We start from the raw sequence: 140,861 nt of genomic DNA, 5'->3' as shown, positions 1-140,861 counted from the left end.
TTTTCATTAAGGTCCTTTAAAATGTCTCTGTAGAGATATAACGATTTGTGAAGGTGATTATATTTTAACTATTTTCCTTTAAATACAAAATTAAGGAAATTTATATTGGTAAATATAAATCTGATGTAGCAATTTAACTGATATTTGATATTTTAGTGGATGACAGGCTCATTATTGACTGGGCCACTCATCTGTTTGGATATTTGAATTATATTTGTTTTTGTTACTGCTGAGAACACTCAATAATCTTTGTTAATTTGTTGAAATACACTGTAGTCATAGAATGTTAAAATGCAATGGAATCCCCAGTATATATACACAGCACACACAGGTAAGTTCTTAATTGCATGAGCATACCATTATTTTTTGGTATTTTGATAAGCCTAGACTATCAAACTTATGACCCACATAGTTTGACCAAAAGATCACTTCTAGCATTATTTTTTGGTAATAACTAAATCTAAATAAAAATTGTTTAATTGCAACTGGAATCTCTGAAAGAGAGGATAAAGGGAGAAGGAAAGATCAGAAAAAATATTTAAGAAAATAACAGTGCAAATTTTTCCAACCACAATGAAAACTATTAACTCACAGCTTCAAAAGCCCAACAACAGAATACACATTCTTCTCCAGTGCACAAAGAACATTTCCCATGATGAACCACATTTTGGCTATAAAACAACAAACTTAAAAGGATTCAAGTCACAGAGTATATGTTTTCAGACCATAATAGAATTAAATTAAAACTTAGAAAAATCCCTGGAAAATCCTCAAATACTTTCATACCAAATAAATTTAAGCAATCAGATCAAACTAGAAATGAATAGAGAAATCAGGAAGTTATTTGACTTGGATGCAAACCCAAAGAATTTGTGAGAGGTGCCGAAACCGGTTTGGCTCAGTGGATAGAGCGTCAGTCTGTGGACTGGGGGGTCCAGGGTTCGATTCCGGTCAAAGGCATATACATTGGTTGTGGGCACATCCCCAATAGGGGGTGTGCAAGAGTCAGCTGGTCAATGTTTCTCTCTCATTGATGTTTCTAGCTCTCTACCCCTCTCTTCTTCTCTGTAGAAAATCAATAAAATATATTTAAAAGAAGAAAAAAGAAGAATTTGTGAGATGTACATTGTAAAATTCAGAGCACTAAAGGCCTATCCTATATAATAAAAGCTTAATATGCTAAGTGTACCATCGTCCAGTTGGCTATTCAACCAATCAAAGCATAATATGCTAATGATATGCTAAAGCTGCTCAACTGCTCACTTTGATGTGCACTGACCACCAGGGTGAAGATGCTTCCACCAGTAGGTGAGCTTGCTGCTGGGGTCCGGCCAATCAGGACTGAGTGAGATGGACCAGACATGCCCTGGAACCCTCCTGCAATCCTTCCCGGTCAACCTCCTGTGTCCCTCCCTGGCCCTGATCATACACTGGTGGGGTCTCTCAGCCTTGCCTGTGCCCTCTGGCAATCCAGGGCCCCTCAGGGCGTGTTGGAAAGCCGGTTTCAGCCCATTCCCACAGGCCAGGCAAAGGGACCCCACTGGTGCACAAATTCATGCACTGGGCCTCTAGTATATTATAAAGAAGAAAGCCCTCAAATCAATGACCTCAGCTTCTACCTCAAGATTTAAAGAGACAAACAAATTAAGTCAAAGTAAGCAAAAGAAAGGAAATAAAAATCTAATCAGAAATCAGAGAAACAGAAAATAAATCAAAACAGAAAAAAATGCAATTAAAAAAGTTGGTTCTTTACAAAGATCCTCAAAATTGATAAGTCTTGCCAGACTGATAAAGAAAAAAAGACAAAAATTACCAATGTTAGGAATGAAATAGATTATGTAATTACAGATTCATAGCCATTAAAAGAGTAAGAGAATATTATGAATGCATTTAGAAGACTGATTTTTTTACAAAGGTGCAAAGGTAATGGGAATGTTTTATGAAACAATTTATAATATGTCCTGTGACCCAGAGAAATTATTAACAGATTTCAAGGGAACATTTGAGAATTTGGTCATAAAGAGTTGTGAAGATTTAGCCACTGTTAGGAGAAAGATTCCAAAGTTAAATGTGGAGGACACATAGAATACATGTTGTACTGTGTGTGTGTGTGTGTGTGTGTGTGTGTGTGTGTGTGTGTAAAGATCTCAGAACTAGAGATAAATGGAAAGAAATGAGATTTTTACAGTATGCCATTTAAATTAAAATGCATTTGTATATACACTGAGTAGCCAGATTATTATTATCTGAATGCATAATAATCTGGCCATGCAGTATGTGTGTGAAGCCCAGTGCATGTATTCGTGCATGGGTGGGGTCCAGCCAACCTGGCTGGGTGGAGGGGACATGGTGGTTGGCCAGCCTGCTTGCTGGTTGAACTCCCAGTTGAGGGGACAATTTGTATATTAGCCTTTTATAATATAGTATATACATTGAGTGGGCCAGATTATTATGCATTCAGAGATCATAATAATCTGGCCACTCAGTGTATAAAACAGTATATTTGATCATTGACATGTGAATATTTAACTACACAGAAAATATTTCAATATATATTACACTGGCTGTCATAGGGCAGGGAGAAGAATGAGATCATGGAGTCCAGATTAAGGGAATATAAAATAATGATGGAGTCTTAAATAGAACAGTAATAATTGGCAAGCAACTGAACAATATGATTCACTGAGTTCTCTGTAACTGATTTCCAGCCCTCTCACTATCACATTGTCAGTATAATTTGTTTTATTTGAATAGATGTATATTTATGTATGAAACACAAAACAGAACAGAAAGCAAACAGATTTGTTTTCTGAAACCACAAGGCAGTGGAGAGAGTAGGAAAATGTAGTAAATATAAAAGTGATCACAAGATATGTGATATGCCGAAGTGCACAAAGAATGAAAGGCTAAGGAAAAGAGACAAACACATTAAAGTAATAAAAGTTCAGAAGGTGACTCATCTGTATAGACTAGTGGCCCAATACACGAATTCGTGCACATAGAAAGGCAATTAATTAGAATATTTTAATATTGCTATTCCCCCTTTCTCAATAATAAAGTGTCAACCAAATTCACAATTGACAATGACAGATTGAAACACACTCATGCAATGGTACCAGTGAGAATTTTATATGTATTGTGCATACAAGAGTCAACTTAGCCTTTTATAGATATAGAATATACTTTTTTAATTAGACCTGCTTTCTGATTTAGCTAAACTTTATCCAGCCCAACCTCTATTTCAGGTAATTGTCAGTAACACAGCAGTAAATATCAACACAAAGCAGATTATTATAGATCATGCAGGGAGAACAAAGGGTACAATATTTAACTGCAGCAGTGTTTAACTGACTGTATTATACACAGTGAGAAAACCTGAAGTCATTTTCAAGGTCCACCATTTCTTACTTCTTTTTAGTTGGGTCAAGTTTCTTAACTTTCTAAATCTCCATTTTCCAGCTAATGAAAAGAAAATAGGATTCTACTGAGTCTCACATCTACCTACTCCAGGACTTCTGTGAGGATCAATTGAGATGAGCCACAGGAAAATTATTCACAAATATTTGGTTAAAGTGTAAAATATTTGCACCTGGCTATAAAGTAAGTTGTGTTCCTGAGTTGAAAAACTGTAAGGAGGCTAGTTGCTAGGTAGAGGAAGCTGGGTGTTGCTACATGACATCATTACCTGGCACCCACACACACCCTTTCAGGCTGGGCTGGGCTATGGGCCACATTTGCACCATAGCGTTTTGGCAGCATTGGCTGTGATTTGGTGGGAGTCACTACGGGGTGGTGGCGGGGCCTGTGTCCCACTTGGAGGGAGCTGAGTGTTGCTTTGTGGGCACCAGGTCCACAGTGCCATTTCTCTGTAAATGGCAAGTGCGCCTCACGGCAGCTCTTGCATTAAGTGTCTGTTCCCTGGTGGTCAGTGCGCATCATAGCAACAGGTCAGACGGTGGGAGGAACACTTGGCATATATAGATGAATTAGCCAGGTGGGAGAGGAATTTGGGCTAACTTATTAAGTTTTTAAAGAGTAATCCCAGCTGTGGTGGTTCAGTGGTTGAGCATCAATCTATGAACCAGGAGGTCTCAGTTGATTCCCAGTCAGGGCACATGCTCAGGTTGCGGGCTCCATCCCCAGTGTAGGGCATGCAGGAGGCAGCCAAAAAGTCTCTCTCATCCTTGATGCTTCTCTTTCTCCATCTTCCTTCCTCTCTGAAATCAATAAAAATATTTTTTTTTTTGAAAAAAGAATAAGAGGGCTCAGGTTTACTCGAAATTCTTGTGAACAATTCTGATAAAACCTTTGAATTTCTTTCTGGATTTCAGGACTACTTCCCAAAAATGTCTACAGTATTTTAGTCTACTCTTCAGATCTAATAATGACCCAAACTAAGAATCGCCTTTTTATCCCTTCACTTTCAGGAGTTTGTTAATGAGCTATCTTCTCAATTGTGCACTGAAATGTAAGTTTCTATGAAATCCCTAGATGACCATTGAAATTTTTACTTTCTGTAAAAATTGATGGGGGTATCATCTTTCTCCAATTAGAAAGTACATTTTCTTGCTTTTCTGGTTTATTTCTTGATTGGTTTGTTGTTCATCTTCACCAGAAGATATTTTTTCCATTAGATTGTTTAAAATGAATAGAAGGGACAAGGAGAAGAACATCAACGTGAGAGAGACACATTACTTGGTTGCCTCTGGCATACACCCTGACCCAGTTTGGGAAATGAGCCTGCAACCTGGGTAACTACCCTTGGCCAGAATCAAACCCACAACCCTTCCGTCAGCGGGCCAACACTCTAACCATTGAGCACCCAGCAAGGGCCTGGCTTGTTATTTTATCTCTAATATACCTATTATTGAATCTAGATTTTTTTAAAAATCCCTCTCTATAATTTTCTTGGAAAGAAAAAAGCAAGGTTTTTCATGACACTTTTCTAGCTAACCCACGCATCCATTCTAATCACTGATAAATTATTTGACCAGCTATTCATATTTCTGTCCCTTAGTGTGTAATACAAATTTTAAAAATTCACCAGCACAGTAGTTAGTGTCCTAAGATGGGAGGGCTAACAAAAGGGGCACGGGGGAGAGTGGTGACTACAGGGTAAAAATAAGATTTCTTTGGAGGCCCACGGGGAGGGCTCCTCTCCTATTACCTCAGGTGTCCAGGTTGCTCTGACCAGCTGGGGTGTGAGCTGTGATGGCTCCCACCTGCTCACTGTTTGTCAATTACCTGGGCATGGAGGACCCGACACCTCTTTCTCCAACATCCTGGGCAGTTCCCCTCGCTTCAAAGGGGATATCGCTTCTGCCTTGTAAGACCAGTGTCCTAAGAAAAACAGGTGACTTTGAGCATGCTGCGGTTATTACAAAACTTAGACTCACACTTTTGGTAGATAATGAATCTCACCTCAGAATCTCCCAGGAACCTCTATAGCACTGTTTTTGTTTAAAATGAAGGGGGGGAGGGGGGAGACCATCTACATTCTAACAATTCCCCAGCTGTTTCGTAGGCACACAATGGCCTTAACAGTACAGTTTTGAAGGGAGTTATGAAAGCTTGGGAGGCAGCGGAGAATACAAAACTTGAGTCCGCAAAGATGAAAATGCCCATTCCTAACATCACACAGCCCCAACACTTTTCCAAGAAATATTGAGTTGAAATGCAGTCCGGCATTTTCAGGGGCTTTGCAGATAATCCACACAGAAGGATAAATATTCGTTTTAAACTAACAAGGAAGGGTCTCCTTACCCAACGACACGAGGAAATCACAGTTTTCCAGCATCGTATCTGTATACAGTTTTCTCTTTTCGGGGTTCAGACAAGCCCACTGGTCCGGGGAAAGACCACAGCCACATCTCCAAGCTTCACCGACTCCTGAAAGAGCATTTCATACATTACACGTGTGCGTGCTTCCAGGTGGCCCTGAGAGAGCGTTCGGGTTGGGCATAACTGGGAGAGAAACAGTATCAGGATCTATTAGAAAGCATGGTCAAACTAGAATGGAAAGTGGAAACTAAGGAATATACTTTCTCCTCAGAGAGTTTGGGAAGGCAAAATTACCTATCCTCTTTTTTTTTAAAGCCATAGCTAAAGAAACATGCATTTGTTGTAGTGCTTGGCTGAGGAGCCAATGGGGTTGATGACTGAACCTGCAAGTTGGGGTCTCACCTGGAGCCTGGGAGTTGGGATCCCACCCAGGTGGAGCGAGGAGGGAGCGCCCCCTGCCCGGCTGCTGGGCTGGACCATCAGCTGTTCCTGCCTTCAGATGGGAAATGAGTCCCAAGGCTGCCCGACTTCCAGCTGACGGCCTGGGCCCTCGGGCTTTCAGACTTGGACTAGAACTACACCAGCCTCTCTCCTGGGTCTCCGGCTTGTTGCCTGCAGACCTGGGGGTTCTCAGCCCCATGACGATGTGACTCAATTCCTTGTCACAAATCGTGTGTGTGGATCCCGTCGGGGTGCCATTTCTCTGGAGAACCCCAATTAATATAACTTGTTAGCATCCACACGGTGTAGACTGATGAGGATGGTGCAGGCTGAGGTATCACGGGGGCCCTTTAAAAACGGAGTGAATTTGAACTGCACCTTAAATGCAAGGACAGCCACTTCCGGTTCCAGCGAGAATGGAGTGGTTGCTCTGAGTTACCCTCTCCCTGTGAAGAGCTTAAAAAGCTAGATAAGCATAGAAATCGCCGTTTTTATGCGCTGGAAAGCAATCTCTGCAGGGCGGTGACCTTGACATAATGAAAGCACACATTATCCTGGAACTGGCTTTGATGGCATCTCTGGAGACAGTGCAGGGACAGGGACCCGCAGAGAGCAGGGCCTCGCCGGAGGGAGAGATCAGAGTTTGGGGTCTCCCTCCAGCACAGCTGGGGCTGGGAGAGCAGGGTGCTACCGGAGAGTTAGCAGGGTGCTGACCACCTGTGGGAGCTTTCCCGCCAGTCCCTAGCTGACGTGGGGACTGTGCCTGCACAGGGCCATTCGTGGAGGGCAGCTGTTGGGCTACTGAGGCAAACATGTCTTGGAGGTCACACAGGGCTTGTAAGAAGGATTCCAGCCCAGCCAGAGGGGAGAAGGGGGTGGACGGGCATTTTCAGTTGAGGCCATACAGGAGTTCTACAGATACTCAGTGCAGAAGTCCTTCAAAAAGGAAGGCAGAGCCCGGCCGGTGTGGCTCGGTGATGGAGCGTTGAACCAGGAGGTCATGGTATGATTCCCAGTCAGGGCACATACCCGGGTTTTCAGCTTGATCCCCAGTAGGGAACATGCAGGAGGCAGCTGATTGGTGTTTCTCTCACATCATTGATGTTTCTATCCCCCCCTTCTCCCTTTCCCTTCCTCTGTCTGAAATTATATATAATTGAGAGATAAACTTATCCACTCAAATTGAAAACATTGAATGACTAATGACTTCTCTCTTCCAGAAGAAATAAGAAGCTTCGATGGATTCATAACGGCCCCCGAGAAAGGGTGCATTTGAGTCCTAACCCCGGGACCTCCGAATGTGACATTACTTGGATTTATTTTACAGAAGTAGCCAAGTTAAAATGAGATTATTAGGGGGAGCCCTACTCCTATAGGACTTCTAAAGGGGGAATTTGGACGCAGAGGCGGACATGCACAGAGGCCCAGCTATGTTCCCATGAAGAGACATAGGAAGAAGGCCGGGTGAGGATGGAGCAGAGATGGGCCGACACAACTACCAGCCAAGGGGTGGCCACGGGTGCCAGCGAACCCCAGGAGCTAGGACAGAGGCCTGGGTCAGCCCCAAGAGAAAACCACTCCTAGGCCCTCCAAAGGGGTATTTTAGGAGGAAAGTCATACGAAAGCAACTCACTTGCGACATCACCCTTAGAAATGAAAGCGCCATTTCCTCCTCCTCCTGCTTCTGTTTTCAGAGGAAAGCAGACTTCCGAGAAGTCTCACCTTGACATTTAGGGCAGAAGTAGGTGAGATCGATTGCCCCAACCTCCCACCCCATCCCACATCACTACCACCTCGAGCACACACACACACACACACACACACACACACACACACAAACACGTACACATGGAAGAAACCAGGATTGCCAACAGCCGCTGGGCCTTGGCCCCCAGGTTCCCCTTTCCTCCTGGAGCCCCCAAAGGAGCCCATGGGTGATGCTGCTGCAGCTGGGATGTCAGGTAGATGGGGCCTCTCCCCACAGACCTAAGTGCTCAACTTGACTTCCCAGATCTGCCCTGAATAGCCTTCCTTCCACTGCCCAGCGGGACAGAGCACGGACTCACCCTCTCCTCCAGGTCAGCCCAGCTCGCCAACAAGCCAGCCCGCAGCTGGGCCTCCTTATGTGGAGCCTGGATCATCGCGGCAGGACCTTCTCATTTCCTCATCAAGGCCAGCCCCTGCCGCAGGCTCTAGTAGCCCTTTGGGCCCGAGTTTGGTGGAAACAGGAAGGGTTAGGCCCGTGGTCAACAGAGCCAAATATCAACAATAGGACAACTGAGATTTGGCAGTTATTTTAAAATCTGCTTTATTAAAATTTAATATATTTTAGTTACTACACCAGTCTCATCAAAGCATTCATTAAATAGTAGTACTTTTTTTTTTTTGGGGGGGGGAGGGGTGGCTTACAAATCATAAAGACCAATTACATGGAAGTGGAAATTAGATGTTATAATATACCACAAAGACACTTAAGCAAACACCATAATGCACTGTGTAGTTAATTTAGTGAAGAACTCAATACACCATCACAGCTAATGCTGAGAACATTAAAAAGGCAGTATTAGAGCAGATATATATTCCACATTTGATGTAAATTTATGCTCCCTGAGAACATACCTTCCCCTTATATGTCTATTCCTATGCGAACATTACTATTGAATGATGCAGGTTTTAAATTTTTGCAGGTCTTTATTTAAAAAAAATTTTTTTTTTTGCATAGACTGCTCTACTGTTAATGGATGACAGTAAAGTATTTTTTTAATTTTTTGGTTCAATTTTGTTCTTGCATTTGTTTTTTATATTTGTTTTTATACCCTTAGGACACATGTATGGGTTTTACAAAAAAAAAAAAAAAAAAAAAAAAAAAAAAAAAAAATATATTTTTATTTAAAGAGTATTTTATTTGAAAATATATTTTAGCCGAAGCTGGTTTGGCTCAGTGGTGGAGCGTCAGTCTGCGGACTAAGGGGTCCCAGGTTCGATTCCAGTCAAGGGCATGTACATTGGTTGCGGGCACATCCCCAGTGGGGGGTGTGCAGGAGGCAGCTAGTCGATGTTTCTCTCTCATCGACGTTTCTAACTCTCTATCTCTCTCCCTTCCTCTCTGTAAAAAAAAACAATAAAATATATTTTTTTAAAAAAGAAAAAGAAAATATATTTTAAACTCCCCACCATATTAATTAATGTATCTCTGCATTATAATGTTTAATGGTTACCTGATGCCCCACCTTACAGATTCCTACAAGCTATTTTTTTCCTTTACATTTATATTTTTGACAGTGTGCTGCTGTTAATATACGTTATAAGAAATGTACTTATAAATGTATCTTTGGACAATTATTTTCTTAGGTCATATTTCTAATAACAGAATTGCTACATTGCAGTGCAAGCTCCTTTTAAGTCTTGGTAGAGTGGCCTCTAAATTGGTTTATAAATTATTTTCCAAATAGAAATTTATGAGACTGAATTCTTCCCAAACTTATGCCCACTCTGGATATCATTTTTCTTTATAATCTTTGCCAATGGTAAAGCCAAAACACACTTGCATTTTTTATTCGTAGTTTATGGGTTGCTTTTGCATATTTATCCCTCATTTGCATTTTTTCTTTTATTACTTTCCCCTTTGTATCAATAGATCATTTTTGTGGTAGTATGATCTTCTTGTAAATGTGTAAGAGATAATTAAATGAAGTCAATAAACCATTTCTTTCGCATACTTAACAAATATATTTTCGAAGTGATTTTTAGGTGATTTTTTCCCCCTAGAAGTAAGGTTTTAAATTTTTCTAGAGTAAAATCTGGCAGTCATTTATTTTATGGTTTGACAGCTTGCTATCCCTCCCAGAGACTAAATAAGAAAATTATTTTATGTTTTCTCTAGGTTCATGGTGATTTACTGTAAGATATTAAATTAAGAGTCCACATGAAATTTATGTTACAGTGTGTATGACTGAGAGATATGGCCGTCCCCTCTCCACCATTGCCTCTAGTTTTCTAACATGGTTTCCTGCCCACCTCATTTCTCCCTTCCTCCCCACTTGGAAAGTACCCCTTCATCATACTCTAAATTCGCATGAACTCTTGGGTTTGTGTCCGTACTTCTAAGGAGCTAGAGGCAATCTTTTGAATTTTATATTAATATTATACATATTCATGTATTATATAAAATACTGATTTTTTTTTAGACCTGGCTGTTATCCTGTGGTTTCTTCTTCTCCTTCTCCTCCTTCTTCTTCTCCTCCTCCTTCTTCTTCTTCTTCTTCTTCTTCTTCTTCTTCTTCTTCATCTTCATCTCCTTCTCCTTCTCCTACTCTTCCTCCTCTTTTCAGATGAAATTTAGATGTGTTCTGTTAAATAAAACAAAAAAATAAAGAAGTCACATCACTCAGCTTACTAAGGTTTTGATTGGATTTTGTTGAAGAATGCTGTGTCTTGCTATTTAGAAAAACATTGCAGTCTCCATTTACAGCATTTCTTTTGTGTAAGTTCTGCCCAGTTTTTGTTAATCTAGCCCTAAATACCGAATGCTACCGTGAATGGAACTTATTTCCTAGTACTATCATTGGCATAAGAGAAACAGTTGATATAGTGACATCATGAGAATGAAACTATTCTGATGTGATTTACTGAAAACATAACGGTCCTTATATTATGCCAAGAAATGTGTAACCTGAATGTAGTTGGAGGAAATGAGAGAGAAAGAGAGAGAGAGAGAGAGAGAGAGAGAGAGAGAGAGAGAGAGAGAGAGAGAAGGCAGGAGGGAGGGAGAGCACTAGAATGTCAAAATATTAGCAACTGCCAAGACCAGTTTGGCTCAGTGGATAGAACGTTGGTCTGCGGACTGAAAGGTCCCGGGTTCGATTCCGGTCAAGGGCATGTACCTTGGTTGCAGGCACATCCCCAGTGGGGGGTGTGCAGGAGGCAGTTGATTAATGATTCTCTCTCATCAATGTTTCTGGCTCTCTATCCCTCTCTCTGCCTCTCTGTAAAAAGTCAATTATATATATAAAATTAACAACGGTGAATCTAAATAAACAGTTTATTCGGGTGTTTTATTCAGAATGTGTCATTCCTGTAACTTTGCTGTACATTTGAAAATTTTCAAAATGAAAAGGTAAAAGGGGTAAGAAAATGATCAACCACGTGTTTAAGGTAAATATCAAAAACAACACATAGGACTTTCAGGATCCTAGTTTAATAGAAGTATCACCTAGCATAGTCATTCCTGGGAGAGGAACTGTGTTTGCCTTTGGCCAGATCTTCCGCTGAGTTTTGTGCACCTGATGTTTTCCCTGGTGTCAGAGTATCACTTCTGAAATCCAGTTTGGAGATGTTGTTTGCATTCCTTGGAGAAAACTTGCTGGTAGTGGGTATTAATCTTTCACTGTGTCGCAGGCCTGTATTTTTTAGTAGTTTAGTTCAATGTTTATGCTTTCATGCGTGCAGCTGACATCCATCTGTCCTTCTCAAGGTAGCTTTGGATCTAAAGTGACACCGTTTGTAGGTGGAGCCAGTTTCAGATCCTGGGAGTTTGGGGGAACCAGGGCTCCCAGGAAAAGTAGAGATGATTTCTGACAGCCAGTCACCCAATTCACCAAATAAGGCGGGACTTCTAAAGACTGTCCCTAAGGAGAGGGACTCGGGGACTTATGGGAAACGGAGTCCTGGATTTGATGGATCAGTGGGAGGAGGCGCAGAGAACTGGTCCTCGCAGCTCCTTCTGCGCATGTGCAGTTCTTCCTCATTGTTCGCCGGCTCCCTGGTCTCCAGCTTCGCGGGCGGGCAGATAACCGGATAACCACGGAGCCTCCGAGGGTAAGCGTCGCTCAATGACCGGATCCTGCACGAAGGATGTGCACTGCAGGTGAGAACCCGGTTTGGAGGGTTGCTTTGTCAGGTTTGTGTCCACACCGGGTGGAAGCCGAAACCTGCGCGAGTCCCATGCAGACGGACCCCCTCCAGCTCTTGCTCTGCATCGCCCCTTAGCGGAAGCCAAGGGACAGAGCAGCTTGGCGGCGACCTTGCAGGTTCCAGGAGAGGGATCTGGCCATGGGTTTTCTGGTCAGAATAAAGGGCGCTGAGAAAAGGCGTCCACGTGTGAAAGGGCTGTTTCCAGAAGCTCCTCGAATTTGCATGGCCCACCCTTCATTAGGGAGTCACACCCACCACACCAGGGGAGAGGAGACTCATTCTTGTAACGGGTAGGATGTGCCTGCCGGCTAAGGGCAGGTGGTGGGTCCGCAGGCTGAGTTCGAGTTTGAACTGCAGGTGGTGCCAATTCTAGCCTTGCCTCCGAGTCTCCTTGGGCAAAACGATGGTCCTCTAAGACTCTGTTTCTCCATCAGCAAAAGGAAGATATTTCTAAAACCTGTCTCAATGGTAGTCTGAAGATCACCTGTAAAGCACTCAGCACAGGCCTGGCATTCACTGAGCACCTGGGAAACGTTACTGCCTTTTTTGCTGTTCTTGTCATGAAGTCTATATTATTTGTTCTCAAAGACCCCCAGTAAAGTCGGTATTAACCATCCCATCTTATCCAAGCAGTAAGCCAAGACTCTGGAGGTGGCGTTTCAGGGCCAGTAAGTGCAGGAGCTGGGGTGGGAGCCTCCCACAGCCTGATTTCCACACCCCGGGCAGAGGGTTGCCCAGGTCACTCATCCTTCACGGCCTCTAGCAGAGTGGCACTGCCCTGGAGCCACCAGGAGGAACCTGGAGTGTGTGAGGACTGAGTCTTCCCTAGAGTCTCTTGAGGATTCCTGGTATCTGGACAGAACCCTCGGATTGCTGCACGATGGAGCCTTCTAGGCTCTTCCTTCCTTGTCTGTCTGCCCTGTATCCTCAGCAGCTGACAGACCCCGAAGTCACATTTCCTGGCAGCGGTTGCCAGCATGCATCAGAGTCGCCTGGAGGGCTTGTTCCAACCCAACAGCTGCCTGGCCCCACCCCCACGGTGTTGGGGTCCATAAGCCTAGGGAGGGGCCCAAGAATTTGCATTGCTACCAAGTTCCCAGGTGATGCTGCTGCTGGTCTGGGATCACCCCGGGAGAACGGGAGAGCGGTTGTAGGGGATGGTGAATTCTGAGAGACTGAGGGCCAGGGCAGAAGATTCCAGTCAATTGACTTTACCCCTTCCGGCCAGCTCCACATTTCCCTGATCACACCGCTCTTGGGAGGAAAGAGGGTGGGAACACCAGGAGCAGGACTCCCACCTGGGGGACCCCCAACCTCCCCAGATTGGCTACCACAGCTGCAGGGCAGAGCTCTAAGAAACAAGCAGGGCCTGTCTTTGCTTGCTCAGAAGCAGTTCCTGATCCTTCTGCCCTGAGGTTGCCAAGAACTGTCAGGCAGTGACAGCAAGGGCCGACTTTCCAGAGAGAGAGGTCTGGGCTGAGGAGGGGGGCAATAGGCTCCGTGGGAAGGGGGAGCCCTGTGGACAGGATGGCAAGGACATGGTCTGGGAGGGAGGCCAGGGAGACACTATCTCTACTCCTCCCAGAAAATCCATTCTCTCATCCATCTCCCGGGACCCTGCCCAGCCCTTACACCATGCACATCACCACATCTGGAATGTAGGGATATGCTGCCACCTGCCATTTCTGCCCTCATAGGAGCACATGAAGGGTCTTCCAGGATTCTATAATCCTGCCCCATTTAATTTTTTTTAATATATTTTATTTATTTTTTTACGGAGAGGAAGGAGAGGAATAGAGAGTTAGAAACGTCGATGAGGAAGAAACATCGGCCAGCAACCAAGGTACATGCCCTTGACCAGAATAGAACCTGGAACCTCTCAGTCCACAGGCTGACGCTCATCCACTGAGCCAAAGCGGTGAGGGCCCTGTCTCATTTTAGAAGTGAACAAGATTGGGCCTGAGAGAGTCATTGACATAGGGTTAAATATAAGGTCTCTGGAGCCAGACTGCAGGGTCAGAGCCTAGCTCCACTGTATTATGATACTTTAATGTTCTCCCCCTCAATTTCCTCTATAAAATTAGAGTATTAATCTATACCTACATTTTGCTTTATTTTAAGGAATAAACGGGGTCACATATATAAAGTACTTAGAACAGTGCCATTAGATAGTGAGCAATATATAACTATTGTCAGTATCATTACAGTTATTACACCTGGATTAGTATCTTCATTTACATTATTCATTCGTGGCAGAATTAAAAGGAGCACCAAGGCACTGGTTTGTCCACCATGACTCAGTGAAATCAAAGCAAGTTTCCTAACAAAAAGTCCTTTGGAGACACTGCAAACAAAGGAGAACAAACCTCCTTTCTAAAAAATAAAGAAATAAAAACTAAAAAATAAATTTTAAAAAGGTTTTCTTAAAGCACACCTATTCCTGTGGTCAAAGGTTTCTATGAATTTTTTAACCACCAGGAGTTAAAAATGTAAATATAAAAGTAAGTGAGCAGATTTCTATTAAGTTTTTATTGTTGTGTTGTCATCTACATTTTTTAATGGAAATATTTAAAACATACAAAATAAAGAAAAATTACATAATGGCTCCCATACACTTGTGTAAGCTTCAGCAATTTTCAAAATGTGGGCCATTTTATTTCATCTATCTATACTCCCCCAACAGACACACACGCACACACACACTTACACTCTCCACCTTCCACCTTCCTCTACTGGATTGTTTTGAAGTAAACCCCAAATATCAAAAAGTTTAGGATGTAACATGTTTCATAACGGACCAAAGGTTGGAGTGCTGTCCTTCCTACACTACCATTTGTGTAACCAGGTCTTTCTCAGTTGGATTTGGCCTTGTATATTTGTTGGCCATTGACTCGAGAAAGGTTATTCCTTGTAAGAAACAATTAAGAACAAATATTTACTCTCCCCAATGGGAAGCCTGCCTCCCTGCGCTCCTCATGGTGAGACCAGGGTTGCAAGAAGCCCCTCGACATACCTGCCCTCTCAGGGTCAGAGACATTCTCCCCCTGTGTGCTGTGGCAGCTAACATGTGTGGATTTCTAAACAGTGCCATGAGGACTTCAAGGTAGACCGTAGTTCTCATGATATTTTTTCTCCTTCCCTTTCTCCAGCTCTGCCTTCATGGTTCTCTAAACTCTTCCGGGAGCAGAAGAAAATGAACACATCCGAGGTGAGTTGTCCACTTATTACCAGTTTTTTCCCTGTGAAATCTAAGAGTTCCTTTGCATTATCAATAAACATATTTTCTTATCAGTTGTTTTTCTTTATTTTTATCATTTCCTGCATTATTATTTTACTTACCTTTCTTCATCTTCAGGTAGTTGCCAAGGTCTACATTTTCTTTTTATTCTACTATTAATTACCTTTGATGTGTGTAGCACAGATGTAAACATACGTTTCCCTCAACATCAGGAATGGTTTTTATAGTGCCATCTAAAATAAGATGGACTCCTCCCTCATCTCAAGTTTTGTGGAAATAATCTAATGCTTTTCTTTTTTCTCTTTTTTTAATATAACAAATATTATTTTGGGAATTTTTAGCTAACAGTCCCATCACACCTTTTAGCTACTTGAATAATAATTATTTAAATTTTAGCATCCACTTTCTTATTATATTTGCTGTCCCAAGGTTGAAGGGAATATGACAGAATAATAATAATTGGTCAGTTATAGTATTATCTACAAGTTAGGGCTGCTTATTATGTTCTAGTCACTGTTAATTTTCTTACCTGAATTAGCTCAGAGATAATTCTGATGTTATGAGGTAGGTATTTTTTTTTAACATTTTTTCTGTCTATTTTTTTAGGTAGGTACTTTTATTATACCCCTTTTGGGAGGATATAAGTAACAGATTTAAGTAACTTTTTAAGAACTTGTAGCTGGAATAGTTCTAAGGATACATCGTGAGATGTTTGACCAGAAGGACATTTGAGGCCACATTCACTGCAAGCTTTCCACGTACTGTTGGTTGTAAGTTATCATCTGCTTATGTTTCAACTTGCTCAAGAACTTGGGAGACGTCTTAGGTGTAGGGTTGCCAGAGAAGACACAGGGCACATGAAACAAAGCACATCCTGCATGGGACCCACACATACTAAAAACTTATGTGTTGCTTATCTGAAGATCAAATTTAACTGGCAACCCTACTTGGACAGGGTTTCAGGTGCCCGTGCTGACCAACGGAGCTGGCGGTCCTAGCCCCACCAGAGGCCCTGCCCTGCCCTGCCCTGCCCTGTCTTCTATGGCTGATGGCATTACCCCAGCCCAGAGGGCCTGTCATTGAACCGACGAGGCCACTGTAGCATCACCGTCAATCCCTGTAGCAGCTCCTCTTCCAAAATTTCGGGAATTCTCTGGCGTGGTTCCCACAACTTTGTCAAAAAATAGAAAACTTTGCCTACGTACCCTTTGTAAATAGCTTTAAAAAAATGTTTCCTGTTCAGTTAGCCCCATGCACTCTTTCCTTTCACACCTGTCATCCGCCCCCAGTCAGTCCTTCCTGCCGGAACCAGTTCTTCGGCCTTCCTATCTGCCGCCATGATCCTGGAGGCCAGGTCTTCTTCCTCAGAGTCTGCTGAGCTTTGATGGCGACCCCTGGAGGTTGCACGGGAAGACTGTGTGGTTACATGCCTTCCGGGGCTGGGTATGGGAGAGTGCCTTTGTTCGGCCCCATTACATGAATGATGGATTGCTTACAGGATGTGGGTTTGAAATCCTTTTCCTTCAGAGGATTAGGAGAAAAGGTAATCTCCATGGTCTCCTGGCGTTTGGAAAGATGTGGAGAAGTCGTGCGGCAGTTTATTCTTGCCTTTTTTGAAGGGAACCTGTTTTGTTCTTTCTTCTCCCAGGTTTGTTGTTACCCTCGGTGTCAGATACTTCACCGGGGAGTGCCTGCTATTTGTTCTTGTCTCAGGCTGCCTGCTTGGTGACGGGGTGGTCCTGTTACGATGAAGGCTCCTGCGTTCCAGGGTGTTTTCTGTTACTTCTCAGATGGTTTCTCCTTCCCTCCACTCTTTGTTCTTGTTGCCCAGAAATCCCACTAGACTGTCAGTGCCTCTCCCGATCGGCTGTCTGTGACTTCTTACTTTTCTTTCATCATTTTCGTTTTTCTGTGTTTTTTTGTTGTTGTTGTTGTTCTATGGGTTGAGGGATTTGCTCATCTTTGTCACCTGTGTGGTTTGTTTTCAAGCCTTCTCTCCAGAGTTTTGTTTCTCTGTTTCCATAAGTCAAAAATAAGATATTTAGTGTCTGTGGACTTCTTTTTTCATACATCACTGTTCTCATTTCATTGAAGACTCCTCCACCAATTTGGGAACATCTATTTGATTTCTTAAAAGCTATTCTCTTTGGTAGGGGAATTAAACTTGTTTTCATCGTCTTCAATCTGTTCTCAGTACTTACCTTTCAGGACATTGAATTCTATTGACAGTAAAGTCTTCGGGTCTGTTCTGAAGGCTTATTTTTCAGATTGTTGCTTTTCCTCGTACATGGAGGCCTTTTTTTGTTTTCTGTGTGAAAAGAAGGTAAAAGCCTCATTATATCCATTTGGGGAGCTGATGTGTGTTGCTTGGCAACCAGAGGCCTGTTTCCTTGGCAAGCTTTTCACTTGAATGAAAGGGTGACTCGGGGTCTCCCACATGAAGAGATGGGACATGTGTACAGACAGGCTTCTCTTTAGTCTGTACAGAGGGGGACAGCGCTCAAGGGGACCCCGTTTCCCCTGCCAAATGGGGCAGTGCCTTACCTGAGCATATTAGCCTGTTTCCCTAGAGTTGCCTTAAAAGAAAGGCTGTGACTGTATCTGGGTGCTAAGCACGGTTCTCTGATTATCTCTTGGGTTGCAAAGTTCATGCAGACACGTGGAGGCAGTTCCCTGCCTTTTCTCGGGACCTGGCCCCTGGAGTGTTGACCCGCAGCTAAGCCCTGGGCAGGGGAGGAACCACCCGCGGAGGACGAGGTTCTGTTACTTCTGCTCCCTCTTCTGCAGCCCCACATCCACTGTCCACTATCGTTTCTTGAGCTGGGAGATCGCGCCAGGCTCTCCTCGGAGCCTGAGACTTTGCCGCATTCTGTAGAAAGGGGTGAGCACAGTGATGCCACCATCTCCCTCCTCCTCGGCATCTTCCAGAAGCTAGTCAACGTTTCTCACTTGCTGCCATCCCCTTTCCCAATACGCCTCTGTTCTGAGAAACATATTTGTGTTTTTATGTCTCTCCTTGCTGCAGTTCAGAGGCAGCAGAAGTGTGTGTGTGTGTGTGTGTGTGTGTGTGTGTGTGTGTGTCCAGCCCATGGCATTGAGTTGGGAGATCACTTATTCTTGAAATTGTCACCACCAGACACTCTTCCTTTATTTGGCCGCTGCTTTTTGGGCACCACAGTGGACCAGACCAGGACTGTTCTAGATGCTGCAGGTACAGCTGCTAACTCCTGGTCCTGTTCCTTCTGAGTCACCAGGCTCACTGGCCTTGCCCTGCTGCCCCCAGGCCTGTGCACTTGGTCCCCATGCTGTTGTGAGCAAGGTCCCTGTTTGCTGGCTTCTGCTACCACTGAGAGGTTCCTGGTTCCCCAAAATACATCCTAATCCTAGACCTTTCTCCTGAGTCCCAATGATCACCTCAACACCCCCGCCTGCATGTGCCACAGATGCCTGCAGTATAACATGTCCAAGAGTCAGCTCTCCCTCCTTCTGCCCGGTCTGCTCCCTCTACCATTTTGCAATCTCAGTATCTGGTATCAGCAGATACCGACCCGGCTGCCCTTGCCCTTATCTGGGACTAATGCTCCTTCTCCCCGCTCATTCCATAAACAATTACTGATTAATTCCACTTGGAGTCAGCTCCCACTTCTAAATCCTTTTGCTGCTACATTAAAGTAGGTGGCCATCTCTCTTCATAGTCTAATACCTTCCTCTCTGACTTCTCTAGGAAACAGGCTTTCTTAACCTTCAACACTATTGATATTTTGGGCCAGGTAATTTTTTTTAAAAAAAACAACAATGTTTTTATAGACTTTGAGAGAGAGAGAGAGAGAGAGAGAGAGAGAGAGAGAGAGAGAGAGAGAGAGAGAGAGAGAGAGAGAGAGAGGGAGGGAGGAAGGGAGAGGGATAAAGAGATAGAAATCGTTAATGAGAGAAAAACATCACCCGTCAGCTGCCTCCTGCACATCCTGTAACCTGGGTGTGTGCCCTGACCAGGAATTGAACCAGTGACCTCTTGGTTACTGGGTCGATGCTCAACCACTAAGCCACACCAACCGGACCAGACAAGTCTTTGCTGTGGAGGCTGGCCTTTGCATTGATGGATATTTAGTAGTATTTCTGGTCTCCACCCACTGTATACCAGTAGCACCCTTTCCTCAGCTGTGACAACCAGAAATGTCTTCAGACATGGCCAAATCCCCTGAGAGTGGCAAATGATGTCTGATTGAGAACCACAGCTTCGAAGCACCTTGCACTCAGCCTCTAGAACACTCCTTTCAAATTGTAATTCCGATTGTGTCACTTATATATATAATACATGGCCCCATTGGCCTCAGAAGCAATCTCCAGAGCAGGCATGTCGGTCCAAAGAACTGCACAATCAAGTCTTCCGTGGCAGGTAACCAGAACACCAGAATGCACTTTTATGTTCCTTTGTATCTAAAAAGCTCAGGAAAGGTAAGCTTTACTTTTGGTGTATGGCTGATGAGTCACATACATCTAGTATAATTTATAAGAAATACCCAGTAACTTTTTTAAAATATATTTTTATTGATTTCAGAGAGAAAGGGAAGGGGAGAGATAGAAACATCAATAATGAGAGAGAATCATTGATTGACTGCCTCCGGCATGTCCCTACTGGGGATCAAGCCCACAAACTTGGAGAAATACCCAGGAATTCTTACTGATGGAGTGACCAAGTATTTGGAGGCCACTGGTCTATACCGGAAAGTCCAAAATTTCTCCATGTCTGACTATTAAATACCTCCTACAGTTTTATGTCTCATCAAAGCCTCCAACCTTATTCTATCATGCTGCAATTCCCTTAACGGGATGTGCATTTTTAGTGTGTCTATATCTTTGCTTATACTATTGCCTCTTATTCACACAAACCTCGCTGTTGGTGTGCAAACACATCTTTATCTCCTCAATGAAGTGTAACCTGAGAAAACATACAAAGAAATGTAACCCTCTCTCCTTTTTGTGACCTCACTCTGTCCACAGTTTTTCATGGCTCCCATGATTCACTATTGTGCATGTCTCTTTCTGTGGGAATTTGCCTCATCGATCTGTAAATGCCTTAAGCACAGGGCCAGTGTCTTTTTCTCCTTGGTGTCCTACAAAACCAGGACAGTTCTAGGCAGGTAGAGGAACTCAGATAGTTTTATGAATTAACAGACAAGTATGGCAGCAAAGTATTTCTGTTATGATTTCTGTTTTTCCCAAAAGTACATAGATATCCCTTGAAATATTGCCTGGTAAGCTCTTTTTTAAAATATGTTTTTATTTATTTCAGAGAGGAAGGGAGAGAGAGAGAGGTAGAAGCATCAATGATGAGAGAGAAGCATCGATCAGCTGCCTCCTGCACAGCCCCCACTGGGGACCAAGCCCACAACCCAGGCATATGCCCTTGATGGGAATCAAACCCGAGACCTTTCAGCCTGCAGGCCCATCCTCTATCCACTGAGCTAAACTGGCTAGGACACCTGGTAAACTTAATGATGAACACAGTAGGATTAGTTTCCAGATGTATTTCTCATGCCCTCTGGTCTTGAGCATTTCAGACTGAGCAGGATTGGGCTATTCCAGGGGTCAGTGTCCTTTGAGGATATATCTGTGGCCTTCACCCGGGATGAGTGGCAGCTGCTGGACTCTGCACAGAGGCACCTGTACAGGGACGTGATGCTGGAGAACTACAGGCACCTGTTATTCCTGGGTAAGCACAGCCCCATACAACTCCAAACAGCATGCACTTCCTTTCTTAGGAACCAAATCAATGTAGAATATTATGAGTTTTCAGCTTGACTTGAGAATTCAGATTAAAGATCCTTTTAAAGAACTTGAAAGAATATTATAGTCTCACCTCCCCAGTGAAAGAGTCTTTTTCGCCGAGGGCTCCATCATTGTACTGCTTCTAACGCTTCTCCCTTCTGATTCTTCAAAGGGCCTGAACCCTAAGATACGTTGCCAATCCCCTATCATTTCCCACAACAGGGCACTGTGCTACCAAACCTGAGCTGATATTCAAGTTGGAGCAAGGACAAGAACCCTGGATATTAAAGGGAGAATTCCCGAGTCAGAGCCATCCAGGTGAGTAATGAAGTCAGGTCAAGGCAACTGGCAGAAACTGAATCCCGAGTCCAGGTCAGAGGTTGATATCTTTGAAATATGTTTCAGAAATCTCTTATAGAGGCTCCACTTCTAGACATGACTAAAGACAAATAATTACCTTACCTTAGATATTAAAATTGCATTTTCATATATAATTTTTAAATTTTCTGTTTGACATGCACAGAGAGATTTGCTTTGTTTTTGTGGAATCCCTTTGCTGCCTCCCTCATCTTAGACCTTTATTTCTCAGTTTTTCTCTCTATGGCCATTGTTCACCTTCCCACCAGTGCTATATACTCTATAGATATACATTTATTGATACATTCTTTTATTCAACAAATATCTAGTTATTTAATGCCTGCTGGGCACCAATCATGTTCCAAGCACAGGGGTACAATAGCAAAGTTTCTAGTCCTATCAATAGAGATGGTTAGCAGAGAAATATGCAGTATGTCTGGTAGTAATCAGCACTCTGAAAAATTAAAGTCAGGTGAAGGGAATAGAGATTGGCAGGGAAGTCAGGAATGGTCTCTTTGAGGAGGTGAACATTTGAGCAAGAAAAGTGGAATGGAGTGAGACATGGGTTATCTGAGAGATTTCCAGAGGGAGGGAGCAGCAGGTGCCAAGCCTCTGAGACAGGAGTGGACTTGGTGTAATCAGGGAACAGCAAGGAAGTCAGAGAGGATTTATTGAGCAGAAATTAGCAAATGATGGCAGAGAGTTAACTGGGGGGAAAACTTTATAGGCATGGAAAAGACTGAATTCTACTTTGAGTGAGACAATGGGTAGAAGAAGTCAAAAGCCATACCCTTAAGCACTATATTTGCAAGTCAGGGGATTCTAGCAAGAGAGACTGAGAAGGAACACTCACTCTATAGGGGAAAGTCAGGAGACAGGGGTGTTCAGAAGCCATATAAACTATTTTTTGAAGGAAGGAGTGAATTATAGATGCAAGTGTACAGACAGCCTTGTCACTTCTTTTCCTGAAAATTTCCCAAAGGCCCCAAGGAAAAAAGTCAACTCTATATTTGTTGTAGGTGGGAGGCAGCTAAAATCCAAAACATAATAATAATAATAATAATAATAATAATATAATAATAATAATAATAATATTTAAAAGGTGGAAAACTGCCAAAAGCAACAGAAATCAGACTTGATCATGGAAGTAGAAATGCGTAGGAAATAGTGCGAGAACATTGTACAGATAGTATTTACTTGTAATATTTACCACAAATGGAATTTAAAAGAGTGAAGATATATTTTTTAAACAACAGGAAAGTAGCATTGCCCTGAAGGATGCTTAGGTTCTGAGAAGAGCTAAGGCTGGAATGTGTGTTAACTCAGTGAAGAACATGAAAGTGGGTTTGCGTTTGAAAATGCACAATATATGAAATTAAATATCCTGGTTTTGTAGAAGCTAGCAATATTGTAGACTTGAAGGATTATCATTTGAACATGCATTGTGAATTTAGGTATATGAAACTAGTATCAACTCTTAAGTATAAACATTCAACATCAAATTTTCCTCTATTTGCTACAGGAAAGTCATAAGCTTTTAAGCACACAGTTGATGTTACTGAATAAAATGAGAGTAGCAAAGGATAACAATAATTACCCATAACCAAAAATTATTAAGATGAAAATTAGTAATGGTCCTAGGATCAACTTGAATAGTCAGGCACCTGAGTTCCCACAGACAAGAGAAATCAGAAAGGAAAAAAAAAATGACATAAACATGGAATTAAAAATTAGTATTGTGCCCTAACCGGTTTGGCTCAGTGGATAGAGTGTTGGCCTATGGACTGAAGAGTCCCAGGTTCTATTCCAGTCAAGGGCATGTACCTTGGTTGTGCAGAAGGGGATGTGCAGAAGACAGCTGATCAATGCTTCTCTCTCATCGATGTTTCTAATTCTCTATCCCTCTCTGTAAAAAATCAGTAAAATACATATTTTTTAAAATTGGTATTGTGACTGCAGACTGAAAATGGAAAAAGCAAAGTGTCAATCAGGACAGGTTATATTGATTAACTCTGATAGATCAAATGATAGCACCAGCAATCAAAACACAGAGGGGAGTTGGATCTTGTAAGCATGGCTTGTCCTCTCATATATTTTAGCATTCTCTTTGGACATTGTTTTTCCATATTGTAGCTATATGGAGCGATGGAGCCAGAACTATAGGACTGACCTTTAGACCAGAAATGAGTGATTTTATAAACATAAGTGTGAGTTGGTATACAGAATGGAAGAGAAGACGTTGGAAGCATGTAGTTGTATGAAGAATCCTGCTGCATTGATTAAAGCATAAGGAGAGGAGGATAACATTCTGGTCTTTAATCTGCACCCAAACTTAATCTTTGCTCTGATATGTCCCTTGGTCACCCTTTGTCTCCCTTGTCTCCCTACTCAGTGTCCCTTATCTTCACCCCATTCTTTAACTAACCTCCATCCTTGGATCAATTGTTTTTCTGACATCCTTTGTTCTCAGTTCACCATTCCTTCAGCTTTATTTCAAACTCTCTACCTATTTTAATGTTATATTTGTAACAAGCCAAACCTACTTGATTAATTTTCAGCTTTTTCGCTCTTTTTCAACTAGGGTATGTTTTTTGTCTTTGTTTTCATGTTACCAAACAAAAGAGTTAAATATTTGCTTAAGAGTTTTTTCATCCCAGGAGATTATGTCTAAAACCTAAGAATCAACTCAACATAGGGCACTAGCATACAACCCTATTGCTTTAAGGATATGTTAAGATTTATAATGTGTGTTACTTTTTAATATTTATAGAAGTCCAGAAAGTCAATAACATGAAAGAGAGAAGCCAAGAAAATGAAGATATATATCCAGTGAAAGCTTTGTTCATCAACAACAAAACACTGACTAAGGAGAGAAGTAAAACCTTAGGAGAAGAATTTAATATGGCCACAAACCCAGTGTCTTCAAGAGAAATATCTCATAAATGTGACTCATTTGGAACAAACTTGAAAAGTGTTTCAGAATTAATTCTTAGTAATAGAATCCATGAGATAAAAAAGCCCAGCAATTTCAATGGATGTGTATTCCTTGATACTAAGCATGAGAAAACTCATACAATGAGCAAGCCCCGTGACAATGATCAAAAGAAGTCCCATAGTCATAATGATTCTTTTAGTCAACATCAGAAGAATTCAGCTTCAGAGCAACTTCTTAAATATAATAATTGTGGGAAAGCCTTTCACAAAAAAACAGCCTTTGTTACATATAAGAGAGTTTACACAGAGGAAAACCCCTCTGAAGGTAAAAAACATAGAACAACCTTCAAGCAAAAGTTGAAGTTCAGTGCTTACCTAAGAGCGCTTAGGGAAAGGAAGCCACACGAATCCAGTAAAAATGGGAAATCTTCAAGGGTAAAGTCAAAATATGCACATCAGAAAACTTACACAGGGGAGAAACACTCTGAATGTAATAAATTGGAGAGATCCTGTAGCAAGAAGTCAAACCTTACTCAACATCAGAGAATGCACAAAGAAGGAAACCCTGATGAGTATAATGAAAGTGAGGAAGCCTTGCAGAAGTCATATCACACTCAAGCTGAGAGAACTCACAGAGGAGAGAAAATCTATGACTGTAATAAAAGTGGGGAATCCTTCTATGAAAAGTCATGCCTTTCTCAACATCAGAAAATTCATACAACAGAAAAACACAGTGAGTGTAATGAAAGTGAGAAAGCCATAAAGAAGTCACACCTCACTCAAAAACAGAGGATTAACACAGGAGAGAAAAGCTTTGAAGGTAGTAAGGGTGAGAAATCATCCTGTAAGAACTTGAAACTCAGTCAACATCAGAGAATACACTTGAGGAAAAGAAACAATAAATGTAATGAAAGTGGGAGGGCCTTAAGTAATCAGTCAGACCTCACTCAAAATCAGAGTGTTCACAGAGGAAAGAAAACCTATGACTGTAATAAATGTGGAAAAGGCTTTCATAAGAAAACAGACCTTACTCAACATCAGAGAACACACATAGGGAAAAAACCCTATGAATGTAATGAATGTGAAAAGTCGTTCTTTGTGAAGTCCAACCTCACTGAACATCAGAGAACTCACACAGGAGAGAAGCCGTATGAATGTAATGAGTGTGGGAAATCCTTCTGCCAGAAGTCAGCCCTCACTGTGCACCAGAGAACTCACACAGGAGAGAAACCGTATCGATGTAATGAATGTGGGAAAACCTTTTGTGTGAAATCAAACCTTAATCAACATCAGAGGACCCACACAGGAGAGAAACCCTATAAATGTAATGAATGCTGGAGATCTTTCTGTGTGAAATCCAACCTTGTTGTACACCAGAGAACTCATACAGGAGAGAAACCCTACAAATGTCCGGAATGTGGGAAGACTTTCTATGAAAAGTCAGCACTTACAAAACATCAGAGAATTCACACAGGGGAAAAACCCTATGAATGTAATGAATGTAGTAAAACCTTCAGCCAGAGGTCAGCCCTCACTAAACATCAAAGAAGAACACACAAGAAGAAAACTCCTGTCAACAATCTCCATGGGCAGAAACTTGCAAGTACAAGTCAAACTTGTTGAACATCAGCAAGTTTGCAGGGTAGAAATGCTAAGATGTCAACACACAAGGAACTCTTTATCAATAGGTTACAGCTAATTGAAATGAGAGGATTAATATAGGAGTGAAACCTTTTGTATACTTGGAGTGCATGAAAAGCTTTCAACAAGTACTCAATGATGTTGAAGGGAAATATGTCATTTTAGGAATATGAATTGAAATGTTATTGTAGAAATATTGTCTAAGTAGAGAGCATATTTCAGATGTAGCACCAAACTTGTTATAGAAAAGATAACAGAAAATATTCAGTTTTAAATGGAATGTGAAATGTGGAGCTGTTGTAGCCAATTATTAACTGATATGTGAATTCAACTTGTTCATATTATTTGTGATAACTTATTAATTGTAATTTTTATTTATGTTTACTGTACTTTGATTTTGTTTCATTTTGATTTTCATCACTTTTTATATTTTGTTCAAGGTTAATATTATTTTTAAAAATACTAGGGAACAAAGGAAAATAAAACAATCAAGAAAATCAAGAAGGTTAGTCCCAAATTATGAGTGGTGGAGATACTTGAAAAACGTTTTGAATGCAGAAAAATAAATGAACACTTAATGAATGCAGGAGCTGCCCCCTGGTGGTCAGTGCGCTCCTACAGGGAGTGGGGGACTCCAGAGGCAGGCGTGCAGAGTGGATAGGCCCGCCAGGGGGTGGGTCTGGCCTTACCATGCACCTGCCATCCTGGCAGGGTTGAGGAGACTGAGCACCACCATCTTGTGGCTGTGGAAACTGCCATATTTGAGGGCAGGGCAGTCAATTAGCATATTTATTCCTATTGACTGCAGGTGTCACCATCTTTGCAACAGCATGAGGGTCATTTAGCATATCCCCCTTTATTAGATAGGATTATATGAAAAGACATGAATATATAAAGTGAATTATATACCATGGCGTTCATTGCAAGAATGCAAGGCTGGTTCAATACTTGAAATAAATCAATGTAATTCACCATATTAACAAACTAAAGAATAAATTATCTTTGGTGGCTATCACACGATCATATCAATGAAAAAAATCAAATTAACCAAGGTATTTGAAAATCATGACAAAAACTCTCAGAAAAATAGGAATAGAGGGGAACATGATAAGCAACATCTAAAAAAGTCTACAGCTAACTTTATACTTAACTAGAGGCCCAGTACACAAAATTCATGCATGGGGTTGGGGGTCCCTCAGCCCAGCCTGCACACTCTCCAATCTGGGACCCTTTGAGGGATGTCTGACTGCCCTCTCACAATCCAGAACTGCTGGCTCCCAACTGCTTGCCTGCCTACTTTCCTTATTGCCCCTAATTGCTTCTGCCTGCCAGCCTGATCACCCCCTAATCACTCCCCTGCTAGCCTGATTGATGCTCAACTGCCCTCCCCTGCAGGCCTGGTCACCCCTAACTGCCCTCCCCTGCAGGCCTGACTCCCCTGTAACTGCTCTCCCCTGCAGTCCTGTGTCTCCCCCAACTGCCCTTCCCTGCAGGCCCGGTTGCCCCCAACTTCCCTCTGCTGCCTTGGTCACCCCTAACTGCCCTCCCTGCAGGCTTGATTACCCCCAACTGCCCTCCCTTGCAGCCTGGACCTTCCCAACTGCCCTCCCCTGCTGGCCATCTTGTGGTGGCTAGCTTGTGTCCACATGGGGGCAGGATCTTTGACTACATGGGGCAGCCATCTTGTGTGTTGAAGTGATGGTCAATTTGCATATTACTCTTGTATTAGATAGGATAGAGGCATAATGCATGGGTGGGGGCCAGTTGGTTTGCCCTGAAGAGTGTCCTGGATCAGGGTGGGGGTTCCCTTGGGGTGTGGGTGGCCTGGGTGAGGGGCCTGTGGTAGTTTTCAGGCAGGCCACACCCACCTGGCAACCCAAGCGGAGGCCCTGGTATCTGGGATTTATTTATCTTCTATGATTAAACCTTTGTAGCCTTCAGCAGAGACCTGGGCTGGCCAGGGTGTGCAGGAAACTTGGCTTCTTCCATCGCTGGGGGCAAACCTATCCTCCTGCTTGCTTAGTGGCTGCAGTCATCTTGGTTGGGTTAATTTGCATACTGGTTCCTGACTGGCTGGTGGGCATACCTTGTGAGGCGGCGGAGGTATGGTCAATTTAAATATTACTCTTTTATTAGATAGGATGGTGAAAGATTGGATGTTTCATTCCTAAGAGTGGGAACAAGGCAAGGATATCTATTGTTACCATTCTTATCCACCATAGTGCCGTAAGGCAAGAAAATAAAATAAAAGCATTCACTTCAGTAAAGAAGGAGTAAAATTATCTTGTTTGCAGATGACATTGTGATTATCTAAGTAGAAAAATCCCAAAGAATCTAAAAAAAAAAAACACACAAAAATCTCCTCAAACTAACAAATGAGTTCATCAAGTTAAACATACAAAATTCAATTGTATTTCTATATGCCAGCATTGAACAAATGGCACCAAAATTTAAAATACAATATCATTTTTTAAATTTTTTAATACTTTTCAAAAATATTTTTTTATTGATTTCAGAGTGGAAAGGAGAGATAGAAGCATCAATGATGAGACAGAATTATTAATCAGATGCCTCATGCACGCCCCACACTGGAGATTGAGCCCACAACCTGGGTAGGTGCCCTGACTGGGAATTGAACTGTGACCTCCCGGTTCATAGGTCAATGCTCAACCACTGAGTCATTCTGGCCAGGCAAATCTTACTTTTTTTCTGCTGATTCATATATTTATAATCATCTTGGCCGTGGGTATGTCTCCAGGTCAGTTAAATTTGGTAAGATTTGATAATTTCAGCCATGGGTTTTCATAACTTTGTTTTTCCCACAAATTAATTATGTCTTTAGTCAAATAAATTGCCATTACAACATGGGAAATTTATCAAGTACTCTAACAAATTTACTAACTATAGGAAAACAAAACATTTGAAGCAAATGTTAATGTTTTAAATAAATAAAATTCTATGGATCCAATGCCTGGATTAAAACAATATGACTTAAAACATAACATTTCATTATTATGGTTTTAAAAAACACAATTATATATCGGTCTTTACCTATATTAAGAAAATCTTATTTACAGAGATTTATAGATTTTAAGAAATTTATTTGACAAAAGATATAATTCAATATCATTTTAGATTACAGGCTCTGGCCTGGCCAATTAGGGTGAGGGCAGAAGGCAGCCAATTGATGCATCTCTTCACATAGGTGTTTCCTTCTCTTTCCTCCTCCTCCTCCTCCACACTCCCTAAAAAGTTAATGGAAAAATATCCTCAGCAGTAAAGATGTCAATTCTCCCCATATTGATATCTAGATTTAATGCAATTCCTATCAAATTCCTGAAGGAATATTTTGTAGCAATAGGCAAGATTATTCTAAAGTTTATATGGAAAGAGAAGGAAACTAGAAGAGCTGACAGAATTTTGAAAAGGAGAATAGAATTGATCAGTTTGCTGATTTGAAGGTTTATTATAAAGCTACAATAATCAAGACCATGTGGTATTGATGGGTGGGTAAACACATGATCAATGGAATATAACAGAGAACCCAGAAATAGACCCACACAAATATGCCCAACTGGTTTACAGAGATGCAAAAGCAGTTCAATGGAAGAAGAACGACTTTTCAACAAATGATGCTGGAGCAGTAGGACATCTATAGGTGCGTAAATTAGCCTCCACCATGGGCTTTAGAACTGGGAAAATCTGACTTGAATGCCAGATTTGCCATTTACCACTGTATGGTTTTGACTCGATTATTAAACCTTGCCGAGCCTCAAACCCAAGCCTCATCCAAGGCACATTACATACAATTGCTGGAAAAATAAATATATAAATGGGCTATTTAACTTACTGACGCAGTTTCCCAAAATGGCCAGCAGAGGGCTCTAGTTGCACATGAAAGACTCCACCATTTCTCTGCTCAGAAAGGTGCCTGCCTTCCAAACCACCTTCTCATTTCAGCCACCCATCTTCATTAGCCCATATTAATGCATAGAGCTGGGGAAACGTTTTTCACAGTTATGTGTGTTACTACGTTTCCATCAAAGAGTCAGAGCAGATTATTTTAATTATAATACCACTACTTCCTTGCCTGCTTTAATTTTTTTTCTTATGGAATAGGCATGCATTCTTAATAGGGGCAATATTGAACCCAAGGTGGCGAAAATTAGTCAAATAAATGTTCTCTCGCCCCCCAAAAAATTCTTATATATTACAGTGGTTTGTAGCCCTCAAAACACCACAGTACATAAACAGATATATGGTATATCAATGGTATTAAATGTTTGTGGGGAGGACATAATTAATAAAAAATATCTTAAAAGTCTCCTTGTGGGTGGGGCTTGCTGTAACTTAAACTTGAACTCAACTGTTCCATTCTAATCATCCCCACAAGTTTCCCCGTGCACCTACCTTACTCCCACCTTCCCATTTCCCGCCCCTGCATCCCAAGCAACCACAGATCTGCTTTATGTCACTAGAGATCAGTTTGCTTTTTAAAAAATAAAAAATAAAAACTGTTATACAAATGGAATCAAACACTATGTACTCTCTTTCTGACTTATTTCACTTGGCGCAATTATTGTGAGACTCATCCATGTTGTTGGATGTGTTTACAGTCCATTCTTTTTATTGCATTGTAGTATTCCGTTGTAAGGACATATATGATTGGTTGGTTCCTTCACTTGTTAATGTCTATTTGGGTTGTATTCAGTTTGAGGCTATCATGAATAAAGGCTGCTATGTGTATTCATGCACAAGTCTTTGAACGGACATATGTTTTCATTTCTCTTGAGTTAACACCTAGGAGTAAAATTACTGGGCTGTTTGGCAAGTGTATGTTGCTCTTTATAAGAAAGGGGCTGTTAAAGTCCCTCTCCCCAGGCAATGGCGCCCCTCCCCATGCCTCTGGGAGAGGCCACCTTGGTTCAGAAGGAGTCTTTCCAGGGGAGACTTCTTAAGTGATGTCAGATACCCACACCCACCCTTCGGAAAGTAGGGAATTGACAGCCACTTCCAACTATGCCAAGATGAGTTTATGCACCTCTCTCCAGAGAAGAGAAAATACACATAATTTCAGGTATACTGGAGTACACCTGCTATGGTACCAAAGTGTGAACAATACAAGAAAGCACCACGGAGAATATGAAAACCGCCCACAACACCACCATACTTACACCGAGAGGTGAGGATGGCTGAGTCTGCGGTGTTTCTTCCAGTCTTTTGCTATGCATATTGCACATAGAAATGTGTGGTGTGTGTTTCTGCCACACCACATGTTTTTCCCCATTTAACTTTCCTGATCAGGTGGTTGGCCACTTCTCAAGAGTCACAATTTCTTGTTTAGTTTCTAGATCTGAGCCAGTTTTAGGATTCCAGACACACTGACTGAAGGAAAGGCTGGCATGGAGACAGCATGTCCAAACCTGGGAATACCGCACAGATCCCCGTGCTGGGTGGAATGAAGGCTTCCATCACAGAGCAAGGTACACAGCAGGAAAGAGCAAGGCAGCAGGTCTAGGCTGCAATGCACGTGGCCGCCAGGCTTGGCCCATCTGGCCTAGCGGGCCCTGCTGCATGAGACACTGAGTGGAGTTTTGGTCGAGTCTTGTGGGGAAAACCACACTTGGATCCCTCGGGTTTTGGAGCCAGGCCACATCATTGGCCGCAGAGAAGCACATGCGTTTCTCTAAGATGCGTATGCTGCTTGCAAGGTAGGAATGAACCCCTGACCGTGGGAGAACACAGGCTATGCAGCCAGAACTATTCACAATGAGCTGGATTCTATCAAATCAATCAACTCCTAAGATTGGTGCACCCAGCAGCATGTCAGGGTGGGTGGCCCCAGTACATCCGGGACTAAGCAGGGGAAAACCAGATGGCAGCAGGGAGCTGCATGAGCAAGCAACCAGACCCCCATTTCACCCACTGTTGCCTCTCCCTCTGCTTACCCCTGTGGCCAACTGGGATGAGATGAGGGTCCCTCATGACCAGTCCACAGAGGAGCACGAAGTCTCTACTTGGCATTGGATGTGTTGCCCGGTTTTGGTGGTAAGTGGATATGCACATCCATCATGGCCTGGGACCAGGGAGGGTTCAGATCTCTGAGGAATGAGCGTTGAGGTCACGCTACTGCAACCAGCAGAGGCGCTAAGGGTGAGGGGAATCGAGAAAGGGCAGTAGAGAGGAGAGCTTTTCTGAGCAGCTGCCCCTGCTCAGCACCACCTACCTACCCACCTCTTGTTACAAAGGCAAAACAAATTTCCTGTGTTTAAGCCACTGTGATTCAGGTTTCGGTTGCATGCAATTCTTACTAATACAGTATTCCTGACAGCAGCGCATGCCTGGCTTTTGTTCTTTAATCTTATTTAGCAGACTTTGGGTTTTAATGGGACAATTCAGCTCCTTTGAGATTAGAATAAAATGGATATGCTTTATTTTATTCCTTCCACTTTAATCCGGGCTTATTATTTACTTTTCTTTGTTATTTCTCTCTTCTTTTTCTTACCTTTGCTGGCTTGACAAAATAGCCACTTATTATCTTTTCTTTTTTCTTTCGGATTTTGGTATTCTACAGAATAGCGGTTGCTTTCCCTTTTTAAGGAAGGCACGTAGGTATTTTCCTTTGCTGGCTCGCTGGGGTGCACACTCAGAATAAAATACATAATCATGCTTATATCCTCTTCCATTATATAAAAATGCCATCTATTCTCCACATTAAGATGACCCATTTACAATACGTTTACATCTCTGTGTTCCCAACGCCCCCCCCCCAAAGAAATGTAAATGCTTTTATTCTCCGTCTCCTCAAATACCAGATCAAGACCCTCCCATTCTTAGAGTTCCGTTTTATTAGTCTTTTTCCCCTCAGAAGTTGGTAGGTATTATTACTTCCTTATTTGCTTCCAGTTGCTGATGAAAAATCATTGTTTGCTTTCAGTATGTCAGAGAAGAAGTCCAATACTAGTCTCATTGTCTGTCTTTGTAAGTTACCTACCCTCCCTCTCTGGAAGCTGGAAAGCTTTTCATTTATACTCGGATCTCAGTCCTTTCCCCAGGACATACCTAAAGGGGAGTATAATCTATATATATAAAAGCTTAAGAGACCAAATGCCTGGAAGGACTGGAATGACCAGGACAACCAGTCAATCAGTAGCTATGATGCACACTAAATGCCAGAGGGCAGACACTCAATGCAGGAGCTGCCCCATGGTGGTCAGTGTGCTCCACAGTCAACCTCCTGCAGCCCTTCCCCCCAGCCAGCCAGCCCCCAATCGGCCCCAATTGGGGTGAGGCCGGCCAACCCACCTCTCGTGGCCCTTCCCCCAGGCTGGCCAACCTCCTGTGGCCCCTCCCCTGGTAGCCCATAGGCCAACCTCCCATGGCCCCTACCCCTGGCTGGCCTGATCCGATGGATCCCGATTGCTGGCCAGGCAAATGACTCCACCCATGCATGAATTCATGCACTGGGCCTCTAGTATTTTATAACTCCTGTTTGGAATTCATGGAACCCTTTAAATCTTCAAATCAAGTCTTTATTGGAAAAATATCCTTCACTATTTTGTTTAATTATTGCTTGTCTTCCATTTCCTTTATTTCATCAATATCCAACGTTCCAATAATAATAATAATTCCAATACTGAATAGCTTAAATACACAGGTATTTGGTCACCTGCGTCATTCCCTTGAACCTCTTCTATTTCACCTCTCATAATTCCCATCTCTGTGGATTTCTGATTTGTGTGATTTATTTCTCCATTTGGTGTTCCAGGTCAGGCTTCAACAGTGACCCTCCTCTCCCATGACTCATCTCCTGAGGACTTCAGTCTGAGCACGAGATTTTCCTCTTGATCCAGAATGTGTGTGTGTGTGTGTGTGTGTGTGTGTGTGTGTGTGTGTGTTGGTGAGCGTGAGTGTGTGCACACTGCACCTACAGCTCCTTAGGTGTTGTTTCCATCATCAGTTGCTGTTGAGGGTGTCCTCGCAGTTCTCTGAGATGTGCCAGTTCCTTCTCCTCTCACTCTGGGGTCCCCGTGGGCACGTCGGCATCTTCATTTGCTGGCTCGCCGGGGATCAGTGGCAGAGTCAGCTTCCCGAGGAATGGACTGCGCAGCAGTCTTGGTGCTCTGGGTCTGCGGCGTCCCAGCTGGTGAGTTGTTGGTCCCGAAGGACTCCCTCAGCTGGCATGTTCTCTGGGAAGAAAGGCTTTGACACATTTGTTTACTCCTCCACAGCTTTCTGAGAGCCAGAGCAGTGAGCCCCAAGCACAGCGTGTGGGCAGGTGCAGCCTCTCTCTCAGGAGCGCCTTAGATTTTCATAAGTCACTTTCCTTCCGACCATCGCTCCTGGGCCTGGGGCTCTGGCCCCCGAGCTCTCTCCGGGCCTAGAGGGGAAAGTTGCTCTGCCAACTCCCCCCTTCTGGACTCGGGAGATGCACTAGCCCTTGCTTTTGTCCTAAACCTCAGAGCAGCTTGCTCAACACAGGTTCAGGAGTTGGTTTTAGATGGAATGATGTACTCAACCATCTCCCCAGTATTCTTAGAGGAAATTTCACTGCATTCCAAAAGGCAAAACATACCATTTCGCAGACCACAATGCAAGAGAACTGGAATTCATCAACCTGAAAAGCCAAATAATCAAACCAAAACCTCACCTCCAGCAAAACTCCTATAGACACAAATATACAGAATCTACTCTTTTAACTGTCTCCTCTCAGGCCAAAGAGAAAATCCAAATCCAAATTATAAATTATTTCTAGTGACTAGCAATGAGAACACAAAATATAAAAATCTATGAGATGAGACCGGAGGAGAATTCAAAGGAAGGCATGCAGATTTACACAACTGTCTTAGAAAAACAAACAAAAAGATTTAAAACAATGACAAGCTCACTGGTAAAGATAGCAGATTGGACATTCAAGTTTAATTTTGCTCACACTGAGACACCTATTAAAAATAGAATACAGGGAATTTATTTCCACCTCTGTATTCTGTACCATTTTAAATCCCCAAATAAGGCAGAAGAATGTTACAATCAACATTTCTATATAAACCATCTGGATTCACCTATTGTTGAGATTCTTTTTATTTCTATATCTCTTTGTACATGGTACACATTTTTTTCTGAGTCATTTAAAAAATAAGTTACCAATATTATGACACTTCACTCTTAAGCATGCATCTCTTAATCATAAACACAATCTCCTATTGTCACAGTTGGCTTCCTTAGAAGAAACACTCTGAAACAAAGATGTGTGTGTGTGTGTGTGTGTGTGTGTGTGTGTGTGTGTGTGTGAAGGGCCCTTGGGACCAACATCTCTGAAGGGAAGGAAGGCTTGGGCAGAGTGGGGAAGTGGGCTGAGATACAGTGTCAGTAAAAGCATCAGCCCACTCTTTCAGGGGCTCTGAAGCTGGGATGGCACTTCATACTTGAGCCACATTGGCATGAGGGGAGCTGGGTATTTACAGCCCCAGGTGACCCGGTGATTGGGCATGGGCTGCCCTGAGAAAGGGCTTGGCCGTAGGTGAGGCAAGTCTCTTCAGCCCAGGCACACCCTTAGGAGTGCTGACAACTGAGGACTATTTGCTGGCAGTGACGCCAGCAGCCACGGGAATCAGCCCTCACTCCTGAAGGACGATCTGGGCAGGGCGTCCACTATCGGCTACGGACCACACCATTGCCACACAGTGCCACTTCCTCCATTGAAGTTCTAGGGGCTACTCCTCGGAATTCCAACGGGCACCCTCCTGGAAGGAAACTTGTAAGAGGAAGGCTGCAACCCCAGGAATCTGGCCTCCGGGCCACAATGACACGCTTGCTCCATCAATGTGTTGGGATTCAAACATTGGCGTTCACCAGGGAGCAAACAGAAAAGCAGGAGTAGCTCTATTCACATCAGACAAGTTGGACTTCGAGATAAAAATTCCAAAGTGAATAAGGAAGAGCATTACTACTTATTCACAATATATGAAGAGCATGCAAGGAACATAAAACTTCCTGCCCCAAGCCACAGAGCAGGTAAATAGAGACAGTAAAAATTATTAGAAATAAAAAGAGGATCTCATGAAAACACAACTTCAGTAGAAGGCTTTGCGATATCTCTTTAAAATTAGTTGCTCTGCTAGGGGAAAATATATCTACAAACTCAAACAAACAAATAAATAAATATTTCTTCAAATACAAAGTATACATTTTATACATACTCAAGCAATTACCAAAATTTATCATCTGCTTGGTCATAAGGAAACCCTTGGGAAATTCAACAAATGAGATATTTCATATGCTATCTTCTGTGCTCATCCTTCAACAAAGAAAAAGAAGTAAATTGTCTAAAAGGTTGCCAAAATGTGCCAATTACTCGGAAACTCAGTATGAGAAATACACTGTTTGATAACTCTTGGATCAAAGGAGAGCCAAAGTGAAATTCCAAATTATCTAGCAAACATTGGGAGACTTCTTGAAAAAGCTATACTCAAAGGAAATTTTATAGCCTTAAGTAACTTTGCCAACAATGCAAAGAACCTAATACTTGTACCTGAATCAGTTTGAGCATCGCTCTGAATTTGTACCCACACCCTACTACAGCCCACTCTTCTTCCCCACCTCTTATGCCCTCTGTCTTCACACATATTGCCATAGAAATTGATTCTAATGATTAAGCAGGAAACAAGTTTATTAGAGAGATATTGAGTAGCTCACAATATTGCTGTGAGGGCTAAAGAGCCAGACTCAAGGTTAATCAGTGCCAGCCTAAACCATACCAGTGCTGCCTGGTGAAGAAACTGCCCGCTGCTGTCACCATCCCTCCAATGCCAGGACCTTGACCTTGAAACCACTGCTGGGACTGCCACCCTCAAAGCCCACTGCCTGAGCCACCTGGGCTTATGGAAATGGAAACTCCATGCACGACTGGGTTCCCCATGCAGCTTCCTTCCCATTCATTCGATGAAGGTCAAATACACAATCTTCATAGTGAGGGAAGCTGGGAATTCGAGTTCTGATTAGTTTCTCCAAACACAAAAGAGCTACTCAAAAGATGATGGGAAGTGATGAATAAGGCAGAAGTCTATTTCAAGCAATAAGATAGATATACCCCTCATGAGGCAGATAAAAGATAAGTGCAAGAGAACAAAATGTGTAAGAAATAGTTCTGGCATAACTGATTATCTGGAATAGTGCCGTTCGATAGAAACATAATGCAAGCTGTGTGCATAATTAACATTTTTCTGGTAGCTCCATTACAAAGAGTAAAGAAAGAAAGATGTGAAGTTCATTTTAATGTTTTATTTAATCCAGTATATCAAAACATTCTGATTTTACATGTAATCAATATAAAAGTTATTAATAAGAAATTTTACTTTTTTTTTTTTTTGGTCTGGGAAATCTGGTGCATGTTTTAAACTTACAGCCCATTTCAATTCAGAGCAGTTCACATTTCAAGTGCTCACTAGCCACATACAGCTGGAGGCCACCACATTGGAGAGTGTAAAGGGAGAAGAAATAAAATTGGAATGCTGTTTCATGTCATTTACACAAAATAAGTTCCAGCTAAATCAAAGACTTAAATCTAAAAAATAAAGCTCTGAAGATCTTAGAAGTAAATATACAACACTACATCTACTGAGCACTCAATGAGTTCTTTCTGTCCATCTACAACACAGATGGCAGATATAGGGTTGATATCTATCTATACCAGTGTTTCCCAAACTTTTGACATATGTGTACCCCTTCTATAATTTTTGTAACGCTGAGTACCCCTCGTACTCATGAGAACGTAGAATTAGGTACAGCTAAGCATGGTGCAACGCGTACCCCCACCAAACTCTTCCCGTACCCCTGGGGGTACACGTACCACACTTTGGGAAACACTGATCTATACAAAGAGCTTTTGCAAATTCCTATCAGGATCAGAATGATCAGAAGCTATCACCAGACTATTTTTTTAAAAAATCCAAACGCAGAATAAACCTAAAAAAAAGATGTTCAGATTCCCAGGAGTCAGGGAAATACAAATTAAAAAACAATGAAATATCACTTCATTCACATCACATAGCAATTTGGAAGCATGATAACACCTGCTACAGGCTGGGCAGGGACTGTCTTCATCACATCACGGTAGTTAGGACCTTGCTGGAGAGCAATCTGGCAACATTTATCAAAATAAAGCAGCTCCGTGTATGCTTTGAGCCAGCAATCCCTCGCCTGAGGCTCCAGCCCATAGAAATAAAAGCACTGGAATGTATATAGATTGTATACTCACTGATCACGGTGGCAATAAAACCCTACAACCCAAGTGCTATACCCATCGGTAGAACGGTTGAATTAATTGTGGTACATTTATATCATGGCATGTTGTAACACCATTAACAAAGAATGTCTTAAACGTCTGTGTACTGACTTGAAGGAGCTTCCATCTTCCATCTCTGCAAGATGCAAAGAAATGGCCCAGCCGGCGTGGCTCAGTGGTTGAGCGTCAACCTATGAACCAGAAGGTCACGGTTCAATTCCCGGGCAGGGCAACATGCATCATTATTTTTGTCTTTTCAAATAATACTGATTATTTTTTCCTTGAAATCCCTTTTGCCTATTGCTATGATTGCTTGCACCACTTGCTCCCCCTTTGCTGGCATTTGCCTGGTATATCTTTTTTTATTTCAGTCTTTATTATTCTGTTTTTGCTGTCTCATAAAACAGCATACACTTTGACTATTTTACTAAATTAAAGTCTCTGATTTTTAACCGTGAATTTAATATGTTCACATTTATTATTATTACTAGAGGCCCAGTGCATGGAATTCTGGGCCTGTGCAGGGTGGGGTGTCTCTCAGCCCAGCTTGCACCCTCTCCAAATCTGGGACAGCCCTCTCACAATCCAGGACTGTTGGACTCGCAACTGCTCGCCTGCCTGCCTTCCTGATTGCCCTTAACCATTTCTGCCTGCCAACCTGATCACCCCCTAACCACTTCCCTGCCAACCTGATTGATGCCTAATTGCTCCCCTGCCAGCTTATTTGCCCCTAACTCCCCCCCCCCCCCCCCTGCAGGCCTGGGTCCCCCCCTAACTGCCCTCCCCTGCAGGATTGATCACCCATAACTTCCCTCTTTTGCAGGCCTGGTCCCTCCCAACTGCCCTCCCCTCCTGGCCATCTTGTGTCCACATGGGGGCAGGATCTTTGACCGAATAGGAGCAACCATTTCGTGTGTTGGAGTGATGGTCAATTTGCATATTACCCTTTTATTAGATAGGATAGAGGCCTGGTGCATGGGTGGGGGCCAGCTGGTTTGTCCTGAAGGGTGTCCTGAATCAGGATGGGGATTCCCTTGGAGCATGGGGAAGCCTGGCCACACCCCCTGGTGACCCAAGCGGAGACCTTGGGTGTAGGAATCTCTTTCACAGCCTGCATGGAAAGAGTTCCAATTCAGGGTTCAGGTTCTGGAAAAGGGCCGCACACAAATGAAGAGACTTGAGACTTGAAGCAATTCAACTTGGTGATATGAGGGACCAGGCAGTAGTCCAACTCTAGTGGGAGAACTACTACTGCTCTGGCCCTGCCATCCTCTTTTATTGAGGCTTTGGGGAAAACATCTCAGGCAACATAAACAGAAATTTACATGTAGCCATTAGGCAGGAAATAACAGAAACTTTCACAGGACAAACAAGGTAGATTCTGCTTCAGCTAACAATATCTCAACTAAAGGTTAGAGCAATTAAGGTTGTTGATCAGCCTTCCTGGCTTCCTGTCATCTCTTTTTTAGTGAAACTGATTTGCTTTCCAGCATCTGGGATCTGGGATTTATTTATCTTCTATAATTGAAACTTTGTAGCCTTGAGGGGAGGCCTGGGCAGGCCAGGGCAGGTGGAAAGCTTGGCTCCCTCCATTGTCAGGGAAACCCAAGTCTCCTGCTCACTCAGTGGCTTCAGCTATCTTGGTTGGGTTAATTTGCACGTTCACTTCTGATTGGCGGGTAGATGTGGCTGATGGGCATAGCAGAGGCATAGTCAATGTGCATATTTCTCTTTTATTAGATAGGATTGCCATATTCACACATTTCTTCCCATTTACCATGTATTTTTCTACTGGATAGGCTGTTTTCATGTTTCTTTTTCATCCTTCCTTTTTGAATAGTTGATAGCATTTTATTTGTTCCCGATTAATTTGTCTTCTAATAACATGGAATATATATATATTCTTTCTCTTCCTATTATATGTATATTTTTGAAACACATAGTTAAGCATATTCTTTTCTTTTCTTTTTTTTTTTTTTTTAGTTAAGCATATTCTTAATCAATATCCAGAGTTAAATAGTATCTATATTTTCCTACTACATAGAATGGAAATTTTAGCATGCTATTACTTCCCTCTTCTTCCTCCTTTCCAAACTGCAAGCCTCTCCATCCCATGTGATCATCTCAAATTTTAGTTAGTCATTATAAGAAGATATTTATTTTAGACTTATAAATAAATGTTGCTGGTTTCCTTACTTACCTCTGCTTCTTATACCCTATGTTTTCTTCCTGAATTCATTTGCTCTTTTACACCAGTGGGTTCTCAAGCAGAGGACATACCACACCCCTTTCTATTGTGGGGTATTTTGTGTTGTCACAGTGAATAAGGAAGGATGCTGCTGGCATTTAGTGGATTGCATTGTGTGGATCAGTCTTACACAATAAAGAATTGTCTACCCAAATGCCACCAGTACCCTATTGGGAAATGCTATTCTACATGGATGGTGAGTTTAAACTTTTAAAGTCCATTTGTGTCTTAAAATGTCTTTAAGATGCTCTCACATTTGCTTGATAGCTTGGTTGGGTAAAGAATCCTAAATTAACAAGTATTTCACCAGAGAACTTTGAAGATAACATTCTGCTGTCTTGCTTACAAAGCTGTAAATGAGAAGAAAGATTGAAGTCAATCTTATTCTCATTCCAACCTTGATCACTCCCCCCCCCCCCCCACTCTGGAAGCTTTTAGGATTTCTTTTTTATTCTTAGTGTCCTGAAATGTCATCGCCAGGTACTTAGATGCACGTTGTTTTACATTCTTTTTGTCACTTACAGGAATTACTTCCTAGGTCCTCTCAACGTAAGAGCTTTGTATTATAATATATTGAATTATAATAGCAGTCAGCTATCAGACCCAGCAGGGGTTACTTGAGCCTCCTGTGAGACCAACTCTCTGCCTCTGATAGAAAGAGAAGAAAAATTACTAAGTTCCAAACAAATTTCTTGAATTACTGCCTCTCCTTCCTCTGTTTTTTTCTTTCATTCTGTAGCTCACATTAAGGGACAGTGGAACTTTTATATCTGTCCTTCACATCTCTTAACACTTTGTTCAGACTTTCCATCTATTTATTCTTTTGCACTGCATTCTGGGAGAATTCCTTAGTTTGATCTTCTAGTTCACTGATTAACTCTTCAGTCCACTTTGCTACTCAACCCATCTATTGAGATTTTTTTTTACTTAAAAAAGAATTATTTTTCTTTTGAAAAGAATCAAACTTGGCAGTTTTTAAAACTATAGGTGCTTTAAAATTTTTGATGCAATAATTTCTTTCATTTGTCCAAGATATGAATGATGCCTGTTCTGTAGTCCGGTTTTCTTAACTCAGATTCATCATCTCTTAAACAGGAATAATAATAATACCTACCCACTCAGTGTCACTGCAGTGATGAGAGTTAACAACATGATACCTGGCGCATAGTGCACTGGAATGTCTGTTTAATGAAAAGACAAAGCAAAATAATATATATAGAATACCTGACAGTGCTCATTAGAATACCCAGTCAGTGCTCATTATGTGGAAGCATATTACTATTATTATCCTTGTCCTCCTTATCAGTATTCGCTGAGACAATGGCGCTCAGGGATTTTAAATTCTTGTTTCAATATGAGAACACCACCACCCTTCCCACCCCCAGATCCATGGCACGGACTGCTTTGTGACTCTGCAGAGGCACGAATTTGAACTACAAGTTCCAAGGCTGGTGAGTGGGAGTGGGAATGTGCCCAGCCTCTGTCTCCAAAAATGGCTGTCTGATTCTATCTAGTCCACGAAGCCCGTTAGCCCTCACCACCCACGCTGAAAGGCAGACGTCACTACCCAGTTTCATAGGAGGATAAGCCTGAAGGCGTGACAAGCTCGAGTCACAAGGCCATGGGCTCGGCAGTCAGACAGATGGAGTCTCTTGACTCAAGAAATGAATTCTCTGAGCCTCAGTTTCTTCTTCTCTGTAATAGGCCTCACAGTTGCCTTTTTTGTCAATTCTTTTAACGTGCCACCTGTCACTCCTCCCTCCATGCCAGGACAAATGCACTGTGGCCTCTTCCAAGGGTTAGAGCCATTCAGGGTGAACTCTCACCACATTTCACTTTGCTGGGAAATCAGCTCATTGTGTGTGCCGCGCCCCCCCCCCCCCCCCTCACCACCACCACCAGATAGGGAGTAGCTTGAGAGAAGCACAGGAGGCGACAATAAGATGACTTCCCAAAAATCTTAGAAATAAGGCTTCCCTCTGATAATTAAATGATTAAAAAAAAAAAAAAAAAGGGATGGAAGCAGAGATTTAGAATGTCACCCATGTGGTCATTAAGCTGCGGTCTCTCCGCTCCAAACCCACCGTGCCCTCGCCTGCTTTGTGCTGCTGGACCTGGGCTTCCCAGAACTGCTGAGTGGCTTTGCCAGCAGCTCCCTCCCGGTCTCTGCTAATGGGGGTGCTCCTGGGAAGCTGCACGCCTGGAGGAGGAGGCGGACAAGCTCCCTCCTGTTCCCCGGGGAGTTCTGTGAGCATCACCCCAGCACGACCTACTCACCGTGGCAGGTGGATCCGGTTCAGTTTTCCCCACACGTGCAGAGAGCCTCCTTGTGCCCCTGCAGACACCAGCCCAGGCTGACAGCAGCCCCTCCTCAGCTGACTCCTCACAGGTCCTCCTCTGAGCTCAGAACCCCAGCCAGTGACCCCCTCAGAGGGCTGTTTCAGGAACCTCAGGACTATCTCTAAGTTTTAAGAATTCCAAGGCCTTTCCTTTGTTCCTTCAGCCTTAGAGACAGTGGGTAGATGCTTCCTGAAGTCACTAATCTGTGTAACCAGAGGGTCCTTTTAATCCTTTTTTAGATCCTTACTTAACCATGTGGTCCTAGTTGACAATTGCTTATATTGATTTCTCTCTTTCAATCTCCTTTCCAGACCCTACTCAACACATCCCCCTTAAAGGGGTAGACCGTCCCCCCAGGACAAGAAGAGACTGTACGCCTGAATTCAGGCATAAAACCTCCAAAGGAAGAAGGTGCCCTTCAAAGGGGGTTCGTCAGCCGTAGAAGCCTAAACCAATGAGAGTGAGCAGCACAAACCCAGCAGGACATCCTCAGCAGTGACAGAGGGCAAACCATCGCCATCTCTAGCCCGGATTACAGCAACTTAAATCACATCGTGTTATTGCCCTGCTCACGACTCTCTCATGGGCTCCCAGTGCACATAGAACAAAAGCGAAACTCTTCACAGCAGAGCTGACGAGGCCTGCACAGGCTGGCTTCTTCCTCACTTCCTCTTCCCTTTGCTTTTATGCTCCACCCACCCAGTTCAAGCCAGGATCCCTCCTCCCTCCAGATCCCCCCATGTTGTTGGAACACCATACCCTCCACCCTTCACCTGGAAAACTCCTATTCATCTATCAAGTCTCCACATCATCACCACCTCCTCAGAGAGGACCCCCATGGTCATGCAGTCCTTCTGCTTTAGCTGTCAGAATGGAGAGAAGTGAACTTAATTGTTTTCCCGAAACAGGCATCACAGTTGGTAATAACATATCGAATTTGCCTGGTTTTTGTTTGCTGTCTATCTCCGCTGTGGGGCCGTGAATGCTCTGAGGACAGGAACTACATTTGTTTTGCTCACCACTATAAGACCAGTGGCTGGCTTACATTGAGCACTCAACAAATGTTTGTGAAAAGAACAGATAAACTCTTGGGGGGCAGGCGGTCTTCCTACAATAAATAGGAGCTTCTCCAGATGTTCTCCTCCCCGTGCCAGGCCTCCAGGCCTTCTGGCAAGAATGGGCCTTCCTTCCTTCCATGATGGCTGCCTCAGCTTCTCAACAAATAGGCAGGTGCTCTGGCCAAACCAGTTCAATAAAACTCATGTAGGTGCCTATAGGAGCAAAGAAACCCCCAGCCACCATCCATGCTCTGACCAATTGGGCCAGGCTTACAATTAGAGGGATGTAGCTGAAACTGGTTTGGCTCAGTGGATAGAGCATTGGCCTGCGGACTGAAAGGTCCTGGGTTAGATTCAGGTCAAGGGCATGTACCTTGGTTGCGGGCCCATCCTCAGTAGGGGATGTGCAGGAGGCAGCTGGTCGATGTTTCTCTCTCATTGATGTTTCAAACTCTCTATCCCTCTCTCTTCCTCTCTGTAAAAAATCAATTAAAAAAAAATTTAGAGGGACGTAGGCAAGGGATGGTGAGACAGAGGAGCCCTGCATTAGCAAGGTTCCCTCCCCCTGCTCCCTCTCTCCTCCCCCTCTTACCCCCAGACACATAAGCAACCCACACTCAGAGCTTTAGATGTTGGCAGATGATCTATGCCAGCAGGAGGCACTGGTCTCACAGGAGGCTCAAGTAACCCCTGCTGGGTCTGATAGCTGATTGCTCACCATGGTCTCCAGGCCCTGCCCCCCACTGCCATCTCTCTCCAAGCTTCAACTCACCCAGATAGATGATAAGCCCCAGTTCCTGGAAGAACGATCTTCGTAAATGAAGTTATCATGAGTTATGTGGACCCCCCAACCTGCAAGAGCCCATGCTAGACTGGCTGTCTGCCTCCTGCCCTTTGCTTCTCGCTTAAAGAGCTAAGTCACCATGAATTTTCTTAATGATAGTCTGTGCGCCTGTGTTAGTCATTTTTCTTCTCTTTCTAGCGGAGGCAGAGAGTTGTCTTAAGGGAAACAGCACAATGTTGCAGAAAAGACCCAGGCCTTGAAATTAGATAGAACTGGATTTGAATATTGGCTTTGCCACTCCACCAAATAGACCTGGGGAAGTGTCTCAGCCTTTCTGTGCCTGTTTCCTCACCCTATATAATAAAAGCCTAATATGCAAATCAACCAAATGGTGGAATGACCGCTCGCTATGATGCACACTGACCACCAGGGGGAAGACTCTCAATGCAGGAGCTGCCCCCAGCCTGCAAGCCTCTAGCCAGCCAAGGTGGATGCTGCAGAGGGAGGCAACCGGCTGTGATGGGGGGTAAGGGAAGAAGAGGAGTCAGGGCCGGTGAGCAGGCAGTGCCAGGCTAGCCAAGGCAGGTGTCAGTGGGGGACTGCCTGTCGCCCCACAGATCAGCCCTGATTACTGGTCAGGCCTAGAGACCCTACCTGTGCATAAATTTTGTGCACAGGGCCTCTAGTTTATATAATAAAGGCAATAAGAGTATGTACCAAATAGGAACATAAGGATCAAATGAGATAAATCATGTAAAGACCTTAGCACAAAGTATCATATAGCCAGCCTTCATACATATTTTAAAATAAGAACAGTGTGAAGAATGAACTGCCCAGGTATATGGTTCTCATTGAGTAGAATAAAGAAAAGGACACATACCTTGAAGTCAGCCTACCCATATTTTGGGTACCAGCCAGGCTGTGTGACTTTAGCAAGCATCTTTGCATTTCTAAACCTTAATCTTCCTTATGCTCTATAGGACGTTGACAATTTTAAATGAGTTGACATATTTAACAGTCCCCAGCACAACTCATTAGATACTGGTTTTTTCTTTCAGCACATAAACATAGGTTTTGACATTTATAAGCAACTATATCAGAAATCCTTCTTGTAATTTGTTTATTCAATGATGCAATAAATAAGATACTAATCACATATTATGTACTAGATATGATCTACAACTATGTGCTGGGATACAGTTAGGAACAAGACAGTCAACATTCCTGCTGCTGCGGAGTTTACAACATATGTGGAAATCAGAAAACAAAACACTAATAGGACATCAAGTGCTACGAAGAATATTAGAGCCAGCTAAGGGAACAGAGTGGGGTTTGAGGGGCTAGATTAGAGAAAACAGAGTAGTTCAGGGAAGACTTCTCCGCGGAGGTATTAGAGCATGATCTAAAAAAGTGAAGAAGTAAGCCATGCATTGATCAGGGGGAAGAGCATCCCAGGAGAGAGAATAGCAAGTACCAAGTCACAGAGGTAGGAAGAGGAATTAGAGATTAGACCCATAAAATTAAAGCAGAGCTAAAACCGGCTTGGCTCAGTGGATAGAGCGTCGGCCTGCGGACTGAAAGGTCCCGGGTTCGATTCCGGTCAGGGCATGTACCTTGGTTGCGGGCACATCCCTCGTAGAGGGTGTGCAAGAGGCAGCTGATCGATGATTCTCATCAATGTTTCTAACTTTCTAGCCCTCTCTCTTCCTCTCTGTAAAAAAATCAATAAAATATATGGGGTGGGGGGGGGGGAGATTCAAGCTGAGTGAGCTAGGGGGAGAACATAAATAGATTAAGTTAGAGTAGTCAAGTGCCAGGCGAGCCAAGGTCTTGTAGTCCATGGTGAAGATTTCATTTTCTGTGCCCCCAGCATTCCACAGAAGGGCCACGTGACAGCTGAGGTGGTGCTGATGGGGCTGACAGAAGCACTGGTGTTACAGGAGTAAGGGGATAACTGCAAGAGCAACGTTTCTGAGTAGGTGAGATGAGATGGAATCCAGGGCACTCCTGCAGGATTGCCTTTACAGAGGATCAGAAAAGGCACCTTATTGTAACAGGAGAGAAGGCAGAGCACTCGGATACTGAAGCAGGTAGATCGGTGGACTTGGCAAGGAGAAGAGGAGATGGCTTTCTCCTTCATGCTTTGGGTTTTTGTGTGGTTTTTTTTTTGTCAACGAGATAAGAAGGCTATTACCTAAGAGTGAAGAGGTGAAGGCAGAAGAGAGGAGAAGATATGAGACAGGCTCGCGGGGAGGAGAAAGTAAGCTGACCATGGAAACAGGCTCTGTAGGATTGTCCCACTTAAGCCGGAAAGGTTCTCTTTCTCTCAGGCCCCAGTCCACTGCTGTGTGCATGTGTAGAATAGGCGGTGAGCTGAGGCTAAGCAGTGTTGAGGTTTTCCAGGCGAGTAGATGGAAAGAGAAGGGGGCATGGGGTTCAGGGCGAACACATTGAGTGATTATAATGAAGACCAGGGCTCTAAGCTGGGGAAGGAGGGAGGTGAGGCCACAAAGGGGATGGTGAACTATACAAATGTGGAAGGTCAGTGGCTTAGAGAACTGGGAGGGGTATTTCAATACACTCCAGTTTCAGATGTGATTTTAGAGGAACTCAAAATACTACAGATAATTCACCCACACAGTAAGTACTTATTGAAGATCTATTATAACTTTTAAAACTGCCTACAATTTATTGAGCACTTATTATGTGCCAGACACTGTGCTAAGTGTACCTTTGCTGTATCTCATTTAATATTTACAATGCATTAAAGTTGGTACTGTTATCATCCCCATTGTACAGATGAGGAGACTGAGGTTCAGAGAAATGTAGTAACTTCCACAAGAATGCACAGCTGGTAAGTAGCAGAGAGCTCTGTATGGTCACAAAGTCCAAGGATCTTAACTACTGTGCTTTATTATGTGCCAGACACTGCTGGGTTGATGTAATCATGACATTCAGATTCGGTTAATTCTCCTACTTGAGCCTGAAAACAGGGCACCTGGCCTCAGTTGTTCAGGGGTAGAAGCTGGGAGTTGAGGGGGAGGGATTTGGCATTCTTCCCTTGTGTGCAGCCTTGATAGAGCTGTCAATCAGTGCCCACCCTCTTTAGCTAAGGGGAGGACACTTATCTGAGCTCAACCAATTGGACTTGTTCCAGAGACTTCAACATTGATCAAAGAAAGATCAATAAAGGGGAGAAAAAGATGGAGCTGATCCATATTGGCCATCTAAACACCCAAATGTCTCCAGTCTCTGTTCTTTTTCTAAGCCTAGTTCTCCAGCTTCAAGCCACCCCTGTGAATATCAGGGGAAAAAATACAAAGTATTGTAAGCTAAAGTGAATGATTCATTCCTTGGATAAACTGTGCACTGAGCCGGGTCATAACTAGGGTAGGCAAGTGAGGTACCATGGGCACAAAACTTAGGGGGCTTTCACTCTCAGGGTGTGTAAGTGCAGGGCTGGCTCTAACAAGCAGGGCCTCTCCCCCCCCCCAAAAAAATAATAAAGGTTCGTGGCTTAAAGAACAGATTATTTCTCTTTCACAGAAGAGTATGAAGTACTCCGTGTGATCATTCTGGGACACTGGCACCTTCAATGTTGTGGCTTTGACACCCCCCAGCACATCCTCATCATAAGGTCAAGGCTGGGCCCGGCCAGAAAGAAGGTGAGAGCAGGGAGGAGGCAGGCCCTCTGACCAAAGGCCTGGCCTGAAGTTTCACACATCACGTCCACTGACAAGGACTTAGCTACTCACTGCAAGGGAGGCTGGGAAGTGAAATTAGCTGGGCAGCCACGTGACTGTAAAAGGCAGGGGGAAGGGGTTTCGGTGGGCAGCTGGCAGGTGTCACTTCAGTCACTATGCACGGGGAACCCATTTTCCAGCAGCTTCTATTCTCAGTGATATTAAAGGCTGCTGGGCAGAAGCACCGTGAAGGCTCAGAGAGGGAGAGGGCTGGTGTAACGGAGGAGAAGGTACTTGAGGAGGAGAAACCCCTAGGGATGGTAAAGGTAAAACGAACGCAGCAGTCATCCTTCCAAGGGACAGGCAGGAGATCTGCTGGACCTGGGTTCAGCAAACGGCAACGCTCGAGCCACATGCGGCTCTTTGGCCTCTTGAGTGTGGCTCTTCCACAAAATACCACGGCCTGGACGAGTCTATTTTGAAGAAGTGGCGTTAGAAGAAGTTTAAGTTTAAAAAAAATTTTGGCTCTTCAAAGAAATTTCAATCGTTGTGCTGTTGATATTTGGCTCTGTTGGCTAAATGAGTTTGCCGACCGCTGAGCTAGACCAAGGCGGAGCTCTCATGTCATCTCCTAGCACACTGTGGGGGACAGAGGGTGCAAGGTTAGGGAGCTGCACCTGCCTTCCAGTTCCTGCATTAACCTCGGGTGGGTCAGTCTTTAACATCGACATGCCTTAGATTGCTCCTTTTGAAATGATAAGATGATAACAGCATCATCAACAAGATTATACATCAATAATAAAGAATGGCAGTATGAATGATAACAATGTGGAGGTGAGGATCCCACAAAGCTATAGTCCATGAAAGGCTTTGGTAGCCAGCAAAGTGTAGACCATGGGTGGGCAAATTACTGCCATTAGGCCACCGCCAGTTAGGTAAATAGAACACAGACACACTCACTTGTTCATATGTTGTCAGTGGCTGCTTTCACGCTAAAGAGCAAAATTGAGTGACTGTGATGGGGACCAAGAGTATTTTTTATTTGGACCTTGGTGGAAAGTTTGCTGATGACCTCTGCAAGGGACTGTAGCCTCAAACTTCCTTGAGCATCATTTTATTCATCAGTAAACTAGGACTAACAAGAATCGCCATCATTTCTGAGGATCAAATGAAACAACCTGTGTAAAACTGCTTTGCAGGCTGGTCAGTGCCCTGTAAATGGCAGTCAATAGTGAGTCCCTTTGCTGAGTACCCATCCGCTTCATTAGTTAGCCTCCACTGAGCATCTGTAAAACGGACCACTAAAGACCTGCCTCCTAGAGCTGTGGTACGGATCTGTGAAATAAAATGGTTAAAGCATGAACTTTGGAAGCCCAATAAGCACAAGCTGGTGTCTTGTGCTGCCCATCACTGTCTGTATGATCTGGGCCCTCTCGGAAGACCGGTTGCCTCGTCTGTAAGAAGGGCATCAGCATCATTCCTCCCCCAGAGTTGCTGTGAGTGCAAAGGGAGATGACAGGAGCGAGGCTTTGGAGCCCTGCCGGCCTTGTTCCCATCGCAGTTGCAGTGACAAATGCCACCACCGCCCCCGGGTCTCTCTCCACAGTGCAGCTGAGCTGTATCCCTCTGCCTCGGCTCAGCGCCCACGGTCAGCCCTGGGTGCCGGTATAATTAGCTCCAGGGCTCGGTGGTGAGCATGCTCACAGCCTCTGACACGACTGTCACCTCCCACTTAGCTATCCCCACTGCCCGGCACGGGTCTGAGTGCCACCAGGGGACAAGCTTAGCGCTCAAAACCTCTGACTTGCCACAAAGCATCAAAGCCTTTTTCTTCACCCCCGGGGTGTGCCCAAAGACAAGTCTGAAGAAGAAAGAAAAAAAAAATGCTGCGTCTTGCATTTGCTGAGAAATCCGTTCCTCCGGATCCCATACCCCACGGGGGAGAAAGCAGCCTGTGTCTTTAAGAGGCCTCCGCTAGCCGGGCGGAGACCCCCGGCGTTTCCCGCGGCAGCTGGGCCCGCCCTTTCTTGACTGTCAGGCCAACCACCCAATTGAAGGAAGAGCGTTCAGCGTGACGGCGAAACGGAGCAATAAAAGCCCGTGTTGGCCTGCGCGGGGCGGGGCCCAGGGAAGGCGGGGCCGGCGGAGGCCAGAGGAGCGGCGGCAGCGGGACCCCAGCGCTGGGAGCTGGGCCTCAGTCCGCGGCGCCCTGGTGAGTGAGGGGCGCACCGGGGCCGGGTCGTGGCGGGCTGCGGAGAAGGGCTTGGCCCCTAAGGACGCAGCGAGGAGAAGCGAGTTCGGGCCGGAAAGGGGCCGGGGGCTGCTGCGCGCCTCTGCCCTGGGGGCTGAGGGTCCCGGGAGGGCGGGCCTGGGCTGCACCGCCCGGGCTCGCAGGCTCCTAAGGGGTCGTGGCCCAGCCGGCCCGCCCGGCTGGAGGGGGCGCTGAGTCCCTGACTAGGAAGGGAGGGGTGTCGGGTGGGAAAGAGGGCGGGCCAGGCCGTGAGGAGCGGGGGCTGGGGGCTGGGTCGCAGGGAGGTGGGGGAAGGAGGGTGGAGCTGGGGGCGCGACGGGTGGTGGGGAGCGAGGAGATGGGAGAGGGACGGGAGAGGATAGAGTCTGGGCGGGGCTGGGTGGTACGTGTTCGAAGCCCGGGAGCCCTTCTTGGCATCGCACCCCGCTGCACACTCAGACACTGGTCACCACCCCTCCTGCCCACCCGCCGGCTCGGTAGCTACATTCCATCCATTTCCGATCGCCCCGCTCCCGCCTGGCTCGGGCCTCTCTGCCCCCTGTACGCCCCGGTGTCCTGCTGACCCGCCCACTTGCGCTCGGCCCTCTCCCCGCGGCCTGAGGGATCTTTTCCAAAGGCAGATCCCATCTGGACACTCGGCTCCTTTCAAACGGGCGGGCTTCCCAGCTCCTGAAGGGTCAGCCCCAGGTCCTCACCCCCAGGTCCTCACCCAAGCCCTGGAGATCCGACCTCTCCTTCCTCCCTGTCTGCGAATCCCTCTTGCTCAACACTCTCCTCACCTCGGACGCCCGCAATCCTCAGGATCCTGACACTCGGATTTCCTCCTGCTCCCTGGGCCTCTCTTCCCGCCTGAGTCCGCCTGAGTCCGGTAAAGTCTTCATCCTTCAGATCTCCATGCAAGTATCACTTCCTCTAGACCAGAGGCATCCGTGGTCCCTGACTCCCCCGCCGGGTGAATTCCCCGCTTTCATCACCCTGGGCACTTCTCCTTCACCGCGCTTGCCCACCTGCAGTGGTGCATTGATTCAGGAAGGTATCATGGCTCTCTAGCCCACCAGCAGTCAGGCTCCCAAGGAAGAGCATGGTGTCTGCTTTGGCTCCTCGTGTCTCCAGCATGGAGCACAGGGCCACGCACTGTATATGTTTATTTAAAAAGTGTTGGAGGAAGGGCGTGGCCCCTTATGCCCTACCAGTGGGGGAAGGGAACCAGCGCGGGAATACTTTTTGTGTGCCAGGCTCTGTGCTACAGCAGTGATGTCCGATACAAATACAACACAGTGCATACAATGTAAACATGTTCAGTAGCCACATTGAAAAGAAACAGCTGAAGTTAATTCTCCTAATATATCTTACTTAAGTAAATATATTCCGAAATATATGACATGTAATCAATATAAAAACATTATTAATTAGGTATTTCACATTTTTGTGTGTATACCAAGTCTTTGAAATCTGGTGTCTGTTTCACACTTACAGCCCTTCCCTGTTCGTGGTAACCATATTTCAAATGCTCAGTAGCCACACGGGCTGTGCAGTGCTAGGAGCTTTATGTACCTTTTGACTCTAAAGGCCATAAGACGCCACAGGTATATAAAGTATTATCTGCACTTTACTAGCAAAAATGATGATGCTCCTAAAAGTTACTCTGCCTGCCAGCAGTCATCCTGGAATTTGTGAGTAGAGGAGGCAAGGTGAGGATGAGGACTCCAGAACATGGAATCTTTCAGTACCCTGCGCTGCCTCTGCGAGGTGCCAAGGAGGTGTGAGGTACAGGAAGTGGGGACTAAACTTATTAGAAACAGTGGTATTTTGGGTGTATTGTGTATTCTATCTCGTTCTATGCAGAGATAATGTGTCGAAGGAAAAATCTGGGTCCTTCTTTGACCCAGTCACCTACCTCAGCACAGCCTGGGCCCAGGATCTGGCTGGAACACTGTGCGCACCCTGCAGCATCACAGAGGGGCTAGGCTTGAGTTAACAGCCAGGCTGTTCAGTTCAGTAATTGCCCTGAGTGAGGTCTCCTCACTGCCATGAGGCCTGCACTGTCCTAGGCCCTTTAGGATGGCCAGGAGTATAAGCCACAGCCTTCATCTTTAGGATGCTTATCGTGGACTTGGAAAGACAGTGATCACAGGATGATCAGATGATGTGCAAGGCACTGTGGTGATGAAGAACCAGAATCAGTGATGTGCAGAGACTGCAAAGTGTCTCGTCTTAAGCCAAACAGTGTAATGCGCATGAGAGTGTTTAATTTGAATTTCTTTATGCAGGGTGGGTACTTTGCAGTTTGCCACAGTCCCTACATAGAAGCTGCTTGAGTTATTTACTTACTTAGCTGACTGCTTAAGGTGTTTAGGGGTTTGGATGTGTGTGGTGTTGTTGTTTTTTTGTGTGTGTGTGTTTTTTTTGGTGGGGGGTGTCATTTGTTAATCCTCACCCCCAAGGATATTTTTTTCTAGAGAGAGTGGAAGGGAGGGGGAGAGACAGAGAGAGAAACATTGGTGTGAAAGTGATGCATAGATTGGTTGTCTCCCACATAGGCCCTGACCAGGGCCGAGGAAAGAGCCTATAACTGAGATATATGCCCTTGAGCAGAATCAAACCTAGGACCCTTCAGTCTGCAAGTCGACGCTCTAACCACTGAGCTACCGGCTAGGTCATGCCCCCTATTAGACATGCTGGTTTTAGAAGAGAGTTACTAGAAGGGACTTGTTGAGCACCTGTTATGTGCCATTGTATTGGACACAGCTCTGGAACTGACTGTAAAACTCCCCAAGATTATTCTGCTAGAAGAAAATAATAATAATAGAACAACACAGTCAGCAGTGCTTTGCCTTTTAGATTGATTTTTCTCCCTTTCACATATGTTCCCTCATTCATCAGGGAACAAATGTGAAAGGGAGAAAAAGCAAGCCTAGCAAGCGGGGCCCTTTTATGCTGGTGAAACATGGTTACAATGTTTTTCAACTTCTTCAAGTTCATAGTGGGAATTCTGCTTACGCTGTGTCAGGCACTATGCTTAAATGGTTTACATATATTATCCCACTTACGTTTCCAACAACTTTATAGAGTAGGATTGATGCTAACCCCCCTTTTATAGCGAAGGAGATTTTATAAGTAAGGAAACCCACTCCAGAACACACTCTCCTGTTAAGCTACACTGTCTCACTAGAAGGTCAAGGTTGGAAGAGACCTCAAAAACATCTTGCCCACCCCCTCAGTAGATCAGGACCTGAGGTCTAGAGAGGCGTGTGCTTGTAGGCAGTCAGGTCTCCTGTGCTCCAGGAGGTTAGACTAACCCAGAAACGGGGTCCTATGCTTTCTTTTTCTTTTGTCCCTAACTTGTGTGGAGTGGCCTTGCCAACTTCTTTGGACCTCTGTTCCCTTATTTGTAAAATGAGAGGGCTTGGCCTGATTTTTCAAAAACAATGTTGTGTTGTTACGGTTGGTATTGAGGGAGTCAGGCCCACAGCCCAGATTTCAGGCCTAGCCCAGGACTCTTAGCTTCCCGCATTCCTCCCCTACACAGATCTGCCTCTCGTTGCGACCGAGGTAGTCTGTTGAAGGAAAACCGTCCCTTAAAGTTCATGTGTATTTTCCATCTCAGTTTCTGTTCTTTTGACTGGCAGACTGAAGCACTGTAAATATGTCTCTATTATAGTTAAGGGTTCACAAGTTCTAGGCAGTGAACAATCCTCTGCCGTTAGTGTTTTTATTCTGCTCCAAAGGCAGTTAGGTGTAGAGCCATCCTGAAGGGTATTTTTGGTGTGGAATTCTATGCATACAGCTGAGCGCTGCGTATTGTGCTATGAATTTGGGGGAATAGGCTCAGGCTGAATCCCTATCCTCAAATTGCTGTGGCTTTTGGCCCAGGCCACCCATTAGCATCACCCATTAGCATTTCAGTGACTGTGGGGTAGACGTTGATGCACAACCAGAGTTGAGAACCACTGTCTAGAGCTGCTTCTCAGACATTGAGGTGTACATGAACCCCCGGTAGATCTTTCTGAAGGCAGATCCTGATTCAGTGGGCGGTTTGTATTCCTGCAGTGCCCAGACAAGGCCAGTGCTGCCCGTGTGCAGATCACACTGAGAGTAGCAAGAGATGACACTGTTCGTAGAGAAGTCACAGTCATTGGGATTGGGAAGGGATGTCTAAAAGACTAGGAGAGCAGTGAGGGCACGGGGTGACAGGACTAGGAAATCCACTTAGGAGAGTGATTGTCTGAGCTGGGCCTTGAAGGATGAGTAGGAGTTTATCAGCTGAGCATGGTAAAGGCAACAAAAGTCCAGACTTGGAGGATGTTTGAAGGAACAAAGTGGCCTGATATGAGGGATGTAGCATCTACAAGGGAGAGTCTGAAAGCTACAGTAACTGCAGTGAGGGAATGCTCTGTTCTGGAGTGTAAGCTCCCTTATGGGCGTGTAGGAACTGCAGAAGGTTTCTAAGCAGGACACGAAGAGACTTAGGTGATCCTTAGGGTAGGTGTTAAGCGGAAGAAGCCCAAACAGTTACCCTGTTCCCACACCCTTCCTCATCACACTGGGCTTTATCTAACTTAGTGGTTTTTAACCACATGTTTGAATAAGTCTTGTGTCCAACAAATTTCAACAAAAAGGAGAAATCTCAGCTGCCTTTGGTCTGATGGTCCTTCACAGCGATTCCAGCAGCGAATGTCAGCACATGAATCTCTGCCAACCAAATTCCCCTCTTCTCTACCTCAGAGCCTCCTGTCACTTGGTGGTCAGAACTAAGGGAAGTTGAGTCACTTCTCAGATGAGAAGATCTCAGAGAAGCCTCTATTGAGATTGTGTTCTTGATTAGAATGATGGTGTGACCTCTAGTTGCCTTCCTGGTGTGGCTATTCTGCTGCAGGAAACATAAACCAAACGTACCTCGAGCACCTTCCCACCTCCCCAGTCAAAAGCAGAAAAACAGAACAAAGAGCACTAGGCAACCCCATCCTAAAAAGAAGAGGGAGGGGAGAGCTGGAAACCTCTGGCATTCTTCATTCTGAATTCCTTCCTAATCGGAAAGGATCATCTTTCACTTCCTTTCTCCAGACGGGCTGTCCACCCCCTGTCAGAATCCAGCTCCACAAAGGAGTCATGGCATAGGTGATTGATTGGGAAAGCTCAAGGTGCTGATTTGATCAGCACATCTTCCAGAAGCCACTGAGAGAATGCTTCGCTGGAGACACTGATGCTGCTATTTTTCTCTTGTTGCCCCAGCTTTGCCTTTGAAAACCTGGGCTTCCAATCCTTATAGAGTTATCTTCTCCAAATCAGTGTGTACCTCACTCCTGTTCTTTGGCATTTTGAGTTTCCTATGTCATCTTTAGAGCCGTAATAGCTCTAAGAGGATGGGAGGGCAGGGGATGGAGAGTTGTGTGATCTGAAGGGACATTTTCCTTCTTTGCCCGTAGGCCTGGATGCAGAGCTGTAGTTCCCTCATCCTGACGCTTTGCTAGTGAGCTCTATAGAACTGCTGAGTGGCGGAGTAAGGCTATTTATAAACCCAAGAATTTGCAATGTTATTGAATTGCTTCCACCTAATTTCCACTTCCTTTCTAGAATGAAAATGAAAAGAGTAAGCAAACAAGTGCTGGAAGAGTGCCCCACAAGGAGATCCTTTATCCTGGGAAAATGGTCTGGAGAATGTTATTACTTCTATTCTCCTATTTACCGATGTTTCTATAAGGAGAAAAGCAGAGGGATATTTCCCCCTTTCTTTTAACTAGAGTCAGGGTACTAAATCTGGTTCTCTAGTGAAACTCAGTCTAATGTTAGATATGAAAACAAAACTTTAAACAATGGAAATATGGTGTAGTTGGGAGGTTGTAAGACATGATGGGAATATCAGGCAACTAAGACAATTCATGCCAGTTCCTTTCCATTTAGAGCTAGTGCATAGGTGTTGAAGCCAGGGCTGGAGGATTTAAGCAGACACGAATGCTCACTGACCCACAACTACATGCCTGGTGAGACCACAGGAGGAGCTAGTGAAAAAGGTGTAAATCCTATTTTGTTTTGCTAAGGAAAGGTGAGGAAACATAAGAATGGTACAGAGAGGAAGTGACATTTGAGCTGAGCTTTGAAGCTTGACTAGGAGTTCATTTGACAGTTAAGGAAGGAAGAGCATGTGAAAAGGTACAGAAGAAATGAAGGAACATGACCTACCTCATAAAAATAGCAAGTAGTCCAGGGAGATCTGGCTGGATTGTGCGGGACCAACTAGTTTAGATGGTGGAGTACCATTATCTGTTAAATTAGTGAGTTGTTTTGTGGGTCTCTTAGCTTCAGTGTATTCTAGCTTCAGGTACAGCAAACTAGAATTCTCCCGTGAGGACTTGCTATGGGCCAGATACAGTCTTACTTTATTCACATGGCTTTCAAACAACACCAGTCTGCCTTGGATCAAATTCTGACTGTACTACTTCCTAGCTGTGACACTGAGCATGGAACGTAATTTTTCTGTGCCTCCATTTTCTTATCTGTAAATAAGGGTAATAATGTACCATATAGGGTTGCTGTGTGGATTAAATGAGTTAATATTTGCAAAGCCCTGAGAGTAGTACCATAGCACTATGTAATTGTTAGGTAACGTCATCATCAAAGGAATTCTTACGTAGAGGGAAGAGAATGAATTTTGAAGTCCTAAGACCCAGCCTTGTGATCCAGTTCTGAGGTGGAGGTGTATGGAAGACAAGTTTCTCAACTCCTCGGAACTCCAAGAGCCTCACCTGTAAAATACGGGTGATTTCAGGGTTTTTGTGAGCATCAGCTATAAAAATGCTATAGAATGAGCGATACAGAGGCATCTACACATAACTGTTATGTACAGATGATTGCTGTAAAGTCACCGTATAACCGCTCTGTTTTAAATAAGTGGGTTCTGCTCTTCATTAATTCAGCCAATGTTAATTAAGGGCCTTCTTGGTGCATCATCTTATGCCTGTTATGCTGCGGTCTGTTCATATCTCCATATAAGAGTTGCTTCAAAGCGTGGGTCAATCTTAGTCTTAGGCTTTTTAGCTGCAATGAACAGAAATGCAGGCTAGTTTAATTTAAAGTTTTATTGGCGTGATACAAGGGAATTTCCGGTACAAGTGTAGGAGGTGTAGCCATGGGATCTCAAAAGTCCTCTTCCATCTCTTCCGGGGACTTTGTGGCTTCTGGTTTCTGGCCTCCAAACGTCTGCACATTTCTGGATTCTTTCTGCAGAGCAGCTCCCTCTGCAGGGCCAGGGGGTTGCTTCTCTGTACCTTTGGCTTACGAATGGCCTGGGCTTGCCATGATACCTGTTCTAAAGCTGACTGTGATCTTTCTGTTCCAGGGTCATTGCCATCCAACTCCCTTTTGGCCTGTGTCTGTAAGTTCAAAAGAAAGAATTGGACTAGTCCAGCTAAAGTTGAGTGTTCACCTTGGTGCCATCAGCTATGGCATAGTTGGGGAGAGGTCATTCACCCACCGGGCTGCCTGGCTTTGTGGGGAAGGGCAGAGTGGCTGAGAATGGGGGTTTATAGTAGTCTTGGTGGTCGCAAGTCTCCAAGCTTTAAAATGGATATAAATTCTTGGAACAGTTTGGATTCACTCAGGGCTAACTTGAACAAAGAAAGGGACAGTTAGGCTGAAACCGGTTGGGCTCAGTGGGTAGAGCATCAGCCTGCGGACTGAAGGGTCCCGGGTTCGATTCCGGTCAGGGGCATGGCCTTGGTTGCGGGCACATCCCAAGGAGGGTGTGTGCAAAAGGCAGCTGATCGATGATTCTCTCTCATCGATGTTTCTAACTCTCTATCCCTCTGTCTTCCTCTCTGTGAAAAATCAATAAAATATAATATATTTTTAAAAAGAAGAAAAAATGAAAGAAAGGGACAGTTAGTTGACCTAGGAAATGCCATATGGGGTCGAAGTAAAGTGGAATTGTAAATTAGTGAGCTTTAGCTTGTTTATCTCTAACAATGGTATCTGGAAAGGAGTTCCCCAAAATACTATTTGTTTCTTAGCAGCACCATTGAAATAAGGGTATAGCTTCTTTCGGTAAGGACTTTGAAATGGGCAATCTGCATACAAAGTTTTAAGTTCACTTTAGAATCACGGACTTTTAGACTTAGAAGGCATCTTAAACATCTTTAGTTTCACACTCACATCTCATAGTAGAAAAAAACAAAAACTGAGACTTGGATAAAAGAGACATGTGCACATCACTTAGACACTTAGTGATGGGACTGGGATTGGTACTAAGTCCTTTGGCTCTAAATTCAGTTGCTGCTTCAGTAGGGAAAGCCATCCCAGCAAGCTGCTCTTCCTCTTGTCCCTATGCTGTCTACTTATTTTAAAAATAAGGAAAAATGAACTAAGTAACAAATGTTCTAAGAAGGCATGCTGTTCCGTTCCATGTATATCAAGTATAAACACAGGCAAAGTGACAGAAGTCAGAAAGAAGTTGCCTCTCAGAGGGCTGGGAGGTAGGAGGGAATGATGGAGGGAATTTTCTGGGGTAATGAAAATGTTCAAAGTCTTGTTTTAGGTTAGGGAGATGTGGGTATTTCCATTATATATAATATATTTACATCATAGAAACATATACATAATAGGAATACTATAATAGAACTATACATAGAAGCTCTGTGCATTTTATTCTATGTACATAATGACATCTCAGTTTTCTAAAATTATCTCACAACTGACAGTCACACCCCTAATGAGGGCAGATTTACCGATAAGGGTAGGATGACTGCCCTAGCACCCAGATATTCGTGGCACCGCCCCTGCTTTGCTGTGTCACTGGAGCAGAGCACTTCAACCACGAGTTATTCTCATGGGGCCAGTTTCTATTCAGAGGTTTGTTGTATGTCTAGGCACATAAAAATTATACGTGAGAAATTCTGCTCGGAGCTGCCGAAGTTGTGGAAGCTTTAGGGGCCATCAGGCCAGCCTCCTAAAGTCCCTTTAGGCTTGATTTAGTTGCCGTGAACAGGAATTCAGGCTATCTTGGAGGGAGATGGGAGGTAGAGCATTGGCCAAAGTTAGCTCCAGCTTCTGTCCCCTTGGCTACTTATCAGCTGGGTGAACTCGGGCAACTTAACCCGAGCATCATCTTGTCATCTTCACAGGGAGGTAGTAATTCTACTCTGCCTACTTCATTTGGCTGCTGGGAGGACCCAACAAACTAAGTGAAAGCACATGAAACCATTTTTTTTTACATTGTCTTGTTCTGGAAATGCTTGTATTTGTGACGATTGACTTCTGAAGCAGCCCACCCTGGTCAGGAAATGGTCAGGAAAGCTTTCCTCTTGTGAGGAAAGGACTCTTTCCTCTTGTGGGGACAGGACTCTTCATGCTCACGAGGCTGGGAGAACTGCCCTTTGTGTTCGGGCTGGAAAACGGATAGCATACAGGAACTACAGCTCAGCAGCATCTGCGCTATGTTCCAGGGGAGGCAGGCCTTCTCCGTCCATGAAGAGTGGATTACGGGTGAGGGACTAAACCTGGGGGGCAGGAGGGTCTTTTCATTAAGAGAAAGGCCTCTCCTGAACTTACAGGCGAGGAGTGTGAATACACATGAAATGATCTGTTAGTCTAGTGACGTCCCTTCGTCAGACCTTGGAGAGAGAATGCTTTAGCTGCTGCTTGGAATACCACTAAGCTAGCAGAGTTGCCTAGGATATCAGTCACATGGGCGCATCTTCCAGACTTGTTCAAAATGATTTATTTTCTTTCGTTTTGGAGAGAAGTAGGGGAGGGGGCCAGAGGTACTTCCAAAACCTCCTTCTCTAGAGGGCTCTGTGTGAGGCTATCCTCACCTCCCTACACTTGAGTTCTCAGCAGCGCTTGCCCTTGGCAATAGCGACTAAAATAGCATTTCCTGTCTTCTTTCTCTTCCCCATATTCTGAACTCTGCATCATCCCACACAGAGGAGGCTCCACATTGTGTCCTTTGAGGGGGAAGGAGTGGCAGCAATAACCAGGGAGGAGGCAAAAGAGCATGTGGCCGGGCCCTGCTGGTGCTGGGATTTTCCTGGATTGCCTGCACAGCACCAGTGGGCTGGCTCCTTCAGCTAACTGCCCAAGCGAGAGAAGGCGGCGTCTGTTCTTACCCATCTCAGAGCATATGCTTCTCCCTCTCACGGTCCCAAGACAGGAATTTGCAGTAAATGTGTTCTTCTGCCACAGAGTACTCTTTCCCCTTAAACTGAAGTGCCACGTTGGCAGATCTTCCTACTGGCTGATCTGCAGTTGATAGATAGGATTGTGCCATTTCTACTTGCTGATTTAATCCAAAGAGACAAAAAGCCCCAAGGAGAGATTGTGGTGTGATCTAGAAAAATTCAAACTAAGTAGTTCATGTGTAGTAGTTTGGCCTTTGGACAATGTCTGTCTTCTAGATTTCCAAAATATCTTACAAGGGTGAAAAGTGAACGCAAACTCTGACTTTTTTCTTCCTTCTGATTCCTTCTCCCCAGGCAGCTGTATCTGTGTGTGCATCTTAGAGAAGTAGGGCCCTTTGGGAACAATGCCTCCACCATCAGATATTGTCAAAGTGGCCATTGAGTGGCCAGGTGCTAATGCCCAGCTCCTTGAAATCGACCAGGTAAGCTCCTGAAATGACAAACAGTGATGCGAGCAGAGGGATCTGGGAAGTGTGTGGCAGGGGATGTCTTTAGGGCTGAGGACCACTGGCATCAGGAGTAAGAACCTGCCAGAGGAGAGCTGAGGCCTGTCCCACCCTACGGAAGGTTGGTCACCATGGCTTGGGAGAGGCTGCCTCTCAATACCAGCTGTCAAGGGAGAAGTCCATGCTCAGACCCCAGGTTAATCCTGCTTGGCAGCCCCTGGTCAGAACCTTGGCACGAGGAGGATCCGGTTGAAGGATGACCCCTCTCTTTCTTTCAGAAACGGCCCCTGGCATCCATCATCAAGGAAGTTTGTGATGGGTAAGTTGAAACTCCCTTGTTTTGGATGCTGGTAAGCTAGAGACTAAAGGAGCACTACCAGGTCTTGACAGGTCTTCTGCTGAAGGGTCTCCAGTTAGTCAGATCCCGAGTATGGGCTTTGTGCATCGTTGCCTTACAAAGGAAGGATAGCTGATGAAGGTGACCCTTAGACCTCTTATCAGTCTTTAGTTTTCCCTTTAAGTCCAGGAATGCCCTGCCTGAGGTCCTGGTGGGATCTGAGATCCATGATGAATTATGTGTATCTCCTTTTGTGCTGTCAATCTTACAAAGTTATTTGTAACCTTGAGGAGGTTATTTTTCAACATCTCAACCTAAAGCTTTGATTTTTGTCCGCAGTCCTTTAAACATGCCACCCGACCCCTTGAGCAATTCTATTGAAATTATTTATTTGCACCTTCTAGATGGGTCCAGAGGAGTAGCCAAACAGGCTGTACTATTTTTCTCTTTACACAGGTGGTCATTGCCAAACCCTGAGTATTATACCCTGCGGTATGCAGATGGGCCCCAGCTCTACATCACTGAACAGGTCAGTACGAGGAGACGAAAATCAATATAGGCCTTGCTTTGCCGTGCACCACCCAAGGAGACCACGCCGTTCACCTTACCAGGGAGCTTCCACTCACTGGGGAAAGCTGCTTCCTGGCAGACTAGGGAGCGCCAGCCCTTGTTCTCCACTCCTGGCTGGAACACCATGGTTTTACTTCCTGGGAGCCCAGGGCTTGAAAAAGACCTTAGACATTCTGTGCCAAGAAACAAGCAGCAGGAGAAGAGGGCCAGACTGAAGAGTCTCTGTTCCAACTCCTTTGGAAATGACAGAAAGTTCTTGTTTACTCAACAGCTTGTACAATTTTAATATTTTATTTTAGTTACTCTTTTTTTCTCTTTGTTCCCAGACTCGCAGTGACATTAAGAATGGGACAATCTTACAGCTGGCTATCTCCCCGGTAGGTGCTTTCCTTAGGAATTAATTTATTTAACAAACATGTATGAGTTTCTATCCTGGGCCCGACTCTGTTCTAGAAACTAAGACTGTGGAGATTAACAAGTCAGTCCTCGCCCTCACAGTCTACTTGAGATGAAACCAACAAATACAATAGATAGCCTTTCTCAAGGGTCTTGATGGAAAGTTGCTTAGGGAGTTGTAGGAACTCAGAAAAGGGACCACCTGACTCAACCAGAGGCTTCCCAGAGAAGGGAACACATAGCTTGAATGTCAAAGACTGAACACGAAAAGCTGAAGAAAGAAGAAAATGAGAAATGTCCCAAGCAGAGAGACATACTTGGTCTGGGGAAAGCGGGATGCAGGATAGCTAGGGCCTGTGGCCATCAGTGAGAAGCCTGGTGGTCTGCTTATGGGTTTGGATTCTGTCTAGAAGGGAAGGTGGGAACACTGAAAGATTTTGGGCAGGAAGTTATATATTACGTTTAGATTTATATTTTATTTTATTTATTTATTTTTTAATATATTTTATTGATTTTTTACAGAGGAAAGGAGAGAGATAGAGAGCTAGAAACGCCGATGAGAGAGAAACATCGACCAGCTGCCTCCTGCACACCCCCTACCGGAGATGTGCCCACAACCAATGTACATGCCCTTAACTGGAATCGAACCTGGGACCTTTCAGTCCGCAGACCAATGCTCTACCACTGAGCCAAACCAGCTTCAGCTAGATTTATATTTTAGAAAGATCTCTTTAGTCAGAGGGTGGAAGATCGGCCAAGAAAAGAAAGGTTGGTGGCAGGCGGAATATCTAAGAAACTAATGAGGAATGCTAACAGCCCTTGAAAGCAAATGGCAATGGAGATGAAAAATTTAGCGGTAAACTGGATAAACATGGTAACATACTGGATGTGGAAGGAAAGGGGAGAATCCAGGATGATCCCTGTTTTCTGCAAGAGCAGCCTTCACTGGTAACTAAGGGAGCACAGGAAGGGCAGGAAGAAAACCAGGAGCATGAAAAGACTCAGGAGCTGAGGGCAGCAGAGTGTCAGGACAGAGGGATGTGTCCACAAGGAGCAGAGAGAGAAACAGAACCAAAAGGCTGGCTGTTAACCTGTTATGTCAGTCAGTCATGGTGAGCTTCCTGCAAACTGTTTTCGTGGTGTGACATCCAGATTGTCATGGGTTGATAAAAAGAAGTGAAAAATTGAGAACCTCCAGTTTACCATATTACTAACAAGCTTGGTTATAGAAGGAAATAGGTGGAGATGGTAGTAACTCAGAAATGTGAAAGGCAAAAAATGTGATCTTTAGAAAGAGGAAAACATTCAAGTGTTCAAAAAAATCAACAAATTTTCATGAAAATACAATGAAAGGTCTTTCCCCTACTACCCTCCCTCATCTACCCAGTTCTCCACCTCCTCCAACTCTTCATAGTTGTTAACTAATGTTGCATCTTTTTGTGTGTCCTTGAAAATCTCGTTAAGATGGACAAGAGGAAGGCTGACAGTGCAGAAAGAGGGGGCAATGAATGGAACAGGACCCTTCTGGGTCAGACCAGGAGGAAGCCAAAGCCCAGGTGGAGGGACGCACCCTGGCTGCTCAGCCCAAGAGGAGGACAGTCGATGCGGGGTAGCTTAGGTATATTTGTGGAAAGGCCACCAGAAAATTAAGGACGCCTGTTTTCTTGAGAGAGGAAGAGAGACAGAGAGAGAGAGACAGAGAGACAGAGACAGAGACAGACAGATACAGAGAGAGAAACTTGTTTGTCTACAAGGAAGGGAGGTTTGAAGTAATAACTGCCAACATTTCTTAAACACCCATGTTTTGCTAAATACTTTGCATAGGTTATATCTTTTAATCCTAACAAATACCCAATGAGATGGGCACTCTTGACAGCCTCATTTGGCAGACAAACTAAGCTTAGAGAGGTTAACTTGCCACATGTCACAATGCTACAGGTCTGTCAGACTCCAGCCAGCATTCTTATCATCCCATTCTTCTGCTTCCCTCTCCTTTCCTGAACTCATCTTAAGGACTTCGTTATTCCCCCCTCAACTCTGCTAATTTAATATGACAGTCTTGGAGTTACTCACTTTTATAGACTCATGAAGCATCCTACAGAGCTCTGGTATGGAGCATTTGACTTTCCCAGAAGCACACCTCTCTAGAGCAGGAGGCAGCCGCCCAGACATGCTGTCTCAAGAGGGAAATTAACATTTGGAGTTGGAAGTTTCTAAGTGTGATGCAGTCCAGTGCTCTTCAGATTGTTCTCTCCTGTGACCTTTTCTCCTGGCGGACATTTTCCCCGCTGTGGAGATCTTGAAGGATTTCTGTATCATTGAGAGCAGTGTGCTGTTAAAGGGCCATCTATAATAGTCAAAGAGGAGGGGCACAGGGGAGAGAGATGAAACAGGCCTGACTCCTAGGCCGGCAACAAGACTAGGCTTCAGTCACTTGCTTAGCTCTGTAAAAAAAACAATAAAGACTACAGGAGCATTTTTGCTCTTGAGAGTCTTCCATTCCAACTGTTAACATTAAATGAACACACCAGAAACAGAGAATGATGAAACGGTAAATTGTGAGGCATGGACTATAAAGTTAATAAGTTTAGCAAAAGGAAAGATCAGTGAACACAGAGGAGGGGTTGTGGCTGTAGCTTGAAGTGTGGAGAGAAGCATTCTGCCAGGAAAAGTTCCCACACAGGGAGGCTTCGTCACAGGCTTCATCTTCAAAAAGCTATTTTGAAATTAGATGCTTGCTGCTCCTTGATATTCTTAAAGTTTCCCCAGGACTATCACTTTGAGGAACAATGATGTGGACTTGAAGAGAAAGTTTTAAAAAAAATTGTGAGGCTTCCCCCATTTTCAGATTGAAAGGGATCTTCAGCATCATCAGATTAAATTCTCCACCCAGGCATCCCTTCTGTAGCATCTTTGATAGATGGTTGTCCGGATTCTCCTTGATTGCATCTAGTGACCAAGAGCTTATTACTTCAAGAGACAACCACTTCCACTGTCTAATGGCTTTAATAAACAGAAAACTGCCCTACGTGGAACCAGTATCTGTTTCTCTGTGACTTGCCAGAGTTAGTGGACTGTCATCTCTCGGATATCTCTTGTATTCCCTGGGTGGGAATTCCTTTAATCCATAGACCAGAGTGTTCCACAAAAAATATAGATACTACAGAATTGGTCTGGGCATACTGGTAATTCCCCGATTTATCCAGTGAACATTTATTTAACAGCTTCTACCCAGTGAGGAAAAAAAAAAAACTAGTTCTGCCTCAGGCACGGATGTTCACAGAAAGGGCCCCAGAGCTATCCACAGAGCAATCACCTGCCATAAGGAGCAGATGGCAGATATCTTGTTTCTGCTCTCACAGTCCCGGGCCGCACGCCAGCTGATGGAGAGGACCCAGTCATCCAGCATGGAGACCCGGCTGGATGCCATGAAGGAGCTGGCCAAGCTCTCTGCCGACGTGACCTTCGCCACCGAGTTCATCAACATGGATGGCATTGTTGTGCTGACGCGGCTCGTGGAAAGTGGAACCAAGCTCTTGTCCCAGTGAGTACTGGTGAGGTCTTGTCTGGGGCTTTTGGAGGTCTGCTACTCTCCACAGGGCATCCTATTCTCATTTCCATTGAGTCAAATGAGGTTTTTGAAAGCCGTCTGCATCCAGAGCAGTGTGCCAAGCACAAGAGTCCACACAGAGGGATGTAATTCACTATCGTGGTCCTAAATCTTATAGTCTCACAAAATGGTACTGTGCCAAGTGAATAGTAGTAGGGGCTGCTGAACTCAGGAAGATAGAGGTCAGCTGAAGACAGACCTGTACATTTATGGAAAATGATTGATCTGATAGAACAGGTGCCTGTCTATTCTTAATCTCCCCCTGCCTCCTTCCCTGTCCAGTATCTCCCCTCCACACACACACACACACACACACCCCTTTCTCTCTGTGTTTATCATAGGTTACCCCCTATCCATGTGCCGTCTCCCTGCCACCCATTTTTACAGGGCAGAGGAGACCCAGAACTTTGAGGTACACCACGAACATCTTTACGCTGCTCCAGCGCCGAGATGAATGTGGTGGGAAACTGGCTTGTCGTGATCCACAGTGAATAACATATTTAGTTTGCCTTCTGAGCCTGTGGAGCCTAAGCTGGCAGAGAGAGAGTCAGAAATCTTTCAGCCGACAGATTAGCTATTGAAATTTTCAGCCAAACCAAGCAACTAATCATGGGTATTTGTTTAAGTCCTAGAAAATCCTAAAGCTTTCACTGTCATCAGCATTGACACACCCCCTTTCCCCCCAAGAGTGCTGCAGTCTCCCAGGAGTACAGGATTAGAAGGGCCTTCGCTTCTTCCTCTTTAAAATGGGGATAATGCCCCAGTATTGTCATGAGGAGCATTGTAAACGAGAATGGATCTGAGCAGGCTTTGTCCATGGGAGTATAGCTTGTTAATTACAAAGCACTCTACAGAAGTATAAAGGACTTAATGTATAAACAGGGCAGACAAAGGGAAGAAAACATTTTCATCCTTATTTTCCATCAGCACAATGCTAAGGGCTTTGCATTTATTGTCATCTTGCCCCCACCACAACCCAGTGAGAGTAACATGATTTTACAGGGGAAGAAATTAAAGTTTGAAAAGATAAAATTTGCACAGTTAGCAAATAGCTGAACAGGAATTGAACCCACATCCCAAGTGGGTACTCATCTGCCTCCAGGCATAAAGGTGAACATGGTACATATGCTTCCTTAGGTACCCGCACAAGGTATTGGGGTTTGACAAAGGTCTGCTGTGGTTTTGTTCTTGGAAATGGATAAGTGATTCTGTTTCCCTGGGATGAGGTGACAGGAGAAGGAAAGCCTAATCCCCAGCAGCCTTTATGTTTCCAGTGAGAGATACCTGGACAGATCTGCTCCACGTCTGTGTAGGTGTGCATGCAAGCGCTGACTCAGAGTTGCATCGACTGATTGCTCATGTAGTGCTTACACTGAAATCCTTCCATTGTGGCTGCCTTCACACCTGTGCCCGATTTTGAATCTTTGTATTTTGTGTGTGTTTTGCACATGTCTCAGCTACAGTGAGATGCTGGCATTCACCCTGACTGCCTTCTTAGAACTCATGGACCATGGCATTGTCTCCTGGGACATGGTTTCCATCACCTTCATTAAGCAGGTGAGGCCTCTCGCATTCTGTCTTTCTCTCCTTCCTCACCCCATTGTTCTCTAGGCTAAGGTGGAGATGCAGTCAATATTGCCTTCTGGTATGGGTCTGCTTTCTATCCCTGAGGCCAGACTTTCATCCTGGAGCTCTGGTCTTCCCCTGGTTCCTGCAAGACTTACTCTGCGGTACTCTCAGGACCTGCACTGAGATGACCTGGCTCTCCAAGTGAATCTGCCCAAAGTGGCACTGGAGTATTGGTGAGACTTGGGAGAGCACCAGCATCAGCCAGTGCCATCCTTGAGTCTTTTGACCTGCTTTCTGACTTTCCCTTCTCTTTGATAAAAAGTGTTCATTTCATTTGCCTTATATTTATAAGTCTGCCTTCTTTTTACAAACCTGCCAGGTAGCCTGTTTGGACTGTCAGATTGAACTCAGTCAGTGAAAGAGAAGACTTCTAGTTTTGCCCTCCTTTCTTTTACAAGAAGGGACAGCATCAACTCAAAAAACTGAACTAAAATCAGTGAATAACATGTCCTGACTTGCCATTGTCTTGGGACTTTGGGAACCTCCCAGTGCTAACACTGTTTTGACAAAAGTGACCTGGCCATGTGGGGATTGAGGAGGATTAATGACAAGACTTTGAGATCCTGTTTACCTCTCCAAGTCTCTCTGTTCTGTGTGTATATAGGGACACAGTGCATGTCAGGAGAAGAGCGCCTGGAAATAATACCCTAGTATCAGTAAGATCCTCTGCTTTCTATACTCAGCTTTTTCACACCCGAGTCCTTATTTTGAAAATGAAGTATTAAGCCTTAGATTTTGAGGACATACAGTTGACTGGATACTGTAATTTGAAATTGAGTTTTCCATACCTAGGGAATCCCTGGCATTGGCCTAGGTAGCCATAAACGGATAGCACTCTCCAGCTCAGGACACCTGCCCAATGTGGTCAACACACTTGAGAGGAGAGAGTCTGTGGGGCTAGCAGCAGAAGGCTAAGACGTCCAGCTCCCATGGGCCCCAGGCTTCCTAACTGATTTGTCCCTCTCTGCCTTCAGATTGCAGGGTACGTGAGCCAGCCTATGGTGGACGTGTCCATCCTTCAGAGGTCCCTGGCCATCCTGGAGAGCATGGTCTTGAATAGCCAGAGTTTGTACCAGAAGATAGCAGAGGAAATCACTGTGGGACAGCTCATCTCTCACCTCCAGGTGTAAGAGACTCTGCCTGCCTCCCTGCCCTGTCGCTTCTCTCCTCTCTCCGTCTGCATAAGTCTTCCCGTCCTCCTCCTGCTTTGCTTGGATTCCAAGCTGCTGGTCTGCTTGTTCATCCATTCATTGCTTCTTCCACACTACTGCCAGATTCCTCCCATAATTCAGGTCTGCTCATGTCATGCTCCCGTGTAAAACCCTCTGTGACACTTCTTGTCCCTTCGGATAAAGTGAAGTTTTCCCCAATCTCCCTGTACCACTGTGGTACCAGACAAAATGAGATGCTTTCTTCTCTATGGGCCAAACAATCTCTGTTTGTACCTTTGGCAATTGTATTTACATAAAATACTCTACTTTTTTTTTAATCTGTCTCCCAGTTTATAAGTTTTTAAACTATATTTTCATTGATTTCATAGAGGAAGGGAGAGGAAGATAGAAACATCAGGATGAGAGAGAATCATTGATCGGCTGCCTCCTGAAAGGCCTTTCCTGGGGACCGAGCCGGAACCCCGGCATGTGCCCGTGACCGGAATCGAACCTGGGACCCTTTGGTCCTCAGGCTGACACTCTACCCACTGCACCAAACCAGCTAGGGCTCCGTCTCCCATTTTAAACTGAGCTCTCTGGGAACAGGGACCAATCATTTTTGTATCCTCTGCTTTGATTCAAACAAAAAGCCCAATTAGCATTTCTTGAACAAATACTTTTAAAAACCGCTTTTGAGACTTTGCCCCAGCTAATTATTTGATTACAATTGGCGAGTGATTTTATGAACCATGTCTGAGCATCATCTTGCTGGTCATTCTTCTAATCTCCTCTGCCTTCTTTCTTCATTGACACAGCTCCAACCAGGAAATTCAGACCTACGCCATTGCCCTGATTAACGCACTTTTTCTGAAGGCTCCTGAGGACAAGCGACAGGTCTGTGGCTGCCTTTCCAAGCTTTCCGTCTGGGCTCTTCCAAGAGAATTCTCACCCACTCACCCTCTGCAGACAGCAGAATCCCAGCCATTTTCCCAAGAGTCCTCTGGTTCCTCTGTGATCAGAGCCCATCGAGCGGCTTTGCTAAGGAAGACCCAGGGGACAACGAGCAGGGAAACGAGCTGGGGTCTTAGGTCAGAGCAGGGGCCTGCAGACGAGTTCCTCTAAAGGGGCAGAAGGTAAATACGTTTGCTTTGAGGGCCATATTGTATGTGGCAACTCTCCATCCTTACTGCTGTAGCCAAAAGCCACTTCAGACAGTAGGTGAACGAATGATATGGCTGTCTCGCAGTAAGACCTTATTTACACAAATAGTTGACAAGCCTAATTTGGCCTTAGTTTGCCGCCCCCTAGGTTAGAGGCTCAAGAAGGGAGAGGAGACCCTCTGGGCATCACTGTTGAGTCCAAGGAGATTGAAACAAATGAGAGCCTTACTTAAGGAAGCAAGAATAGAGGGACTTAGCTCAAGGTTTCATGTAAGGAACATCTGGTCCAGGTTCTAAACTTCCTTCTTTTCCTGTGATTTATCTGTGTGACAGTATGCAAACAGCTCTATTTCTCTGAACCCCGATTTCCTCACCTGTAATGTGGGAGCTATCACATCTTCCCCATTTACTTCACAAGGATGTCATGAGGTAAACCAGACCCCCGACTCACAAGTGAGGACACCAGGAATCGGATGGGCAGGAGAACAAGCTCTGACCTACGAGTCCAGGGCCTGCCACTGGCCGGACACATGCTTTAACCTCTTTGGGCCTCAGTTTCTCTTTCTGTTAAATGAAAGGGCCCAATTAAAAGACCCTTTGGTCTTTCCAACATTGTTTGGAAAGACATAAGTTTTTAAACTATATTTTCGTTGATTTCATAGAGGAAGGAAGAGGAAGATAGAAACATCAGGATGAGAGAGAATCATTGATTTGGCTGCCTCCTGAAAGGCCTTTACTGGGGACCGAGCCTGCAACCCCGGGCTAGAAAAACTAGGTCTTTCTAGGGGCCCTTCCAACACACTTTGTAGATTTCTCTGGTAAAAGCCCAAGTGGTGTACAAAAGAAAGACTTTTTAGTTGCCTGTCAGTACCCTGGACTCAGGAGGTTGAAATTCATGTGGGATCAGGTTCCAAGCCCTTGGTGGATTCTAGTGGGAGACCAGGGGCATCTGTGTTTCTGTCTGTCCTGTCTGTCGTGGATGGCTTTGCTCCATTAAGCTCTTCCTTCCTAGTCCTGTTCTGAACATAAACTGAAAACTCATTCTTCCATCTGCTTCTCTCTGTGCTTTTGCCTTCTGCCGGCAGGACAAGCACCTTAATCCTCTAGACCTGCCTGCCACTGTAAGTAGCACCGCTCTGTGGAAAGGGCCCCGCTCTCATCCAGGTGGGGAGGTCTCAGCTGGGCAAGAGTCCCACCTCTGATCTAAGAAGATGTTCGGGGAATTCCAGGACCAAGAAAGGTTGTGTGCCCTAAGCCTCATTTGTCAGGACATGTGAAGACATCCTGCAGAGTAGAGCCACATGCAGGATTAAGGCAATGCCTGTCCCAGGGAATGTGGCCCAGTCTTTCCTTTGTAGCTCGCCTTTACATGGGTCTGTGGCTCGGCCAGTGAAGATCCGATTCAGAAATAGCCTGTGGCTTTCATCTAGATGATACCGTGACACATCATCCCCCACCTTGATGTAGCAAAGTGTCAAGGTAAATCCCCGTTTACCTAGACTGTGGGCGTTTGAAGAAGCTTGGACAGTTGACAAGAGGGAATTTGGATGCTCATTTTTCCTAAGAGGGAGCTTAGGGAGGTCAGCTCTACAAGGACCTGAAAGAGGATGAGTGCTCCCCCACAGAGAAGCTTTTAGTCTAAGGGCTTAATGTCCTAGCAGTAGACCACTGCCGGCTTTTCCCACTGTTAGTTGTCCACAGAGAGATCTAATCTCAAGCTGACCTCCTATAGCTACCAAGAAGTTTCTAAGCCACTCTCCTCTCCTCCAGGTGGTGTGTATGCTCAGGGCAAGCATAGTAAAACAATGTTCCTGGCAGCACCAGCCACTTGGCATTTGGCCAGGAATCCAGGCATGAGAGAAAGGCCTTTGAGCTCCAAGAACATTGCTCCATGGGAGAGGTGTGACAGCTCCCTCAGGCCGATGGACTTAGAATTCTCTATGAAATGAAACTAAGGCAGCGGTTTAGAAAGTGAAGTCATACCAATTAACATGATAAGAAGAGATGGCTGACATTGGAAGGCAGAGACAGAAGAATTATGAAAAGCTGTCAGAGAAATTAAAAGCATGGTAATCTGGGACCATTTTGTTTAGGAGAAAATAGCTTCACATCTCAATAGCTCCTTAAGGGTATTAGTGTCACAACCCAGAAAAATAAATGATGGTCTTAATAAAGCCAAGTCCTTGGCAATGATTAAATTATAATCATTGCAGTCTCTTCTGAAATAGACTTGTATTTCTTAAAGATTTGCATAAGAATGGTCAAAGTAATGGTTCTGAGAGGACCCTTAAAGCTTCGCTCCCTGAAAGATTCAATTTAGTAGGATCCTTTCCTGAGTGTACTAAATACATGAAGTGTTCCTGTTAAATCAGAACCAAATATAATTTAAAAAGTCACCTATTATGAAAAATTACCCCAAAGCACCCAACACATTCTCCCCACCAGTCAGGAATGAATGGGAACTACTCACTATTTCAGAGGGTCCCCACCCAGATCCCTCTGGGTGAGCGGCGGGCCAGAGCCCTTTCCTGGGTCTGGAGTCCCTTCCAGCAGAGGCAGTGGGCGTCTGCCTGGAACAGTGCCTTCAGCTTGGGGACCATCGCGCTGCTCTGTGCTCCGTTTACACTGTCCATCCCCACCGTCCTTGTAACACCGTGTCTTGTCTGAGGCGTCTTCGTCCCTCCTTGAAGATGGTGTGGATTGTGCCATTGGGACCAGAAACCCTGTTTGTTTATTTGCACTCACAAAGGAAAAATGGGAGGGAATTTGTTGGAGCCTAAGATACAGTTGATGGTTCGTGGATTTTTTTCTGTTTGTCCACTTTTCATTTGAAAGGAAAAAATTTGTGACAGAAAAAGCCCCAGAGCTGTGACATCACCTTCCTCTATGGCTGTCACAGCTGTGTCCTGCCACCTTGCCTCATATTTCTTATTTTCTCACTAGGACATGGCCAATGCATTTGCACAGAAGCACCTTCGGTCCATAATCCTAAATGTAAGTTTCTGAGACAAGCTGTATTTTGTTACTATTGTTTAGTTACTATTAATAACAATTATTACCATTACTATAGTTGTATTATTGTTGAAATTACTATTCAGTGAGTTGGGCATTCAGAGAGAACTTACCAACAGGCACTAAACACTCTCAAGGTGAAAAGCTTTCTTTGTAATCCTCTATGGGCAGAGTTGTCTCCAGGAGGCCGCTGGCCCACCAGGGATTGCAGAGCCTCAAAGGAGACACTGAGGCCAGCTGTACTGTTTGTTGGCTGGCAGATCCAAACTTGTTTGTCTAGAGGGAATGTGTTAAAATAGGCACAAAAGAAGGAAGGTAACTCATTGATTTAACTCGGGTCATAAACCTGAGTGTGTGGGGCACCAGCAGGGATGTCTAAGACAGTGTGTTTCCTCTAGAAGAACTTCCAGTCCAGCAGGAAAGACGAATGGTCATGGCACCTTGTAGCCAGGCTTCGTAGAGATTCGTGGTCTGGGAGATTTCAGAGGAGGGCAGTCCGTCCTGTGTGCAAGGAGAGGTGTCAGGAAGCCTTCAGAGGACCGTCGTCAGGGAAGGCTGAGGACCAAAGGGAAAAGGATTGGGGGCGTTGGGGGCCCGGAGGCAGACGGAGTGTGTGATGGGTAGAGGGTGAAGCAAGGAGCAGATGTGTGGTGAGACTGCAGAGGAAGCAAAGACCAGACCAAGTAGGGTCTTAGTCTTTTTTCTAAGTGCAGTTGAGGGGATTTAACCAGAATCACGAAATAGCCAGACTAGCATTTTAGAAAGATCACACTCCAAAATCTGTGTTTCCTGAGGGGTGTGTTAGGGAGGAAAGTGGAGTAGGAGGTGGTGGGGAGGGGGAGGCTTCTGGAAAGAGGTCTAATTCCTTATTACCAGGGTGGTGAAGTGGGGTGGGAGGGAACCGAGGTGGGAAGAGGGGACAGTGGGGTCGGGTAAAGAGCCAGGGTTCTACATTAAAAGGTGGCCATTTTATCAGTTGTCAAAAACAAGGGAGAACTAGGGGGGGCACAGTGAAGAAACTCAGAGTCAAATATGAAGGACTTACTAATTCTGAACATGAACTTTGGAGTCACCAGCACCGACTCTGCCATCAACCAAATCTTTGATCTTGAGTAATTCACTTAACTTCTGTGGGCTTCGATTTGCTCCTCTGGATGTGAGAACTAAATGAGCTAACGGATACACAGTGCTTAGCAGGGTGCCTGGCATGAGGTAAGCGCTGTGCTTATATTGGCAGTTCCTTGTGAACAAGAAAGAACAGCTGACAGAATTCAAGAAGTAAGCCCCGAGTATCTGTGAAGTCCAGTGATCAGCTGGTCTAAACATGCGAAGCCTGTCAGACTTCACTAAGCAGAACTAGCTCTTGCCTATTGGCCATTCCCTGGTCACAGCCCACGGGCAGCCTGCAGGAGGGGCCTGAGCAAATGCTCACGCACTCTGCCTGCAAGTGACAGAGAGCACCCTGTGCCCACGCCCTCTCATCCACATTCCTCTTCGTGTGTGGGAGCAAGCATGTTCTTGTGAGGGAAATTTAATGAATTTTGAGACTTTATTTTCTTGAATGAGGTTATGACAAGCTTAAGATTCCAATAAGAAGGCAGTTCAGTGTCAGGGCTCAAGACTTAAGACAGTCTGCTAGGAAATGGTATGCATGCTCACTTACTAGTAAGTCCAGGAGGTTAACTGAGTCCAGCCGAAGAACATAGGCCTGGAAGTATCTGACGGCAAATAAGATGTCAGGTAAAACCCAACTGGAGCTGTCCTCCTTTAAGCCATTGGTGGATAGAGTAGTTACTTTCCCACAATGATGTGTCTAAGTTTAAGAAAGGGGGGTTAAATGAATGAAAACCAATATCACATTGACTTTAAACCTCTCTTTAAAGTGGTTGATGAGTTCTGGAGAGGTGAGGTGGAAAGAGTAGGGATAGACAGGTGGTGAGAAATTGGAGTGGCAGAGTGGGGCAACATAGAGAAAGGAAGAGGCTCACACTGGGGCAAAGAAGAGATGTCAGTGGGACAGCAGGAAAGTGACAGAGAAAGAGCCTGGGCAAAGAGAGTCTGTGGGAAGAGGGGAAAAGGAAGCCTAGGGGGAGAGCAGAGAATGAAAACGTAAGCTTGGGGAGATGGAGACAGACACTGAGACTGAACTAAGGGTAAGTTCAGTCTTACCCTTAAAAGGGAAAGAGGGGAGGGATGAGGGCATTAGCATACCCTCTAGCAAGAGAGCAGGGCAGCTTTGTCCAGTAGAAATGTCTGCAGCTGTGGAAGTGCTGTCCGAAATGGTAGCCACTAGCCACACATGCCTGTTGAGCACTTTAAATGTAACCTGTCTGACTAGGGAACTTAATTTATCTTTTTTAAAAAAATTTAGTTTAAATATGGCTTGTGGTTATTGTTTGGGCTGTGCAGACCTAGAGAAAGAAAGAGACAGGAAGGAAAAGCATTCTGGCATCTCATGGTGGAGAGACAAGGCCTAGCAGCGCCATCCAGTGAAAATATAGGGGCCACTTATTTTATTTGCTACTAGAGGCCCGATGCATGAAATGGGTTCATCTGAATCCATTCTGGCTTTGTCCAGAAGTCTGTCTGGATGGTCGTTCAGCTGTTTAGCTGTTCGGTTGATTTGCATATTACACTTTTATTATTATAGATGTTCTAGCAGCAATGTTAAAAAAGAAATGGAGGAAATTAATTTCAATAACATTTCATTTAACCCAGTTTATCTAAACCACTATGATTCCAACATATAATAGATAGGAAAATCATTAATGAGATACTGTACATTTTGTTTTCACATACAAAGGTTCTGAGGTCTGGTGTGCCTTCATTGACAGCACGTCTCAGTCTGGACTAGCCGCATTTCCAATGTTCAATAGCCGCACATGGCTAGTGGCAAACTTAGTTATCTCTAGCTGAGCCGGCCCTAGAGAGCTGATCTGAAGTTAGAGGGAGCTCAAAAAAGACACTGATCTAGAATTAGAAGCTCTATAGAGCTGTCTGGTAGAACTTTCTGTGATAATGGAAATGTTCCCATATCTACCCTACCATTGGGTGGCAGCACTAGCCACATGTGCCTGGTGAGCTTAAAATGTGTCTAGTGCTAATGAGGACCTGAATTTTCAATTTAAATTCATTGTAAGTGACTTAAATGCAAGTAGCCCCATATGACCAGAGGCTGTCACATTGGACAGCACAGGCCCCTAGAGACACACCTAGACTGAGTAAGAGAACACAAAGGATACAGGTGGTTCATGTGGGAAACTGGACAGGAGTCTTATTTGGCCGAGTGACAGGATTCAAGATGGTAGTGAGATAAAGTGGGGGAGCAAGAAATACAGGAAGCATGCAGGAAAGAGCAGGCTCTTGGAGTGAGAACAGGATAGCTTGAGACAAGAACATAACCAGCATTGCTCAGCCTGGAGCAAGTGGGAAAAGACAGAACGTGAGAATAGGAGAGGGGTAGGCATCAGAGGGACAGAGGGAGGAGGTGATGAGCTGAGGGGGGCCCAGGGCCATGGAAGGAGAGCAGGCAGAACAAGTTAGAGGAGGGAGGGGGACATGGTGGGAACGCAACACAGGGAGGGGAGAGAAAAGAGGGACAGTTGTAGGAGACAAAGGAGGGAGGAGTGAGTGAGGAGGGTTGGACGAGAGCATTAGATGCCCCCCTTTATGTAGGTGTTTCCATGTCACTTAAAGAAAATGATCTTTTCTAAAGCCTCTCTAATTGGTGACTCCATCTTCACCAAGTAGTGAGGCTTTTATTTTTCTAAGGGAAAACAAAGAACCGTACTGTCCAATTCCACAAGCAGATCTTCCTCCATGCCCGTTAGCTATCGTCTTGGATTGTCTTGGATCTCTTTAGACCTGCAGTCCAGTTTGGTAGCCACTAGCCACATGTGGCTGTTGAACACTTAAAATGTGGCTAGTTCAAATTAAAACTAGTAATTACTTACTGATTATAACCAGTAATTACTTACCTGATTGGAATAAGGTCCAGCCGCTGAGCTCCCGTGTCATCGTCTTAGCGGGGTAAGAGAAGAGGATCGTGCCTTCTGGCCTGCAGTGAATCCTCTCTGCCTGAATCAAGCCTATTCATGTCCATCCCCTTCGAGAACACAAAGTCCTTGTGTGTGGGAGGAAAGCCCTCTTCCTTGCCCAGTGTACTTTCTTTTTCACTAGCATAGCATGGATGTGACTCTTCAGTAAAAGAAAATCAGTTGAGCCACCTGCTCCCTGCCTGTGCTTTTTCCAGCATGTGATCCGAGGGAACCGCCCGATCAAAACTGAGATGGCCCATCAATTGTATGTCCTACAAGTCCTGACCTTTAACCTTCTGGAAGAAAGGATGATGACCAAGATGGACCCCAATGACCAGGTAGGCGCTAAGTGGGGCAGAGCTTCCCTGGCTTACGCTGTGTGCTGTTTGATGTGCTGCACTCCACGCTCAGGCTGTGTACTGAGCGCCTGCTGTGTGCCAGGGACCTTGCTAAGATGTGTCTGCACAAACGGTTTGTCTGCTCTGAGAAATCCAGCTGTGTGCCTCCCCATGTCCTCTTCCTGCTGGTGACCCTCTGCACCAAGCCCACCTCTGTCCTGCTAAGGGAGAGGTGCTACCTCTTCAGAGATCCATCGGGGCCAGAGTTCTGCCCAAGCCCCATCACTCTTTCTTTCCCTTGCTTCCCTTGGTTAGCTGATTCACCTGCTGGCTGTCTGTTTCACTTCAGGCTCAGAGAGACATTATATTCGAATTGAGGAGGATTGCATTTGATGCAGAGTCTGACTCGAGCAATGTCCCTGGGAGTGGGACTGAAAAACGCAAAGCCATGTATACCAAGGACTACAAAATGCTGGGATTTACTGTAAGTTTCCCAAAGCACAGACCTTAGCAGGCCTTCTGCTCTGACAGGAAGTCAGAGGGCCCACCCAAGTGAGTCCTGGGCATCCCTGCTTCGTAACGGTGGCCTTGGACTAGATGACACTGAGAAGCTGGAGGGCCTTGATCCTCAGCTTGCTTATGCAGTGGCAGAATCACAGTTTATGTGCAGCATTTGGCCTGTGAAACAAAGGCATCTGTAGGCAGGGCCAGCCGGTCAGCCATATGGATGGAGCGGAGACCTCTAACCACAGCAGCGAGATTCTTTGAAAAGCAGGCGTGGGGTATTTTATGATAGGATCAGCTTTAGGATGGAGTTAATTCATTTAAATATTTATTATGCGCCTACTCAGTGCCCAGCAGTGTGCTATACGCTGGGGTTACAAGGTGAGTCAGCCCAGGAGTCAAGGGCTCGCAGTCTCATAGTAGCGACGGCTGAGGAAAGAGCTACAGTAGATGTAGGTCTGCAGTGCTGGCAGCATTCAGATGAGGGGCAAGGGCTTCCGCTCAGGTGACACTGCGCACAGAAAGACTGCCAAGTCTTACATCAGTTTCTTCTTCCTCCAGAACCATATCAACCCAGCAATGGACTTCACGCAGACTCCTCCTGGAATGCTGGCCTTGGACAACATGCTGTACTTGGCTAAAGTCCACCAGGACACCTATATCCGGGTAAAGGCTGGGGCAGCTTTCTCAGTCCTGGTACCTCATCTCTGGCCTCCCTCCCCCACCTCCCTAGTCCTCTCCTCCCTCACCTCCTTTTCCTCTCCTCCCCAGATCGTCCTGGAGAACAGCAGCCGCGAAGACAAACATGAATGCCCCTTTGGCCGCAGTGCGATTGAGCTTACCAAAATGCTCTGTGAAATCCTCCAGGTTGGGGAACTACGTAAGTCTGTACAGCAGCCCTGTAATTGGGGGCTGAGTGAGCTGTGATCAGCTTATCCTTGTTAATGGGAGTCTTGGGTATTGCTTTGTTCAAGCTGGCAGTTTGAACATGTTCAAGAGCTATGCCACCATCCACTCCCAGGTACAAGGACTGGCTGAGTGTCACAGGGCAGAGGCGGACCAAGAGCAAGTGCCCTGGAGAAGAAGGCTCGGGAATTGGGAAAGGCCCATCCTACACTCGTCACTTGCCGTGGTCCTCGTCTTGGTTTTGTTCTTCAGGACTTTGGTGCAGAGGAACCAAAGCTCCTGACATGAGCATCCAGCTCATCCCTTTCCTGCCTCTTTTCTCCCATAGCAAACGAAGGGCGCAATGACTATCACCCCATGTTCTTTACCCACGACCGAGCCTTTGAGGAGCTCTTCGGAATCTGCATCCAACTGCTGAACAAGACCTGGAAGGAGATGAGGGCAACAGCCGAGGACTTCAACAAGGTCAGTGTCGCAGAGCTCTGGGTCCCTGGGCTGAGACCATCACCTGTGACAGCTGACCAGAGTTGGAGAAATCCCTGAACTGGAAAACCAGCCTCGTCTGCAACAACACATTACAAGACTGAGGCATGGTCCCCTCTGGTTGTGCTTCCTCTGTCATCTTGAGCAGATGTCTTCCCCTTGGTGCCCTGGCCCCTCAGCTGCCCGTGGAGCAGTACTCACCCCTCCTGTCTTGCTTAGGAGCCAGGAGGATAAGCACAATAATAGCTGTGGTTTGCTGAGCACTTATGTGCAGGCACTATTGCTGTTTTGTGCATTGGAAGCATCAGGGAGAGGTGGATTGGCATAATATGCAGGTCATGGATACCTACTCAGAAGTCATTCCTCCGTGCTTTCTGAGTGACTGTCTCGGAGGAGCACACAGGGCCCTCAAAAGCTGGTACTCTCTAGACTTGAGTGTTTTGAAGCTGATCACCTCATTGTAAAAAGTTTGGGAAGTATAAAGAAGGAAGTGTTTGCTGTAATTTCACCACCCAGTGATGACCATTTTTTATGAGTTTCACTGTAGTCCTTTTTTCCTGTAGATTTTTCTTCCCTGATGGAGAGCTGACCGGATGTGCAGTGTGATACTCTGTTTTTCCTTTAACTGTTGTTCTAGGGGAAGTAACGCCTTTTTTTGAACGTACCACAGTGCACCAGGCACTGTGCCTCCATATAGCATCTCATAATCCTTCAGGCAGCACATATCAGAAGATATGTCTTTCTCTGTCCCTTTGAAGTGTAAGGAGAGTATGGTTAAGTAATTTATTCAAGGAACAGATGAAGGGACAGAGTTGAGATCTGAATCCATTCCTCTCAGACTCCAAAAACCTATGCTCATTCCACAAGGTTGACTAATCGAAATGTATGAGAAATAAGACATTTGTCACAATCAGTCATTTCTCCTAAATAACCACCCAAGGAGATGTTCTTAGTACGTCGGTGCTCTGTTCCCCAACACACATCTGTAGACCTGCTGTGCTCAAGGTCCAGGCTCGGGCCAACCCTTGGTGCCAGAGGCAGCTTGTCTGGGTGTCAGAGCAGGGGCGAGCTGGCTGCCTTCTTCCTTCCCCTGTAGGTTATGCAGGTTGTCCGAGAGCAGATCACTCGTGCTCTGCCCTCCAAACCCAACTCTTTGGATCAGTTCAAGAGCAAACTGCGCAGCCTGAGCTACTCTGAGATTCTGAGGCTGCGCCAGTCCGAAAGGATGAGCCAGGATGACTTCCAGTCGCCGCCAATTGTGTAAGTACCATCCTGTAGGGGGCCAGGTGGGGGAACCCAGCCCCACTCCGCCGTCCTTCCAAAGCTCGCTGTGACCTTCCTTTTTCCGGTACGTGGCCACCTCAGGGAGCTGAGGGAGAAGATCCAGCCCGAGATTCTTGAGCTGATCAAGCAGCAGCGTCTGAACCGGCTCTGTGAGGGCAGCAGCTTCCGGAAGATTGGGAATCGCCGAAGGCAAGGTGACAGGGGCCTGGGGCGCTGTGTGGTCCTTACTGCCCAGAGCCACTGCCCGGGGAGGGAGCCTGAAGGGAGCAGGCAGGGAACACAGCATCCTGTGTGTGCTCAGGCCTTCCCCACAACTGTCCTTGCTCACCTGTTTGGCTTCCCTTGTGTTCCAGAGCGTTTCTGGTACTGCCGCCTCGCACTGAACCACAAGGTCCTGCACTACGGTGACTTGGATGACAACCCTCAAGGGGAGGTGACATTTGAATCCCTGCAGGAGAAAAGTAGGTTCATTTCTCTATTGCTCTGACCTAGTAGCTGGACTCAATCTAGGAGAGTTCTAATCCTGGCTGTTTCAAGCTGACTATCTGGTCTTGGGCCACATGTCTCTCTCTGCTTATCTGTCAGAGGGCATGTCTGCCTCCCTCACAGGGCTGTTTGGAGAATTCAGTGAGATCACAGAGGGGAATGGGCTTTGCAGACTGTAAAGGGTGATACAAAACAAAGTTGAAAGGCGGTGGTTAAGAGCAGACTACTTGGATTCAAATCCTGGCTTTGCCACTAATTCTGATTCTGATTAATTCAAATCAATTTCGAGTTCATTCTCCTCTCTGCCTTTTTTTCTTCTGTCAGAATAATAACCATATCTCCCTCATAAGAGGATGGAATGCCTAGTCTATGTAAAGCAGTTAGAACCAGTAGCAGGTGAAACTGTTAGCTGCCGCCACTGCTGTTTGCTGTGGTGGTGGTGTCACCATCATTTCTGTGACATGACAGAGGCCCCATGCCTTGGGGAAACGATCCAAAAGCCCAGTCAGATTTGACACAGCCCTGCAGGCCATGGTTCATGGGCAGCGACCCCAGAGGGGGAACAATACCAGGCCACTCACCCTGAGCTGATACAGCTCTGTGAGTCTGGGGGAGGCTTTCCTTCGAGCACCGAAGCAAGGACCAACTTGCACCATGAAGCTCCCAGAAACTAATTCCCTCCATTGATCAGTTCCTGTTGCAGACATCAAGGCCATTGTCACTGGGAAAGATTGCCCCCACATGAAAGAGAAAAGCGCTCTGAAACAGAACAAGGTGAGTGGAGAGGCAGTCCCGAGTCTGAGCTGCTGTCACAGGGATTCCTGGTGCAGGCGGTGGTAGCGGTCTCTCAGGTGCATGCTCTCGCCCGCATTCTGTCTCTCTAATTCTGAATGTTTTATTAAGAATAATTTTGAACATACAGAAAAACAGATAGAACCCCCATATATGCATCACCCAGCCTCACAGTCATGGCAAAGTACTGTCTACTTTCCTCCCCTCTGTTACTTTGAAGAAAACCCCAAGTGTCACATCATTCTATCTGTCAGTATATAGAATGTATCCCTAGATTATGGGGCTCCTTTAACATAATCCCAATAGCATTATCACATTTAAAAAGAAATAAAAATTGTTGTTTAATGTCAACTCTTCTATTGATGTTTGGACTTCTATTAATTGTTTTATAAACATTTCTCTGTATAAATATGCAAATACGATACGTATAGACATACAAACATCTCATTTTGTTTGCTAAGTGAGAGGCCACACTTCATGATTAGTCTTTTAAGTTTTGTGGTTTTTTTAAATGTGAAACGCTTCACATATTTGCGTATCATTCTTGCACAGGGGCCATGCTAATCTCCCCTGTATCGTTCCAGTTTCGGTATATGTGCTGCTGAAGTGAGCGCCTTTTACATTTCTTAATTCATAAGCCCCCCTCCATCTTCCCATCTTTATTTCTCTTTGCACTTTATTAGTTGGAGGAACCAGGTTGCTTGTTTGGTAGTTTCCCAGAGTCTGAGATTTGCTGACTGTCTCCCCACGGTGCAGTTTAACTTGCTCCTCTGTCCCAGATCTGTACAGTGAGGGAGAGATGTAGAGGCTTGATCCACTTCAGGTGTGACCTTTTTTTTTTTTTTTTTTAATAAGACTATTTCCTAGAGGGTTTCATGTTCTATCAGAGACACATACCATGTGGCTGTCTCTCTTTTTGTGGTGTCAGTTCCCCAAATGCTCATGCCTCCTTCCGCTAGTAAATAGGCTTGATAGCTAGTGATATTCGAATGCAGCCCGCCCTTTTCATTTATTAGCTGAACTACTTCTCTAAAGAGATACTTGCTGTCACCTACAGTTGGTTTCCCAGTGGTACCGTTTATGTAAGAAAGGAGGATAAATGCTGAATTCTTTCCTATTGTGCACCTAGAGTTAGTTCCCTGATACCACCCAACAATGACCAATTATGTATAGGTGTCTTGTTTATTTTCCAGTATTATTATGAACTCAGGGTTTAAGCAAATTCTATTTTTTTTTAACTCATTAGTTATGTTGTTGATGCTAACATTTCTCCCATCTTTGGCCACAACTTGTTTTCATTGTTGTGGGTTTAAACTGTTAACACCTTTCAGTTTAATTACCAAGATACATATTTAAGGTAATACATAGTCATGGGCTCTGACATTTTGAAGCTTCTGAGTATTAAGTAATAACTTTCCTCCAATCTTTAAAGTATCACCTCATTGTAGGCATGACTTGGGTGGGGAGGATGAGTTCAGGTTGATCAGTCACCCTGGGGGCCCCATCTCCAGCCATTTGTGTGTTGGATGGCATCACATATGACTCAGCACATTTGGTGATGGTGCCAACTCACAAGGACTTTGGCCAAGATCTTGGTGTCCCAGGCCTTCCCCAGAACTGTCCTTGCTCACCTGTTTGTGCCACTAACTGAAACCTTTCTCCTTCAGGAGGTGTTGGAGTTGGCTTTCTCCATCCTCTATGACCCCGATGAGACCTTAAACTTCATTGCGCCTAATAAGTATGAGGTGAGTGGTATGGCGCTGCCTTGCACATCCCAGCCCTCTGCGATTCTTCAGCCAGAGGGGAGAAGCGGGCACAACAGGAATGTCCTGTCCCCCCTAAAGCAGTCGCCTGTCGTGAAGGCTGTTTGACACAGGGTCTGCCACCCGGGTTCCTTTTCCCCTGAGCTGGGCCCTCCAGGTCTCTCTTCAGTGGTAGCTGCAGGTTGTCATTAGCAAGACAGGGCCAACTAGGGCTAACTTATTTGCTGGGACTAGGAAAAGTTTCCTCTTTTCAGTTTCTAGGGAACCTAACACATGCCCCTCCTCAGGGCTCCTGGCCATATGCAGTGGGTCTGGCTTGGGCTTTGAAGCCAGGTGGTTCTGGTCCTGGTGACCCAGCTTGCAGTTTCAGTTGCAGCCCTGGAAGATACTAGATGTTACCTGAGTCACTGCGGTTGAGACCACACGGTCTGGTGAGCTCTGAGCCATCAGAGGAAGCTGAAGGCGGGAGGAGGATACCGTTAGGAGGGACCTGAGCTGCCAACAGAGCTTTATTGGGAGGAAGTGAACTAGCAGGTGGGGAGGGAGGCAGGGAGCAAAGGCATGGAGAAAGATGGAGCAGGAGGACTGGGAGGGCTGAGAACTCTCTGTCCCTCGCTGTGAGACCCTCCAGTGCCATTTCTCTAGTACTCAATTTCAACATTTATTGACTGGGGGGCGGGGAAAGTTGTTTTTGTTTACTTTTTAAAAAACAAAAGTGAGTCCCACAGTGGTTTCTTTTGTGTCCTGTTCTTGTCACCTAATTTGTAGTCTTCCCTCCCCATTACTAATTTCAAGGACATTTCCAGGTACTTGCTGCCCCAGTCTCAGGTCTGGTTTTGCTGTGTTCTCTAATTGTATTTCTTAAAGTCATATTTTATATTATCTTAGGGAGTTTAAATGTCAATCTCTCTAAAAACCAAAAGGTCAGGCCCCTGGTGCTTACCACAGGCTGTGTGCTTACACCGACTGTACAGAAATAGGAGGCAGAGTAAACCCACCCATATACACCTCAGCTCAGGCCCTCTGCCTGGTCTGATTGTGAATGGGGAGACATTGAAAAACAAACAAACAAAACGAAAGGTCTTTTGAGAGCGTGAGCAGCTCCCAATTTACCTTTGCTATTATCCTAAGTCAGTTTTGTCTATGCTTACTAGTTCAAAAGGAGACCAGAGTGAGTCCTAGGAAAAGGACCGTGGCAGGACTCCTGCTGTCCAGGGGCCACCTTCTGATGTTCTGCAACTTGCTCCCCCAGTACTGCATCTGGATTGATGGCCTCAGTGCCCTTCTGGGGAAGGACATGTCCAGCGAGCTGACCAAGAGTGACCTGGACACCCTGCTGAGCATGGAGATGAAGCTGCGGCTCCTGGACCTGGAGAACGTCCAGATCCCGGAAGCGCCCCCACCGGTGCCCAAGGAGCCCAGCAGCTACGACTTTGTGTATCACTATGGCTGAGCCCGAGCCAGCGGCGACGGCACCCAGGAAGGCATTTGGGACCCAGGAGAAACACTCACAGTCTGGTGCCTTGTCTTTTGCTTGTACAGAATCCATAGGGACTGTGGTGGCCAGTAAATGCCAACCATTCCACCAACCCACCTCTGACCACCCAGAGCTTCCTCTTGGTCCCCATCCACTCTGAGACATGAAGGCAGGTGCTCTGCCCTCCCATCACTGTGGAGCCTGGCTTTGGGCCATGAGGATCGAACAGCAAATGCCCTTGCCCTTCAGGCCAAGAAATTGCTTTCTGAGCTGGATAACAACAGCCACTCACCTTTTCTTCCTGAGCCTACTCTCCCGTGGTCAGCTGGCTCCCATGTGGGCAAGAGCTGGTCCAGGAAAGGCGGCTGCAGAGGACAGTGCTAGGCATGTTGGGAGCCCTGCAGAGACTGCCTTTGGGTGACCCTGTGCCTGTCTCAGATCTAAGTAGAGGCCTTGCCCTTGCTTTTGTCGTCTTTGTGAGGGCTCACTCCGGCCTCAGACAGGGCCACCATGCGGCTGGCTGCTGAGGCTCGACACTGACTCCTCCTCTCGGGATCTACCAGGCCTTTCTTGTTCACGTAATTAATTGTCTGGGCAGATGGAAATGCCTCCCTACCAGCTCACAATCTCCCATCCTGGCTAGTCAGAGACATCGAGGCTGAGTCCCACCCTGTTAGTCTCCAGGAACTCTGCAAGGAGCCTGCGGTGAGGTCACTAGAGTCCACTCCCCTCTCCATACTTACATCTTTCCCTTCCTCCGGGGAAGACCGCCCACCCAACCCGAAGCGCAGCCCTCCAGGAGGCTTTCCTTCGGCCTTCCAGACCTCGGCAAGTTGGGCTTCCCTTCCTGCCCATCTCAGTGCTGTGGTCCCTGCCATTGGCCATGACTTCAGGGAGCTAGCTGGAGGCCACCGCTGTGCCAGCGGCTTTCCCTGGTGCTGCCGCACGTGTAGACCACACGCACAGCCTCTCTCCTTGGACATACGTGAACAGTGGCATTCCGTTTTGGTAGCCTGGCACGGTAGGTACTACCCAATGAAGAGTGTACTATATATTTTCTTTACTATAGGCCATACTTATACAGACGTGTATATATATTTATATAAGATCTACCTATCCTAGGATGGAATGCTTGAGGGATTATAAAATTGGAAGAAAAAAAAAAAAAAAAGTAACACTTCCAGTTGTGAGCCAAGATTGTAACCTGAGAGCAGCCAGGAGCTTCCTGTCAGTAACATGTTTTCAATAAATACTCTTTCATGTACCGACTGTGGTTCCTACTTCCTACTAACAGCTCTTTCTCTGTTACTGGCTTCCTGCCCAAGGGAACTTTCACCTTGACAAGCCTTCATTCCATTCCATTGTGTCTGGGGGACTTGAGACAGTGCCAGCCGGAGTCCTCAGCCACCTTCCCAGGGCCCCTTTCTCTTCAGCCACCCTGCCCCCCCCCCCCCCCCCCGCCCTGCACACGGTACCTGCTGGGTAAAGATGCTCACAGATTGTCACACCAGGACACAGTGTTTTCTGCTTGGGCCTGCTGAGTACATCGGGGAAAGACACTGCACACCCCCGTGAACACGTCCTCCCTCCTCCTCCTGTGGCCGGGGACACAGCCAGGGAGCAGTTGGAGTGCTTGTACCTTACAGAGAAAACACGTTCCTCACCCGTGTGTCGCCACGCTTAGTGCCCAGCCTTCCAGGTGGCGCTTCAGGCTGTTGCTCCAAGCCTCAGCCTTGCTAGTAGGGAGGCTGGAAGGAGGGCCGTGATGAAAATAGATACTTTTGCCTCTGAGAGAGAAGGGGGCGAGGACAAGCTCACTCAAACCGCACAGAAATGCACGCAGTACAGGCCCGGAGGACCGAAGAAAGCCAAGACCGTGGGCAGCGATGAGTGCCATTGTAAGTGATTAAGCCCAGAGCGAACTAATGCCTGTGAAATGCCAGCTGCTGGTGGTGAGGGCAGCAGCGGTTTGCATAATAAACTGCTTACACTCTGGCCTTGAACCTTCTGTTCAGAGCAGCCAGGGAACCCAGCTGAGTCACTTGCAAGGATCCATGTTTGCAGCCAGACTTAGAGCCAGAGCCCAGGAGGGGATTGGAATCATAGGGGGACAAAATGCCCCAAAGTGGGCCTGTCTTCAATCCTACCCTGCTCTGTCCTAATAGATCTCTGTCTGCTCTGCTGGCTCTGCCCCTTCTAACCCATCCTGCGAGATGGTCTAAACTCTGCCGCTGGCGTTTTGGGGACCACTGCATCCTTGGCTACTTTCCCCACCAGGTTGTCCTCTGTCTCCCCTTCCTCAGCCTATTGAAATGGGGATCATTCTTGTAAAGTTTCGGGCACACAGAAAATGGTTCACAAACGTTTATTATTTACTACCTTCCATGGACCTTCTAAGCTCTAAAGTGTAGTGCCCTGACCTAGCACTCCCCAGCTGGCTTGTGCAACCAGAAGAAAAAGCCCGTGAGCGTTGTCTCTGCGGTTCCTTCCACGATCGCCCGGCACTGGTTTGGAATAAGGTAAACAGTTGGCTCAATGGAAGTCAATAGGTGACTTTCCTGGGTGCCCAGCTCTGCCGCAGACACGGAGGCTCCAGAGCGAGGCCCCGAGGGTCCCAGTACGAGGGGGTGCCGGGGGGCGCTGGGTTGCGGAAGGGGTGGCGGGGATGCTCCCCCGGGAGGGCAGGCGACGCTGGGCATCTGCGGACCGGAGAGCGAACCCAGCTCCCAGGCCCGCCCCGCCCCCGCGGCAGACGCCCCGCCCCCCAGTGGCTTCGGGCGGAAATGTTCCTCCGACCGCGCATCGCCGGCCTCGCACTTCCGGCAGGAGGATCGCGGCTGGGAGCGCCGGGCCGCGGTGAGTGGGCGCGCCGCCGGCCTCCGCGCGCTCCCGGGGCGGGAGGGGGAGCCGGGCCGGCGGGCTCTGCGGGGCGCGCCTGGGCGCCTGCCCCGCGCGGAGGGGCCCGGGCTGCGCGCGCCCTCGCGGGCCGCTCTGTGCGCGCTGCCCCGGCCTTTCCTGGGCCCCGCGGGGTGGCCTGGAGCCCGCGGGAAGCCGCCTGCAGCCCGCTGGGCGGGTGGGAGGCCGGCGGAACACTCGTGGGCAAACCGGGAACCGCCGGGGGGGTGGAGGTGTGTGCGGAGGAGGATGAGGAGGGCCCCGGGGGAGTCCGCGCAGAGGTGGGAACAGTGTTGCAGGCACAGGGAACAGCTGGCGCAAAGGGCGCGGGCTGACGTGTGTTACAGACACACCGCCGGGCCAGCGTGCTGGGCGCCCAGGTGGCAGCTGGAGAGGAAGGCTGCAGCCGTCTTCGGAAGCCAGATGGTGGGAGGCGTTTCTGGGGGCCTTCTGAGGAGTTGGGGTTCGCCCGAGGGCTGCTGGGCTGCTTCTGTGCCTTAGCCCTCTCTCCAGGCTGCGGGATGCGGGGGAGAGTGGTTGGGGAGAAAGACGGAGAAGGTGCAGGGTATGGAAACGGCTGCAGTCAGTAGTGAAAGGTGATCGTGGCTTAGGCTGCGATGGTGGAGTAGAGAGACGAGCGGAGGCGGGTGGAGACAGGACAGGATTGGAGAAGAGGGCAAGAGAGGTCAAGGATAGCTTCTGCCATTGATTTGGGGGTTGAGGCCTTAGTAATCAGATGTGATGCTGGCATTTACTAAGGATGTGGGGGGCATGGATCAAGGACTCGGCGGGGGACACTGAGGTGTAGGTGTCCTGAGTGGAGCCCACGTTAGATGTCCCAGCCCGGGGCTCGTAGGAAAGGTTGGGGCTGATGGGAGGAATTTAGAACTTGTTGGCCTGTCGATCCATGGCATGAGGTTATGCAAGATGAGAATTGAAGTGGAAAACAGAAGCCAGGTCCCCGGTATTAAAAGGTTGGGTTGACCAAGAAGGAGGCCAGAAAAGCAGAAGAAACTGTGCAGAGTGCAGTGTGATGTCCAAGCGGCTTTCCCAGGAGGAGGAAGTGGTCAGTTGTGTAAGATGCTGATGAGACTAGAGACTTGGCCCTTGAAGGGGGAAGTGGCTGCTGAGACTGTGGGGACAGGCCTGGCACGTTTCCCGGGACCAGGAGTGGGGTGGCCCCTACCGTGAGCCAGCACTTCGCGCTGTACCTGATGCCACTGACTCCCCTCCCAGGAGGCTCAGGACTTTATCCTCCTTTACAGTTGGGGAAACTGAGGTCCAGAAGTCAGGTGACTGGGGTCATGAAATAGGAAGGAGAGGAGCTAGGATTGGACCCAGGTCCTTCTCACTCCGGGCCCACACTTCGGACCCTGAGCTGCACTGCTCACGTTCTGGTTGGGAAGGTTAAGGGCAGCTGGGGGCTGTGGTGATACCCCAACTGACGTGGCAACTGCTCCAGGCTACGCTGCCCCCAGGAAAGAAAGGCAGAATATGCAATGCCTTTGGTGGGCGAGTGAGATTTGAAAAAGAGCGTCTGCTCCTTTAAGCCTGGTTTCCCTTATCAAATAATGAGGGTGGGGACCTTATCAGTCACAGATTCCTTGGTCTGCAGCTGTGCTCAATAAATGCACTTTGAGTAAGTGGTCAGAAGATCTCCAAGGGCCCTACTAGCTGAGGTCTGTTGTGTGTGGGGTTAGGTGACCTTCTGGAAAGTGGTCAGAGGAGTGATGTTAACTTTGGGACAGTGCTCCCTGCGAGCTGGGGTAGTCGTGGGGACTTCCTGGCGGTGGGGACCTCACCGGCTCTTTGGAGGAAAGAGGGAGGGTGGAGGGTGTCACAGTGTTGGAGCAGGAACTGCAGCAAAGGCAGGAGGTAGGAGAAGCTGATTCACAGAAGGATATACACTGCCCTGTCTTGGAAGCCGTGGATAGGACCACGGGGAGGGAGGGCTGGAAGAAAGACCTCTCAGTGCCGGCCTGCCTGTAGTCACCTGTGGTGTAGGCAGTGCTTCTCAACCCGGGAGACCTTCATCAATGTCTGGACACACTCTTGTTTTCATTACTTGGGCTGAGGGGCATCTGGTGGTTAGGGACCAGATGCTGCTGAATGTCCTGCAGTGCACAGGACAGGCCTCTGAGTGTCCATCATGCCAAGTGGAGAAGCCCTGGTCTAGAGGAAGGAGTGGGAGCCTTGAGACCTGTTGAACCCCACTGCCTAGCTGCGCTAGCAGAATTCTGACTGTGGGCGGGGCAGGGAGAAAAAGAGAGAGAACTGTATAGGAGACTAATGCATCGGGTGGGGGAAAGGGAATGGTGGCTGGGTGGTAGTGGTGGAGGTCAGGAAATGTGACCACCATTTTTAAGATGGATCTGACAGTACTTGATTGAATGTAGGCTGAGGGGAAAAAAGGAATCAAGGCTGAGAACAAGGTTTCTGGCCTGAGCAACTAGCAATTAGTGACTGGTGGTGCCACTGGCTGAGGTGGGAGAGGAGCAGGTTTTGCCGGAGGGCGGAGGACTCCTGGAGAGCAGGAGTCCACTCTGGACAGGCTGGGCGGGAGGCACCTGATGTTAGACGTCCAAGCCAAGAGGACAAGGAGGCAGTGGGATATCCTGTGTTTGCTGGGGAGCGGGGTGGGGGTGGGGGAGGGAAGGAGGGAGAGATTGGGTCATGTCGGCTTACAGAGACCTTTCAAGGAATGGGCCCACGTTAGGCAAAATAGCACAGTGGCTCTCAGCCTCCTGGATGCTACGCCCTTTTTTAATGATAAATATTTTGGTGATAACTCCCCCCCCCCTTATTATCTTAAAATGAAACTTATGGTTCAAAAAACTGCCAACACGTGTTTTGTGTTGGTTTTTGTTTTTGTGTTTGTTTTAATTGGCAATGTCCCACCCATAATGTAAAAGAAACCAAAGGAAAGCAGTTGGTAATAATGTTTCAATATGTGAGTTCTGGGCACAGGCTGCTAGAAGCGACAGTGCAGCAGCCCCGCCCCCCACTCCTGTGGCACCTGCAGCAATGACGCCAGTGCAGCCGCCTCAGCCCCTGGCAGCTCCAGCCCCCGCCGCCCCGCCCGCCCGCGGCTGGCTCTTCCAGACTGGGAGCTCGCGGTACCCTTTCACCACAAACCGTTCCGTCTCCCCTCAGTGTGCACAGTAAATGTGTTCTTGGAAACGTTCCTGCCTGGAACTTAGGAGAACCATGGAAAGACTGCCCTGTTCCCTGTCAAACAGAGTTGGGTTCTTTCTAAGCTGCTCTGGATCCTACAGGAATCGCAAAGTCCTGAGGCCGCAGACCGGGTCTCTGTGATGTGCACTGCCCGCCCCACAGCCCCCCTCACAGAGCCAGGAGTGTCCCTGCAGGACACCGCCGGGTTCCCCCAGCCCTCGGGAGTCCTTGGGGACAGGCGCCGGGGCCAGCTCCCGTTTGCTTGGGGAAGGGGGGATGATACAGAGCACAGAAACAGGGTGGATGCTCCTGCAGAGAGGACCTGGAGGGGAAGCTGGGGAGCCTCTGACTGATGGTTGTAGGAAGGCTTTTGGGCAGAGGCATTTTAGGGTGGGAATGTATCAAAGGAGGAGGCAGGGAGGGCACAGATGAAGCAGCAGGTGGGATAAGCTGGACGCGGGGGGAGGGGTCTGGTGTGCTGGGCACTCACTGGGGTTGGCTGGGTTGATAGGCAGCCGGGGGTGGTTTGGTTTGGTAAGACCCTGTGGCAGGCTCCCTGTCTGTGACGCTGTTAGAGTCTACGGCAAGGTCGGTACCTGACGCCACTGACTCCCCTCCCAGGAGGCTCAGGACTTTATCCTCCTTTACAGTTGGGGAAACTGAGGTCTATAAGTCAGGTGACTGGGGCCACGAAATAGGAAGGAGAGGAGCCAGGATTGGACCACAGGTCTTTCTCACTCCGGGCCCACACTTCGGACCCTGAGCCGCACTGCCCACGCTCTGGTTGGGAAGGTTAAGGGCATTCCTGGTCCATTTTCCTGCTGCTGCTGCTGCTGCTGCTGATGATGATGATGATTATTATTAGAGAGAGAGCAAGGGAGAGGGAGAAACATCAGTGAGAGAGGACATCGATTGGCTGCCTCTTGCACGCCCCTCACCAGGGATCGGGCCTGTAACCCAGGCCTGAGCCCTGACGGGTGGCACATGGGTCGATGCTCAACTATTGAGCCACACCGACTGGGACCCTGGTCCATTTTAACACCTTAATGACCAGACTGGTGCCCAGAAACCACAGGCCCACTCTCCTGCAGTGAGTCGTCGCCGTATGAGACTTACCATGGGTCAGGTGGGCCGTAAGGCCAGCATGGGTGTGGCGGGCCCGTCTTCCCGGAGCTCACTGCCTCCCAGGGGGCACAGACCATCATGCCCTGCACAGGTCCGATGGAGAATCAGGGGGACCTATGAGAGCAGCCTGTGTCAGGGGCACCCATCCCTCTGGGGGGCGGGGGAACTGAGGAAGCAACATTTGAGCTGAAGATCAGCTGAGAACGTATGGAGGGAGGGCAGAGGCCGGCTCCTCCAGGCGCAGGATGGAGCCTGGTTGCTCGGGAGCCAAAAGGCGGCTGGCCGGTGGGACTCCGGCACGAGGGCCGCAGCTAAGCTGAGGCCTGCAGGGGCCCGATCGGGCCTTTTTAGCCTAAAGAAGGGTTTCGATCTGTATCTTAAGACCACTGGACGCTGCAGAAGGGCTTTCAGCAGTAATCTTGACACGATCAGATTTATGTTTTAAGAAGGTCACTTTGGTAGCAATTCATGGGGAACAGCTTGGGGCGACAAGAGAGTGGAAGTGGCCGGGAGCTGAGCTGGGGGCGCCCGTGCTGGGGCGGGCTCCTTCCCGCTCCTGTCTGCTCCCTCTCCCTGCGGGACAGGCCTGGGCGGGTGGCGTCAGATGGCCCCGGCTCTGCCCAGGTCACCAGCGCTGCCTCTGTCCCCTTCTAGCCTCAGACCTGGGCCCTGGGAGCCCTGCCCGGTGACCATGGAGAGGACTGGCTGGGTCCCCAGCCCCTCAGGTGAGGACGCGGCCTGGGCTCCACAGCCACCCGACATGGAGTGAGGAGGACGCCTCCCACCGGGCGACGTGCTTGTTGCGAGTTCTTGTTGGAGGTCCTGGCTTGGGCCCAGCGGCTCTCCCTGCGGTCCGCCTTCAGGAGAGGTGCTGCCCCCGCCCACCCCCGCGGGCAGCCTCTGCTCCTGCAGATGGGGAGGTGGGCCCTCGACGTGGCCTTTGTGTGGAGGGCAGTGCTGACCCTGGGGCTGGTCCTCCTCTACTACTGCTTCTCCATCGGCATCACCTTCTACAACAAATGGCTGACCAAGGTGACTGGGAGCCTGCACCGCGGGGCCGGGAGGGAGGTGGCGGGGCTGCAGTGCCCCTGACACTTAACGACAGGAAGGCTCGGGCTTCCGCCATCACATTGGTGATGGGACGGAGCCCTGCAGCCAGCGCTGCCATGTCAGGGATTCTCCCGAAATGTTTGCATTGCGGGGTGGGGGGGGTGGGGGGGGCACAGGGATGAGCGGGGGAGACTTGGGGAGCTTAAGCAGCAGCTGTTGACCAACAGGTCGCAAAGTAGTCCAGTACGCCAATGGCTGGCACCGCCGTCCTGGCCCAGCTGCTGCTTCCTGGGTGTGGCCTCGGGGAGGGGCTGGGGCAGGTAGCTGACAGGCCGGCGAAGGCGGAGACAGCACTGAGCTACCACTGAGGCCATTCATCCACCTGCTGTCTCTGTGGCCTCCACTCTGGGACTAAGCCTGATGCCAAGCGATTGCAATGTGGGTGGAAGCCCCTGCAGAGCTCTCAGCAAGCTGAGAACCAGGGCCTCTGCCACCGGGTGGGGGGAGTCAGGTGGGGAGGGCGGGTGGGAGGGGCCGAGTGAGGTTGAGGGGAGCCGGGAGTGGGGAGCCGGGGGAGGGCTGGCTGCTAAGCCTTGCCGGCGGCTGTGCTTTGGCCCCTGCAGAGCTTCCACTTCCCCCTCTTCATGACGATGCTGCACCTGGCCGTGATCTTCCTGTTCTCCGCCCTGTCCCGGGCGCTGGTCCAGTGCTCCAGCCACCGGGCCCGCGTGGTGCTGAGCTGGACCGACTACCTCAGAAGAGTGGCTCCGACAGGTGTGTGCCCGTGGGGAGCCCGGCGGGAGGAGGGCTGCTTGGGAAGCCATGGGCCCGGAACAAGAGGAAGCCCCGCTGGCCCCTCTCTCCCTGCCCCACCCATGTTTCCTCACTCCTCTCCGCCTGCCCTCCCTGCCCCCACGTCCGCCTCATGTGTGCTCCCCATCTCCCCACTTCCCCGTGCACACCACACAAAGCCCCCCCAGTGCAGCGGTAGCCTTGTGGTTGCCTTGGCCTTGAACATGCACACTGAGCTGTGTTTCCAGGCCTGGAGGTGCTGGTGAGCAGAGCGTGTGGTCTCTGCTCTCGGTGCTCGGCGGGGAGGGCTCCCCAGAGCCAGGGCTGAGGGGGCTGAGAGCTGGAGGGCGAGTGGGCCCGGGCGGCCCCGGGGAGGGGAGGGGCTTAGTGCATGTGGGAGTCTCTAGGGAACTGAAAGTGTCTTGGGGCGCTGAGAACTCAACACTGGCGAGAGGAAGTGAGAGGGTGGACGGGGTCAGGTCCTGGGGGCCAGGTCCTCCTCCGTGACCACTCTGAAGAGTGTGCAGGATCGGATTGATATCTGTCAGCAGGGAGGGTGTGCAAAGAATTAAGCAAGTGGGAAGGACACAGGCCCCAGCCAGTCAGAATGCACCTCAACCTGAATACTGGAGCAGACCCCCTTCCTCCCCACGTCTTGTGAGTTAACCTTTCAGTTGCTGGGTAGAAAGGAAGGCCTGAAGCCCCAGAGAAGGCGGGGGGACTCACGGAAGTGTTCGAATCCCTGGACCCCTCATACCACCTGCCCTCTCTCCCCGGCGTGCTCACACGCGCCCTGTGTCTCCTCAGCGCTGGCCACGGCACTCGACGTGGGCCTGTCCAACTGGAGCTTCCTCTACATCACCGTCTCACTGTGAGTACGCCCCCCGCAGGCCCGTGCTCCCTGTCCGGCCGGCCGGCTGTCTGCACCCTGACCGGCAAGCCCGCACTGCACACTCCCTCTGGGGCCAGCCGTCCTCTCTGAGCTCCTCCTTGACGCCCAGCAGCTTTCCAGAAACTTCCTTACGCTGGGCAAGGCGATGCTGGGCTCTCTGCAGGCGGCCGGGGGCAGCCAGGAGCTCGAGCAGAAGGGACGGTGCCTGGGAAGGCATGTCGGTGCGCAGTGCGCAGCTGCATGGAGGGCCCGGCAGTGACTGCTCAGCCCATTTTGGCCTTGGAGAGCACAGTCTCTGCCTTCTCCTGCTCTGCTCTCATCCTTCCTCCCTCGCCCCGGTCTCCGCTGAGGGTGGGTGATAACAGCTCAGTGTCAGGCCTGCCGCCTTTCCTCCCGGCTGGTAACGAGAAGCCTCTCGGAGATTCCTTCCGTTAGAGGTCACGTATCGGCCCAGGGGACTCGGGCGCCTTCCTCTGGTCTTTTGCACCCATGTTGTCCTGCCGCCCTGAGCAGAGCCCGTGGCCCTTGGGGAAGTCAGGAAGCTCCCCCCCTTTCCGGCCCACTGACCACTGTGGGGTCCGTTCTGGATGGCGGGTCTGAGCCCGGGTTCCAGCTGTGCACTGTGGCCACTTTCGCTTCCAGATACACCATGACCAAATCCTCAGCCGTCCTCTTCATCTTGATCTTCTCGCTGATCTTCAAGCTGGAGGAGCTGGTGAGGCCCCAGCACCCCCTTAGTCCCTCCTACCCCCTCGGGTGGTAAGCATGGGGTGGGGGGGGCCCTGAGCAGCGGCTCCTCACTGGGACAGAGGAGACAAGCCCATCCCGGACCCAGCACCGGGCACCCCTGAGCAGCTTAGAAAGCGGCGTGGCAGGGAGGGGGGAGAGGCCAAGGGGGGAAAGCTTCCAGGAAGAGGGGCCAAGTCAGGTCACGCTGGGCCGGAGGCACCTGCTGTGCGAGGCCGCACCTTGGCTGCGGGGAGGGGGGGAGGTGTTGGGGACGAGCCAGCTGGATGCAGCCCTGCACACTCCGTGGGAAGAAGCTGACCAGGGCCTTCCAGGGTGCTGGGTGGGGAGAGAAGGGCCGGCCAAGGTGGCTGCCAGCCTCCAAACTCCAGGTGGGGTGACCGGAGACTCCCCAGTGACTGCCGCCTGCTTTCCCTACCCCCTCCCCCCCAGCGGGCGGCGCTGGTCCTGGTGGTCCTCCTCATCGCCGGGGGCCTCTTCATGTTCACCTACAAGTCCACACAGTTCAACATGGAGGGCTTCGCCTTGGTGCTGGGTGCCTCGTTCATCGGCGGCATTCGCTGGACCCTCACGCAGATCCTCCTGCAGAAGGCGGATCTTGGTGAGAGCGGGGCCCAGCACAGGGGAGGGGAGGGGAGGGGAGGGGCTCCTGGGGGAAGGGGAGGAGGTGGCCAGGCTGGCGGCTCACCGTGTCCCCATTCTGTAGGGCTCCAGAACCCCATCGACACCATGTTCCACCTGCAGCCACTCATGTTTCTCGGGCTCTTTCCTCTCTTTGCCGTGTTTGAAGGTAGGTTGGGCTGTCCGCCTTGGGGCACGTCAGCACAGCCGGCCCCCAGCCCCCTCTCAGCCCGGCACTGTGCCCTGGCAGTGCCCGGTTTGTGTGTCTGAACAGACACTTAGACCAGACAGCTAGAGTCCAGCAGGATAAACGTCACATGGAAATGTAGGAAGCATGTTAGGCGGCAATGACAGTGAGCGTGTCCAGCTCCAGAGCTAGGCCAGGGCTGTTCTAATCGCTGTACGTACATCACCTCTTTTAATGCCCCCCAAGCCCCAGGGGGCAGTACTGTGAGTCCTCATCGTGCAGGTGAAAGAAACTGAGGCAGAGAGGAGCAGAGACAGCCTTGCCTCATAAACGAGCCTGAACTTGGATCTAGGAGCCGGCTCGGAGCCCCCCCTCTTAGCCATCCCCTGTGTCCGCCTCTTAGGAGGAGAGGTCACGCTCTGCCCCGTGGTGGGAGGGCGGGAAGGCTTCCCTGACGGTGTATCTGGAAGGATGGATGGGACTTGGACAGGCTGATGGGGGACCGGGGGGAGCACCCCAGGAAGTGGAAACAGAAGGTTCTGAGGAATGGAGTGTGTGCTGATTGCAGGAGTGTGTGCTGGGGGACCGGGGGTTCAGGGAGTCTGGGCAGGTGAGCAGTTCCCCTCCCCTGTCCTCTCCCAGAGCAGAGGGCACAGGGAGGGTCGTCCAGGCTGGGAGGTGCACAGCACCCTCCTTCCTCTGATGTTGTGGGATTAGGCTCTGTCCCCTGTCTGTTTATCCTTCCTCCCAGAGTCCCTACTGTCCTCAGCGTCATTACAGGAAATTCTGACCCGCTTCCATTTAAGTGGCAAGCAGTGAAGCGGCTCGGACCTCAGAGGAAATTACATGTGGCCCCGTTGTCCAGGAAACTTCTGTCTGCAGCCTCATTTTCCCCTCTTTTAAAATCTCTTCCATTGTGTCCCCGGGAAAAACACCACACTCTCCCTCCGCCCCGGGTGTCTGCACCGCTCCCCATCTCTGCCAGCCCTCCCCCAAAAGCCCCGAAAGGCCCCGGTCGTCACTTAGCAAAGCTGCATGGATTTAACTCCTTTAATCTTTTCTGGTAAATTAATCCCCCAAGCGCCTTCATTACTTATGTTCCTTTCCCCGAGCCCCTTCCATTTGCCATGCCTCTGCAGTACTGCTGAGCCCAGCACAGGCAGATGTCCTCCATCGGAGGCTGTTTGGGGGGCTGGGGGGGAGGCTGTCACTCTGTTTCTCTGGTTCTTCCCTCCAAAGTCTCAGAGTCCTCAGCCAGCCTCCTGCCCCTGCAAGAGTGTCCTTTGTGCCTAGTCTGGGCTCACCTCGCGTCCTGTGAATACTCTCAGGGGCCTTTCCTGCAGGGAGGGGCCCCAGGAATCACCCTCTCAGACGGACAGTGTGGAGCACATGTGTCAAACACAAGGCCCGCGGGCCAAATCCGTCCCGCCAGGCCTTGCAATGTGGCCCGCATCGCGCTGTCATCACTGCACTCCGCTGCGTTTCCATCACAATGACAGTTTATGACTGTTCAGTAAACCATTCGGCCCTCGATTTAGGCTGGATTTTAGATTTTGGCCCCTTCTCTGATTGAGTTCGACACCCCTAGGGAGGATCCGGAGTCCTCTGAGAGCCTAATTTGCCCCTGGGATGCCTGTGTGGGTGTCTCTGGAGGGGGGGGCCGTGGCTTTAGTCGAGTGTTTATATGCTGTGTGTGTGTGTGTGTGTGTGTGTGTGTGTGTTTATTTTGAGAACTGTTCATCAGATTATACCATCTGCTTGAGAAACATGCATCTAGTCCCAGCCGGTTTTTTTTTATTAGAGGGGAAACTGCTCCCAAAGTGGGGCGTGTCTCTGCCCGTCCCCACAGCTGTGCAGTAGCCGGGCCTCGGTGTACACGAGTTTTGCCACTGTCTATAGGGGCCCCCCTGACAAGGAGAACCGAGGCCTCCCCCTCGGCCTCCCCCGCCCGTTGCCCGGGGGCTGAGAGTCCTCCCTGGTGCCTGCCCCACCTCTCTTGGGCCCATCGGTTATCACAGGCCTGGGGAAGGCACCGCCCTCACTGCTCCCCCGCAGATGGGAGGGAACGCCACGTGGAAGAGCAGGGGGTTGTCCCTGTGGTGCAGCCCCCATACTGAGCGCAGGGTCCCCGAGGCCCTCCTGCCACTCCCTGGGCTCTGGGGCTGCCGTCCCGCTTCCTGGTGTCCTCACGTCTCCGGCCGTCTGCGTGAGCTCCTCCCGTCCTTGTCGTGGGGCCTGAGACAGTCAGCAGGGGTTAGGAAGCGTGCCCTGCGACAGGGGCCGTTCTCACCGGCTGTGGCTGCGGGAGGTGAGGCTGCCTGGCAGGCACACCAGGACATGGCCCCCCTGTCTCCCATTGCTTCCAGGTCTCCATTTGTCCACCTCTGAGAAAATCTTCCGTTTCCAGGACACGGGGCTGCTCCTGCGGGTGCTCGGGAGCCTCTTCCTTGGCGGGATTCTTGCCTTTGGCTTGGGTTTCTCCGAGTTCCTCCTGGTCTCCAGAACCTCCAGCCTTACTCTCTCCATTGCCGGCATTTTTAAGGTACAGACTCAGAGGTGACCCCCGTCCTGTCTCAGAGAGGAGCCAGCCGCTCCTGCACCCCAGGGCCTATGGAGAAGACAGGGAAGTGCCTCGTTAGGGTGCTAAGTGCCATGCTCTCACCTGTACCCCCCACCCTCACGGCAGCCCTGGGGGGGCGGGGGGGGTATGAGACATGAGCTGCTCCGACCCCAGAAAACACAGCTAGTGGCTGAGCCGGGGTGCAGAGTCAGGTCTGACTCCACTAGGCTTGGGACGCGTTTACCTTTTACAAGGAATGCCAACTTGGTACTTTGGCAGCAGCAGGGAGCCATGGATTGAGAAGCCCCCGCTTAGACTCATCAGTATCAAGTTCTGTGATTGATTGGTGATGTCTGCCATGGGCACAGCCAGGGACAGTTAATCAGTGCCCTGTGCTGGCCTAGCCTGCCTTTACCTCTCCCTGGCAGCCCTCTAGTCACTTCCCTCTTCCCTACACCACGGGTCTCACTCCTTCCTTGGAGCTGAGGGAGTTTGCTGCCTAAAAGCAGAAGCGGGGGCTCCCCAGGGGTTTTCCGATTGCCAACCCAATGATGAGGCCTGAGCCACTGTTCTCAGAATGAGTCATTGCACAGTGCCATTGGCGGCCGTTGTACAGGAAGAAGCCCTAACCAGTGCATGTCCCACAGAGCCCTGTATGACGTCGCCTTCTCCCCGGCAGCTGAGGGCTCCCCACCTCCGCCTTCCGGAGGGCTCTCCTTTGTTCCTGTGGACACAGCAGCTTTCGGTTTGCCTCTTTTTATCCTGGCAGTTCTGAGAAGGCACCTCCTGTGTGTCCTCAGTAACACCAAGAGGAAGCATTACCCCAGGCCCCGGGAGCTTCCTCTCCGCCCTGCAGGCCGGCCGCCCTGTGGTCTGCTTAGTGCCTGGCCCTCTTTGCAAAGGGGCCCACTCCTCCCGCCCATCACCTCCCCTTCCTGCTTCTCTGCCCGCAGGAAGTCTGCACGTTGCTGCTGGCAGGTCATCTGCTGGGCGATCAGATCAGCCTCCTGAACTGGCTGGGCTTCGCCCTCTGCCTCTCGGGAATATCCCTGCACGTCGCCCTCAAAGCCATGCACTCCAGAGGTAACCGAACCCCTCTCCTACGCCCGCATTCATGACTTTCTCCCCACGACTTCAGCCCCTCTGATTTCCTCCCGGGAAGAGGCAAGGGGCCTCGGCTTTCCCAAGTAGTTCCAATCTGCACCATTCGGCCGCCTCTGCTGGGCATGCTGGGGGCTGGGCCACGGCCACTCCCAGGGAGACAGGAGTCATCTCCAAGGAGCTGGGGAGGGGGCCTGGAGACTGACACACACTCACGTAGGGCTGAGGAGCTGATTGGGGCTGTAACTGGTCTCTCTTCATCCCCAGGTGATGGCGACCCTAAGCCCTCGAAGGGGCTGGGCTCCAACCCAGACCTGGAGCTGCTGCTGCGGAGCAGCCAGCCAGAGGAAGGGGAGAACGAGGCGGCGGAGGAGGACTTGGTGGCCCAGGGATAGCAGCAACCGGCCAGGGGAGCAGCTTGGAAGCAGGCCGCTCCCAGCCTTCATCCTGACGGCAGCTCAGGGACCAGGTGGCCTCTCGCAGCAGCTGGGAGCCGTGGGCCCGCAGTGTCCAGGCTGCGCCTCGGGGAGCACGGGACCCGTGAAGAGCTGGTCAAACGGGAGCACCAGGCAGAACAGGCCCCACGCTGTGCCGGAGTCACAGCCGAGGAGCGGAGGTCTGTGCTCAGCTGCTTGCCAGGCTCCGGCTGCCAAGATCATGATTTCAGAGGTGTCACGGCTGTCTCAGGGGCCTGGGCCTGGGCTGCAGAGCAGCTGGGGGGAGATGGAGAGCTGGGGGCTTCTCACTCAGACAGCTCTTAGCTCAGAGAGCCGGTCTATTTATAGTTCGGAAATAAAGGGTTTACAGTCCACTGGTCACTTCATGTTGCCTGGACGCGTGGGGGCAGGGAGGGGCAGTCGGCCTGGCTCCTGCTTTCTCTGCCTGGGGCCTCGCAGGTGACTGGCCAGACTCCAGGCCTTCCCGTCAAGTGTCCTCCTGCTTGAGCCCAGCACCCTCTCGGGGCCCGAGCACACCTGCAGGCAGGAGAGGGAATGTGTGCTGAGCACCATGTTCTGGGGACCTTAAAGCTTTTCACAGCCAGGATCTGAATCCTGACTGTCGCTTAGCACCCGTTACTTATTGACCAAATTATTTAACTTATCTGCAGTGGGGGTAATAAGTGTCTCAGAGTGGTCCTGAAGGTTGGAATCAGTTTAAATATTATATTAGTGTTTATTTTGAGAATCCTTTCAACAACCAAGGATCCAAGACCCTAAATGAGTGGCTGACCTACAGGTCACAGCATCAGGTGTGTGTGCCCAGTGTTTGTCCCTGAAACACGTGGATGGGGGATGGGCCTCTGGGCCTTCCCGTCGCCTAACCTGGACGAGTCGCTGTCTGTCAAGTGGGGAGGGAGGAGACAAGCCCCAGCTCTGATGTGCTCTGGTTCTGAGGCCTGGCCTGCTCCTGGGAGCCGGTTCCCCGGCATTGGGAGGGACTCTGGCCACGGGTCACCCTCCCAAGCACAGGAGCTTGTAGGCATTCACAGCAGGTGGCGCCATCGCACCACGAGGTGATTCCCAGAACTGGGGGAACCACCACCCAAGCCCAGGCAGGCGGTATGGGTGTCTGTTGGGGGGCGCGGGGGAGACTGTTATGAGCTGTTCTGATAGGTTGGAGCCACGAAAGCCCCTTTTAAGCCTAGGAGAACGTTAGTGTTTGAGGCATGGGGCTGGCAAACTTTTTTAAGAGGGCCAGATAGTAAATATTTCCCATTTGGGGACCATCTGGTCTCTGTTGCAGCCTCTAAAGTCTGCCGATGCAGCAGGACAGCCGCCGTGGACAGATCCTACCACACACGGGCAGGCTGTGTTCCAGGGAAGCCTCATTTATAGAAATAGGACTCTGCGTGTTGGCTGCAGTTTGCCAACCCCTGCTGCTGAAAAAACCTTGAGAATTGTTGCGACCCGCCCCCTCCCAGTCCACGGAGGCAGGGGGTGGGTGTGTGACTAGTCTGAGGTCCTCAGAGCCTCCAGGCTCACGTTGAGCTTTGCCGCACAGAATTCTCCCGTACCCGGGAGGCATGACAGGAAGGGCTCGCTGAGGTGCCTTATCTGGTTCCTGCACTTCTGCTCCCCTGGATTCTGCAAGCTCAGGATTAAAGGAAGCTCGTGTTCCACGAGATGATGGGCGAGCTCGCAAAAAGGAGGGGTCAGGACCCCCTCAGCCCTGCCTCTGCTTGGGAGGCTGGTTGGGATGCAGGACACTTGGGCTGCAGGAGGGCCTGCCAGGATCCTGGCTCAGGTGGACGAGAGCTTCCTGCCTGCCCCTCCTCCCACCTGCCCCCTCTTCCTACCCAGGGAGCGCAGGCTGCTGTCTGGTGCAGTAATTACAGGGTGCAGAGCAGAGGCCAGTGCCGCCTGCATGTGAGGTTCAATGACAGCCCCTCACTTAGCAGCAATTACCAGCTGATCCTAGAGGAGGGGCTCCTCCCCCTGCCCCTTCCCCCTGCCAGCCCCATCGCCTGGCCTCCCAGGCCAGACCCTGTCCAGCCTCCGCTTGGAGCCCTAGCAGCACCCATGCTGTCTGCTGCCCTTGCATCGCAGGGCTGCATCGTTGCCATGGTAACTCGGTGCTTGCACAGGTCTCAGGAAGCTCAGGCTGTGACTTGTCTCTCCAAGGCTGTGCTGTCTGTCCCCGAGAAGCCTGCAGCTCCAGGGCTTCTGCAGAGGAGGGAGGAGGGAGTGTGGGCTGACCTGCAGGTTCCAGTTTTAAGTGCTTACATGCCCACCGTCTCTCCTGGGAGCCTACCGCGGAAGGAAGGTTATTGCCCCCAATATATGAGGATGTCTGCAGCCGAGGTCGTGGTGGGGATGAGAACGAGCTGGAGCTCGCCCGCCCAAGGGACAGGGCCCGGAATGCCTTCATCTTCCTTCTGGAACCTTCCCTTGCTGTGAGGGCTCAGGGCACCACCTCCATCTGTTTCTGCTCCATTCCGAGGGAAATAGGAAACTCCCAGTGGCTTGAGAGTAGAGTTACTCAGAACCATGAGAACAGTCTTTGTGATGCTTGCCACAGCTTGCTGCATTGTGGACTGTTGATGGGCTGGGCTGGGTCCCCAACGTGCAGAGAACGGAGGGTGGGGATGCATAGCATCTATTTGGGTTGACGGCATCCCAGGAGTGCTGATCCCATGCCGGAGACTGAGCTGAGTTTGGGGCAGACATTCGTCCTCGGAGAGATGGCAAATGGGGCCATCCTTCCAGCCCAGAGAAATGTTGAGGCAGGGGACCAGGGAAACCGAGGGAACGGAATGGACCAGTCACTGGGCACCTTCGAGGTCTGTCATGTCGGCTATTTAATCTCTAAATCCCAGTGCAGTAGGAATTGACTGTACCCATTTCACAGCTGTGGAAACAGCTCGCAGAGTTAACATTAAGCACGCCTCTGCCTGGAGTCATGCCTCTGCGGTGTGTCTGGGGCATGTTGCTGATCTCTGAGCCTGTTTCCTTGTCTGTGAAGCAGGAATCCTAACACATACCTCCTAATGAAGCTGTTGCTAAGAGGACATGTCTGTATACAGCAGCACAGTGCTGGGCACATAGTAATAGCCACTTACAAAGGTCAGCAAGGAGGATGTGACATAACTGGCCCAGGTGACGGAGCAAGTGAGAGGAGGAGCAAGCGCGGAGTGCTGCCTGCTCCAGTGCCTGGCCCAGCGAGGCCCTTAATAGAAACTTGTCCTGGGAAGGAATTTCCAACTGTGGGAATTAACTGGATTTTTTGGGCCCCAGGGACCATCCTAACTTCTAGATGATTTGTCCTGCAATGGCAAGCTGTTCCCCACCTCCCCCACCCATTTCCACCATCTCCTGGCCCTCCAGCCATCCCCTCTCCTCCCTGACATGCGTCAGGCCCCTTGGCCGGCTCTGTAGTGCCCAGCTAGCTTGACTTCTGGTCCCATGGCTATCTGCAGTTTCGTTGGCAACTAGCGCCTTTCCCAGGAACAGACCCACAGCCTTGTTCTGCTGGCATCCTGCTGGCGGGGCTGTGCTTTCTCCAGGAAGTCTGATGAGAACTCTCCTGCTGGGACGACAGAGGAACGGAGAGAGAACCAGGGGAAAGTGCAATGCAGTGCATTTAATAAATTCCAGAGCAGCGGTCACCAACCTTTCGGACCTCACGGCCCACACGCTCTGCCCCATGTGAGCCAGAAACAGAGGAGTCATCAGATGCTGCCATTGTCCGCAGGGAGCTTCTGCAGGACCTTTTAACCCTGTCCGTTCTCTCGGAAGCAGACTCGGGAGATTAGGGTGTAAGGTGTTATTTAGGAACCGGTCTTGGGAAACACACATGGAAGGGCGTAGAAGGACGCAGGTTTGAGGAGTGGGAGAAGTTGAGTCCCCACAAAGGGCCCTGGAGCTGAGCAGCCCAAGGTGGGGTGAGGGGCTGTGGCCTCCGCAAGCTCAGACTGATCTGTCACTGGAAGTGGACCTGCCCCGGAAGGAGGTGTGGCTTTGGCTGAGGCTGTTTGTTTCCAATGAGAATTTCCAAAGGAGGCTGACCCCTGAGGGCTGACTCCCGCCCCCCTGCCGCAGGGAACCACCCTCATTGTCAGAGGGCGTCTGAGAGCTCATCACAGCCTCCAGACGCCCAGGACCACAGCCGGCCTCAGGGATGGCCAGGGGTCCCTGAAGAAGGATAAAACCCGTATCTGACATGTGCATGCATATGTGCATTTGGGGGGAGAAGAGTGCCTTTGACCCCTAAAAGATTAAGAACCACTGGTCGAGGGAAAGCCAGACTCACCCACAACTTAAAAACCACAGGATCAAAGATGTACACTATAGATGCTGTATATAGACGACGGATGGATGGACGGTGAGTGGATGGGTGGATGGATGTCATCATAGAATTACTGGGAGACACAGATGCAGAGCTTGTGCGGAGAAACCAGTTCTGCCTGGGGCAGGAGCAAAGGTTTCCAGGAGGAGCTGCCCATTTTGGACTGAGTGGAAGACTGAATGGGCGTTGCCAAGCAGACGTAAGGGTGAAGCATACCAGGCAGGGGGAAGGGGGGGAATCGAGGCACGAGGATGGTGTTTTGGGTACTGTACATAGGAGTTAGTTCATCTGGGTAAGAGGAGGGAGCAAAGCCCCCAGGTCTCCCAGGAGGAATCCTAATAGGAATGTTCTCCCAACTTCCTCTCAAGCAAGCAGGTATCTCCTCCACCCCCACCCCCAACACTCACCGATGGCCCGTGCCTCTGGGTGGGGGAGTGGCAGGTCTTAAAGGTCACAACACACCAGTGAACAGCACTGGCTCACTCCCGCAGCCCACCCTGGCCCCCTTCCAGATGACAAACAGGAGACGCTAGACAACTCCCCAAGGTCATTCCCTCACTAGCTCCCAAGAGCAGCCGGATCCTTTCCCAGGGCTCAGCCCCAACCCACCCCACCCCGGTGCCCCACATGGCTAGTTGGGACGCCAGGTCTCCGCACCCTCCTGGGATTGGCTTCTCTGGTGAGGGGCATAAAGAGTGTCCCCCGCGGTGGCACGGGGCCCAGGGGCGGCAGGGGCGGCATCCGCAGGCCCTATTCTGCTCCGGGAGGAATCCCCCCTGAGCCAGCGCCTCGGTCGTGTGGCAGGGCTGCCCCATGAATTAAACATGCCCCCGTGGTTAACTCAGTAATGCTTTTATTAATAGTTAATTACTCAGCGCGCACTGGGGAAATGAGACTCACTCAGGCCTCGTAAATTAAGACAGTGATCTTGTGAGGAAGCCAATGGGAGTTCATTACCCCGGCTCCTCCCATCACAGCACCTCTGGGCTGGCCATTTGGCGCCGCTAAAGGAGAGACAGGGGTAAGGGGTGAGGGGTAGGGGTGAGGGGACAAGGGTGAGGGATGAAGGGTAAGGGGTGAGGGGTGAGGGGAGAGGGGACAGGGGTGAGGAGACAGGGACCTCCCCAGGGTGGCGCTGGGACGTGGACAGTGAACATCACCAGTCTCCGGGGAGAGGAGAGGCCTGAGAGGCAGGCGGAAGTGTCCACAGGAGATGCTATTCCTGCAGCTGGCCGTCAGACGGCTCCTCATCACTCAGGGCCCAGCCAGGGATTCCCACCCGGGGCAAGGCCACCGTCTCAGGTGTGGGCTCCCTCCTCCGGCCCAGGGGACGGGAGCTCTCCCTCCCCCACAGCGGCCCTCCTCATTTCACAGTGCGGACGCCCCCCCTCGGCTTTTGTGGTGGCTGAAGCCAGCTTCCCTCCTGTGTCTGCCGCTGGGCTGGAGCAGGGGCGTGTTCTAACCTGGCCTGGTTTTTCTAATAGTAACTTTCGCCCACGTTTGGTTTCCCAGCAGACAGGAGTTCCTTGCAGCACCATCCTGGGACGCCAGAGCCAACGCCAGCACCCGTCCCTCTGGCTCATGCTCTGTGGCTCCAATTCTCAGCTGTGTGACTTGGGACCAGCACCTGCACTCCTGGCCCATTCCCTCGTTTGGAATTAGAGGGAATAGCAATACCTCTGTGCGAAGTCATTGTGATGATTAAACAAAGTAACACAGGTCGCGTACTGGGGACACTGCCCAACACAGGTTCTCCCTTCACACCATGCTGCCATTTCACAGGTGAACAGAGTGAGATTTTAAATGCTTCCTTTTGCCTAAGGACACATAGCCCAGAGCTCCACGTTGCCAAAGCTCACCACTTCCACCTGACGGGGCAAAGTGGGAGGTCAGGGGCCCTCAGGAAGCACCCATTGGCCAAGTCCAGGGCCCAGGGAAGCTCTGCCCTCTGCGCCCGGGCAGCCTGGGGGGCGATGCCAGTGTGCACAGGCTCTGCTGTCAGGCCGGCCCAGTCCACATCCTGCCGCACCCCTCCCCCCCACCTGCCACCCGGACCCAAGCCTCAGCGTGCACGTCTGGCAGTGGGCGCGGCAATGGAAGGGTTCGGTTTGAAAGGCCTGACCTCCGGCAGCCGTGTTTCAGAACTCTGCGCCCGGCTTCTTCAGCTGTGACCCTGGGACAACACAAAGCCGCACGCTGGGCTGCTGGCGCCCCGCGGAGATAATGGGCACCACTCAGCCCGGCAAGCGGGGAGCTGGCAACCGGCAAGCGGCAGGTGTTCCTGGCCAAGGCCCCTCCAAGGGCAGGGATGTCGGGGAGCCTCCGGGGGTTGGATGCTGTCCCTGGGGGGATGCGGTGACCCTGCAGGAGGGCTCTCCTGGGCCGGGTGATGGGGAGCGCTGGGGACAGAGAGCCTTCAGGAACCCACCCTGGCCACCAGGCGCTTTGCAGGGGGAGGTCAGCCTCGCTGCCATGACCCCCACCCCCAAACTGCCGGAGCCACGCGTAGGCGAGGAGTCCTGGGCGGGAGATGGAAGCCTCCCCCGGGGGAGAGCGCGGCTCTGGGTTCGTCTATAATCTGAAACGTCAGATTTAAATGTCACCGCTGCAGGCGGCTGACCCGGGTCCCCGCACAATGGGCCGCGAGGGGCGCCTCCGCTGCCTCTTCATCTTCCTGGCAGCCGCTGACCGAAAGCAGGGAGATTTGGTTCCTTAAAAAACTAAACAGTTGTTGAGCACTCCGGTGTTGCCTGGGCAACAGCTGAGGGGGAGAGAGAAGCATCTTATTGTTTAAAGTTATTCTTGTTCAATTTCAAAGGCCTGTTCTGAAAAGGACTGCATTGTCCAAGCAGCCCGGCTGGTCCTCTCTCTCCTCTGGCCTGCTGTGCGTTCCCAGTCCTGCTCCCCCTCAGCCCTCAGCCGCGCCGCCCAGCCCCCGGCGGTGGAGATGGTCGCAGCCGTGCTGGACAACGGGGCACCAGAGACAAGGTCCTTCCTGTGCTCTGTGCCTCCTCCCCCAGGCCCCGCAGGGGTCACGCCCCATGGAGCATCCGTGTCCCCGAGCCTGGCCTGCTTTTCCAGGTCCCCCACCACCACCCCTGACGTGGGCATGTGCACAGGAGTGTGGCTCAGTGACTTAGGGGTCGGCTCACAGAAGTGCCTGAACCTGGGAGGCGATGGGGTCAGCCCTAGAACAGAAGTGGGCATCTTGGTTCTGAAGCCCAGCCAGGAGTGAGAGGAAGGTGGTCATGGTCATTGCTTGGGAGAAGCCATGTGGTACCTCGGTCCCCTTAGCCCTCATGTGACATTGCCTTGGAATTGCTAACTCATTCCTTTTCCCCATGAGACCGTCAACCCCTGACAGCAGGCTGCGTCTCTTCGTCCCTGTGCCTTCTGGTAAACTGCCTCACATCCTTTCAGGAGCAAGGCAAATTCTGAAGACCCAGATGAGATGTACATATATTTTTAATTCAAAAATATTTAGTGAACACATATACAAAATTCAGGAGGTTTTAAAGGAATAAATACCCATGACTTCTGGTACCCATTTTCTCTCTGGGGATAGTTTTCCAGCTTTCACTGTATCTTTCCAGAGAGATTCTGTTCAGATAGAGGCCAATGGGTATCAAATGCATTATCCACATGCCTAGCTCCTGTGTCTGGCACAGCATCCAGCACATGGTAGATACTTTATGAAACTTTGTCAGATAGATGGATTCACAAACAGGATATATGGATAGTTGGATGGTGGATGAGTAGGTGGGAGGATAGATGAATGATGAACAGATGGGTGGGTAATTAGATGGATAAATGGATGAATGAATGAATGACTGGATAGATGGATGGATGCAGGATTGATGGATGAATGGGTGGATGAGTGGATGGATGGATAGATGAAGGGATGGATGGATGGATAGATGAAGGGATGGATGGATGGATGGATGGATGGGTGGATGGATGGATGGAGGGATGGATGGAGGGTTGAGTGGGCAGGCAGGTGGATAGGTACAGCTCCTTTTTCCCCAGATGTCTGTGTTCCCCAATAAGAAGTTCCTTCAGCCGAAACCGGTTTGGCTCAATGGTAGAGCGTCGGTCTGCAGACTGAAGGGTCCCAGGTTCAATTCCGGTCAAGGGCATGTACATTGGTTGCGGGCACATTCCCGGTAGGGGGTGTGCAAGAGGCAGCTGGTCGATGTTTCTCTCTCATCGACGTTTCTAGTTCTCTATCCCTCTCTCCTCATCTCTGTAAAAAAATTAATAAAATATATATATTTTTTAAAAAGTTCCTTCAGAGAAAGATGGCAGATCCAGCATTAGACATGTTGAATCTCAAGGGCCTATGTTATTCAGATGGAGACATCCAATAAGCAGCTGAATTGCGGTTTTATCAGGTAAGAGTTTTAGTCTGCTACTAACAGAGACCCAATTACAATGGCTTGAATCAATTTTACTTTTCTCAGGAGGAGAAGTTCTAATAGAGGTATAGCCCCCCGGATAATAGGGCTGAGGTCACTGTGATGGCTTGGTCTTTCCCTCGTGATCTCAAAAGAGTTTTGGGGGGAAGGAGCCTCACCCATCACGTCTGTGTTCTCGGGAGAAAGAAAAAGGAAGAGAGGCAGGAGGGTGAGTCAACTGCCTATAGAAAGCCTGTTCCTGGAAGCCCCACCCAGTGGCTTTTAATTGTATCTCCCTGGCAACTCCTGGATGCAAAGGGGACTGGGATATGTGGCTTTTAAGCTGTGGACATTATTCCCAGATAATATCGGGGATCTATGATATTAGTAAGGAGGAAAGAGGAACTGGGTAGAGTCAGCAGCTAGCAGCCCCTGAACCCTGGGTGGGGAATCAGAGGAGCGTTCTGGGCCTGAGGGTGGACACAGCAAGAAGGGGCACCCAGGAAGAGCAGATGCTAAGCACAGAGGCGTGAAAGCTCGGGTGCCTCCACAGTCACATCCCATCTAAGTCCTGTTGACTCCAGCTTCTAAACTTCAGAATGAAACCCCTTCTCCCCTCCTGGCCTGGTCCAAGCCTCCATGATCTTCACTGGACCCGAGCAGCAGCTTGTACCTGGTCTCCCTGCTCCCTCTGGCCCACTGCCCAGTGCCCGGTTCACTGTCCAACATTTACCCTGACTCCTGATCCATACAGTGGAGACTGGCTCTCTGCTCAACACCCTACAGTAGCTTCCGCCTCACTCTGAATAAGACCCCAAACCCTCACCAAGGCCTGCAAGGCTGTACTTGTGGTAACCCGTTTCCTCCAGATGGCTGGAATGGCACCGTGAGGTCAGACCATACCTGGGTTCAGCAACCTCAGTACTTGGGTTCTGGCTAGGAAAGAATTCAGAGTCTAGACCCAAACTGTAAGAGAACATTTATTGGGTAAATCACAGAGGCAGAAAAGTAAGTCCTAGAAGAAATGGTCTTAGCAAATAAGTTCCAGAGGTAGAGGAAGGGCCTTGGAGCTTGGGAGTGAGGAGGCTGATGTAAGTGCCTGGGGAGGGGGAAGGGGAAGGAAAGGGAAGGTGATGGCGAAGGGGAAGGGGAAGGCACCAGTGTGCTCCCAGGAGGGAGAGTGCCCGGGTCCTCCCCCTAAGGGTTTTAGGGGCGGAGATTTTAGGGGAGGTCCCAGGGGAAGATCTCAGTAGAATACTCAGCAGCTTTCCAGGAGTGTCCCTTCAGAGTTGTGGTCTCCACTCATTGACCGGCCAGCACCAGGGCAGGGGGTCCTTATTCACTGCAGCTGGTCCTGAGTCTGGTTTTGTTGTTTTTCTGGGCCTGGAACTGAAACACACGGAGGCCTAGATGTTACCTCTAGGGAGGAGGGGTCAGGAGAGTCCTCCTGGGGGTGAGGTCCCGCCTACAATTGATAGTCCGTTGCTAGGCACCTGGGCTTTCTGTACTGGCCCATCATCCTTGCTCTGCCCACGTCTGTCTAACTGCCTACAACACCCCTCTCTCTCCCCGTTGGTCCCTTCACTCCAGCCATGCTGCCTTCTGGCTCCTTCCCACAATGCTAGCTGTTCATGTATCCAGAGTGAACTTCATTCAGAAGCTTCATGTGGAGGCTCCTCTGGCTCCTCTGGCCCCTCCGGTCAAATAACTTCTCCCCAGAGAGGCCCCTGACCATCTGCCTAACCCCCTCCTCAACCCCCTCCTCGCATCACTCTGTTCTCCGGGGTTTAACCCCTTTGGCACCACAGGCTCCTAGGCCCTCTGGTGAAGCCTAGAGACCCCTTCCCAGATGCCGGGAAGAAAATATGTCGAGTTCCAAAGGAAATCAATCATGTTGAAATACAGTTTTCCAAACATTTGCAAAACAAATGTGTGATGTAGTGCTATAGTGCTTCTTTATTAATGCATTAAATAACCAGACCCGGAGGCAGCTCTACGAACCACCACAATGTTGAAGCGATGATGAGTGTCAATGATATTTTGAAACATCCACAACAACTCTAACGTGACAGGAAGTATCTGCTTTCTGCTGGCGACAGTCACAGGCACTGCTAATACGACCAAGGTGTGTGGCCAACATTTATCATGGGAGAGAAATGCTGTATTTCAGCTAAAGGTTAATGTAATAAAAAGGTAATTTCTGCCCCCTCTTACTCCCTCTAACTTCACCAACTACGTGGATTCTGTCTATGGATCCCTGGGGGTCCGGGGGAGTCTGGGCGGTTGTGTATTTTTTAAGTCTCTTTCTTTGCCTGACATTACACATTTATTTGTTAACTTGCTTACTGTCAGTGTCTCCCAGGAGAGGAGAGATTGGATCTGTTCTGCTCTCTGCTGCCTCTTCAGTACCTAGAACACTGCCAGACACACAAATGATCAATAACCATTTTTCCTTTTTTTAAATGAACAAACAAGAGAGATAAGGCTGGAGAGACAGGGAGGCTGGAGCTGGATGGGAAGGGCCTTGAATGTCACACTCAGGAGCGTGGCTGGGAGCCCAAGTGGGGAGATGGGCCCCGGGAGCTCATGTCCCAGGGGCAGCCAGGCTGACAGGATGGCAGGGGGGTGCGTGGACTGAGCCTGCCTGCCTTCAGAGGCAGCTATGGTCATTGCCTGGGGAGGCGGAAGGGCGGGGAAGGGAAAGTGATGGCGAAGGGGAAGGCACAGGTGTGCTCCCAGGAGGGGCAGAGGTTTTGGGGGAGGTCCTGGGGGAAGATCTCAGTAGAATACTCAGCAGTTTTCCAGGCGTGTCCCTTCAGAGTGTGGTCTCCATTGATTGGCTGGCCAGCCCTAGGGCACGGGGTCCTTATTCACTGCAGCTGGTCCTGAGTCTGGCTGTGAGGCAGCTTCTGAGGGAGGCTCAGGCATAAGCCATGCCAGCAGTGGATGTCGGCAGCCACTTCCCTCTCTGCTGGTCCGTCTCCTCCTCCCAGCCTCCGTGGATGTTCCACAGGAGCTTGCAGAGGCCAGGCCCAAAGCACTGTCCTCACTCTTCAGAGATTCCCAGGCGGTAATGGTGTGCCAGGCAGCAAGGGCAGGCCCGAGGGCTGGGGGGGGGGGAGGGGGGGAGGGAGCCCCAAAAGCTCGTGGCTCGCCTTGGAGACAGCTCCACTGGCTATTTGGGGCCGTGGGCTTTACGGCGACCCAAGGACCCGGGGAAAGAGCAGACTTTGGCATCAGACCGACGGGGTAGAATTCTGGGAGGCCGCTCACTCTTTCACTGCAGGCTCTCATACAAGTCACCTGGCGCTCCATACCTCTCCTCGCGTGTGCGTGCGGGGGCAGGAGGAGTCAGTGGGGAACACAGTGGGTCTAAAGCAGCCGACACAATGTCGGGCGTGTGGTAGACAATCAATAAATGGTTGCCCTGTCACTGTTGACCTACAGCAGGTGACCGGACACTGGGCCAGTAGTCCCTCCACTGCCCGCTGACACGACGGTACCAATAAGCCACTGGGTCACTTGGAGCCGGGAGTGTAAGCTGGTGCCACAGAAGCCAAGGAGACCAGAGTGGAGAGAGAAAGCGAGCTCTGGAGACAGCAGATTGGGTTCAAGCCCAGCTGTGTGACCTTGAGTTAGCTCCATCACCTCTCTGAGCCACAGTTCCTGCATCCTGTTCTTCCCCACATGCCCAGGTCTGTCTGTGAGGACGCTGGGACAGGAGAGAGGACAAAGGCCGCAGGGAGAGGGCCTGCCTGCAGTCCACACGCATCACAGCGTCCGCGGGGACCGTATCCCAGTCCCAGCCCACACAGCGAGCTCCAGGGAGAGAACAGTAATGACCCCGCCGCTGAGTCCACGTCCAGCAGTTCACACGCTAGAAAGCCCTCCTTCACGCCCATCATACACCGGAGCCTCACCCCGGCCCGGCAGGACGGACAGGGCTGCGTCTAATCCACATTTGACAGCCGGACGCGAGAGCTCTCTGCTCAGAGGCCACTGGGCCGTGAGGTTCCGGCGGGAGGTGAAGCCAGGTGGCTCAGTGGCTATCTCTTTTCACATCAGCCACTCGGTGTGCAGTCATTCCACACGTACTCCTGGGCAGACCTGACACTGCTCTCGAGGACCTTGGAGCCCCTCGGCCTCGGGCTTCTTCCCACTCGGCACCGATCGCAGGAAGGCCCCTGTCTGCTCCGGTGACAGGTCCGGGAGTGCCCTGTGTGGGGAGTCCCCGCTCCGGGTCCCCCTGGGGCAGCGAGCAGGTCAGGAATGGGAGAGCTCTCTGCCCGTGGGGATAAATCACGAGGAAAGCCAGCGGTAGACGCTAGGAGCCTAGTTGAACAAGAAACCTAAAAGGAAGGCTTCTGCGGCCAGCAGCGCCAGGAAAAGCCACTGAGAATCAGGGCGCTCTGGCACACGCTGCAGCTCTCCGGAAGCCAGGCAGGAAAGACCCGATGCTTCCCAAACCTGTGTGACCAAGCGAACCTTTAATTCAGGCCACACCTACTGACTTCGGACCCGGCCAGGGCAGTGGACAGAACCTAGTGCCTAGAGCCAGGGGCTTGGGTTCGAAGCCAGCCTTTGATGTGATAAACTGTCAAGACATGAAAACCCAAAGGAGGGAAGGGACTTGCCCAACGTCACTCAGCACCAGGCCCAGGCCCCGGACTCCACGTTATTGCTGACTTGAGAGGCATCCTTTGCTTTCCTCTGACCGGGATAGCTGACACGCTTGCTGGTGGGGTGAGTTTAGGTCTACTGGCCATGCAGGGCCCGCCCCCACAGGGGTCAACAAACCCCTTGTGTGGGCACGTGAACTGATAAAGCCTTCTGGGGCTGGATTTCAGCCCCCAGGTGTGGCCTGGACCAAGTATTCTATGGAAATCCTTATTCGCCCATTTCTCCTCATTCCTCCTCCTCCCTTCCACCCCGCAGGCATCCTCTTCCCCTGAGCCAGCTCCCCGCAGGGTCCCAGGAGGAGCTGCCAGGGGACCCACCCCGTTATGGGGCTGCACTGCCCAAGCCCCCAAGTGGCAGCAGCCAAAGGTGCTGACTCAGCAAACTTTAATTTATCTCACAGGCCAGGGGTGTGAGCGAAGCAATTAGTGAAATAATGGCTATGTCGCACTAAAAATTATTTATAGAGTCACCGTGCACACAGCTGTGATTAAATTAGACAACCAGGGGGACTTTAACTGCCAATGGAGGCGGCATCCAAGGCTCAGCCTCCAGCTGGTTGGGGTCACTCACCACCCCAGGCGGGCCGGCCAGCCCGACCCAGGCCGGGATAAGGAGGGTCTGCACGGGCTGGGGTGTGGGGGTGGTCCCATCCCACAAAGGCTGAGCTGCCAGGACCCTTGAACATAGACAGGTCAGGGGCTGGACACATATCTGAGGCTCTGAAGCAGCTAAAACCCTTTGGAATCAAGTCTTCCACGGCCACTCAGTGAGCAGAAGGGAAGCGGTCTGGGGAATTAGACAAGATGGTTCTGGAGCCCCATGGGCCTGGCAGTGACCCCAACGGTGGACCCTGGGAGCCCAGAGCCACGCTGTCACCGTGGATCAGTCCAGCCTTCTTTCACAGCACAGGCAGCAAATGGACAGCCAGCGGTTTCGCCACTCTTGTCCCTCTGGCCGGTGTCAGGAGACCTTTGTTCCAGCCCTGGGTCAGGGGGACGCCCTGGAGCCTTCTCTGGACCCAGCATATCCCCGAGGGTTCATTAGACGGGGCGTCCACGGGAGTGAACACGTGTTCCCTGAGCTCTTGCCTTCTGGATACTCTTTCTGTCTCTATTGTCCTATTCATGTTTGTGTTTACATTTCTATTTGGCTCCTTAAAACATCGCCATTTACCGATGGAGAATCTGAGGCTCAGAGAGGTGAAGGCACTTGCCCACAGCCACACAGCAAGCGAGGGCAGAGCCTTTTTCTAAAGGCCCATCCGACTTCAACGATGGAGCATTGTGGTAACTGGGTCTTTTAGGGTGCCTTCTGGGTGCCCCACATCGTGCAGGATGTGACGCTGAGAAATGATGACGGGGCTTCTGTCATCCTGGCCCCTGGGTCAGACCCTGGACACACACCATCTCATTTCACCAGCAACCCCTCAGGGGCATCTGGGGAAACAGTCCCAGCATTCCATGCGTGGCTCCCAGCCCCCAACTTGTGAGTGTCAGGTTTATGTTCCTCAATGGGTCTCCATCTTTCCCATGATGCAGGTGCCCTATCCCACCCCCACCCCAACCCCCCACGTAGGAGCCACTGTCTGAGCTACAGGAGCGATTCCAGGATTCTCCCAGAGAAGGAGGCAGGAACTGGCGGCCCTGCGGGTGGTGGCTGGGGAGGGAGTGTCGATGCCATTGGGAGGCCCTGACTCCCAGCCTGGCGCCACCCCAGGCCCCACATCTCGGCACTTCCACCCGCCTGGCTCGCTCTGAGCTAAAGATGGTTTCTGACCATTTCCCAAGAGCCGAAGCCTTGGTCATCTTTTAACAGCCAGACCTCACTGGGCCTCTCTCCAGACAAGGCCCTGGAGGCTCGGAGCAGTGACTGACTGAGCAGGATTCTGAGGCCCAGAGGCTCCCTCTCACCCACCCCAGTGTCCCTCCTCCTCCTCGGTTCCAGCACTTTCCCTGTGCCCCTCATCAGCTCCATTGCACCTGAAGTTGGCTCCCTTCCAATCACATCCAAAGAGCGGCATGCAGCTCACTCTCCAGATGTCTGCTGCCCCGGGATCTCCCCCTATCCCCCACCGGCGCCACCCCACAGGAGGAGGGATAGTTGTGGGGACGACATGGAATTGAGAAAGAAAGCAGCTGAATGACCCTGTCACTCCCATCTCTGGCAAGTCCCCCCAGGAAGTAACCTCTGACCCCACAGGATGCCCAGCCCCTTAGTGTTCCCCTGCCCCTGCCCAGTGTGGCCCCTCACCCAAGCCAGGGCCAGTGTCTGGGTGTCAGGGTGCACAAGGGTCCACTCCCCTCTCTCTCTGGTCCATCCTGTGTCCTGCTGCTGCCTCTGGCCACTTAGCATGCAGCTGGCTGTGTAAGCTGCAGCAACCAAATGAGATTAGCTTGCCTGCTAAGCAAGTCCCCACTCGCCACCACCCACGGCCCTCCCTGCGCTCAGGGCCGCCAGCTGTTTGCTGAGCTCCACAGCCGGGAGGTCCCAGCCCAGCACCAGCCCCAGCCTCTTCCACCTCATCCCGCCCCCCTTACCTCCCCTCCCCGCCCCCCCCCCCTGCACCGCCCCCTGTGGAACCGCACAGGCCGGTGAGGAGAGGCGGGGCAGGTGGAAGAGGTGGGCAGAGGGAGGAGGGAGCCTCAGAATGCAAAGGCAGGCAGGGGGGCGTGGATTAAAGCCCTTTGCAGAAATGGTTTTCTTATCACCGCACAACCTGAATTGCCAGGACCAACTCTGAAAATTGAATTGCCTCCTGCCCTTCCCTCTGCCCTCCACTACCCCCTTCCCTCTGCTCCTGGTTCCCTCCCAGCCCCACCCCCTCTGAAAGCCCTGATGGGAGAGACCAAGAGACGGATATAGGAGACACCGAGGTAGAGAGGAAAGCAGCCGAGCAGACCCCACACTCTGGGGGACCAGGAGGCAGAGCAGAGGGAGACATCTGAGCGACCTGGGGCCTCAGCCCAAGGAGGATGGCCCCTCCTGCTCATTCTCTACCTGCCCCTGCAGCCGCTGGCCAGGTTGCTGCCTTCTCATCCCTGCTGGCCCTTCTCCAGTCCCCACCCTGGCGCCTCCGCAGGGCCTGAGGCAGGGCCCTGATGGCCGAGGCAGAGCCCTGGGCGGGAGCCCACGGGTGCTTGGAAGCAGCCCCAGCGAGTTCCTGGCAGAGCCAGGCTGCAGGTGGTGGGGAATGGGCCCTGGGCGGCCAGGGGGCAGCCAGCTGTGCAATCAGGCAGCTCTCAGAGTGGCCAGCGAGAGGCAGGGGGTGGGCAGAGCAGAGGCGGGTGAGCAGAGGGAGGGCTGGGCCTCACCTGCCTCCAGCGCCCCCCTCAGGTCTGGTATGTGGCTCGCTGCCCAGGAAATTCAGGAGGGGTTGCAGGAGTCAGCAGGAGACTGGGTCCCTGGCATGGCCTCGTCCAGCCTGCAGGCCGGGTGAAAATCAGAGGCGAGGTGCCACTGCCCAACCTGAGCCGGTCCTGGCTCCCCTTCCCACGCCAGCATCTCGCTCTGTCGCCTGAGAGCCTAGGACTCTCTCCTGAGCTGGCACCGGGCCTCGAACCAGGCAGCAGCCCCTTCCTCACACCCTCTCTCCACAGCCCCCTCCCCCTCCTGCCCCCTACACTGCCCATCATGGTCTAGCGCAGGGCCTGAGGTGGGCGGGCGGCCGGTCCCAGAAGCCAGGGCACCCAGGGAAGACCCAGTCATGGCCCCAGACCTTTCCCACCCAGCCACTCTCCTCCAACACCCACACACTACACGCATGTGCATGCACACCTTCAAGATCATTCAGAATGTCTTGTTGGCCGAAACCGGTTTGGCTCAGTGGATAGAGCGTCGGCCTGTGGACTGAAAGGTCCCTCTTTCGATTCCGGTCAAGGGCATGTACCTTGGTTGCGGGCACATCCCCAGTAGGGGGTGTGCAAGAGGCAGCTGATAGATGATTCTCTTTCATTGATGTTTCTAACTCTCTATCCCTCTCTCTTCCTCTCTGTAAAAAATCAATAAAATATATATTTTTAATAAAAAGCGCGCACACACACACACAAAAAGAATGTCTTGTTGAATCTCAAATTCACATATTATCAGCTCCAGAGACCTTTTAACTCATGGTATGCCATAAGCATCTTCGGGACCTTCCCCGTGTGCATCTATAAAAATAAAAAAAATGTTTCCCCTAAGTGGCAGCCCTGACCAACTTTAAAATCATTTGTCGTGAGCATTTTCAGCTGAAAACATTCATGAACACCCGAATGGTGACTGATATATTTATCTTTATAATATTCATGGCAAATTGATTTTTTAAAATTAAATTCAAAATATCATGGCTTGTGGGGATGGTTTCCATTCTGAACACGTGGCAGTTAACTGGTTAACCAAGCCCCCGTTTTACAGGTGGGGAGGGAATGAACTTACCCGAAGTCACATGACCAGGAAGTCCCTCCGAGCCCAGCCAGCCCTCCCCTCCCTCAGAGCCCCCTCCCTCAGAGCCCCCAGCAGCCCCACGCCTCTTCCCAGCCTCTCCAGGCTCTCCTGGCCACCGGCTCACCTGTGCCTCCGGCCTGGCCAATGGCAGGGCCTCAAAGTTAATAAATCAAGGTGACTTTAGGGACAAGAATGGGCCTCCTTCTCCCCTGTCCCTCCCATTTGCATAATCCTGGCTGGCAATATGATAATGATGTTTGTTAAAGACAGAGCACAATAAATTAATACCGTTAAGTTGTTGCTGCAAAATGCAAAGCAGGTAATTTACTGCCAGCGAGGAACAGAGCCTTTAAACTGTAATGGATTAACTTTCCCAGCAGCAAATGTGTCCCTGGAGGGGGAGCGCTGGGAGGCAGGGGCGGGGCGGGGCCCGTGCTAGGGGGCGCCGGCTGGCTTCCCGGACTGGGGTGTCCAGGCCCCACCTTAGGGCAGGACGGCAGGAGACGTGGGGACCAGGGACTTCCCGGGACAGCCCAGGCCCCTCCAGAGGAGGGGCGGAGTCATCCCATTTGTGTACCCCTCCGTGACCCTCAGGAGGCGCTCCTGTTTGGACCCTTCTTTCTTGAGGATGACCAGAGAGGTACCCCCCCACCCCCAACCCCAGTGACTGAGCCTTCAGCCCCAGAGTCTGTCCAGGCGCAGGCCCAGACATGGCCAGGAAGGAAGGGTCCTGGGTTTGGTGAGGGGAACGGGTGCGCCAGGAACTGAGGGTGCGCCAGGACACGAAGCCCTCCCAACTCCTCCCCCCTCTCTCCCCTCCAGGTACTGGAAGGGGTGGGGGAGCCAAGAGAGAAGAGGTTCACTCAGTCTGTGGGGAAGCGAGGGGGTGGCTGAGGGATGGGGAGGGGCTGAGGTGGGAAGGCAGCCCGTGGGAGAAGCTGGGTGTGGACAGAACCCTCACCAGCACCTCTCAAGGGGCAGCCCCTCCATTACGGCTCAGACAGCCATGCCTTCCCCCGGAGAACTGCAGCCCCAGCGCAGGGCGGCCCCAGGCTGGTCTGGAAGACCCCGGCAGAATTCTAATTTCCCTTTTATCTCTGCAGCTTCCCCAGCGATGTTAAAGGGGAATGCTCCACCGTTGGCTCCCGGGCTAATTGGATCTGGGCCTCCTCTCTCTCCTGGGCAAGGTAGGTGGGGGGTGGGTGGGGGGAAGGATGGGCTGAGGCAGCCCTGCTCGGAGGAGGTGCTGGGGCCTGAGAGGGGCTGGCTCAGCGTTTGTGGCTGTGGTCTTGGAGTCCAGACCCCTGGTCACGGTGACTGCCACGTGGCCTTGAGCAAGCCTCTGCCCCTCTCTGGACGCCTGCATTCCCTTTATCTGACATGATGATGATGAAGAAGATGAAGATCACAATGATGACATCAACAACACACCCAGTGCTCACCAGCATTTCCTAGGCCCAAGCACTATGCTAAGTGTGACTCATGTTAGCTCTCCTTGATCCCGCAGCAACCCGGTGTGGGACGTGTTATGCTCCATTGTACAGATGCGTGAACTGAGGCACAGAGGCATTGGTAGCCTGCCCACTGTTAGACAGGGCCCACCAGGAATCTTTCAAAGTGCCCGGAGTCCCAACTTTTATTTATTTATTTATTTTAAAATATATTTTTATTGATTTTACACAGAGAGGAATTGAGAGGGACAGAGAGTTAGAAACGTCGATGAGAGAGAAACATCGACCAGCTGCCTCTTGCCCCCCCCCCCCCCCCCCCGCACTGCGGATGTGCCCGCAACCAAGGTACAAGCCCCTGACCAGAACTGAACCTGGGATCTTTCAGTCCGCAGGCCGATGCTCTATCCACTGAGCCAAACCGGTCCAGCCAGAGGCCCAACTTTTAAATCCTAGTTACACCCTTACATAGCCAGGTGGGCTGTGGAGAGAGCTCTGGGACCGTTTCTCAAACAGGGACCCCAAGGCCCAGTCCACAACCACTTTAAGTGTTAGTAGGATGCTCCTCCCCCGAAGGCTCTCTGCCAGTCCCTCCCACCTCAGGGCCCCGGGGGCAGCAGGCTGGGTTTGCAAACGGTGCGTTTGGTTCGAGGATCTGAGGTGGGACAGGGGTCCATGCTCCCAACGCCTGCCTTTCCTCCATCAGCCAGGCCACTCTCCCTGCCTCAGGCCTCACCCTGGCATCTGCTAGGCCTGCTGGGGCTCCTTGCCCCACAGATGCTGAGCTGGAGGGAAGGCCTCACCCCCTGAGCACAAACCCATCGCTAGGTGACTCCCCAGATGCAAATCCCACGCCTCTGCAGGTCCAGAGTGGAAAGACAGAGAGGAGAGAGAGCTGACCTCCATTTGAGCCTGTTCCCCAGCGACCCCAGAAGCAGGCCCATTTTACAGGCAAAGAAACTGAGGCTCCTATGCAGTGCTTAGGATAAGGCCTCACGGTGAGGACCTGGGGGTGCTGGGATTCAAACCCAGGTTTGTCCAATTCCATCAGCCTGAGCTCTTCACAGCGTGCTCTCCTGTGCAAGAGGGAAGTCAGGACTTGGGAGTTCCAGCAATGGCAGCCCTGGACCACGGCCCCAAGGACGTGGCTGCAGTGGAAGGAGTTCTGGGCTGGACACCAGGGGACCTGGAATTAAATCTCTACTCAGCCCAAACTCCCTGTGTGATATTTCTGGACTTCTCTGAGATCAGAGACAAATGGAGATAATAACAGTACTTACCTGGTGGGTTTGTACGGAATATGACAGGAACTGTAAACAAAGCACTTATCACGGTGCCTGACACACAGTAGGTGTTCAGTCTGGGCTTGTCATCGTTTCCCTGGGCGAATCCCACACCAGCTTCCCAAGACTGCTGGAGCAGCATGCAGGAAAGCACCACAGGCAGCGCCCTCTCCTCTCCGATGGGGAAACTGAGGCCAGGGCTGCAGTGAGTTGGAGTGAGTGGCAGGGCCAGGACTCAGCCTGGGTCTCCCAGCAGCCTCGCTGCTGGGGGTGGGGGGTGGGGGGGTTGGTGGTTCTCCTTCCAGTCTCCTTCCGCCCCATTTGTCCCCATCTGTCTGGCGGGGTGTCCCTGCCCTAGGGAACCAGCTGGATGGCTGACCCTGGCAGCCCGTCCTCGCCCCGCTGCTGGCAGGAACCAGCCTGAGCGAATGCAAAGAGACCCCCTCTGGAGGCCGCTCTTGCCGTGTCCCCTGTCCTAATGTTAATGTTGCCGGGGCCTTGATAAATCTTCCTGTCGCCTCCACCCGCCCGAGACATAGATCTCATCTCATAGAGAGGTGACACTTCTGCCCTTTGGGACTAGCTATCAATTTCAGGCGGCGACCGGAGTGGAGAGCAATGAAGAGCCAGGCAGGCCTTTCTAACCCCGCTGCCCCCTGAGCCTTCCCTTCCCCCGGGGAGCAGCCCTCTGGAGCAGCCCTCCCCTGTCCTTCAGAAGAGGTGCGGGACCAAACCTGGCTCTCAGCATCCCCTGCGCCTCCTCACCTGAGGCTTGTCCGGCTTCCAGAACCACTGACAGGCTGCGGGAGCCACAGAATAACGTCCAGGGAGCAGCTCTTCCCTGCAGACTCTTCGGAGCTGGGGTACCCCAGCTCCCACTCACCCTTTGGGTGAGATGTGAGTTCTTCACCGGCTCCCAGAATTCCCCAGTGGAGCTAAGCATTAGTTGTTAAGGGCCTCGATCCTGCACCCCTCACTGGCTGTCTTTCTGCCCCCATCATTCCCCACCTGACTAGGAGCACCTCCCAAATAAGCCGTTTGCCCTGGATCCCTTTTCCGTGGGTCGCTTCTGCAGGAACCCTCACCAGGACACTCACAAAACCCTTGTTGGCAGCTCGTGATGTAATGCACTCTAGTCGGCAATGGAGATACAGCAGAAGGTTTGGCGTGTGTGTTTCCTGCTCCTGGGTCAACTTTCATTCAAGCTGGGACACTTGCCCCAGTTGTACCGATGAGGAAACAGATTCTCAGAGAGGTGCAGTGACTTGCCCAAGGTCACACAGCCAGCAAACAAAAGAGTCACTTTTCAAACTCAGGCAGCATACACAATCTTATTCCCTCGACTCTCCCTCCCGGGTAGAGGCATGCATGTAGCCAGGGTTCGCCTCCACGGGTGACCATCAGCTCAGTGGATCTGGTGATCTACTGAATCTCACTGCTGGGCAGCCTTCTGCAGGATGCTAAGGACACCGCAATAAAAAGCTGCAGTTCCTGATCTCCCAGGGTCGAGATCTGATGGGGGAGAAAGTGGGGTGGGGATGGATGCATGAAAGATAGTATGGCTGGGGCCCCTCCCAGAATGCACTGCGGTATCTTTCCTACACTACCCTCTCTTAGAATCTTGGGAGATTTGTCCTGGGGGGCAGCTGAGAGATTGTCTGTTTCAACACCCTTATTTTATAGACGAGTTCACTGAAGCCCAAAAGAGATAGGGACTCCCTGAAGATCATACTCCAGGGCCAGGGCTCTTGTCTGGGAATTCTGCTGGGCATCGCCCACCATACCCCCTAAGCCTTTGCTGTGGTCTTGTTCTGCAACCCCCCAAGACAGCCGGAGGCCCCAGAAGCCTCCACGTTAAAATAAATAAAATAAAATAAAAAAGGAACAGATTTTAACTCATAAAATGTTTAAGTTTTTATACAACCTAAGTGGGGGGGCGGGGGGGGGTACAGACGTATGTGAAAATATTGGCATATAGCAGATAAAGGGTTAATAGCCTTAACATACAAAGAGCTTTTACCAATCAATAAGAGGAAGACAAACATTCACTTTTCCAAAGCGGACAAAGGAGAAGAGCAGGGGATGCCAACCTAAGGAGATCTAAGGAGTTGGTGCCAGGGCTTTGAACCTCGGCGGCTCCGGAGGGTGGTAAAACTGTTATTACTTGTTAAATAAATGCTTATTCATTATTAAAAGATCCATTTGTAGTGTGGGTCGCACATTACTGCTTGTTAAACCCGTTAAAGTGCTGGAAACCCTCCCAGATGCTTTATTTACAGTTACAATAGCAGAAGAAGGTGGCCAGATGCCAGAGCCGGGCCCCATGGTGGGACCCACTTCCTGCCCATCCCCCAGGCCTGTGCCTCTGGTCCCTCAGCCCCACGCCAGGGACCTTAAAACCAAATTGCCTCTGCAGCTTGGATGGGGCAGACCAAGGAGAGGTATGGCTGGGAAGGGGCTGGGCTGGGATCCTGCCCCTGCCCCTGACTGTCCATGTGATCTCTGCTAATGCTGGGGGTGAGGAGTGGGGAGGTGAGGGACGGGGGGGGGGGGGGGGGGGAGGGGGGGGGGGGGGGGGGGGGGGGGGGGGGGGGGGGGTGAATGGCAGTGGGAGATTTGGCACATACAATCTTCGCTGCCCCACCCCTATTTGGAAGGGCAGCTGCTGACCTCATTAACTGGAACTCAATTAAGGAGGCCTTTGAAGTGACTCAGGACAAAGATCCACTTCACAGATAGAAAGTCAGAGGCTCAGAGAGGAGCAGGGATGTCACCCCGCCCTGTCAGGACTAGAACACAGGTCACTGCATTCCTCCTCTTTCTCCATGAAAGAAGCAGAGGCCAGGACAGCTGCCGAGCTGGGGTCCTGCCTGTGTTTCAGGAGTTCTCTGCCTCAGCGTCCTCACTGTCCTTACGTCCCAGTCTCTTTCTCTTCCTCCTTGATTCCATGCAGGTCCTTCCCCTCGGGGTGGTCTCACCTTGCAGGAGGCAGTCTGGTCCAGCCAGCAATGTCCTCCAGCCAGCAGGACACCCTGTCTCTGCTCTGAAGACAGCCCCGGCCCTGAGGGAGCAGCTGGACGCTCTACACTCCTGCCTGACCTATTGGCCCCTCGGCCCTCGGCTGCAGCACTGCCCTCTTCAGGAAGTGCCTAAGTACTACTGACACCTGCTCCATTTCACCACGTGCTTGACATCCTTTATCTTTTAAAACAATATTTGTATTGATTTCAGAGAGGAATGGAGAGGGAAAGAGAGAGAAACATCAGTGATGAGAGAGAACCATTGATCGGCTGCCTCCTGCACACCCTATACGTGGGATTGAGCCCGCAATCTGGGCACATGCCCCAACCGGCATCTGATCAGAGGTGGACGCTCAGCCACTGAGTCACACCGGTTGGGCTACATCCTTTATCTTAATGATGCTTCTCCTGTGGCTCTGAGCTGGAGCCTGTGTGCCAGGTGCTGGCAGTGAGCAGGTCAGGATTTGGGCCAGATCCCGCCACTTCCTGTGAGAGTCCAGGCAAGCCATGGGACCGCTCTGAGTGTTTCGGTAAACCGGGGTGTGGTGAGCAAACGATTACTAATCAATGAAAAGCACTAGCACAGTTCCTAGGACATGGGGAGGCCAATCAAGAGTAGCTGCTATTTAATTTGTTTTAGGAGAGCACTGCTTTTATGACCTGAAAAGTGGGTTTCATCGTGCCTACCTGAGGAGGGAATGGCACAGTGCGCCTGAAGCACTCGGCAAAAGAGAAGGGCCGCCCTGGGTGAGATCAAACATGGCAGCCTCGACCCAGTTCATTGGTGGACAAGGGGCCCACCTGGTGGCTCCCAATCCTCACCATGGCAATGACCACCTATTAAGATCCCACCTGGGGTGTGGCCCAAGCTGGGGACCCGGGCACGGCGGCATCCAGAATGGGTGGGAGCCGGGAGCCCTGGAAGACACACATGATCGATACTAAGCCAATCTCTTACAAGATTACCCGGCCTCCAGTATCCAGTCATAAAGAAAATCACTCAGCACGCTGGGGAGATGTGAAGAATGCCGTGGATTACAGTCTGGGATGTTCCAAGTGAGAGTGAGTCCAGGATTGTTTCCTGCAGTAAATAATTCATCCACTTTAAATTTCTGGGTTTTTTTCTTGCCAACACCCTTCCCCCCTCCTCTGCCTCACTGTCTCTCTGGGCAGCTCCCTCTCAAGCCTGCTCTCTCCCCGAGGCTCCCACCCCTACTTCTGTCCAGGGCACCCCCGCAGCCAGCGAGGAGCTCATAACGCAAATGTTTTGAGTCTGTTAATGACACTAATCGTCTTTCCCAGCTAATTAGCAACGCTGCCAAGAAACACTCCTTTGTTACCAAGGCCAAGGGCCACCCAGGCCGGAGAGACTCCGCGGGGCAGCCGTGGAAGAGCCGGAGCCATGCTGGGGAGTCGGCGGGAGCAGGGCGTGGCTGCAGCACCACGAAGGGTCTGCCTGCCGGACTGAGAGCGGCCTGGCCAGGGACGGCTCCTGCCATGGAGGACCGTGTCCTCTGTCCCCTCAGCTACAGCGTTCAGGGGTGCTGGGACCAGGCTGGGAGGCAGGGGGAGAGCTCTGGCCAGTGGTGGCCCCTTTGCCACCATCACAGGCACTGCAGGGCCCCCAGTGACAATCGGGGACCCCCTGGGCTCTAGCGATAAGTCTGAGAGCCGGGGCTGAGAAGTGGCTGACGGTAGGCAGTGCTGTGGAGTCTCTTAGTGCACGAGGCCCTGGTCTCCGGCAGGCAGCCGTGCCTCAGGCCGGTCCTGGCAGGTGCTGGGCTCCCAAAGACACATCAGATGCCACCCTGAAGACCAGGCGCTCATCGCTTGGTTTGGGAAATTTATTGAGCATTTACTATGTGCCAGTCACTGTGCTGAGAACTTACGTGTATTCACTGGTTCCAGTAAACTCATGAGGTGTGTACTTCTTTGGTTTGAATTTTTAGTTTTTGGTAAGGACTCGTTTTATTCCCATTTTACAGGTGAGAAACCTGAGGTACAGAAAAAAAAACAAGTACTGTAATTTGCCCACGGTCACAATAAGACAGAACCAGGCTGTGAACTCAGGGGATCGGAAGCCCCTAACAGAGAAGTAGAAGATTGTTTTAATTCAGTGTGAGCCATGCTGGAATTGGTTCTTTTGGGAACCCGGAGAAAGGAGGCCACGTGGTCTGGGTGATCACAGAAGGCCTCCAGGAGGAGGCGGGCTTGGAGGAAGCCTTGAAGGTGCATTGGCGTTCGCTAAGGGAAGGAAAAGGTAGAAAGGAATTCCCAAAGGGCAGGTCATTGTGAGCAAAGCACAGAGGTAAGAAAGGGCAGGATTCAAAGGCTAGCGGTGACTGAGGGTAAGAGGAACCATGGGAGGCCCAGCTGGGGAGACCGCAAGGACTGGATGTCATGTGGGGGCCATGGGGGCCATGCAGGCAGGGCCACAGAGACGACCTGACTCTAGGAAGCCCCCTCCCCTTCGCCCCTCCCCCTCCCCTGGCAGGCACAGGTTGAAGGAGGAGTGGAGGGGGAGACGCGGGTGACTGGTTTAGGGAAGGTGCCTAGGCCAGGGAAGGGCTGGCCAGGGGTTGCGCTCAGGCCTGTGCTGCTGGGGTTGGAGAGGAGGCGAATCCATAGGTGACTGGGAGGTGAGGGTGGGCAGAACTGATGACGGACTGGAAGAGGGGAAGGGAGACGAGGGACCCAGGGGGTGGGACCCAGCAGGGCCCAGGGGGCCGGGAGGAGGCTGCTCTCCTCCCAGGCACAGAGGAGGCACCTCCAGCGTGGGCGGCAGGGCCCAGCCACCAGGAGCTGATAAGGCAAGACGTGCCCACGCCTGAAAGGCCCCTCAATCCCACCGTCCCAGCGCATGCCCCGGGAAAGCGCTGCCTGCTCTCTGACGGGAGATCGGATTATGCCTGGAACTTCTCTCACTCGGCATTGAAGGCTCAAATTACATATAATCTTTTTTCAGGGGCAGCTGTCTGGGGGCCCTCCAGGCGCAATGAATGGTTCCCTCTCCTCTCTGGTCCCCGACTGCCAGCTCTGAGGATATTGGAATGAGGGTGCTGTTCGTTTGTTGCTGTTTTTCAGTCTGTCCCTGCGTTAGCTTGGGAGCTCCTGGAGGGGCAAGGTGACACACATGGGTCCTTTGCTTATATGTGTTTTTACAAATGAGGATAACTGCACGAATGCATTTTTATAGTACTGTTGCCTCTTTTTTTTTTTTTTTTTTTTTTTTGTCTTCAGCTCTGTTTCAACACATATATACATTCCTGTAACCATCTGAATGCACGTGGAATCCACATAAATAGTATTATGCTATAGATCCCCATCGGTTTCTGACTCCTTTCATTTCACGTTTTAAAGAACCGCTGCCCTCACTGTGTACATGTCTGTTGCACTAACAGCTGCCCAGACCTCCATGGCGTGTCCCCACATCTTCCCTGGGAGGACACCGGAGTCCCCTCCAGCTTCCCCACCACAGACAACGTTGAGATGAGCGCCCCAGACTTGTCCCCGGGAGTCATGCCAAACACCTCGCTGGAACTGATACCCAGGAGCAGGATCCCTGGGGCTTAGGGTCCGTGCATACGTGATGGTCTCCAAATCCCACGTCACTCACAGGAGTCATAGCTATGTAAGGCTGTCCCAGGTGTTCAGATGCTGACACCCTTCCTCTCTGGTGATAAATAGCTGCTTCTCTGTCATCCAAGTCTCCTGAGGACTCCACCCAACTCCTTGACCCCAGCTCCTCCCGGAACCCCTGGCTTTTCCCAGAATCCAGCAAGGAACGGGTTACATCGGACACGGCAAGGCCTTCCAGGGTCCTGCTCCAGTTCCCAGCATCCATTATTTTTCTTTAAAAAAATAAAAAATATTTTATTGATTTTTTTTACAGAGAGGGAGAGGGATAGAGAGTTAGAAACATCAATGAGAGAGAATCATCAATTAGCTGTCTCCTGCACACCCCCTATTGGGGATGTGCCCGCAATCGAGGTACATGCTCTTGATCGAAATCTAACCTGGGACCTTTCAGTCCACAGGCCTACGCTCTATCCACTGAGCCAAACCGGTTCCGGCCCAGCGTTCATTCTTGACGGTGACACATCTTGAATATCATCCTTGTACATGATCCTGTGTAAGGGAACTCGCTGGAAAAGGGCTCCAGGGGTTAAGGTCAAGTCCACCACAGCCAGTCTCTGGCAAGTGCTCCCCCCTTACTAGATTCCCACACAGGAGACCAGCACTTAAGGGCCTGCCATGCCATCTGGAAATAGACTTCCATAATCCTGAGAGCTAGGCAGTGGTTCTCCCCATTTGATAGAAGAAGAAACTGAGGCACAGGGAGTGACTGTAATTTGCCCAATGTCACAAAGTGAGTGAGTTGCAGAGCTGGGACCCAAGAAAGTCTGAGGGGACTCCACTTCACACCATACCACATGCAGAAAAATGCGCCAACCCCCCACCTCACACATCTTTTATGCATGAGTACGGGAAAGATGAGCTGAATTGCACTTGACTAGTTGGCACAGCGCTGTTGTGTAGATATTTAAACACTCAATAATTTAGATTTTGCCGTTTCTTTTTGTAGTTTGGAGCTAATCTTTTTTTTCCCCTGTTTGCATCTCAAACTTTTTTTAGATAGGGACTTGACAAGAAGATTTAGGGATATTCTGAATACCTGAACGTCACACGGCCTGGTCCCTGCCGGTCTCTGGGCCGAGGCTGTCCCTCTGTCTCAATGATGAGCCCTGGTGGCCCCAGCTGCAGTCCATTGGGGAGGAGAGGGACACAGAGGTCTGTCAACCTGGGGCCTGGCCCGCTCCGGGCTCCCAGGTCTGCCCTTGAGGCTCAAGATGCCCAAAGGCCCAGGTCCTGCAGCTCGCGCGGCCCCGAGCTCAGGCAGGCTGGGCTCAGCGTGCAGGGGAGACTCCTGGTGGAGGCTGAAAGCTATAGGTGGGTGTTTGTTTGTTTTTTGCTTGTTTATTTATTGTCTGTTTTTAAGGTGGAGAAGCAGAGGGAAGAGTGGTGGCCTGGAATGCTAGGATGCCAGGCTTAGAAACCTGGTCCAAGTCAATAATAGTGGCAGCCACTGCCCACATCTGTGGGGCATCGTGCAGACACCAGGCACTAGATTCCCCACATCTCATTTCACCTCCTTCGGGTGCAGGCAGGGAGGAGCGCACACCATGTTGGAGCCAGAAGAGCATGTGGGGTCCATCAGAACATGCAGGCCCTCGAGGCCCCCTGAGGGGTCCCCTTCAGGTTTTGCCTCATAGCGATGGGAGGGGCCCCCAAGAGGGACAGGGGTGGTCACAGAAAAGAGGCTGGACCCACTGGCCATTTGCCGACCACCATGAAAACATTAACAACAAACATTTAACACGCCGGCGGAACACCATTCACAATAACAGCACTGGCAGCGCTGTGTCCACTTCACAGGCAGGAAACTGAGGCTCCGGGAGAAAGTGGTGATCTGCCCCCTCTCGTCAGAGGAGGCTACCCAACTTCAGACCTAGGTTGGGCCCGCTCCAGGCTCATCCTTTTCATTATTAGGCTCCTGATGTTTAACTCCCCCGTCCCCACCCAAGGGACTCACATTGAGAGCATGTCCATTCCCCCAAATGCCTTGACAGTCCTTCCAGCTACAGCCTCCAGCTCAGAGGTCGGCAGCTCGGGTGGGAGGAAGAGAAGAGCGAATTGGGCCGCAGCCCAGGACAGTCATGGCACCACTTCAGCCTGGCAGCCGCGGGCACCTGGCTAGCCTCTCCTCTCCCTGGGCGCCAGGTGGAAGGCTATGGAGCCAGGCCCTCCAGGGACCGGCCAGCGTGGCTTCCTTTGATTCCCTACAGGCTGCCTGCTGTGAGCACAGAACTATAAGCAGCGAGGGTGGCCAGTGCTCCGGGGTCCCCAGGATGGCAGCCTCGAGCTGCCCACTCCCAGCTGCCCAGCCTGGGCCTCTGCCAGGGCTCTCCTCCGGCCCAGCTCCCAGGCCCAGCCAGAGCAGGAGAGAAGCTGAGGGAGGCTCTGAGCCACGGGGAGGAGGGATAACAATGTAAAACCAGGGCACCTGGTACTCAGCCTCAAGGTGGGCCAGGGGTGGGGATGGGGCCCCAGGACTCTGGGGTGGGCAGAGAGCGGGCGCCCCGAAAAGCAGAGCTTGCACGCGGCCTCTCCCTGAGGGAGGTGCCATCTGGTGGGGTTCAGGTCTCAAGGTGAGAGCTGCGGGGGGCCGGTGAGGAAAAGCAATGAATTTAAAAGGAATTAGTCAGGAGGAGGTGACAGGCCCATTCTGAAGCAAGATGAATGGGTTTCAGTTGGCGAAAATGATTCTAATTTATAATCTGCTTCTTGCTGCCGCTCGCCAATTAATTCTCTATAGATACATAAATAGGCCGCGTGTTTGCTTTGCTTCAAACGTAATAAACATTACACTCTGTCCGCTTCTTTTGTGCCGGTTTCTGTCACGGCATTAGTCCCCACAGCTAATTCCTCACACCTGTCTCTGCCACTCAGGGGAGCGGGGCTGAGCGGGGAGGAAGTGCCCGGCTCCAGACGCTCCTGGCACCAGGAGATAAATGACCAGCCCCGACGCAGTGGGCACACACAGGGAGCCTGCGCACCCCCTGGCTCAGAAGACGCCCAGGGAGGGAGGGAAGGGGATCCCCCAGCCTCCTCTGGGGCTTTCCGTGCCACACTTGGGCACCACCTCCCAGCAGGGAAGGAGGGGCAGACAGGTCTGCCCTCATTTCTCTTGGTCCTTCCGTCATCTGGCCCCAGCTCACCCGCGCCCCCCAGCCTGACACACTTCCCTCCCTCCGGCTCTTCCTCAAACACAGCTGGCCCACCCTGCTTCTGGCTTTGGCACCTGCTGTTCCCACTGCCTGGACAGCGTTTTCATTTTCTTTCTTTTGATATATATTTTTATTGATTTCAGAGAGGAAGACAGATAGAAAGATTGACGTTGAGAGAGATCCAATGATTGGCTGCCTCCTGCATACACCCTACGGGGGGTGGAGCCCGCAACCTGGGCATGTGTCTTTGACTGGAATCCAACCCGGGACCCTTGGGTCCAGAGGCTGATGCTCTATCTACTGAGCCAAACTGTCTAGGGCAAAGCTTTGTTTTCCTTTAAAAGCCATCTCCTTCGTGCCTTTCTTTATATATCTTACCTTGTCGGGCAATATTTTTCTGACCCCCTTCCCCAAACATGGACTCTTTCTTGGAAACTCTGTGCCCCTTTCCTGCTTTAAATGTCTCCTTAGCGCTGTTACCGCCAAATGTGCTAATTGTTTAACTAGTTCATCTTGTTGTCTTCCCCACGTGGAATGGCAGTCCATGAGCCATCCATCCCTCTGTTCACTGCTATACCCTCAGGGCCTGGCACACAGCAGATGCTCAGTAAATATTTGCTGACTGAATGGATGAATGAAAAAGGGGGGGTGGGACGGGAGAATGCACCCGATGGAGCCCAGAGATTGACGTGACATCTCACTCCAGCTCATCAGCTCACCGGACCCCTGAGAGGCAGGCAACACTGAGGTGCAGGGAGTTGGGGTTGACGTGCCCAGGTGACACCCGAGTTAGTGATGGCGAGGGGACTAGGATACCCTCCACCCAGGCAGAATGTTGGGGACACTGAAACTCGGGGAGATGGTGTGCCTCGCTCAAGGTCATACAATTATTTATTCAGTGAAGTGATTGAGTGCCTACCCTGTGCCAGGCTCAGTTCTAGGTGAGGATGCACCAGTGACCAAGGCAGGTGAGATCCTTGCACTCACAGAACTCACAGTCCAGAGGGAGGCCTGGGCATTGGACAAACTAACAAATCAGTGGAAGTGTCAAGTGCTAATCAAGAGCTAAGGAGAGAAATCGACCAGGTGCAAAGACAGAGAGCGAAGTTCGGGGTGAGGAGGAGAGCAGGTGTGTGTGTGTGTGTGTGTGTGTGTGCGCGCATGGAGGGCATCATTTTACTTGAGTGTCCAGGGAAGCCCTGTAGGGAGGAGCCTGAGCAGAGACCCCACTGACAGAACAAAGCCTTGTGGACACAGAACAGGACGTCCATTCACATCAGTCTGCTCCAAAGTGTGTGATCTTCCTGAACTGTGCTGTCACTGAAAATGAGCATTCAGTGAGGACTGAGGTGACAGTGAGGAGACTATCAAGGGAAGTCAGAGGCAGTCGCTTTCAGTGGATGACACATGAGTTGAGGCCTGAAACCTGGGGGGAGGGGGAGGAAGGGGCGGAGAGAGATAACCAATAGCAAGAGCCTCTCAAATAGGGGCTGGCACAGGAGCAAAGGCCTGGAGGTGGGGGCGGGGAGGTCCAGGCAGAGGTAAACTGGCTCTGAGGGAGGGAGGGGAGAAGCACTGATTTGTAGTGTGTGCCAATTTTCATGGTGTAAATACTCTCAACAGGGCCAATTTCAAGGACTCGGAAAACTGGCTTGGAAAATTCCTGAAAAATCCAATAATTGGCTTTGATGAGCCAGTTCAAGCCAGCACCAGCGGGGATGGGTATCAAACAAGGGTGCTGGCCAGATGGCATCCGTGTAGGGGAAGAGCAAGAAGTGGTTGGAAGAAGTATGTGTGGAGCAGAGAATTCCTGGACTCTACTAACCGGAAGGGTCCTCAGCCATTATGAATTTGCCACTTCTCTTGGACTTCACAGAATAGAAAGCTGATGCCAACAGAGAGCCAGGGACTTATCCCAAAACATGCAGAGCGTTGGAGCCAGAGCCAGGACTGGGAGGCGAGCTCAGACTCCTCAGGTTAACCTCTCTGTTGCTGCTGCTCCTTTTCCTAATTTTGTTTTCCAATTATAGTTTGCATTCAATATTGTTTTGTGTTAGTTTCAGGTGTGCAGCACAGTGGTTAGACAATCATATACTTTACAAAGTGGTCCCCCCGGGTATTTCAAGTACCCATCTGTCACCATCCATAGTTATTACAATATTATTGACTGCATTCCCTATGCTGTACTTTACATCCCCGTGACTATCGTGTAACTACCCGTTTTTACTTCTTAATCCCGTCACCCAGCTCCCCAGCCCCTCTCTGCTGCTTCTTTAAGGATCACGATCCTTGATGGCTCCATCAGGCCTGACAGCCAGGGCCTCTGCCACCATGCGGGGCAGGAAGAGGGGAGCAATAAGGGACATGCATCTCAGGTCCAGTGAAGGGCAGAGGTGGGAGGGAGAGCTGAATGCCATCTGAGGGAGTGATACTTAGTCTGGGTTTTGAAGGATAAATAGGAGTTTTCCAGCAAGAGAAAGGGAGGAGGAGATCTCTGAGGGGCAGGAGTGGCATTATAAAAGCTCAGCGTGTGATGAGCAAACTGAAAGCATTTGGCATTGCCGAGATGTGAGGGGCAAGAGGAAAGCAACGGGAAATGCAGCCAAGGAGGTGAGGCCCTGCTCCTCGCGCTGAAGCAATAATGGTGGGCTTTCAGGCAGCCTCCGAGAAGCTATTTCCAGTTGCGTCCTCCCGTCTCCTTAGAAGCAGGCAAGCGAGGTCCTCTCCCTGGTGGGTGAGGGCCTACCATGAGGGAAGGCCAGGTTCCCAGCACCACAGCCCTTCCCTGCGGGGACTCAGCGAGTCACTCCTCCCAGGGCAGGTCTCTCCCTCCCAGGCCCCTGCGGATGCCCCTGCCCTTCCTGCTGGCTGCTCCTCTCCAGGCCAGGAATAGAACCTCACATCTGACAATCTCTGTGGTGTTTAAATTTAATGGGCCCTCCTCCTTCCTTCCTCCTCAGCACCTGGGCTGGGTGCTCCGCAGCAGCCTGGGAAGAGGCAGTTGAATAATTCAGGGAGAGAGGAGTGTTTGAAGTGTTGGGGGGTGAGGGTGGGGGGTTGTGTGTGACAAGACTGACTCACACCTTGCACCCCGGGGAAGGGGGCTCAGGAGGGATGGTCTGGGTGCTCAGGGCCTGCTCCCCTCTCGTTGAGTCTGTAGGGCCCTTTAAGAATGACCCAGGAGCCCTACTTGCATCTCGACGCAGCCACCTGAGGGTGAGACTCGGCTCCACCGGCTGGCCGGGCTGAGGGGAAGGGAAGGGACGGGAAGAAGGGGAAGGCATGCCTTTCCCAGTGGACTGCCCATGGCTTTGGACTTGGATCTGCAGAGAGAGAAGAGGGGCAGAGTGTGTGTGGGAGGCAGAAGGTTGGGGAGCCTGTAAGGTTGAGTAAAGCCAGAATGCAATATTTTATGACAAACATTAAAGCAAGGCTAGGTTCTGAGGGAGGTTTCATCCTGTAGGTACAACATCTCATGATACTCATCTCATGATGACCTACCTGACCGCTGTGGAATGTACCTTCCGGGAACAGACCAGCCTGACCTGTAATTACAGGAGATGACCACCCGACCATCTGGGAGATGCTGCAACGGCAAAAGAGGATTTACGCAAGGGAACGGGGAGGGGGGAGCAAAGGGAGCTTGCTTGCATAGCTGGGCTAGAGTATAAAACTTGGGAAAGAAGCTTGGAGCGGGGTCCGAGTTTGGAACGGGTGAGTGCCACTGCGCTGGTGCCCCAGCTCGGACCCTAACCCGGGCTAGAATTGATAAAGACTTTCTGCCTTTACATCGGACTCTGCTTCCTGGTGGTCTGTGGGTTCCAGAATCTACCGGGCACAACAAGCCCAGCCAGGGAGGTGGGATGCAGGGAGAGGTGGAGGGCTGGGTGCTCCAGCCGCTGGGTGACTCCAGGTGTAAAACTGGGCTGTGCCCGCTGTCCATGGTGCTGCCACAGCTTGGGTCCTAGATGGCCACGCCGGACTTGCCCTCCTTGACCTAGAAGTTCCCTAAGCCTGTGCTCCTTCTCCCACCTCAGCCCACTACACTCCTGAAAACTAAACAGCCTTTCAGTTTTGCAGCTTCGGTGCCTTTTCAGCCATTTTCTTTCCTTCCTTCACTCATTCATTCAACAAGTTTTTACAGCTCATCTACTATGTGCCGTACCCACAGGACACAGCAGTGAACAAAACAGACTGAGTCCTTATCCTCCTTAACTGTGTTTCCATCCCTGTGCCCACAGCCTTGCGGAGAAAGGTGGAGCACTGGGAGGATCCAGGCTTTTATTATTATTATTATTATTATTATTATTATTTGAAAGAGAGATTTGTTGTTCCACTTAATTTACGCATTCATTGATTGATTCCTGTGTGATTCCCAATGGGGGATTGAACCCACAACCTTGGTGTATCTGGACGATGCTCCAACCAACTGAGCTACTTGGCCAAAAGGGGACCCAGGCTTTAATCCCTGTTCTGAGTTCTCTGGTATGCCTCCCCTCCCCCCACTAAATCTGGGTGTCTTCATCTGGAACATGGGGCTAATAAGCCCACTTTGTGACGTTGTTATTCTTTTTTAAAATATATTTTTTATTGGTTTCAGAGGGGAAGAGAGAGGTAGAGAGAAAAACATCACTGATGAGAGAGAATCATTGATTGGCTGTGTCCTGCACACCTCCCCTGGGGATGGAGCCTGCAACCTGGGCCTGTGCCCTGACTGGGAATCGAACTGTGATCTCCTGGTTCATAAATCAACACTCAGCCACAGAGCCATGCTGGCTGGGCTGGAGTTGTTATTCTTATTAAGGACAGTAGACACTCATTCTAAGTGTCCTAGATCGATTCACCCATTCAGTCCTCACCTGGCACTTGGATGGATGTAGGCACTGTAGTCATTACCCCACTTTATCTTTGAGGGACTGAGAGGTAAAGTCACTTGCCCAGGATGACACAGTTGGTAAATGGGTGATGGGATTTGAACCCAGACTGTCTGGCTCCAGAATGCACGCGATGTGTTTAGGCCAGCCTGGAGCGGGGCTCTGGGTGGCTCCCTGCAGGCTGGCTGCTCCCCTCCCTCTGCCCCCTCTTCTGGCAGCCGGTGGGATCGCTCCTGGGCTGGGCAGCCCCCTCTCCCCCAGGGCTTCCGCTGTCCTCCGCACCCCTGTGCTCAGTTTCCCAGTGTAGGAAGTCAAGGTAGGCAGAGGTGAGAGCCCCTTGGGGGGGACCTCCATCCTTGTCTCTGTCCCTGGCCCCTTCCTGGGAGGGACTGGGGTGCGCCCTGACTGCCCCCCACCACCCCCCGGTGGGCTGGCGGTCCAGTTCCTGCGCTGACATTTCTTTGGTTGTTCATGTCACTGGCCCTTCAGCCTTCGCGGTTTTACAATTGTGCTGGCGAGATGAAAGCACCAGGAACAGCGACTGGAGAGCAAGTTCGGAAAAGCTTTTAACTTCCAGCTCCCACAGACCAAGGAGGAGGAGGGGAGGAAGCAGGGAGAGGAGGGAAAATGGAGGGAGGAGAATGGAGGCAGCAGAGGGAGGAGGGTGGAGAGAAAGAAGGGAGAGGGGTGGAGGAAAGGAACAGAGAAGGAAGGGGGAAGGAGGTAGAAGGGAGTGTGGGGAGAAGAAGGTAGACAGGGAACAGGGAGGGAGAGAGAGCAGGAGGAGAGGGCGGGGGAGGAAAGGGCCAGAGAGAGCAGTAGTAGGACAGGCACTGGAGAGACTCCAGGAGAGAACAGAAATAGGAAGACACAGAGAGGGAGACAGAGAGAATGGGGAAAGGTAGGCAAATGGAGAAGGAAATAGATGAAGATGGAGAGAGAAGAACGGAGGGACAGAGAAAGAGCAAAGTAAGAAGAAGACAGACCCTCAGAGAGGAAGGTCCAGAGGAACCCAGAAACGCTGAGGGCGGAAAGGAGACTGAGGAGGAGGAAAAAGTTGAGACAAGCAGACAGCGGGTGAGAGGGCCACAGACGGGGGCAAAGAGAAGAACAAGGAGACAAAAGGCAGAGACATGGCTGCTTGTGAGGACGGAGTGGGAGCATGGGGTAGAAGAGGAGAGAGGAGCAAGGAGGGTGGCAGAGCGTGGGGCTGCGAGAAGCCACCCATCCATGCCCTTCATAGATACCTCGTCTAACTCTCGAGGTGACCTGGAGCAGCCCTGCTATTCAAGTGGTCAGGCTAGAGCAGGGTTCTTCAGGGGGAATGTGGGGTGGGGGGTGGTATGTGTGTGATTTTGCCTCTGCAGGGACACATGGAAGTGTTTGGACACATTTTTTGTTGTCACAGCTGTGTGTGTGTGTGTGTGTGTGGTGTGTGGTGTGTGTGTGCGTGTGCGCGCGCATGCACGCACTACTGACGTCTAGTGGGTAGAGGCCAGGGATGCCACTATGAACTGTGTAGGGCAGCGCCCTCCAAGCAAAGGATTGGCCCCAGATGCCCATAGTGCCACAGGGGAAAGCCTGGCTGGAGGAAGGGAAACACCGATGGGCCAGGTGACTGCTGAAAGGAAGAACATGTCAGAGCATCAGAACGGAGCTGGACTCCCTCCAATGGAGCCGAAAGAGGGGCAGAAGCCCCTTCTCCAGAACCATTCTAGCCAAGCCCCCTAGCCTTCCTCACCCCACCCCCACCCCTGGAAGAGCAGGGTCTCCCTTACCTGTGCGTCCACCCTGCTAACACAGAATTGTGCACAGGTCCAGGCCTCTAAGCTCCTGCAATGTCCCAAGCCCGGTACTTGCCCAGGGGCAGTATTGCACACGGGTTCCGTGTGCAGGCTCTGGCGACAGCCTGCCTCTGTTTGAATCTCAGCCGTGCCACAAACTGCTCGTGTGACCTTGGGCAAGTTCATAGCTGGCCTGTGCCTCAGTTTCCCCATGTATACATATGTGTGAGTTGGTTACTATGAGGATCAAATGAAGTAATCCATGTAAGACACTGAACACATGGTTTGACACATGGCATGTGCTTGCTAACTGCTAATTATGGCTATTATCCTATCATCTTATCTGCACACCAACCCCGAGGGAAGTGGCTTGCCTGATGTCACAGAGCCCGCTTGGAGGCAACACTGCCCTCAGCCCAGTTCCGCCTGGCGCTTCCCCTGTCACACTGCACGGCCCCTGCTGCCCCTGCCACCCTGCCACCGAAGCCCCACTCACCTCTCCCAGACCAGAGGGCAAGGTCAGGCCCACGGGCCATGTACCAGCCTGACCCCACCTCCTGCCAGCTCTGTGATCTTGACATGTCAACCCTACGTGCCTCACTTTTCTCCATTTGTAAAGAGGGGCTCACACCAGTGTCTGATTGCTGAGAGGACGTACATGGCATACAGCAGGTGCCCAATAATTGTGGGTTCTGAGCCTCGCACAGTGCCTCGCACAGTGTGGACACTCAGAGAAGGTTCCTTGGAGGAAGGGAGAATGAGAGACATTGATGGAAGTGAGTCTGAGAAGAGATGTTGAGAGGGGAAAATCAAGGGATCTAAAGAGTCGCAGGGAGACGAGCAAAAGAGATGTGTGTGTAGTTCATTCAACACACGTTTATTGAACACCTACTGTGTGTATGCAGATGCGAAAGCAGCAGTGTCCCAGCCAGAACAGCCTGTGGACCACAAGCAGGTGTGACACCGAAGGTGCACAGCACAATTCCTGGCTGGAGGGAGAGGGCGGGGAGGAGGGAGAGTTGGAGCGATGGCTAGAGTGAGTCGGAGGGGAGGGAGAGAGCAGAAAGTGAGGACATGCATCTGGAAGGGCTAGCCTCCAAAAGCATGAAAGAGTGGAAGCTAAGAATAGAGAGGGGAGGGGAGGAGAGAGGCCGGGAGGAGGAGGACCTGGATACAAATGCAGGGCTGGGAGAGATCAATGAAGGGGAATAAACCGAGAGAAGGACTGAGGGGAGGGATCAGGCTGGCACATGGAGAATAAATCTCAAAATAAATATAAGAGTGATGGAGTTTGGTGGGAGAGCCAGAGGGGCACTCAGCAGGAGAGGAGAGTGTAATCATCCAGGAGAAAGAGAGAAGGACGGGGTGTGGGGACCCAGAGGGAAGTTAGGGGCTGAGGAGGAGCAGGATGGGGTGAGGTAGGGGCTGAGTCCCTGAGAAATCCCAGGAGTCCAGGGCCTGCTCTCTCTTTGCTGTGAACGTCAGCGCTGACCAGGCTTTGCCTTGTGTCGGGTCAGTCCCGGCAGAGCAGGCCGGAGGGAAACGGCAGTCCTGTCTCCTCTGCTACTTCACCCAACTCCCCGCAGCCCTTGGGGGGCTCCTTAGGGGACTTCCACCCCAAGACACAGGGTTGGCCTGTGGAAGTCACAAGTCCTAGGCCACCAGCAAAAACTTCGCACAGGGGTCAAGGGTTTTCTCCATTAGGCCTCGTCCTAAAGACTGAAGAGGAAGCCATGTGGCCAAGAGAAGGAAACTGGGCCCCGCTGAAAAGACCCCAGGCATCTGGTTGGCTGGATTTTAAAGGGAATGGAAAACCAGCTGGAAGGTGTTTCTGGGAAGTGGGGAGGGAGGGAAGGACCCTAGTGGGAGGCTCAGTGGGCCGAGGCGGCACTGGGTTTGGGATGGGGCTGTTGTGCCTGCTTACTTTGCTGGCTGCAGGGATGTCCAGAATGATTTCCCCACATGAAAAGCCTACACGGTTCTTTTGGGGGGACACCTAATCTGGAAACTCTCTGGAGACCTGAGGTCCTCTTGCAGGGGGGGTGGGGGCGGCCGCTCCCTCCCCTCCCCCTGCAGTGATTGCTTCTGACACTGGGGGTTTGTGCAGAGGCCTTTCTGCGCAGCCCCTGGAGAAGCCCGCCCCCACCCTCTCCTGTGTCCCCCTCTCCTGAAGCCAGGTTCCCATGGTGGTGAGGGGGGCGGGGGTAGGGGACCTTAGACGCAGTAAATCCATGCGGCGAAGGGTCTGGAGTCTCCTGGGAAGCTGCCAAGCAGGGAGGGAGCCGGTCCCCCTCCTGGGGGCGCTCCCTTTGTGAGGATCTGGGGTTGCAGGAAGGAGGGGCACCCCGCCGCGCTGGGTTTCCTGGGACTGGGCCGCTGGTGGGACCCAGAGGCTGACTCCCTCCCGCGGGGGAGGAGCGGGGCCGAGGTGCCCGGCTGCGGCGGCGTCCTGGGGCCCAGCGGCCGCCTGTGGCTGCGCGGCGCCCGTGCCCGGCGGGCGCTGCATTCTCCGAGTCTCCACCAGAGGCTGCGGAGGAGGAAGGAAGGGATCCGTCCCTCGCACGCTCCCCTCCAGCCAGACACGCACCCTCCCCGCTCCGCTCGCTCGCTCCCCGCTCTCTCTCTCTCTCGCGCTCGCTCTCTCGCTCACACACGCGCGCACCCGCCGCCGCGGCTCCCGCTCTCGCGCCCGCTCTCCCTCCGGCTCCTCCGGGCGCCGCCGGCTCCCGACTCGCCCGCCCGCCCGCCCGCCGGCGCCGGGGGCCCCCGCCCCGCGCAGCGCCCCGAGGCCACAGGACGGGGGAGCCCCAGGCCGCTCCCCGAGGTAAGCGCGCCGGGGGCCGCGGGAGGGGCGGCCGGATCGCCGCGAGGGGAGGCTGCCCGGCCGGAGGGAGCCCCCTGGCCCGCGGAGCGGCGGGGCGGGCGGCGCGGGGGGCGAGCCTCCGGCCGCAGGGGGAGCCGGGGT

The 140,861-nt window shown here is 49.9% G+C and overlaps 3 protein-coding genes and 2 non-coding genes across 18 annotated transcripts; 4 read left to right on the top strand and 1 right to left on the bottom strand.

Moving 5' to 3' along the window:
* The first annotated feature begins 20,853 nt into the window (after positions 1–20,853).
* Positions 20,854–26,636, top strand: ZNF334 (zinc finger protein 334). The gene is made up of 3 exons (XM_045574350.1): positions 20,854–21,086; positions 21,365–21,460; positions 24,270–26,636. Exons 1-3 carry the CDS (start codon positions 20,909–20,911, stop codon positions 26,054–26,056), a joined length of 2,061 nt encoding a protein of 686 aa, XP_045430306.1. The 5' UTR covers positions 20,854–20,908; the 3' UTR covers positions 26,057–26,636.
* A 23,934-nt stretch (positions 26,637–50,570) lies between these two features.
* Positions 50,571–86,539, top strand: ELMO2 (engulfment and cell motility 2). Of its 7 annotated transcripts, none has more exons than XM_036417704.2 (22): positions 50,571–50,682; positions 61,188–61,315; positions 61,618–61,658; positions 62,133–62,205; positions 62,573–62,623; positions 66,005–66,186; positions 67,710–67,809; positions 68,856–69,007; positions 69,848–69,926; positions 71,278–71,313; positions 73,136–73,186; positions 77,457–77,579; positions 77,929–78,063; positions 78,645–78,749; positions 78,855–78,963; positions 79,318–79,454; positions 80,569–80,732; positions 80,838–80,950; positions 81,110–81,217; positions 81,934–82,016; positions 83,702–83,779; positions 85,050–86,539. In XM_036417704.2, exons 2-22 carry the CDS (start codon positions 61,238–61,240, stop codon positions 85,248–85,250), a joined length of 2,199 nt encoding a protein of 732 aa, XP_036273597.1. In that variant the 5' UTR covers positions 50,571–50,682; positions 61,188–61,237; the 3' UTR covers positions 85,251–86,539. The 7 variants fall into 7 exon arrangements, with proteins under 7 accessions (XP_036273597.1, XP_045430705.1, XP_045430707.1 ...); XM_036417705.2 differs by having other exon boundaries at positions 50,601–50,674; positions 61,183–61,315; XM_045574749.1 differs by lacking the exon at positions 71,278–71,313.
* Positions 82,542–82,648, bottom strand: LOC118708617. Its single transcript, XR_004984670.1, has one exon. It is a non-coding gene; the product is annotated as a U6 spliceosomal RNA (small nuclear RNA).
* LOC118708558 lies at positions 84,724–84,853 on the top strand. Its single transcript, XR_004984632.1, has one exon. It is a non-coding gene; the product is annotated as a small nucleolar RNA SNORA51 (small nucleolar RNA).
* A 1,443-nt stretch (positions 86,540–87,982) lies between the features above and the next one.
* On the top strand, positions 87,983–117,032 carry SLC35C2 (solute carrier family 35 member C2). 8 transcript variants are annotated; one of them, XM_036417716.2, is made up of 9 exons: positions 87,983–88,130; positions 93,123–93,500; positions 94,142–94,292; positions 95,118–95,181; positions 95,845–95,961; positions 96,382–96,550; positions 96,656–96,739; positions 99,165–99,299; positions 100,686–101,425. In XM_036417716.2, exons 2-9 carry the CDS (start codon positions 93,381–93,383, stop codon positions 101,316–101,318), a joined length of 1,473 nt encoding a protein of 490 aa, XP_036273609.1. In that variant the 5' UTR covers positions 87,983–88,130; positions 93,123–93,380; the 3' UTR covers positions 101,319–101,425. The 8 variants fall into 8 exon arrangements, 7 of the variants coding, with proteins under 7 accessions (XP_036273609.1, XP_045430708.1, XP_036273610.1 ...); XM_045574752.1 differs by lacking the exon at positions 87,983–88,130 and adding an exon at positions 116,877–117,032 and having other exon boundaries at positions 100,686–100,958; XM_045574753.1 differs by lacking the exon at positions 87,983–88,130 and adding an exon at positions 100,271–100,400 and having other exon boundaries at positions 93,127–93,500; positions 100,686–100,952.
* The last annotated feature ends 23,829 nt before the right edge of the window (positions 117,033–140,861 follow it).

Source organism: Pipistrellus kuhlii, unplaced genomic scaffold (assembly GCF_014108245.1).
Source record: "Pipistrellus kuhlii isolate mPipKuh1 unplaced genomic scaffold, mPipKuh1.p scaffold_m20_p_6, whole genome shotgun sequence".
In the NCBI taxonomy this organism is placed as follows: Eukaryota; Metazoa; Chordata; class Mammalia; order Chiroptera; family Vespertilionidae; genus Pipistrellus; species Pipistrellus kuhlii.
The sequence above is the reverse complement of the archived record's forward strand: the minus strand, read 5'-3'. Positions and strand labels throughout refer to the sequence as shown.

What these genes read in the sequence shown, in the direction of transcription:
- SLC35C2 (XM_036417716.2), top strand. Translation starts at nt 93,381, where the DNA reads ATGGGGAGGTGGGCCCTCGACGTGGCCTTTGTGTGGAGGGCAGTGCTG. An exon ending in CCTGCAGAAGGCGGATCTTG is followed by an intron (nt 96,551 to 96,655) that starts GTGAGAGCGGGG and finishes CCCATTCTGTAG; the next exon opens with GGCTCCAGAACCCCATCGAC. An exon ending in CCATTGCCGGCATTTTTAAG is followed by an intron (nt 99,300 to 100,685) that starts GTACAGACTCAG and finishes CTTCATCCCCAG; the next exon opens with GTGATGGCGACCCTAAGCCC.
- ELMO2 (XM_036417704.2), top strand. Translation starts at nt 61,238, where the DNA reads ATGCCTCCACCATCAGATATTGTCAAAGTGGCCATTGAGTGGCCAGGT. An exon ending in CCATCACCTTCATTAAGCAG is followed by an intron (nt 67,810 to 68,855) that starts GTGAGGCCTCTC and finishes CTCTGCCTTCAG; the next exon opens with ATTGCAGGGTACGTGAGCCA. An exon ending in TGAATCCCTGCAGGAGAAAA is followed by an intron (nt 81,218 to 81,933) that starts GTAGGTTCATTT and finishes TCCATTGATCAG; the next exon opens with TTCCTGTTGCAGACATCAAG.
- ZNF334 (XM_045574350.1), top strand. Translation starts at nt 20,909, where the DNA reads ATGCCCTCTGGTCTTGAGCATTTCAGACTGAGCAGGATTGGGCTATTC. An exon ending in CAGGCACCTGTTATTCCTGG is followed by an intron (nt 21,087 to 21,364) that starts GTAAGCACAGCC and finishes TTCCCACAACAG; the next exon opens with GGCACTGTGCTACCAAACCT. An exon ending in CCCGAGTCAGAGCCATCCAG is followed by an intron (nt 21,461 to 24,269) that starts GTGAGTAATGAA and finishes TAATATTTATAG; the next exon opens with AAGTCCAGAAAGTCAATAAC.